Raw genomic sequence first — 144179 nt, forward strand, 5'->3', positions numbered from 1 at the left:
ATTAGAGTCCAAAAAATGTCAGTGTACTCCATTGCTTTCATGTTCTACTTGTAATGAAATGTGGATTTCCTCTCCAAACGAGCAAGTAGGCTCTTAAGTCCTATACAATTTTAAGGCATTTTCCTTTAATATTATAATCTAATAACCTTCTACATTATGCAGAAGGTCAAGGAGATAGTTTAACTAAAAAAGAAAGAAAGATGATAAATAGATGCCATTTCAGTTTAGGAGGAGAAATACATTTTTTCGTATGTGAACCACATATCCAAACTGGCATTTTAAATTTCTCATTAAAAAACAATTCCAGTTCATTGAGTCTACTTATAAACTCTGGCTAAGGTTTACAATTAAATAAATGTGTTTAATTCTATAACATAGCACCAAATTATTCTAAGTATAAACTCTAACTCCATAACTTACAAATGTATTTCTCTGTGCTCCTTTGTTCAGATTTTCATTCTTTAATATTTTTCCCTGCATTGCTTCTCAGTAACTGAGTGTTCTTTACCAAGTCATGGAGGAGAAACCAAAAGCAAGAAAAGTCTTCATGATTAATGTGAGGCTGTTAGATACCAGTGATTGCTTTCTAAAGAGGAAAACTACCACTCGAGCCAGGACTGGCTAGAGAGAGATTGTGTTGGCACGAGTCCATTTACCATGACTGGATTGGAGAAATCAGCACTTTTATTTCCTCAAAGCCCTCAATACTTTTGCAAGAAAATCCATACCTAGGTCAGCATTGCATTACATAGAATGACTCCATTTCAACCACCAAACAGGGCCAAGCATGGTATACAAGTTGAAAGCCCTAATTGGCACCAATCATCATCTACTAGGAATTCAGGTCCCTGCCACACAGTTAGGAATTCAGGTTTGCATCATAAAATGTTCAACAAATTTAAAATAAAGAGCTGGTTATTTCTCTTCAAGCAAAGGCACTAAGGATAAGGAGAATTAATAGCTGCCATTCTAACATCAAAAGAAGCAGGAAAACTGTTTTTTAAAATATCATGAACATGTGTAGCCTAGTAAACTTCCCTTGCAGAGGCATAGACTATTAAGTGCAACATAGTATCAGGTCATTCTATAATATAATCCAACAAGAAAGGACAGAGCCACTGCACCCATCCCTCAGAAAGTTGGAAAACCAGAGCTGGATACTCTGAAGAGCCCTTTTCTGGGTCTACTTAGAAACATTGTTTATCTCCCAAAGCCATTCTTCCTCTATAAATGAGAGTAATGATTCTGTCACTGATTACCTGCAATACTTTGGAGCTAGAGTGTCCCCCAAATGGCTATGTGCTAAAGGTTTAGTTACCAGCCTGTAGCACTATTGGGAGGTGGTTAAACTATTAGCAGGTGGAGCCTTCTTAAAGGAATTCAGGTCACTGGAGTTTAACTTCCAAGTTACAATTCATCACTGAAGGAAGTCATGGCAGGAACGCAAGGCTGGAAGCTGGAGGCAGGAACTGAAGCAGAAACCATGGAGGGAGCTTACTGGCTCACCCTCTGGCTTGCTTAGCTATCTTTTGCATACAGCCCATGCCCATCTGCTCAGGGATGATACTGCTCACAGTGGTCTGATCCTTCCCATATCCATCAAGAAAATGTCCCCATAGAGATGCCCACGGGTCAATCTGATGACAACAATTCCTTAACTGAGATTCTCTTTTCCAAGGTATGTCTAGGTTTGTGTCAAGTTAGAAAGGGGGGGGGGCACAACACCTAGAATTTGCATTAGAGTCCAATCTTCATTCAAATTCCGTTTTATAATAAATCTACTCCCTCAATAACTAATCTGCTTCTGAGATGGTGACTAATATATTCATTCATCTATCTATTCATTAATTTATCTTTCCCTAATGACATAGTCAACTTTTACTAGGTTCCACACTCCATTGGTAGTGAGATCTTCAACACATGAAGTGGGGATACATTCAAATCATAGCACTGATAAACAGAAAGAATGAAAGATAAAAGCAATATAAATAAGCAAAAAGTCAAATAACCTTTAGCTAGAAAATGTACTAAAACTCTAGTTAGTTGATGAAGACAGTTTAAAATTGATAAAATAATAATAGTAATAATAATAATACCAGAAACAACCCACAGAGAGTTAATTATATGTCTACTAATTTATTAGCTCTGATTTGAGAAACTTATAATCAGTATTGGTTTCTCCTTCTTAAAACATACAAGCTCTTCATAGGGGTTATAAGGTTTCAATTTTAAATGCATGTATATTATCTTGAACATTACCTGTAATATACTATGTTTTTGATATTTGTCTCCAGCCACTTTTCAAAAGTCAGCTATTAGAATGAAGTTCCCATATCTGCATGATCCAAGCAAGGCTTTTCAATAGAGTTGTGGGAAAAGGAGGGAAAGATTTGTCCTTATGTTGGAAAATCACCCAATAGTTACATGACCAATACTCTCCTTGAAAATTTCCTAGAAAGTTGACAGATTGAAAACTCTGAGGCCAGTGGTCATCCTGTGATGAGAAAAATGCACTGGGGAAGTTGGCACTTTGCTGGTTGAGTTTGTCTAGGGACTGATGCCTGGATTTCAGTGTTAAGCAAACTCCTTTTCACAAACCAGCTTTAGAACAGTGTGTGTGTGTGTGTGTGTGTGTGTGTGTAGTTTGTCAAACCTAAAACTCATGCTAAAATTTGGTTGCCAAAATAGCAACAAGATAGGCCTTTAAGAGGTATTAGCTATTTTTATTTCTTGCAGGAACCAACTAGTTCTCAAGAAAACAAACTGTTATAAAGCAGTTACTCATGGCTCTCAGACAGACTCCATTATGTAGTGCCATCCACCATGTTTTGATGCAGTACCAGGCACTAGCCAAATATAGCAACTGTCAAATCTTGAAATTTCCTGCTTCTGGACCTATTCTCAAGAAGCCTACTCTCTATAAATCACTCATTCACAGTAATTCTTCTACAACAAATGGACAGAGATTATGTAACTATGTGTGTACATGTAGTATGTTTTTATACATTCAAAAGGATCCTTACTGAGTTCCAGAGAAAAATAATATGTTCTATGCCCTTGAAACACATAATTATCACTTAAAGGAACATCAGGAAGAAGGCTGCCACTGGTTTTCAACCATCAAAAACACTATCAAGACTTCTTTGCAAAGCATTCAGAATCAAGCAACCTTGTAAAATTTTCAACTTGAACTGAGATCACAGACCTCATCCTAAAGCTCCTAAAGCTCCAGCCAGCCCTGTGGCCTGTCCATTGACAGCACATCTGTTTTTCACCCAGCACTGAGGACACAAAGGGCACAGAACAGGAAGATTCAGCACAGAAGCTTGGGAAGCACAACAGTCTGTTATGCGAAAAATACTATAAAGATGTATGATAGTGCTTTGAGAACTCAGAGGAGTGAGCCACAAACAGCAGTTATAGTAGAGGAATGATTAGCTGCAACGTCAGGTCAGTCAGCTCTGCCCTCACAGGGCTTCTCCCTATGCCAGCCAACCAGAATGCTCATCTTACTGGAAAACTTGACCTCAAGAGTAACTTTGGCTCTTTCAGTAAAGACAAACTGATTGTGACTCTTGTCTCCCCTCATTCCTGCCCTTCACTCACTCATTCATTCCTTAGTCAAGGTCATCTTGAGTATGAAGTGTGTTCACACTGGTTTATATTAGCAACAGAGTCTCCTATAAGAAAGTGTCTGTTTTATTGTACTAATTTTCAGTATGAAGTGATATAAAACATTTTGAGAATGAATGAAATGATAAAAGAAGGTAAAATTCAGTAATTACAACTTACTGTGTTTCTCATATATGTTTTGCAGCAATGGCACTGAAAGGTTGAGAGTATGTGCTATGAAATTAGGATGTGAGCACTCACCATGGGTATGATTTAGAAAATATGAATTTCATTTTCCTTGTCATAATCTGAAAAATTGTGATAGTAATACTTATTTTGCAAAATATGCATCAGTTTGCATATGCAAAGGGCAAGGTAGGTACCTGAAGTAGCATAAAATGGAATGTAGAAAATACATACAGACATTTGAAAAAGTAATTTAGATTTAAAAGGAATTCAAGAGCAAGACAATTTCTTCTAAAGAAGTAAAAATATACAAATATAAAGGAACATATTGATAGATTTCAACACATGAGAACCATTAACTTTGATATAAAATACAGCACAAAATTTCAGTCATATCAGCTGAATCAAGGTAAAATTCAAATGCAGTAAAAATCCAGTGGAGATACAGAATATTTTGATCTAATTTTCTTGCATATTTTTTTAGTTCAGACAATGGCCATTCTGTTTTCTATCAATATAGGTTGTTAGTCTGCTCAAGAATTTCATATAAATTAAACTCTTCAGTTTCACTTTGTGATTGGCTTACATTGCTGAAAAAATAAGCATAAACAAAATACTGAAGATGCAACTATTATACCCTAAAAATACTTGTAAGGAACATAGCAGAGATTAATTGCTACATATTAATAAGAAAAATACAACCCACAGAAAAATATTCAAACATCGTATAATAGAAATTCACAGAGGAATGTTAAGTAGCCAATAAAAATGTAAGAACATTTTCTATATAAAAAGTGGATTTTCTTTCTTTCTTTCTTTTTTTTTTTTTACAGATCCTGCCTCAAGTTTATTTGTAGAAACAGCATGGGGTCCTGATCATCTGCAAATAGTGTGTAGGTGTGTCACACCAGTCCATCTGTCTGGCAGACAGAAACCTTTTCTATGGGGACTTCACAGGAGCCTGGGCACCTTTGGGAGCCTGAGCTGGAGCTGAGGCCTCTGCCTTGGTTTGAGCCTTGGGCTTTGGTTGGCAGAGCCTATGACCCTTGGCCATGTAGCTTCTAATCCACTTCCCGAGCTTGGGGTGGGCGATGAAAGCGAGACGGCTGAGCTTGCGGCTGGGGCCCTTTGGCATCTTGGGCTTCACCGCCTTGGGCTTCACCAGGGCCTTGATGGCCTCTGCACGCACACTCACTGCCTTCGCGTTGTTGGCCTGCATCTTCTTCAGGCCTTTCCTGTTGTGCTTCTTGGCAAAGCGCATGTTCCTCAGGAACTTGGGGTCCACCCCCTTAAGAGATTCGTATCTTTGTGACCGGGGTTTCTTGATACCATTTCAGTGCCATTTTCGAGACTGGTTGTGTGTGGTGTGGTTCTTGGACTTGGCCATGTCTGAACGGTAATCCGCGGCTCCCGAAGCGCCTGGGACCGGAAGAGAAAAAGCAGATTTTCTTTTTAAATTATTTATTATATTTTTGTACATATTAGTGGGTTTCTTAAAGTTTTTTTAACTCAAATACGTCATGTCTTTTGACTATATTTAGTACCCATTACCCTCTCCTAGGCCACTGTTTATCCTTTATTCTTCCCCAAATAGATACTTCCATTTTAGTAGTGAGTGAGTGTGTATGTGTGTGTGTGTGTGTGTGTCTGTGTGTCTGTGTGTGTGTGTGTCTGTGTGTGTGTATGAGAGAGAGAGGGAGAGAAAGAGAGAGAGAGGGAGGGAGGGAGGGAGGGATGAAGGGAGAGAGGGACATCCTACCTTACTTGCTTATTAAGGAATACAACTATAACCAGTAAGGTAATACCACTGTTTTCATCTATAACAGAGACAGAATACTTTAAACATCCTTTATAGGGAAATTTAGTTATGTGCACCACAACAAACTTTCAGTTAGTCATGGACTACATATGGAAGAGTAGCCCCATGAGGTTACACTATTGCTTAGATGTATAGCAGCTGTAACATCGAAGTTTGTGAAAGTATAGTCTTGTTTTTATTCAATGAAAAGCCTATGTATTTCTCAAGATAGATTTGTCATTAAGTGAGAAATGACACATGAGCAAATGGTACCTTCAAATGCAGCTGAGAGAAGACTGTGTAGAAGTGTCACGAGTGTATTAAGCTTCACCGTGATGGCTCCAAATATGGGCAGAAGCCAACCTGAAGTAACTCACACACAAATAAGAATAGGAATAATAGGAAAATGTCCCTGCTTTTCACTATCCTTACAAGGGTGTTGGAACACCTTCCAAGTCTTTAAAGGAACCTTGAGAAACAGACACTCAAAGTGCATTTGGACATATTCTAGGGGGTCTCCTCTGTAGTGGGTAGCCATTCCAGCTCTGATCTGGAAGTTTCAACCCCCACTGAGACTTCAGTAACTGTCACGCCTTAGGCGGCGGGACCGAGAGAGGACTCTGAAGATCCAAGATCCGGATGGGCTGGCTCTCTTGGAAGCTGAAGGTAGACTTAGCAGAGCCGGACTGTGCTACACCTTTCCCAGACCCTGCAACCTATCCCTTCACTTGTAAGTTACTCCACAAAGTAAACCTCCTTTTTAACTAAAAAAAAAAAAAAAAAAGTTTCTGGGCTACACACTGCTTTGATAGAACTGCTTCTTATAGTTAATGTTACACATGGCTCCAGAGCCAGAGCTGATGGTAAACTGTAGAACCGCCATGTTGGGAAGCTGAGGTGGGCGGAGCCAGCAGCCAAAGCGCTGTTTCAGTCTTAGTAATGCTACAGTTTAAAACAATAGGTTCACAGTAAGACAGATTCAGATGGAATAGTTTACAATATGTGTAAAAATGTACGTAGACTTGAAAGAGAGAGAAAAAGGAATATATACAGTTATATTAAAAATACATAGTTTTCCCACATCACTCCTCTGAACACTAGCTTCACATATCTTAATGATGAATAGTTTTCTCCATTTGTTGGAAAATATTGAAGTCAAACCACTCTGAGTTTTATGTCAAGAACCTTCCACCAACAGAAAGGTACTAACACAAATCTAAGGCTCCCAAGTTCCAAAATTTCAAAGAAGATTTGTTGGCCATGATTATATCCAATGAACATCTCTGAACCAATAATTGATAACCAAAGACTCAAGATTCTCAGTTTGAGTCTGGAGCCATATCTAACCCAAACCACTATACCATAAGATGAGTTCACATCAATTGGCACCTTCCAAATGAAGAATGAGAGAGAGCAGAATTTTTAGAGTTATGAAATGCTAGTCACAAAATAAATATGCTAGTCAGATATGGAGATTAATATATAAGCAAATGGAAGCGGCAGCATGTTTGAACTCATTTGTCCTTGGAGAAGGAAGACTCACTAATCACCATGACATGATTTTACAGATGTGTAGATGAAAGCAATTGGTGTGCACTGTGGAAAAGGAAAGCTGGCTCTGAGGGAATCACCTATAGTGAAGGTCTACTGAGAAGACGCAATCATTAACCAGGGCATGATGCTTTACCTATATCATTCTAGATTATAAAGCATAAGGACACACAGACCCTCTTCTAGTGTTCAGAGTCACTTCCTATGTATCCCTAATAGCTGGTTAAAGTGAATGGACAAATAAACCCTATTAGAAAGTTCTAGTCTTTGCCTCCAATGCCCATAAGTAAGCCACTTAAATTATCTGAGCTTCAAGGTTCAACCTTCAAAAAGTAAAAATAACAATGTTTACATGATTTAAGTGATAAATATATTTAAGCATCTGGTAGAGTCGAAACATGGATGAATGAAAATTTGTTCAATCAATCACTCACCAAAATACATGTGGGTGATTTAGAATTTTCCTTGTTAAAACTAAACACCTTTTGACTATGTTGTATTGGGTTTTTGAGCAAAGATTTTATTTTATTTCACTGAGATAAATTGCCTAGAAAGAAGCTGGTGGGTTTATGATAGTTGCATGCTTCAGTTTATAAAAGAATATTCAGCAGTGTCTGTACCATGTTTTCATAAAGTCCCAACAACACAGATAATTTCTCCACATTCTCAACAGCTTTGGGCATCACATTCTGTTTTGTTTTAGCTATTCTGATGTGTGTGCTAACAGCTCATAGTTTTAATGTGTATTTCTCTAATGACTTGTGATATTGAACATATTTCATATGTTTATCTTCTATATTTACATCCTATTAGGGAAAATGTCTGTTCAAGCAGACATTTTGCCCATTTTTTCTGATTGTACTGATTATTTGTATTTTTAAAAGATTTCTTTATAAGCATTGAGAATACTTTGTGCATTCTGGATATTGGTTTGTCCTTTTTTCAGATAAATCCTTCACAAATATTTGTTATATTTGACATGAGCTTCCTGTGGATGGCCTGCATTTGAATCATGTTTCTTTAAAGCCCTTTTCAAATCTCTTTTACTTGGTATCTATAGGCCATTTATAATGGAGTATTGAGAAATACTTATTTTGCTATTCCATTTTACCTTCTGTTTGCCCTACTTTTTTGTCCTTTATTGCTCTCATTGCTACTGTGACATAGTTTAGAATTCCTTGATTCATCTATGGTGTTTTCCCATGTGGTTTTATACATATAGCTTTGCATGTGTGTGTCTACATCACACATTTACCACAAATTCCTTTGACATTTTATCAGTTCAGCAGAAGTATAGAAAATTTATTCAATTTTTGTCTTTTTATTTTCCTACATGTATATTGAAATTGTCTAAATATTTTATCTACATATTTTCCCTACCATATTAGATATTGTTGTGGAATATTTGGTTAACTATGTAAAGAGGTGCTGTATTTGTTTAACTATGTAAAGATGTGTTGTATTTGTTTATGTTGCAGAATATTGTTTAACTATATATGTACAGATATGATGTTGTTTTACCTTGCCTGCCTAAAGTACCTGATTGGTCTAATAAAAAGCTGAACAGCCAATAGTGAGAGAGGGGGTATAGGCAGGACTTCTGGGCAGGGAGCATAAGTAGGAGGAGGGATGGAGTCTCAGGGGAAGAAAGAACTAGAGATGCCAGGGGCCAATCAGACAGACAGTGAGGAAGCAGAGAAGTACGACATACAGAATTAAAGAAAGGTCAAGCCTTGAAGCAAAATGTAGATGAATAGAAATGGGTTAAATTAAGTTAAGAGAGCTAGTGGGACAAGCTTAAGCTAAGTCTGAGCATTCATAATTAATAATAAGCCTCCATGTCTTTATTTGGAAGCTGGTTGGTGGTCTAAAGAAAATTCCAATGACAAGATATTGCTAAATTTTCCCCTTGAATCATCAGTTATGACTTGAAATGTCAAAAGCAAAAGAGATATATCCTATTTACCCATAATTTTGCTTTCTATGAGTCATCTTCCTATCTAACGCTCCAATACTCTTACTGTTTGTTTAGAGAATGCCCAGCAATCACTATGTGAGGGAAATTTGCTTAGTTTTTCATCATCTTGGAATCTCTGGGTTTCCCCTTTCACTCCTATGAGATGCTTTCAATGGACACAGGATATTAAGTTGATAGCTCTCTTCCTTCAGGACTTGTACTATACTTCCTTTGACCTCTATGATTTCACAAGAAGTTCCTATGACTTTTCCTTTATACATAACATGCTGTTTCTCTCTAATGGTCTTCAGGATTTTTTCTATGTTTTTAATTAATATTTAGAAGTACAATTATGTGTCTTGAATATATTTCTTGGAGGCATCCTATTTGAAGTTCAATCAGCTTCTTGAACCTGTAGGTTCATGTCTTTTACCAAATCTGACATATTTTCAGCTACTATTTTTCAAAATACCTTCCCAGATCAATCTCTTTCTTCTTTCTCAGTACTATAGAGTTTAAATATTGGCCTTTAGTTAAAGTCAAACGCATTCCTGGTCTCTTTATCTTTCAAAGTATTTTCTCTCTTTTGTTCAGATTGGTTATTTCCTTTATTTTCAGTTTACAGATTCTTTCCTCTTTCTCTTCCATTCAACTGTTGGATCCTTCTATTAAAGATTTTTGTTGCTGTTGGTATTATTTTGTTTGGGTTTGAGGTTATTGTATTTTTCAGTTCTAAGTTTTTTTATACTTCCTGCTTTGTGAGAATTACTATTCTTTCCATATTTAAAGCATGTTACAATCACTCAGTGAAACGTTCTTTTAAATGCTGTTTTAAATTTCTCTTCATTTGAATGAAGAGGATAGAAAAATATCATCAGTACACTGAAATAAAGAATAATAAAAATTACCCAGGAACCGCAGACAGACAAGAGAAAGAAATTGGGGGAGGGGGGTGCATGACTAAAATAGAAGCTCTAAACATTTATGTTGACAGAATACAGAAAAAAAAATGCCAAAGCTAAAAATGTATGGCTGAAAGCTTTCTAAACACTGACATGTCAATCATCTCATTATCAATATCCATTTATATAAGATTTTCCTGGGTCCTAGTGTCATGAATCAGGTCTGGTTGGAACTGAATATTTTAGATGTTTTGTTAAGAAATTAGGGGTTTTATTTCAATTCTCAGCTTTTACTGGCTGTGATATTTTGATGGATGGTAAATAATGTATCCTTACTTCTAGTCCCCTGTTGCTACCTGAGGCTGACCAGACTTTTTCACTGAAAGGAAATGAGACTTCCAATAGGCCTCTCTTCTCCTAATGCCCCAGTGAGAGCTGAGAGACTAACATCACTTCTCCTTACAGTGGTTATACAGCCATGACATCACTGGACAGAACAGAAGTTTGGAAGCTCCTCTAGGTCTTCTCTGACATGAGCTGACTGGGGAGAGAGTAGACCCTGCTCCTGGTTATGGTGGAGATCCAAGAAGCAGATATGTTCTTTACCGACACTGTGGGTGAAGTAGACTTGTTATTCTTTGAGTGTAAAATGTTGCTATCAGGCTCGTGTGTTTGAACATTTGTTGCTCTAATGGTGCTGTTTCAGAAGGGTACAGAACCCTTAGGAGGTGGGGCTTAACTGGAGAAAGTGGGCTAGTTAAGAGGGGCAAGCTAGGTTAATAGTCCTGCCTGATTTCTAGCAGTCCCTTTCTCTCACCTTTCTGCTTCCTGATCCATTTAGATGGGCAGCTTTTGCTGCCATGACTTCAGCACCACAATGAACTATACTCCCCTAAATAATGAGCTAAATTTGGTCCTTTCTCCCTAAAGTTGCTTCTCATCAGATGTTTAGTGACGAAAGTAACTAATACAGTGGTGGTCCATTGCTTCTCAGTAGAAATGGTTCTGCTTCTCTGCTCAGCTTTCTCCAGCCTCATCCAGAGGTGGGGATATGGCAGAGGAAATGCACCATTACAGTGGGGCCAAGACTGAAGCCCATTTACTTGTTGCTGATGAGAATAGGATTTGTGTGCAGTGCAGTAGAATGGTCATTACATAATTTTCTGTGATGTGAGACTACACTTTTCCAGTTTCTGTTGAGGCTGTTTATAACTCGTTAGCATTTACAGAGTTCCAATCTCTGAGACATATAAGGCAAAAAAGAAAGCCCAATGACTTAATCATATTATTGCTCTTTGGGCTCTAGGGTTCCAAGACAATTTCTGAGCTTTAATGTTGATTTATGTGTCATGTGTTAGTTGTACACATTTGGGGAGAGTAGCCAAAAATCACCTTCTCCATCTTTCTGGAAACAGAAGTTCTAACAATTATTATAATAACATCTCATTATAAAAAAGTACACTCAGTTGTCATGAAATGAGATGCTAAAGCTATTACATCCTTGTGGTGTTTATTAATATCATCATTTTATTCACATGAAAGTTTGATTTACAGTAGTCCTGGTGATATCCCTAGCAATACGGTGTATATATAACCAATTCTCTTTGTCACTGTTCTATTACTATGAAGAAACACCATGACCATGGTAACTCATAAAAGAAAGCATTGGGAGCTTGCTTACAGTTTCAGAGATTTACTCCTTTTCATCATAGTGGGGTGCACGGTGGCTTGTATGGCACTGGAGAGTAGATGAGAGCTACATCCTGATTTGCAGGTCAGAAAAAAGAGAGAGCCAGAGAATGTATGTGAGAGGGAGGGAGGGAAAGAGAGAAATGCTGAGCCTGGCATGGGCTTTTGAAACCTCAAAGCCCACCCACAGTGATACTTCCTCCAACAAGGCCACACCTACACAAACAAGGTCATATCTCCTAATCCCTGTAATCCTTTCAAACAGTTCCACTCCCTGGTGGCCAAGTATTCAAATCTATGAGCCTATGGGGTGCCATTCTTATTCAAACAACCACACCAAGTATCAAAGTTAAAAACTAATGGCAATATAATAAATAGCTGCTATGGACATGTGGCTTTACACTATTAGACTGTTAGACTGTACAATCTTCCTCAAACAAATCCTCTCTGGCTCATGTCTAACATGTCTAACATTCTCAAGCTTAAGCTTTATCCCTTTAGCATATGTCATGGTATCTGTTGTGTAATCGGAAGGTTTCTCCAGTCCAGGCTGGCCCCATGGTCCTGCATTCCTCTGGTCCCACCCAGCTAGATCCCTCAGACACTTATAAAATAATCACTTGCAGGCTTATATTAATTACAAACTGTATGGCCATGGTGTATGGCTCAAGCTTCTTGCTAGCTAGCTCTAATAACTAAACTCAGCTCATTTCTATTAATCTATATGTCACCTCATGTTCCGTGTCTTTATCTGTGTGTCTATACATGTTGCTCCCTGGATGGCAGGATGGCGTCTCTCCTGCCTCTGTCTTCCTTCTTCCTGTCTCTCTCTCTCTCTTGGATTTCTTGCCTGGCTATAACCTGACTTGCCATAGGCCACAGCAGCTTCTTTATTTACCAACCATAGTAACACATATTCACAGCATACAGAAAGATATCTCACAGCACTCTTGAGTTCATGAAGACTGTATGGCACTACTCTCAACCACAGTTGTGTTCCACACTGTAAATACCAGCAATGAGGAACAAACAATTAACAGAGTCACACAGATACAATGTATTTTATACCAACTTTTAAACAAGTTTATTAAATTCAGTTGTTTGGGGGACTTACACACATACTAGAGCATGTGTGTGAAGGTCAGAAGACAACTTGTAGGAGTTGGTTCTTTCCTTGTGGGTTCCAGGGATTGAAATCAAGCCATCAGCCTCAGCAAAAAAACACCTTTGTCTACTGAGTCATCTCACCAATACCAAAAATATATTCTTGTCCCATGCACAATTACATACATATGCCTACACATATGTATCTTAAACAACCAAAAAGATCCAATTTTGTAATACTGAGCTATAATTAATATGTTCTGACAAGTGCTTGGTGCATTGAAAAGGTTATAGCAATTTGGGTATAGTATATCTTCTCTACTCCATTGATTTTGCCTGGACTCTCTCAGTCATTCAGGAGCTAAGCTTCATAAGTATTGATTAGCCTGTTATGCAACAAGTACCATATATGTTCAAAGGGGTGAATTATAAATCACTTTCTATTACTCTATGGTTTTTAATACTCTTATGATTTGAGACTAGGTTTCCCAAAAGCTCATGTAATTTGAATTCGTAGCCCCCAGATCATATCTTGGGATAATGAGCAAACTTTGGGGACTGTGGTCTACCTAGTAGAAGTAGCTCATTGAAGCAGGCCACAAAGATCCTATCTGCTCCTTCTGCATCCACAGCTATCTGCTTCCTGATCCACCAAGATAGGAACTAGTCACACTGATAGCTCTGTAGCCATTGAAGCAAGCAGCTCAAACAGCCATGCCTTGTCTGCAATGATGGATGTCCTAGCTACCATTCTAGTGCTGGGAAGAAACACCATGATCAAGCAATGTATAGGAAAAAAACATTTCCTGGGGGCTTCCTTACAGTTTCAGAGGGTTAGTCTACCATCAACATGGCAGGGAGCATGGCAACAGGCAGGCAGACATGGCTCTGGAAAAGTAGCTAAGCGCTACATCCTAACCCAGAGGCAGAGGGGGCGGGGGTTGGCATGGAATTTCCAAACCTCAAGGCCAACTCCCAGTAACATAACTTCTCCAACAAGGCCATATCTTCTAATCCTTTCCAAATAGTTCAACTAGGGACCACGCTTCCAAATATATAAGCCAATAGGCACCATTTTCATTCAAACAACTACATTCCACTCCCAGGCCCCTATAAACTTGTAGCCATGTCATAGTCAAAAATTCATTTAGTCCATCTTCAAAAGTTCCCCCATAGTCTTTCACAGTCTCAACACTGTTGAAAAGTTTAAAGTCTCTTCTGAGACTCACGGCAATCTCTTAACTATAACCCCTAGTAAAAAACCAAAATCGATCACATACTTCCAATATACAGTGGCACAGAATACATATTAGCATTCCAAAATGTAGGGAAGGGAGCATAGACCAAAGCAAGACAAAACCCAGCAGAGCAAACTCCAAATTCTGAATCTCCATGTCTGATGTTAAAGTACTCTTCAGATCTGCAACTCCTTTCAGCCTTGTTGACTGCAACACACTTCTTTGTCTTGGGCTGATTCCACATCGGTTCTATAGCTTGCCTTGCAGATACCCCAGAACTCTGGCATCTCCACCATCCTGAAGTCTCCAACATAATCCAGGCTTTCATGCAGGGACTGCCCTGCTGAGCTTTGCCTCAGAAGCCTTAACTGCAGAGGAAGATTGTACAACCCCTTTCCTATATCCTTGACTCTAAAGCTAGGCCCCCTGACTGAAGCTGCCAAGTTCTTCTGCTTGCTGAGGTTAGAACCTGAGCCCCTCCTTGACGTGTATTTGCATAAGTTTTTTCTTGGTGATGGTTTTCTCTGAGCCTTCAGCTTTCCTTTAATTCTTTTACAAGTTGGAAGCTTAAATGGGTAAGTTTTTTTTCACCGAGAATACCACTCCCTTTATTCCTTTTTGAATTAGGTCTTTCCTTAAACTTTTTATCTCCTTGAGCACTGGACTTGGCTTCAATACTGCATTCCTTGGGGCTTCTTTTCTCCCCAAACTGTTCACTTCGTATTTCTTTTTGAGATGTTTGCTGTTTTTCATGGTTGATCTTCATAAGAGTGATCACTAGTAACCATATGTAAAGTCAATATTAGGCTGTCTTGAGATCTCCTCTGCCACTAACACTAATCTAAAACTCTTCAATTTAGCCTCAGGCAGATATTTAGGACAAGGGCAAAAAGCAGCCCCATTCTTTGCCTGAATATCACAAGAATGGTCTCTAGACCACTTACTAATATTCTTCACCTCTGAAACTTCTTGAGCCAGACCTGCATAGTCAAATCATCCCAAAGTCATCCATATTCCTCCAAACAGTAGCGAGTTTGGTCATGCCTATCACAGCACTACCCCTGTCCCTGGTATAAACTTCTACCTAGTTACTGTTCTATTGCTGTGAAGAGACACCATGACCAAGCAAACTTATGTAAGAAGACATTTACCTGGGGGCTTACATACAGCTTCAGAGGTCTAGTCCACTAACATGGCAGGGAGCATGGCAACAGGCAGGCAGGTATGGTGCTGGAGAAGGAGCTGAGAGTTACATCCTGATCCACAAGCAGAGAGACGCTGAGACCAGTATGGGCTTTTGAAATCTTAAAGCCCACCCCCAGTGACACGTCTCCAAGGCCACACCTTCTAATTCTTCCCAAACAGTTCATCAATACTCGAGTTTATGGGGGCCATTTGCATTTAAACAAGCACAGTGGACTTGCCTTTGTGGCCAGGATTCAATAAACTTCTATCTAAGTTACTGCTCTCATACATTTTGTCATAGTAACAGAAAAGGTAGTACATATCCGAAAACCAAAACCAAAACAACAAAAAAACCCAACTTATCTTTTAAAAATAGGCATTCTTAGTCATAAGCCTATACATTTTAGAAACTGCTTTCCCACACTTCAACCCATTAATTAAAAAAACATTTTTATTGGCAGTTTCATATATTTAAATAGTGAATTTGGTCATTTTTCATTCCCCATTCCCCACTCTTATTGCCCTCCCTAAACCCCTTCTTCCCAACATGCTCTTCTACTTTCATACCTTCTTTCTGTATGTGATTCACTGAATTTCACTAGATTTTTCTGTTTGACCAAGTATGAGTAAGAGATTTATTGGAACAAGGGAAATTTATTGGTGACTACACCATTGAAGAAAACAGCACCCATCCTCTATCAACTGTAAACTGCCAATAATCCCCTCAGTGAGGGTGGGGCCTTAAGACCCCTTTCCCCATATGTGATGAAATGTTAAACGGCCCAATCTTGTGCAGGCCTTAGGCTGATAAGCACAGTTGCAGTAAGTTACTAGGTACAATGGCTATGCCGTGTTCAGAAGATGATATTTTGCTGCACATCTCCCTATCGACTGACATCCTTTCCAATACCTCTTTTGCAGCATTCACTGAGCCTTGTGTAGCTGGGGCGGGGGATGATATTATATCGATGGGCCATTTAGGGCCAAGTACTTCATCATCAGTCTCATCTCTCTAAAATATTATAGATTTATCACCTTATTCCCACTACTGAACACAGTAGAACAGGAAAGATGGGACAGTTTTCCCATAGTTATACACCCAGGAGAACTACAGTGGTCTTCTGGCCTCCAAGCCCAGGACATTTTTCATACTATACTTCATGGCTACTCAGATATAGAGAGATATTTGCCCCTAATAACCAACTAATTTTAATTGATATTCCTCTTATGGTTGTGTATAGTTTTCTAAATTCTACCAATCCAAAAATTCCATGAGCACAGAAATCTTATCCCTGTAATTCTTTATCATTTTACAGATGTCTTGATGCTGTCTTTTCCTTACTGTTTATAATTTTAAATGACTATAGTAGAGATCAGATTCTAAAATTTAGAAAATAGCCATGATGCTCTTCCTTCCTTATTATCCACTAGTTTGACTTAATCCCTTCCACGCTCAGTAATCTTAGCTAAATTAATAAATTCCCCTCTGCATCAATAGTTATTTTAAAGCAAGCTAGAACAGTCTTTAGATAACACAGAAATCTCTGTACACATCTACTGGGCCAAAATAAAATATGTGGTCTCCAATCACACTCCATCTTTGCACTTTCATATGTTGTCCCGATTATTATACTTTATCTTTGAAGTCCATACCAGCTCCCTACTGCCTGCCTTTTTCCTTTGCTGTTAACTAATCATTCACTCATGAATGCAATTAACATTTTCTGAGTACTTACTGTCTACCAAAAACCAAGTTGCAAAGATTCATAAGACTTTGTCTCTGCCACCAGAGGATTTATATGCCATGAAGAAAAGCTGATGCATAAACAATTCATAATTAATGGAAGTGTTATGATAGAAGTACAGAAAGTACTATGGTCCTAAGAGTGATTCATTTTTCCTCGGGAGTTTGCTTATGGGAGTTCACATGCTAGAAAATGAACTCTCTCTTTGTAAACTAAATTGACTTACTTGAAATAAAAATAGCTTCCATTTGTAGCACTTTGCAGAATGTTTTTACATCCAATTCTTCCTTCATGCTTCATAGTGAATGCTCAATAGTTTAGTGGGTTTCTAAATGTATTCATTAGAAACATAAGTATAAACAATATGGATGGTAATTCTAAAGCCCATAAGTAGATGCAAGCCAAACTGAAATAGGAGTCAGGTGTAGCCTCTCAGAGTCATTTCAGGAAGAACAGCAAAGACCTGCTTCTTCCCCTTCATCATCAAGGCCATCCTCACAACCTTCTAGTTGGGGTTCCTCATTTACACAGCACCCCCTCCAAGCTATGTGTCACATTGGTCACAAAATAATTTTAAATACAGATTAGACCCTATCAGTTTCCTGCTAAAAGCCCTTTTCTTCTATAGATCCCCCTACTCCTGGTGTGATAAAATCCCAGTGTTCTTATGTAATTCATAAGACTTTCAACTAAACCTATCAAGCTTCTTCAAACTACTTTTTGGTCATTCTTTTCCTATCCTACTCACTGTCTTTTTTCAAATACATCATACTATTTCCATTTCTGTACCTCTTTAGTCTTTGGTTTTCTATTACTCTCTCTAATAAAACAACGGTGCACATAGAAAGTTTGGCTCTTTGGTTAATGGTTTTTGTTGTTGTTGTTTTAACTTAACAATAGCAGAATCTTGACAACAGAATTTTGGTTCTGTACTTTTCATAAATTATTACTACAATTACTGCAGCTTGGGAATCTTTAGTATAGCAGCTTATTCTCTTAAAGTATCAGAAAGAGGCCATTCTTTCTTCATTATACATTAGAGACTCATGACATTTACATATATAACATAGAACACATATACATTATGAGCATTCCCAGTGCCACAAGCTCCTACAGAACCAGCTGACACTAAATCAAAACAGGACATATAGCAGTCTACATACATCATATTCAAATAAGGTAAGTAAACAATAAAACAAATAAATCTTGTATATTGGTGATAAGAACAGTATTAAAGAAATAGAGGATTTCCCAAGAAGGGGGGTGTTTTGGAGTAGATGATTCATAAAGGTCTTCATAAGAAAGTCATATCCTAGATAAGACTTGCTGAGGCTGGAAGAAGAGTCATCAGGTTGGAAGAGCAGCAGAGAAAAGCTCTACATCGTGGGAAAGCATTAAGTACTCAGAAAACCTAGAGTCCGGTGTGGTATAGCACAGGGATTAAGAGGTCGAGTCACATGGGCTATGATAGAATGGGAAAAGCCTTAGAGGCTACAGAAAGGATGCTCTCAAAAGACTAGAAGCAGGTAGAAGACAAGCCTGGGCACAATGCTGGCTGCTGTTTGGAGAAGGAGCTTTAGGAAAGCAAGAGTGGAAGTGAGGGAACAATGAGGAAGATATCATAAGGGTCCTTCCCAGACAGATTGGGGGAGGGCTCTCAGGTGCTGGCAGAGAAAGTGGAGGGAAAGTGGAGGGGTGAAAAAGGAATTTGAAACACAGCTTGGAGATAAATCCAACAAGTTGATTGTGCATGGTAAGAAAAACAATCAAGAGTGAGTTTTAGCACTCTCGTATGAAACAACTGGACAGAGGACAGAGTCATTTACTGGTATGGGAAAGACAGGAAGAAAATGGAGAGAAACTGAGCCTCATTTTGGACATTTTATTTTTGGTGTGCCTATGAAACATTCAAGTGAAAAATCAATTGTGCAGTGAAAAAATAAATATCAGTCCCAGAAGGACTAAGCTAAACATGAAGACATAGGGGTTTGAAACACAAAGATGCAGTAATACATTGTGTTGTGTGATATTTTGTTTGTGTTCTGACAAATAAAGCTAGCTTGGAATCAGAGGGGAGAGCTAGCCACTAGTCAACCATAGAGGTCTGGAGGTCTGTACAGAGAGGAACAGTTAGTGACAAGGCTGGGCGGAGACTTTAAGGAAGCAACTCTGGAAGCTCTCCTGCTTCTCTGATCTTTCAGGTTTTACCCTGATATCTGACTCATGGTTTTATTGATAAGTTTAATGAAATGTATGCTTCAACACTGAGTGTACAACATGAGATGACACACAAAAAGTTTCTCAGCACACAGTTGAATGTGTTCAAAAATTATTAAGCAGGGGCTGGGGAAATGGCTCAATGAATAAAGAGTTTGCCACAGAGGTGTGAGGACCTGAGTTCAATCCCCAGAAGTCATATAAAAACAAATAAAACTGGACAAGGTAGAGTGTGTCCACACTTGTTCACACAAACATGCACACAACCATCACACACACACACACACACAAGTTGCTGTGGTTAGAGTGTTCTTTACACAGTCTAAGCTTAATCTTTTGAGTAAAGATTCTTACGTGTTCATTTTCTAATATTTTCATTCCAAAAGAATGACATGGTTAGTTACTTTCATGCTGTGGTGAGTGTGGGGGTGATGGTTAAGAAAATGGGTATGTTCTCTCCATATTCACCACCTTATGGTCTTGAGAAAATCATATGATCTCTTTGGTTTTCAGTTTTTCATATATAAAACTGAATGATTTTAACCTACCTGATGGCACTGTCATACAAAATGACAATATTTGTAAAATGTGTAGCTCAATACCCTAAGTAACTAATAAATTGTGTTTCTCAGTCTCAATAAATACTATACTCATCGGTGCAGTTTTTGAAAAACTGATGCTCAAGCTCCACCCAAATCAACTAAATCAAAATTTCCTAAAGTGGGGCTTAATTCCATAACAACCTCTTTAAGCAGCCTATGGGACTCTAATGTATAACTAGTGTTAAGTAGTGCTAACCCATAATAAATAGCACATATAATATTATATAGTCATGTAGTGTTTGTGTATGTGTAAATTATATATGTATACTGCAATGTGATGCCAATTAAACACATAGTCAACAAAGCTTAAAAATATAGCTATTTCTTGTAACATAAGATGACATGTTGGTTTTTCCAGGACATATATAAGACAGCATGGTTTATGTTAGGTGAAGTATCTGATATTCTTGAAGACTTCAGTCTCAGATACTATATAACAAACTCAAAGGAACCATAAAATCATGATGACCATAAAGAGATGAGATGCTATGTTGAATTTTTTCCCATGGAGGTGGATTTTCAGGGTTCAATCCCTCTCTTCTCAGGCTCTTTGTCATTTCCAGTCCTCTTGAATGACCTTACTTATACCTATGTTCCATTCAAGCTGTCTGCCTTCACTCCCCAATGTGTCCTCTAGGGCCTGGGGTGAAGTCACTCTTTGGTACCTATATACCCCCTGACCTCTGCCCAGGGACCCATTTTATTTGTTTACTTTTATTTTCACAGTGCTGGGGATCAAAGTCACAGCTTGTAGGTGCTTGGCAAGCACTCTCCCACTGAGCTACATTTCAGCTATTTATTTACTGTAAATATTTAATCATCAGAGCTTTGCATGGAGTTGGATAGTTTAACTTCATTGACTTGGAAGACAAAGCGGAGTGGCATGCATTTGCATGGCATATGGTTCACAGTGAGGGCACTGTCAGTAGGCAAGAAGGCATCAATAAGATCTGTAGTCTCAGGTTTTAGTAAGAGGTACAGACAAGCCACCCAGCATAGACAGCATCCCATGAATCTATTTCCGAGGGAAAAATACCGCTGTAGGTTTCAAATGCATGGAAGATGGCTTCATAGATAAGAGCAAGCCACAAGACATGAAGACCTGAGTTCAATCCCCAACACCCACATAAAACACCCATGCATACCTGTAATACCAGAGCTGGAAGTAGGGGTCAGAAACAGGAGGGCTCCTGGGGCTTGCAGCCAGTCTAGCCAAACTGGCATGTGCTAGCTCAGTGAGAGACCCTGTTTCAAAAAGTCATGTGGACAGTGACTGAGGATAATACTCGATTCCACAAAAAAAAAAAAAAAAAAAAAAAAAAAAAAAAAAAAAAAAAAAAAACCAAAAACCCTGCTGTTAACCTCTGGCGGGCATGCGTGGGCACACATGCATATAGACAGAAATGAAGAAATGTAATTTAATAAAATGTTTTAATAATAATAAAGCAGAGAACTCCTACAATCTAGTCATTTTCAAACATTGTAGGCTCTCTTGTGCTCCTGTTTTTTTTTTTTTTTTTATAAATTTGTTCAATATTTCAAAATTTTTAACTGCTACTTCTTCGAAGTCCTTACCGGTTTGGGGTTTTAACGCCAGGGAGTAAGGGCAGGAGCTCTGGTCACCAGCCCCACTGTGAGTCCCCTGCCCCTGGCAAACTGTCCCTGTGAAGTGAGGACAGCTGCAGTGTTAATCACAGAGATGCAAAGTGGGCTAAATGCCTCCGAGACAGAACAGGCAAATGTCAACCTTTTACATTACAAATTGTTAGCATAATGAGCGTTAGTGGTTATTAGTACAGGCAAATTTTGCTCACTGCCTCTTTTCTTCCTTGATTCCTTGCTCTTTTGCTCAGCACTAAGAATGCAGGCACCTCTGCCTTAGTTCCAACAACCCGACTTACGATAGAAGTTAACAGACAAGGTACCCTGGCCACATGGAGTGTATAATTTCTCCTTCTACATAAGCAACCAAATCTACACTTACAAAGCAGGACCTTTCTCTTCCTTGAATCTTCATCGGTATCAGCAGCTTCATGGTCTCTATCAACAATGGAGAAACTTGGCAAGCCAGCCAATTTTGCATAATGTCAGAGAAACTGGCAAAACAGACCTTCCTAAGGTGAATAAACTTCAACCAAGGCTATATCTACTTACAGGATTTTTTTTTCTAAGCTAGAATGAGGTGAACACAAGGGTAGAGCTTATTATCAATCTCATTTTTGATTGGTTCCTTTGAAAACTTTTGTGAGGCTTTCCTCTCCAATAATAATAATAATAAATAATAATAATAAAATATGTGTGGTTGTAGGTTAAATTTCTACAGAAGTTCAGAATCTGTCACTCTTATTTCCATTTGCCTATTAAGATGCCAGAGCTTATCCACTCCAGTAAATGAACTACAGAGGGCTCCAGGCTGAGGCCTGCAAGCTTCAGAGTGACCCCTGGCATTGTGCCTAGGGAAGCATTCCAGGCTATGTCCCCAGCAAGGATGAATGAATAACTGGTTAACACACTATCTTTGGTTTACATGCACAATCAACAAGCCAATCATTTTTACATGTGGGTTGTGCCTGGATTTCAAGTGCTCTTATTAATAAAAGAGACCAGGTTAGAATTCACACGCAATGTTGACAGGACACTTGGAGTCTTGCTAGAATGCAGCTCCTAATCCCTAAGGAAACATGCCTGCTAGTCAAGAGTTCTTCCTGCCTTTTCCAGCGCTCCTCTCAGAAGATTCTCCCCAGCTTGTAACCCAAGCAGGATGGAACAGAAGTGACAAGGCTAAACAGTTGTGAAACCAGAGTCATATGACTGTGACTCCAAAATTGGAAGATTGGGCACTTACAAACCATGTGTCTTCATGAATTAATTTCAGCTCTCATTAATCAAACAATGATAGTAATGCTGCCTCTTGTTCCATCTAACAGTCACTTTGAAGGCATCAGCATCTTTAAGAAAGTAAAGTCACTTCCACCAAGTAGATGTCACTCTGACACCTCCATTGCATTAAACTTATTGCATAGCTGCCTAATATAGTCTTTGGTATCACATGGCCTGCTGTTAGAATTAGAACCCGTAAGGTTTAGTTGTGACCTTGAACAAGTTCAGGATACAGATAATAGCATCCACCCACTTTGAGACATATGAAGGACAGAGTAGAGGGCCACCTGTGTAGCACTGAGCATGAAGCCTCGAACCTGGGGAACACTCTATGAAAGCTGGGGTATGAGCCAGAAAGGAACACTGAGGATGCCAAAGAATATGTTCTAGTTCCTGCCTTTAGAGCTCAATTGGGTCAGTGGTAGGTGGCAGAGATAAGCAAATGTTACGATCACAATAATTGAAATAAGATACAAAGTGCTTCATCCAACTAACTAGGACATACACCGGTCCTTCATTTTTGTATGATCAGTGCTTAATCAAATACCAGACAAGAAGATAATGAAGAAAAGCTTGCAGAATGTAATTACTGCTACGTATAAACCCTGACACCATGCTGAACTCTCTTAAGCACTCTTGGTTTAGTCCTTCCTTAATTTTTTGAGATCTTACAAAACTAAAACTAGCTGCCTATGACTGTCTTCTCCAGACAGAACTATAGATATGATGTCTTCCTTCTCTCTTCCCCATGGCCACCAAGACCCAGTTCTCTCTACCTAACCAACCAATGAGCTAGCCTAGCCAGGGGAAAACATGGCTCCAGGGTTCTTCTTCCCTTGGTATTAAGTACATAATACATTGTCATCATTCAGAACATCTCATTCATTCATTCATTCATTCATTCATTCATTTATTCAATTATGAAAGAAATATTGGGCTGAAAAGAAAGCAATAAATAAAGAAGGCAACTAGATATTTTGACTGCCTTAATGCTAAGACTTTTAGTTATTTCTCTTACAAATTACCTGAAGAAATTTTAAATATTTTAAAAACAGTTGTGTTTTTTCAATACTTTCAAACAAATGCACTTTAAGTCATCTAAAAATACAAGAAGTGCTACAAAAGATATAATTTTCTCTACATATGCAACATTGTTACTTCAAATGAATTTAATGGGTCTTTCTAAATGTATCCAATGACACATAACTATTTCATATCCATGAGTACTTGTTAAAAATAGGAAACTGTTCTTTTTTAAAATTTGGAAATTTTAAATCTTCTGTATTTTTCTCCTTGATCTCACTCACATCTGCATTTTATTTTCTCCTCGGTTATACAAATATATGCAAATGCTTCATATTTAGGTCACTTCATGAAGGATGAATATCATATGAACATATGTGACTGGAAAAACAGGCAGATCACACTTTCTTCCAGAAAACTTCTGAAATTTCAATTTAAATAAATGTGTTGATTTGTACTGCAAGAAACATAAAACATTGATAAATAAGTTACAAAATGAATCCTGACAGATCATAAAGAGGTCAGAATTAAAATAATGCAGATCTAATGAAACACTACACTTTACTGATTATACAAACAAAATATGCCATCACGGCAGTATTCATTAACTAATTTGTGAATAGCAGTGGATGTATGGTCTATGAAATGTTGGCTATTGTCAGTCTTCTCATAGAAAAAAATTAGATCCCTCTCCATTCAAAGGTACAAAATGCCAAAACAGAGCAAACATGCTTCACCTATATGACATCTCCAAAGGACACTAGCTTCAAAGATACACGTGGAGAATCAAAAAATAGAAGACAGAATCCATATAAAATAGAATCTGAAAGAGCTAAACTGGCTCTATTAGTATTGCATGAAATAGACTTTAAGACAAATATGTTATTAGAAACAAAAGACCTACCCGGAGGCAGTGGCACACACCTTTAATCCCAGCACTCAGGCAGCAGAGCCAGGTAGATCTCTGTGAGTTCAAGGCCAGCCTGGTCTACAGAGTGATATCCAGGACAGGGACCAAAACTACACAGAGAAATCCTGTCTCGAAAAATCAAAAACCAAAAAACAACAACAACAACAAAAAGAAACAAAAGACCTAAGAGTAAGTGGGTCAGTCCACCAAGAAGCCAAAGCAATGGACCTAAAGGAGTTAAGAGAAATTTTCAAAAATATGAACTGAAATTCATAATTTAAGTTAACAATAGTAATTTGATAGTATTTGGAAACATCAGTGGCTCATTTTCCTTAATAAATACAATAAGAAAGACCAAGGAAATGAAAGACTTGAAATCAACTAGTTGTAACATTGATGGGACACTCTAATCAGTAATAATATATCACAGTATTCTCAAATTTCACAGGAGGAAAAACAATTGCCATATGGTAAGAGGCCATGAACAGCAACACATAGTACATTCTTCAACTACAGTGGAATAACTTACAATAATTCTGGGGGTCACAACTATGTGACAAACAAAATATTCCTAAATACAAGTGATTCAAAAATAAATGAGGCAAATTATAAAATAATTTGAGGCAAGTGAACCCCTCCTAAAACTCATGAGACTTGGTTACAGCATAATTGGAGGGGATTATGGTTATAATGCTTATTATGTAATGATCTCATATTAATAACCCATATACCCACCTTGCCAAACTAGCAAAAGAGGAATGAAGCACAAAGAAGGTGAGCGGAAGGAAGAACTAATGAGGGTTAGGGTACAAAAGAATGAAACAAAGGATATAATGCTAATAGCAAGGATTTATAAAGCCAAGAGTTTGGTTTTTGAAAAAACTAAGTAAAATTGATGAACTGTCACCTGGGCTATGAATGATGTGCTGGCTATTTTTTATGTCAACTTGACACAAGGTGTGTAGTTATCAGGAAGAAGGGATCTTTGAGAAAATGAACTCTATAGGCTTGACTTATACACTATAGGTTTGGGACATCTGTGGAACATTTTTTTGAATGATGATTGATGTGGAAGGGTCCCACCCAATTGTGGACAGTGCCACCCGGAGTAGGTAGTACTGGGATATATAAGAAAATAAAACAGAGCAAGTCAAGAAGAGCAAGGCAGTAATCAATGTTCTTCCATGGTTTCTGCTTCAGTTCTTGCTCCCAAGTTTCTGCCTTGAATTTCTGCCCTGACTTCCCCCAGTGATGGAATGTGACCTGGGAGTTGTAAGATAAAATAAGCCCTATCTTCGTTAAGCTTCTTTTGGTCGTGGTGTTTTAACCACTGCAATGTAAGTCCTAACTAAGACACCTGGGAGGGAGGGAGAGAGGAATGGAAAGATAGGAAGAAAATAAGGAAGGAAGGAAGGGAGGGAGGGAGGGAGGGAGGGAGGGAGAGAGAGAGAGAGAGAAAGTGAGAGCACTCAAATTATTAAAATACAGACAGTTAAAAAGGAGGACCTCAATACTAGCCTCCTGAAAATTAAATACAACAGAAAATAATACTATGCATAATATGTCAGGCTATACATAACCCAGATGCAATGACTTAATTTCCAGATAAATCCAAACGACTACAACTGAAAGGATAAACGTACAGATCATAGACTAATAGTAAGTAAAACAATTTAAAAGTTTTTGGTGGGAAGAGCCCTGTCCTTTGTGGCTTAACTGTTGAATCTTACCACAAACTTGAAGGACAGTTATTAATCTTTCACACATTCTTATAAATAAATAAATTACAAAAGGAGGGAATACTTCTTAATCTTTGAGGTCAGTATTATTTACCCTAAATGGGACAATCAGACAAAAACATCATAAGAAAGAAACACCTACAAGTCATTGTCCTTATGAGTGTACACTCATGTGCTCTGTAATGATATTTCATACATCTGTGGACCTTATGCATGACAGTGATCCCATAAGGCTGTGTCACATAGCGACATTGTGGATGCCTTCAATTTGTGTAACTATATGCTTTGATGTTTACACGACTACAGGGTTGCCTAATGACACAACCACTTAACAATGCCTTTATCAGAAAAACTCCTATAATGAGATACAACAAAACATTACCAGCTTAGATCTCATGACATATCAAAAGTCATGCACTACGACCAAATGAGATTTATTCCAGGAAGGCAAGGATGGTTTCAAATCTGAAAATCGATGTAATATACCATATTGTGGTGCAAAACACTGTGTGGTGATTCAATGACCCACACTCATCAACAGACTCAGAAGAAACAGTAAAGCAGTAATAACTTGTACTGTCCTTACATATTTTATATACAGATTAACAAAACATACCAGTACATTTAAAATGCTGGTACTAGGAAATTTCACATTTACATCTGTAGTTCACCTTGTGATTTATATTATTTATCTATTAGACTACGATGGTCTAGATGTATCCTACTTGGAGGATCAATGTTCTACCTGCACAAAACAGTTTTCACACTCATTTTCTATGGTCACTTATGAAGTACTAATGATGGTTACCTGCCCAGGTTAACTAATAACCACCCTGTAGGCAACACTATCATCACTGGAACACATCTGTCTTGATAAATTGTCCCCTACTTACATCATGTATCTTCCTTACATGGATTAAGCACTTCCTGGATATATTTAACTTCCAAAATTGTTCATTTTTCAATATCAGAGGACTTCAGTGTTCTTCCGAATTTTCCTTTTGGATTTATCCTTCTTCTACTTGCAGTTAGGCACATAAGCACACTACCAAGACCATCTGTCATCCACTGGTAGATGGTTGGGTGACTTTTATTTTCATTTTTCAGTTCCCTACCACTGTCTTCATCTAGCTGGGCTTTCTAGCACATCCTTTTCCGTAAACTGCATGGCAGATGATACCTCAGTTGTTTTCATTGGTTTGCTTATGTGAACATTTAGACTGCATCTAACACCAAGACCACTCTCCACTTAAATATTCATATTCATCCTCATTTCAAGGTTGAGATTGTCACTACCTTCACCAATGACAACCCTGAGGTTCACAGTTTACTACAAACTTTACAAGTGTTGTGCTAGGGCTGTACCCCTGGCTCCACATCCTCCTGGACCTACCATAACACCGCAGTGGATATAAGCTAAATGTGGGCCTCAGAAACATCAGAATGCCCCCATATATAATTTATGTTATTATGAAAATATTTTAAAAATTTTTCTATATGTTTGCTTTTATGCTTTTCTGTTGAAACAAGTCATTTCTTATTGTTATGAGTTATATTATTCAAATCTAGAATGATTAACACATACAAAATGAAGTTTGGATGCCATATAGAAACCTTCATAAATTCCTGAAAGGCCCTCTAGGATTCTGTGGTGGTATTGTGTTCACCAAAATATTGTGTATTTTAATAAATTTATCTGGGGTCAGAGAACAGACAGCCACTAGATACAAAAGCTAGAAAATGGTGGCACTCACACCTTTAATCCTAGCATTCCAGAGATAGAAATCCCTCTGGATCTCTGTGAGTTCAAGGCCACACTGGAAATAGCCAAGCATGGTGACACGCCTTTAATCCCAGAAAGCCAGCCTTTAATCCCAGGGAGTGGTGGTAGAAAGCAGGAAGATATATAAGGCGTGAGGGCGAGAAACTAGAAGCATTTTGGCCTGGTTAGGCATTTGGCTGGTTAAGATTTTGGCTGGTTAAGCATTCAGGCTTTTGAGCAGTAATTCAGCTGAGGCCCATTCCGGATGAGGACTCAGAAGCTTCCAGTCTGAGGAAACAGGACAAGCTGAGGAACTGGCAAGGTGAGATAGCTGTGGCTTATTCTGTCTCTCTGATCTACCAGCATGGACCCCAATAACTGGCCTCAGGTTTGATTTTATTAATAAGAACTTTTAAGATTCCTGCTACAGGATTCCACAGAAGAAATGAACAGTACAATGGAGTTGATAGTGATGAGATACCCACTCACTAGGGCAAGGTCCAACATCACTCTTTGCTCAGAATGTTTTCTCTCCACTGTGTGTAATCAATCTTTGTACAAATGCCAGGTAGCAATGCCCTCTGCTAACCACATTTTATGAGTTTCTTTTTAATCGAATATTCACAGATTCCAAAATAAACAGTTAAAAATTTCCATATTCTGGGTTCCCTCAAATATTAAGATCAAATCTGATAGATGCAACACTTTTCATCCACATAGAGTCTAAATATTGAGCATTTAGTAAAAATGAACCCTTATTTTTCTTTGCATGGAATAATTTAACAATTGAAGGAGAATGCTTTGCAGAATGTAGGGAGAAATGAGAACTAAATGAAATTTATCTAATATATGCTGCCAGGGTTCATTCTTCTAATAAGACAAGAAAGAAATAGAAAAGCACATTTGATAAATATCTCTGAGCTGTTGTGGGATGCACAATTTGAAAATAAAATGCTTTATCTCTGAAGTCACCAATGCCAACGATTCTGAAGTCAGTTGTCAGTGTGAAGGCTTGAAGGACTATTCTTTCTATATTTAATAGTAGAAATAACTGTTAATTTATTTTCCTTTCAAGATTTTGAAAGCATTTGCTATTTTATAATTATAATCACGTAATATTTGTAGGCACATAGTAATGTTATTACATTATTTAGTCATTGTCACAATTGACTGGATTTAGATTTATCTGGGAGAGAGGGCACACCTTTGGGTATATCTGTGAGGTCATTTCCAGAAAAGATCAATCGAGGGCAAAAAAGACCCACTCCGAAGCATAAATCTAATTAATCTAATCAATAAAAACCATGAGTCAGATATCAACGTAAAACCTGAAAGATCAGAGAAGCAGAAGAACATCCACAGTTGATTCCTTCCTCTTCCATACCTCCATTCCAAAAAGGCCGAGATCCTGTCTCCGCCCGCCTTATCATTTCCTGTTCCTCTCTGTACAGACCTCCAGACCTCTATGGTTAACCGGTGGCTAGCTCTGCCCTCTGACTCGAAGCAAGCTTTGTCAGAACACAAAACATCACACAACACCACTCCGAATGTGGCTGGTGCCCTCCCACAAGCTGGGAGCCCAGAATAAAAGAGAAAGACAGCTAAATGATAGTGTTCCCTCCCTTCACTTCTTATCCACTGAGAACTGAAAAAGACCTCCTCACCATATACTCATGGCATCATGAGATTCTTTGCCCAAGCACAGTGACTATGGGCTGAACTGTCTGAAAACATGAGCCAAAATGAGTCCTTCCTCCCTTACGTTGTTTCTAACAGGTGTTTTCATCACACTGGGGAGACAAACAAACACAGTAATATGTACCCATCAGAATGAGTCAATCGGGATAATTAATGCTGCAGTCCCCTTAATTGCTTGTCATTTCAAGTTAACTGCAACTCCTACCCTTTGACCATCAGCTCTTCGTCTTCCCCTAGCACCCGGCCTCGTGCAATCACCATTCTGCACTCTGCTTCTATGAGTTCAATTGGCTTTGATTCCATGTACAATTGAGGACGTGTGGTGTCTGGTTTTTATGGGTCTTGCTTATCTCACCTAGAATAATTTCTTCTAAAGGCTGAAGCGCATTCCACTGTGTGTATATAGCTACATTTTTTTTCCCCTCTTCATCCATTTGTCCATTGGTGGACACTTAGGATGATTTCCTGACTTCGCATTGTAAATAAAGCTGCCTGTGATAAATGTTAGGTGTGGCTATCTCCTCGACATCCTGAATTCAAGTCCTTTGGGTAGTGGGAAATACACCTCCAAAGCTCAGTGGAAGAGTACTGGCCTAGTCTGCACATGGCCCTGGGTTTGATCCCTAGCACGATATACAAGTATACACACATACACACACACACACACACACACACACACACACAAAAAAAAAAAAAAAAAAAAAAAAAAAAAAAAAAAAAAACTAATTGTATTTATAGGCAGGTCAGTCACTGTTTCCTTCTTGGGAAAGCAATAGCCCTTTCTTTGGCTCTACCTGAGTTTTAGCTGAAGAACCACTGAACAGAGCAGGAGACATTTGGGGCACATTAAGCCAGTCCATGCAAACTTCCCCAAACAAATTTCTTTGTTCCTGATCCTCGGTTTTCATGCTGCAGAACAAAAGTGTTACTTGTTTCATCTACTCAAAAGATGTTACTGAAAGAAAAGGAAATAAAGATGAAAATCTCTTTTAATTTAGGTTAGGATTGTGATATACCTGGGTGTATTCTGCCTTCCTGAAAACTGTTTTACTCAGTATTCTGTATTCACCACAGACTCCACCCATGACCAGCCAAGCAAGACTGTGTTGCATCAAGCATACTCCAATTTACTGGCCAGTTTCAGCCTAGAATCTCACTGTTTATGACTCTATGTGTACAATTAGGGATGGAAATTATCATAATTCTTATCAATGACTGCATTTATATACAGCCTCTGTGACTACAAACAGAATAATGCATGTGTTTGCAATTCTATTCCTGAGTATAACTTCTAGGCCTAGAACATCAGCTATACAGTGGGAACTTGACTAAACTCAGTTAGTAGTTTCTGAACACAAAAATGAATCAGTAAGAGTGTGAAAACAAAGGAGTGTGTGAAACATGGCCACCACCTGAACTGTTTACAACCTAACCCAGTTGACCAGGCCTTACTTAAAGAGAGAAGATAACAGTAAGAGAACTGCTAGTTATGAAAGAGGATCCAACCAGGACCAGGCAGACTGTATAGGGGTTGACGACCTGGTTCCTGTGTGTGAGCCTCAGAGCTGAATGACAAAGCTCCCTTCACAGATCTTGTATTGCTTGGGAGCTCCACTTTTGCATCTGGGAAAAGATTCTGCATGCTTTCATCTGTCAATAAGCTTAGATTTGGACAGTGAAATGATTACAACAAAACATTTGGTTTGGATCAACAAGTAAGCATATTCTACTAATCTTTGTTTTTCTTGCTTGTAGGGCCTGTTCAAGATTCTGTTGTCCTTCATCAGACATATGTTAGTTAAGCTGTGGTTCTCCACAGAAGGGCACATCTTTGTGCAAGTGTGCTTTGGGATTCTTTCCTTCCTGTTTTTCCTTCTCACCTTGCTCTTCCTTTCCTTACTCTCATCCTTCCTTCCTTAGCATTCATTAAGCTAATCAGCAAGGACTTGCGACTCAGGTACTGTGACAAGTGAGGGAAATGCAACTATCAGCACTGTCCATGTGACAGCTGTTAGGGAAAAAAAAAATCATTGGAGTAGTACACTTGATATTAGCCAAAAGGCAAAAAAGAAAAGAAGAATTGTCACATGATGTGAGAACCTAGAAAGGGGCTCAACCCTGCCACAGGGATTCAAGAAGCAGTAGGGCAGCTGAGCCGGTCCAGGGAGGTCAGACAGTGTCAGCTAGGTCAAAGGAGCAGGAGGTATTTCACAGAGTACCAACATGTGCAGAAGTGGAGCTGTGGAAAGACACATTGGACTCAAAGGATGGACAAGGAGAGGTGACAAGAGTGAAGACAGAAATTGCAAATAAGTCTGAAGGCTCCATTCCACTCCACAGAGTTGAACCTGGTACTGGGGAGCATCACAAAGGCCTAAGAAGTACATAGTGTTTAGATCCCTGGGTAGGTGGTTACTGACAAGGACAATCTGGCAGGAATGGAGTTATTTTTCTAGAGTACTAAAGGGAGATGATTAAGGAGAGGAAATGGCAGGAAAGGCTAAGAGGGTAGGGCAGAGGGGAAAAGTGAAGACAAAGAGTGGAGATGAACGGAGGCCTTGGCTGAGAAACATGTCTGGAGCAGAACTGACTTCAAGGGCGGGAGACAGGGTGGGGGAGGCAGAGGATGAGACATGTTTTCATGTTGTGAAATGGGCTATGTGATGATGACACCCAGGAGCAGAAGAGGAGAAGCAGGTTTGAGGGAAGATGTTAACGCAGGCATGGGCACACATTGCATTGCTATGTCTCAGAACATACACGTCACAGGAAACTAAGTTAGTAAACTAAATTAAAATAGGAGGGTGAAAATATGACTTTTATCTCAAGGCAAGACAGATTTGGAAAACATTAGCATGTAGAAATATTTTAAAACATGAGCATTGTTGAGAACACTTAGAAAGAATATATAAAGGTAAGAAAAGCACCAAAGGAATTCCTACCTGAATAGATACCCAGAGAAAAAGGCAGACACAGCAGAAATTGGAGGAAGGGTCAAAACGTAAGATGAGATGGGGAAGTCAAGTAGGAGAGAGCAAGTCTGGAGACTAGATCAGAAGTTGTCTGTGGTCAGTCTGAATCTTACTTTACACTTTCTCCCTCCTTAACCCCATCTAAAGACTTAACCTTGTCTCACTCTGGTGGGCAGACACCCTTGTGATGAGACACAAGCAGCTGGGAGGCAAGGCACTAAGTTGGCCCATGCTGTTCTTCCTAAACTGGCTCGATGTTTCTGGGAGCAAGTTTCAACTCCTCTTTTTTGCTTAAGCTTCTCAATATTCCTACTACTGGAGGCTGATGTTCCAGCTCTAGGCTCCTGGGATTCAGGGCTATCCCTTCTCTGCTTAAAAGATTGGGATTCCTTATCTATTTGTTCTTGATCCTACTGATGCCTAGAATTATCTTGGCCTGCTTTCGGATCCTGAGTAGCATTAATGTGGCATCTGGGAAGCTCCTGCTAGCAAATGAGCAACTGACAGATAGATATATCCCACTGTCTACTTACTGCTGTTATTTCCTCCATGGTTCTTCACCACTACAAGAGACCCTTCATTCAGTGCATGTACTTGACAACTTCTGTACAGCTACTGTGTATCAGTCCCTATTCTAGGGAATAAAGATGCAGTAAATACAACTGATAATGTATTTTCCCAGTAAGCTTCAGGTCTAATTTAAAGGTCAAAAATGTATGTTAGTAGTGTGTCAGGTAGAGGAAAAAAATCCCACAGCCTATGAGCAAGCAATAGAGAGTCTGAAGTAAAAGCATGAGTATTTTACTAGGGGGTGGGTAGTGCTGAGTAAATGAACTTGAGCGATAGAATTCTCTAGAGGGACAGAAAGGATAGAATGAATATAGATTACAAAGGGGATGATTACCTGATATGGGAAAGGTAGTTCAATAATGGAGATGCTAAAACTAACTATTTGGTACTGAAGTTGAGATGCCTCAGCATGCCTCAGCAGGCCTAATCTGGTTGCTGAAAGCTTAGAGGATTCCTGGAGAGTTGTTTATGTCTCCTGTGCTTGTGGGAAGGCAGAAGAAGCTGGGTTCCAGAGTCCATGAGAGACACAAGAGCAGTGGCAGGGACAGAGCAGATACAGGCATGAACAAGGTGGCAGGGGGAACCTTCCCACGTTTCCTTCAGAACTCTTTATATCTAGGCCACTGCTAGAAGGTTTTGCCTACTCTAGTAAAGGGTCTTTCCCCTAAGTTAGTCCTTCTAGGAAATACTCTCATAGGTCTACCAGTCTCTCTCTTAGTTGATTCTAGGTTCAATCAAGTTGACAACCAAGATTAGTCGCCACAATTAGAGACCTAAAATAAGCAAAAGAGAAGCTTGGAACAATGTGATGGAGTGAGCCTGTTGGTATTCAGAGGACAGATACTGCAGACAGTGGAGACTGAAAAGGCATGAGCTCAGCTGACTTGACCTGGTGTGTTTAGAATAAATCACTTCATTCTGGGGCAGGAGGTAAGGTCAATCAGGAAGAAACTCTGGTTATTGGAACCGTTCCTTTATTCTGAAGAAGTATATGTGATAAATTGGATTGATATGGCTTCCATTTTGAAAAGGGCATTGTGACTAGTCTGTTAGAATGGATTATAGAATTAGGAACATTACACACTTGAACTGGAGATTTAGAAAATGAGAATAGCCGGGCGGTGGTGGCACACGCCTTTAATCCCAGCACTTGGGAGGCAGAGACAGGCGGATTTCTATGAATTCAAGGCCAGCCTGGTCCTGGTGAGATCCAGGACAGGCACCAAAACTACACGGAGAAACCCTGTCTCGAAAAACAAACAAACAAACACCAAAGAACAAGAAAATGAGAATAACAACCTAGGCGAGAGAGTGTTGGCCTGGACCAGACTGCTTGTGGTTGGAGTGTTGAGAAGTGACGAGACTCTGGCTAAAACTTAAAAGTAGGAGAAGCAATATGTTCTGATGGCTTGGACATGTTACAAATATGCATGTCAAGGCTGACTTTGACCTGAGCAAATGAAACAACAATTTGAGATGTCTTTGAGACATGCGCTTATATATTCAACTAGGTACTTGTACTGGTCAGTAAAAGGGTAGCTCAAGAGAAAGAACCAAAGGTCAAGGGGTTTGTGGTTTGTGTTTAGATGGGAGGTTGTGGTTAGTATAATTTTGTGCACCTGTGAGTATTTCCAAGAGAGGAGAGAAATGATGATAAAAGTAAGGGAGAACTATTGGAACTGGGGCCTGAATAGGTGACCCCAGGGGGTAGATGGGCAATGGGAGGTCTGTCCGTAGGCAGGTAAACAGGCATTGTGGCAAGAGGGAGAGCCAGGTGTCCAGGGACAGAGGCAGACTGACTAGACTTCTTGGGTGACTGCCTTCATTTCTCGGTGTACTAAGCAGCTGGAGGTAAGACTAGTAAGACAGCTGTGACGAGAGGTTTTAATATAGAGCAGAAAGTATGATGAGGTACTTCGGGACCGTGGCTTTTAGATTCTGTCTCAAGATAAATTTATGGATCTTAAGTTTGTGATTTGAGCTCATTTAGATAAATTTAAGCTAAAAGGGGAGTGTTTCACACCTACCAAGATTAAGAGTTGCTTAATAAAATCTTTTAGCTCCATGAACATATGTGGGTTTGAGTGCATATAAAGTGGAAGCAAAAATATACTTTTTAGCGCTCGCCCAGGATGGTGGGAGTAAATGAATGAACTGCTTATTTTGATTAACAATCATTTGAGATACCAGGAAGTAAAAAACACATTTATCTATCAGAGAATGAGAAGTCATATGCATCCATAAGATGATGGTCCCTTATAATACCTAATCTTAGTCTATTCTTTTTTTTTTTTTTTTTTTTTGGTTTTTCGAGACAGGGTTTCTCTGTGTAGCTTTGCGCCTTTCCTGGAGCTCACTTGGTAGCCCAGGCTGGCCTCGAACTCACAGGGATCCGCCTGGCTCTGCCTCCCGAGTGCTGGGATTAAAGGCGTGCGCCACCACCGCCCGGCTCTTAGTCTATTCTTTATCTACCTCCTTAATGAATGGTTGTACAGTAAACATATTTTCAGATGAAAACAAGATCATAATATGGACTCAGACTATCTGGCGGTTGGAACCTGCTGGAAGACCACAGGCCATTATCTACCCCCCTGCCCAACACATACTTCAGAAAACCTTTCTAGGTTTTAATATAGACTCATGCAGTCTGAGTTCGGAACTTGTTGTAAGTCCACAAGCCCTTGCCTACCGCCTCCATCGCCCACCTACACATTACAGGAAACCTTTCTATTGAACATTTTTACACATGAGAAGCTCAGCAGCTTGAGAGCTTTAGGTGTCAGAAAGTAACTTTCCACTCTGTGAAAAATGGGGCCTTTACAATACTCTCCGGGGTGTTAAATTAGTGAGTGGTAGACATGGCCTATAGGATTTAGAGTTTGTTGTACTGAAAATAAGATTTGACCTCATGAATAGTAACAAGCGTGATGGCTCTTGTCCACTCAGAGGCCTTCAGTCCTTTTAAAACAAACCCCTGCACTTAGCACTAAGAAGTATGGTGTTCAAACCCTGGTGCAGAAGGGCACCACACATAATAAGTAAGGGCTCTCTCTCTGCTCTTAGAGGACTGAGCTACAGACAGGATGTTCAACAGACTGGCCTGAAACTTACCTTGACCCTCAGCAATCCTCCCCTCCATCCTCCTAAATGCTGGGATAACAGGCAGGAGCCTGCCTGACATTTATTGATATACTTTTAATTCTAATGTATGCTGTCTTTTTTTTTCATATTCTAATTTAAAGGAAGCACTTCTCCAGATTCATAGTTACCTTGGTTGTTAAATAGGACCTTGAGATTAACTTCAAACAACTTTGTTTACCGGGTTAATTTCTGAAGCATTTATGAATTCCATAAAATATGTTTTGGGGAAAGTTGTTTATTAGTATATCACACATAAACATAAATAAAGTATTTTGGTTTCACAATGCTGTTATCAAGTGCTTATTTGACTTACATTTGGGACAAGATGAGGAGGCAAATTCAAATGTCAGAGAATGACGACTCAGAAAGACGTAGTTTCTTTTCATCCCTAAGAAGATGGTAAATTTTAACATTAGTTCCCACTGAATGAACCTTCTGTATACTCTTGAGCTTAGTCGGTATTTCTGGAATTTATTCACTAGTTTCACTTTTCTAAGCATCAAGACAACTCGAAATTGAAAAATAAGAACATGCAATTCTTATTTTATTACGTTGTATGGATCCGTTATTATTGAACTACAGTTAAGTGTGTTTTTCTCTATGGAAAATGTTCCTGTGGAAGGAATTACACAGGATTAAGTCCTTCCAGCGCTCCTCGGAGCTCTACATGGAAAGCTCCTTTCTCTTCCATTTTGCAAGTCTCAACAAGTCCGCTGCTGAGTCACAACCTCCTCCCCCCCGCCCCCCTCCATGTGCGAAATCTTTCTCCCTTGGAAATTAATAAAGCTTCGGAAATATTCTGATTAGAGTCTCCCGGGGAAAGGAGGGAGGGACGCCAGAATGAACTTGGAGAGGAGGAATCCGGCACACCCGGGTCACCGTGACAGCAGCGCACCCACAGGCGTGCTGCAGCCGGGCTGGGAGCTGGCCTGAAAACCTATTCAGTGCAGGCGTGTGCGACAACCTCGCAGAGCCCGGGCAGCCCCAGACTTTGTTGCCCTTGCTGAAGTGAACACATTTGCTAGACAGGGCTCTGGTGCTTCGCGTTTTACCCTGAAAAAAAAAAAAAGCCTTCTCGCCGCGGCAGGGGCCAGTGACAGCTCGCGCGGGTCGCACCGGAACACCGAGCTCAGGACCTTCCCGGATTCCTGCAGCCAAGAACCTTAGTCCTTAGAGCAGGTCCGGGGGACAGCGGCCCCTCATCACGTGACCCCAGGGGCTGGGAAAGGGCGGGACCTGAGGAGGGGGCGCGTGCGACCCGGGGGACAGGAGGGGCGGTTGCCCAGGAACCGTCCGCAACGCCCGCGCGTGCTCGCCTCGGTGCGCACGCACGCGCGCGCGCGCGCACGGCGCTCGAACCCAGGGGAGGTGCCCGTCCCAACTTCAACCGGCCTTTTCTCCATTCCGCCCTTGGCGAGGTCCGGGACTTGAGGGACAGGGACGCGCCCGCGCCCGCGCGCGCCCGCCAGCTCGCCGCCCGGACAACGCATGCTAATGAGGGGCGGGGCGGGGCGGGGCCGGAGGGGCCGGCGGCGGCGGCGGCGCGCTCGCGCGTGCCGGGGACAGGGAGGGCGGGGCGATTGTGAGGTGGCTGCTGACGCACGTTCCGGGGTTCTTAAGCGGCGAGGGCGGCGGCGGCCGAGGCAGCGGCGGTGCCGGAGCCGGTTCCGGGAGGCGGCGGTGGCCTCCGTGAGGGGCGGCGGGGTCCAAGTCGGTGCCCCGGCTCAGTCACAGTGTCCCTTTCCCACTGAACCCCCCTCCTTCCACCACGGCCGCGCCGCCAGGGCTCCCGGGGTTTCCTAGGCGGGGCAGGGGACGGGGTGCGTCTCCTGCCGCGGCCGCCGGCCCGATCAATGCGGGACTTCGGGTTCGGGGTGCTGCACACTGCCCTGCTGCGCAGCGGCAGCCCCCGGTCCTCGCCCGGCGGCGGCTCCTACCGGCCCTTCGCCGCCGGGCCGCCCGCCACGCCCTTCGGCCCGCTGTCGCCGCCGCCGTTGCCTGTCACCGGCTTCTCGGAGGCCGCCTCCCCCTTCGCCATCCCCTCGGGCGGCGGCGCGGCCAGCCCGGCCGCAGCTTCCTCTTCCTCCCCGCTCGTGGCGCATCAGCAGGCCGTGCAGGATGAACTGCTGCTCGGGCTGACACAGCAGCCGGCGAGGCCGCTCTCGGGGGCGGCGGCCGCGGAGCAGCTCCCCAGCCACCACCCCGGCGGCGGCACGAACGCGGGTGTGACCCACCTCCTCCCCTCCCAGGACTTCAAACCGAGTCTGCACCACCCCTCCTCCTCCTCCGCCTCCTCCTGCTGCTGCTGCCGCACCTCCTCCCCGCAGGACTTCAGTAAGCGGCAGCAGCAGCAGCTGAGCAGCCAGAAGAGGAAAGAGTTGAGCCCGCCACACCGTCCCCACCCTCCGGACGCCAAGCCGCCGCCGCCACCGCCGCCGCCGCCGCTACACTGCCCCGGTCGCTTCAGCTCGCCGCCGCCGCCGCCGCCACCACCACCGCCCGGGCCGCTCCTGCAGTCGGCGCCGCTCGCCCAGCGCCCGCAGCCGTTCAGCCTCCCGCACACGCAGCACCTCCCGCCGCAGGACTTCGCCCCGCGGCAGCGCCCGGCCGATCTGCCCCCGCTCCCGCAGCTCCCACCCTCGCCGCCCGCAGCCCCGCGGCGCCGCCACGGAGGCGCGGGAAGCCCTCGCCAGACCCCGGCCGCGGGCGAGGGCAGCGCCGCCGAGCCCCCAATGCGGGCTTGCCCCCCTCGACGCCGCCGGTGAACCCCGCACCGGGCTCCATGGAGTCGCCCAACCACCCTCTGCTCAACAGCCCCAGCACCCTCCTGCCCGGCGCGGCGCTCGGCACCAGCGCCTTCAGCAGCCTGCAGAGCCCGGACCTGCCGCACCCGGGCGGCGGCGGGGGCGGGGGACCCCCGGAGGCGGAGGGGGAGGCGGCTCCGCGTCTCCGCCACCGCTGCCCGGTTTCGGCACCCCTGGTCGGTGCAGACCGCCTCGCCGCCGCCGCCCCAGCCTCCGCCGGCGTCCCAGCAGCAGCCACCCAGCAGCCGCCGCAGCCGCCCCAGCAGCCGCCGCAGCCACAGCCCCGGGCTCGTCGGCCGCCACCCCGGGCGGCGGTGGCGGCGGCGGCGGCGGCGGCGCGGGCGGCTCTCTGAGCGCCATGCCGCCGCCCAGCCCGGACTCGGAGAACGGCTTCTACCCCGGGCTGCCGTCGTCCATTAACCCGGCCTTCTTCCCGAGTTTCTCGCCGGTGTCGCCGCACGGCTGCGCGGGGCTCAGCGTGCCGGCCGGCGGCGGCGGCGGCGGCGGCGGCTTCGGCGGCCCGTTCTCGGCGCCCGCGGTGCCCGCGCCGCCCGCCATGAATTTACCTCAACAGCAGCCGCCGGCGGCGGCGCCGCAGCAGCCGCAGAGCCGGAGGTCGCCCGTCAGCCCGCAGCTGCAGCAGCAGCATCAGGCGGCCGCAGCCGCCTTCCTGCAGCAGAGGAACTCGTACAACCACCACCAGGTAGGGAGCCCGCCGCCCCCTCGAGCGCCCTGCGCCGGGGCATGGCGGCGGACCCGGGGCCGGGGCAGTGCGCTCGGGCGGGCGGCCGGGCGGAGAGAGATGGGCTGGGGCTGCTCCTGCCCCGGCGTGCCCCCCGAGGGGACCGGAGCGGAGGCTGTTCCCTTCTTGAGTTTGCTCCGTGCAGCACTAGGGGAAGCCCAGGCGGCACCTGCAGCCGCACCCGCGGGCTGTCACGGGCAGGGAGGAACTGTCAGGCGGCGCGCGGCTGCCGGCCGCGGGGCTAGGGTGCTCTCGGTGTCTGCTCTTTTTAGTGTTTGGTCTCATCTTAGGGATTGGGAGGCCAAGGCACCCCTGAATCTAGGATTAATGTGTTTCCTCCTAGATGTCTCCACATGGGGTGTGTGCCGGGATCATGGGGTATGTGGCATTATGAAATGACACCCAGGCAGGTTCTTTGCTAGTCTGTGCCCTTTCTGACTTCTGACTCAGGATCTTTTCTGTTACTACTCCCTTAACCCCCGCCCAGTGCAGATTTTGGGTGGCCGCTACGTTTGTTGATGTAGAGAGTTTTGTTGCTATTTAATGGAGTTATCATTTATTGTGGTGATCATTCGAAGTCCAGTGTCGAGATTAAGAACTGTCATGGAACCCAAATGTGACTTTAACCGGTTCTTACTTCTCAAACTTTTCTGTTGACCGAAGTTTTCAAAAGCGAATGCTGTTTAAATTAACCAAAGTATCAGCTAACAGTTTATCGAAATTAACCCAAGTAGAAGCTAATAGTTTCGTTGAATCGATGTTTTCTCCCCAAGAATGAGGAGTGTGACCTATAAGGAAGAAAAATACCGACATCTGAAATAATACTCCATTTCCCATGGTTTATATGATCTTGAACAACTGTCTTTTGTGTGTCAGGCTCTTTACTTTTTAACTGGTAGTTCGCCGCAGAAATTTATAGGTAATTTTGAAATCCCAAAGTCAAAGTAGAACGTTATCAGGATGTATGTCGTGACTCATATTTAACTGCAATATGTGCCAATAAACAAAAAGAAATGGGTCTTACCTCTGAGTGTAAGAGGTCACACGCTTTCATATGGAATTTTAGGTCACTGGAAAAGAACTTTGAACTGTGAGTCATTTAGTAGGCAAAATAAGGCCCTGCTGCGTGAGATAATTCTGCCGTGACTCCTTAGCTGTGCTTTTTTTTCAACTATGTGGAAGGAGAAGGAGGCTATATATGTTCATGATTGTGTTAGCACCTAAAATTCTGTAGTAGCATCCATAGGTACTGGATGTCAAGTTTTTACATTTTTCTTAAAACTGTTTAATCTTAGGATTACCATGTTTATTGAATTTTAGAAAGGATATGGTCTGTATTTCCACTGTCTAAATATTAGGAGAAAATTACTAGTTTTAGTTTATTGATAGTAGAAATACTAGCAATTCACAGTTCCCTTTTAAAAAAAGAAAAAGGTCTTATATCGTAAAATTTCCTTTTTTATTTTTTGACGATTTGGCTTTTCTTGCCATAGGATCTAGATTTTGGAATATGATTTTGCTTTTGAGTGTCAATGAATTTAACAGAGACTTGCATTCAGATTGTTAAGAATAAGCAACACTGGCGATTGTTTATTGTATATCTCAGTGGATCCACCTATGGGTGGCACTGGATAATTGCTTTAACAGTTCAAGGATAATTAAGTGGAATGAAAAAAAATACTGAAAGAAAAGCAGGAATAAAATACCTTAAAAGTTGAATTAACAATTCAGGAAAATGAATTTTTTCCTGCACTGACCTGTCCTTAAAGGCATCTTCACTTCATGCTAATGTTACCACTGTTGGATTTTTCAGAGTAGCCCAATCTGTTTGGGAAGACTAAGATCTAAAAATTTGGCTCCCATAGCTGAGACAATTAAGACCATTTAACTAATACTAATTTAGCTAGTGGAAGATAGGTTGCTTGCAGGTTCTTCAAAGTCAACTTCAGCTTTAAGAATATTTTAGTAACCGTCAGGAGACATCACTGTTTTTAGCAGATAGGATACAAACTTCCCTAACTCTAAGTAAATAGGATATCACGTAGGAAGATCCCAAGACTTCTTTCCTTAGCCCCTTAAGAAATATCGTTAGCTTTTATGTTTCATTTTTTTTATGATCACACTAAATTCTTAGCTGAGTTCTAAAATTTGACTTTGAATTATAAGCTCTCCAAGGCCTGTAATTGAACTAGGTGTGTTTTCCTCAGCCTCTTCTGAAACAATCTCCTTGGAGCAACCATCAGAGCAGCGGTTGGGGCACTGCGAGCATGTCCTGGGGTGCGATGCACGGCAGAGATCACCGCAGAAGTGGAAACATGGGCATTCCAGGAACTATGAATCAGATATCTCCACTGAAGAAACCGTTCTCTGGTAATGTTATAGCACCACCGAAATTTACCCGCTCTACTCCGTCACTGACTCCAAAGTCGTGGATTGAAGATAATGTGTTCAGGACAGACAACAATAGTAACACACTCTTACCCTTACAGGTAAGAATGGTATGTAAATGTCCTTACTTCTAATGTTAACCTTTCAAAATAGGAAGCGGGGTGGTGGAGGTAGCACTGGCAGTATAGGAAGATTAACAGAATTAGAGATAAACAAAATTTAAGCATATCATTTAATTATTAAAGGGTAAAACACACAGAGAAAACAGAGATGTAAGAATTTCTCTGTAAACACACATGAATGAAAATAAGCTTCCAAACATTTAAGAAAAGATTTCTTCCATACAGATTGAAGCCTTTAAGTGGCAGTTCCTTAAAAATGCTTGTTAGTTATTTCTTAATAGACAACCAAAACTTGTCTTTTTTGATAATATAAGCTGAAACATTCTGTAACTGTAGTTGTACATAGATTTTTCTGTGATCAGCTGTTTACTTATTAGAATGTTCTTAATACAGCTGTGATTGTGCCACAATAACATTAAGACTCTTTGAATCTAATTCAAATTGTCTCCACTGGTTCAGTGACTATAAATATATATGTATGTAATTTTCCCCACTAAATATAACCTAATATTAATGGAGATCATTTTTCCTGGCCTGTTTAATGTTTTGTGACTCTTGCAAATGAGATTTAATTTTCCTCAAAACCTTTAGAGGACAGAACAAAAATTTAAGATAGAAAGAACTTGGATTGTTTTTCGTTTCTTTGGTTTTTGGTTTTTTTGTTTGTTTGTTTTTTCTTGGGTGGGATGGGGAAGAGAACTGCTCATTTCTGATGCAAACTTCTATGCTATTGAAGGTGAGATCTAGTTTGCAGTTGCCAGCTTGGGGCTCAGATTCACTCCAAGATAGTTGGTGCACTGCAGCCGGAACATCCAGAATAGACCAGGTAGGCGGCACAGTGTGTGCTTCTCAGGGTCCTGGCTAGGAGTTGAGTATTTACATTATGAATATGAGTGATCATTTGCTTTTCAATTATGCCATGTAAGCATATTCCAGAGATTATTGAAACAATTTAGTTGTTAAACATCTCTTGATTTAAATTCTCAATCCATTCATTTTCAAATTTAAAAGATTTGTAGTCATATTTTGAAATCATAAAAAAATTGGTTTTGATTACAATGAATTATGTATCCAAGAGCACCTGACTTTAAACATCAGTCAAACTAAACAGATACTATCTTCCAGAATTATCTGCAATAAAAATACAAACTATGTTTATTTAACATCCAGCTTTCCATTTTATGTTTTAAGAAATCTTCCAGTAAATGTTTGTCATAAAGTCTGATGCATTTGTTTTGAAATATGTCTCTAAATAGCTTCTGTTTTAATTTAGTTTTCTTACCTTTATAAAAAAAAACTTTGTGGTATAGTATTTTTATTCTAAATTTTATTATTGCTTATATCCTACAAATTACCTTCAAGACCTTAGTGATTTAAAAATGCTGTCTGTCTTTCTGCACACTGAATTTGAGTGTATACTGGTACCAGGTCATGAGGATGATTATATGAGGAGCTTTTCTTATAGCTCCCAAGTTTGATCTTCATTTTGAGATTTTGTAAGTTAAGTGAGTGGAGCTGTGTAATCCATAGCTAAGGCAATTCCTGAAGTAATTGATCCACATGAACTGATTGTTACGAAGACTGTATAGGCATATTAATAACAGAACATTTTATAAATAGCATCATAATCTGGAGGACTAGCACTAGCTTGAGTAGTCAGTCATTAGCTGTTGTTGTAGACAAGTCCTGACTTTATCGAAGTTGTCCTGCCAGGATCTCGGCATCAGAATGGTAGTTATCTTGTGTTTTTCAGCTTGTTATTTTGTTACTGTAAGCGTCCCACTCATCCATTTCTATTCTCTTTTTCACTCGGTCCCACTTCACCTGTATTGTGGTACCACTGTCATTGTTTAAACTGAATCCACGATTGCTCAAAAGAAGTTAGGTTGGGAAAAAAAAATGATTGTAGTTATTTTGAAGGTGAAAAGGGAAATGTTTTCAGAGAGGAAAAAGCATAATTTTTTCACGTGTAAGTACAAAAGCCCCGGGCTTTGTCTATGACACAGCAGCCTTTATGAGTGTGTGTGGGGGGGGGACTTGTGTTCAGTTGAGCTCTTGCACTAGAGTAGACAGAGGTGATGGTGAAGGGGGCATTTTATGACTCAGTTCTGGGAGTGACGGAGTAAAATGCTTTAGCCTTCCTATTTCAACTTCAAAGCCACCGTACCTTAGCCTGTTTTATAACTTAGGATTTTAGGTAAATTTTTTTTTTTTAATTTTGGCTCTTAAAGATATATTTTCAGGTAAACCTTGCTGAGTAATTAGTATTTGTACAGAAGTGTGATGTGATGGTGTATAAAAATAGGTGATGGAATTTGAACTGAACTGGAAGGCAAGGCATTCCCAAACCGGAATCTTCTTCCTTGCATTCTTTACCACTGGCTACAGGCTTTCATCTCTAGGTCATAGCCTCATCTATAAAGAAGGATCATGATGAACAAGGTCATGTAAAACCTTGGCAGGCCAGGCCTTACATATTCTCTGATCTGTTTCGCTATTGTTTTCCTCCCTGGTCTCACAGGCCTCCAGTCCCCCAGCCTCTGTGTGTGTGTGTGTGTGTGTGTGTGTGTGTGTGTGTGTGTGTGTGTGTGTGTAAGTACAAGGGGCTTAGGACCTGTGGGGGAGGGGAGACTAAAGCCTTAAAATAAGACATTGCAAGTATATATGACCTTATTGCCTTCTTTAAGTACTCAGATGGTCTTTATTATACAGTCTGTTCAATTTCCATCTTTCCATAAAAATTTGTGGTATTTGAAGTTCTTAAAAACACAATGGCAGCTATGTAAACTAGCACTTTTAGTGTAAAATATAGAGTATTTGGCAAACTTAAAATACTTAAAATGCTTAATCACTTAAGTAATTTGAGATTTTATTTTGTGATCCTATAAATTTTAATATTAGTAATTTTTTAACAAGTATATTATTTTAAACCATATAACTTTAGTTATGGTTTATATTTCCTTTAGTCTGAAATGAATCAGGTCTACAATGTAATAAATTACAGAACTAACATCTTCATTCAGGATACTTCAGGCATGACCTTCACCAAGATTTGGAGATGTAATTAAATTCAGTAAATGGAAAAATATTTTCATAGGTTAATTTATTTCATTTGTTTCAAGTAAAATTTTACAATTTTTTATTTTCAATATTTTTTATGGAAAAACTTCAAATTTAAAACATTTTTAAAGCACATGTAAATTATACACATTCCTGACTTTAAAAATTGTTTTTTAAATGCATGTGTGTATGCATCTGTGTTTGGTGTATGTACATATGGAGATGAGGATGATAAGGTGTTGTTCCTCAGGATTGCTGTTGCCTCCTTTGAGACATGGTCTTTGATTGGCCTGGAGCTTACCAATTAGACAAGCTGACTGGCCAGTGAGTCTCCTGGATCCTTCTGCCTCCACCTCCCCAGCCCTGAGATTACAAGAGCTCTCCACTCCCATGCTTGTGAGGCAAGCACCTTACCACCTGAGCTACCTGCCTAGCCTCTTATTAGATGTTCCTACTAATTTCTCATAAGCCAAATTTTCTTTGTTCTTCTTTGCTTTTGAGAATAGGCTCTTAATTTATAGTTGAGGCTGATCTCAACTTTGGGATGTCCCTGCCTCCATCTCTTGGGACTGAAACTATATTAGGTGTGGCCAAAATTTATTAATTTGAAAATGCTTTTAGCATTTTGTAAGAAGTCATGCTCAAAACTATTATGTATCGATTTCCTCAAAATAGAATTTTCCATGAGACATTTAAAAAAAAAACACAATGTTTATTTGTGAATACTTAGCTGTTTTAAATCAATGTAAATTTCCTTTTAACTTAGGATGTTTATCACTTACTTTTTTTAATGTGATACTTCTGCAGTATGCCCTGAGAAACCCTATCAAAACAATGTTGGTCTTCTACTCTCTGGGCTGTTTTCAGTGTTTTCAGGGCGGGATTTTGACTGTATATCCTGGGAACTACCTTTAATCAATTGAAGATATTTTCTATCAATCAAACATCCAAATTGATATAAAGTAATAAATCACATTTGGGAGATCTTTTTCAGGAAATATGTCACTTGAATCTTTCATGGGTTTCCCTACGAAGTAGTGTGTGGTAGGAAAGCAAGGCCAGCATTTCATGACGCAGTGCCCTTGTTTCGGGGAGCCTGAACTTGCAGAATGTAGGGAGTCTTCAAACTCACACATAGCTAAAAGTGAAGAATGCTCTTTTGTTTGAGCAGAGGGTGCTTTCCTCAGGTCGTTACTGTCTTAGCCTCAGTTCTTTAAGTGCTTTTGGAATCATCTGCCTACCCTTTCATTCTCATGTACGGGTAAAGAAAAATAGTAACCCCAACAGTAGACTTCCAGAGGCTACTCTGCAGTTTCCATTTGTTCTCACTTTTTCTTGTTACTGTAGTACTCTTATTTCTGTAGAACTCCACTTAATTGATTACCAGGTGGCTTTTAAAAAATATTTTAGAAGAGGTTGTATGTGAACTTTTCCTCAGTCTGATTTTTCAAAAATGTCTTAGTAATTTTCAAACAGCCATTTAATAGTAAGTATAAGATGCATTGCCATGAATTTCTATATTTGTTAGTATGTCAGAACTGTAGTGTTCGTCTTTATTTCTAAATTGCCTCAAGTCTTCCTTCTAATTTTAAACTGATAACAATTTAGGTGAGTAAATCTGTTCCTAGTATCCTTACTTTAGAAGAACATATACTTGTTTTATAGCCAAATATAAATCATTAAATATAATTTGTTTTAAACTATTATCTTGAAAAGATAGTCCTGAACTGTAGCATGTCTTCTTCTAAATATTTAGGGTATAGAAAATAAAATACTTTAAGTACTTATACTCTTAGAACCTACATGCTATATCATAAAAGTATTAATGTTTATTTTACCAGTTTATGTATTAATCCTATCTTAAATACACTTAAGAACTTGAATATTACAATAGTCTTCCATTCAGTAACTAGAAATTCACTTGATAGCGAAGCTATTTTAGTATCTGATAGTTGTTCCAGTTTAGTCAATTAGCAGATTCTATAGAGGATTCTAAGATTTAGTTCTTTATAATTACCATTTTAATAGCAGTCTTTACACTCATACAGCTCAAATTACACATTTTATAGTGATTTTATGGTAGTGATAAAGGAGTATTCATTTAACAGACACTTGAAAGCTGAATGTGTATGATTAGAAGGACTCTAGCCTTAATTACTTTAGAAGTTTAGTGGGAGAATCCAGGAAATGTGCACACGGTAGAGTAGAAACAGAGATGGAGACATTAGTAAACATGTAGGGCTTGCTTGCACAAAGGCCATCCTCCTCTCGCTTCCATTTTATGCCATTCACTGTAACAATAATTTAGATCTTCTATGATTTCAAGTGGCCTATAGGTACTGTCTAGTCTGACTTGGTTATTTTTTAGAAGATGGAGGCAGAGCATAAAGAGGTCCTGTGGTGTAGAAGATCACAAAGCTTAGTGCTATTTATAATGTCCTGGACGGTAGCTTCACTGTCCACCTAATAAGTACTGAGTCAGACTCAGTTAAGGTGTGGCACCATAATATACTAACCTGCTTTTCACACAATTCTGAAGCGTGTCGAGAGTTTGGGAAACACTGCTTTATTTCACTGATTCTCTTTGTCTCCCCCACCAAGTTCACTTGTTCTGGTGTAGAGCATGATAGATGGGTATGTTGTGTGTTTAGTAGGATCTTTTACATAAAGGTCAGTAAATTGGACTTCTGTAGGTAGTTGGTGATTCATTGGAACAAGAGTCTCCTAGAAGCTTTGCATCATTCAGTGTTACTACTCACCCTTCCTAATTCCTTGTTTAGTCTACAGTGCTGATCCTGGTCCCTAGCTTTAAAAAGTATACAACCTTAATTAAACATCAAAGAGGAATAAATAAACAAACCTTATGTTTTTCTTTAGCTCTCTAGAGACCTAGTTCTGAATATTTTCTGGGTTTTTGGTCCCTTTGGAAATTCATGAAGGCTATAAACCTTTTCTTAAGAAAATAATATATGTCAATATATATGAATGCATATTATCCTAGAGACTTCTGTCATAACTTTGGACATGTGGATCCAGGTTAACTAGTGCTCTACTTGGGTTTCTGTGGAAACTGTCTGCTTACTTTTCTGATTCTTTTGTTTCCTGTGCTAATCATTTTGAGAGTTTAAGATGGCCTACCCTGCTTCCTCCACATGTACATGAATTTGCAAATTCATACATACAACAAATGGGCAGGGATGGCATTGACATAGTTTGTTAAAAGACTTCAGACTCTTTGGAGGGCATGGACCATAGCTTGTTTGGCTAGTTTCTCATATATATCATTGCATAGTCATTGAGTTTGTGTTGAGTAGAATATAGTATAAATTCTTAGGCACTAGAGAACTAAATGCTTTCTAGCAAGCTGTCAATAAAAAAAGGCTGCTGTCAACACAGAAGGCAGTTTTTTAGAGTTGGGGAAGGGAATGTGAACTAAAGTGCTTTACCTCTCCCCTCTTCTTGTGCTGACCTTCTTTTGGAGTAGAGTTGGGGGGGATTACAAAAAGTGGAAGGACTTTAGAGAGTGAGATTTGAATGTAAATATGCAAGGCATTCATCCTTTTTCTGACATTAGTATTCTACATTTGATTTTTAGTGTATAGGATGTTTATGCATTCATCGTTTTGCAATTCCAATGACTAAGTCAAGTTTTAAGTGTGTGATAGATGTTTAAAGTATGGTGCACTTATTAAATTCTTCTCAAGATACTTATTTTCCAAATGCCAATATCTGTCTTCCTAGATATATGAAAAAAACATGAAGCAACTGAAAATGTTTTCTGTGTATAATATTTGTGAAAATAATCTGAGAGATTTCTCTGCATTCAGTTAATACTGCCAATGAAATTACATTAATTTTATATATTTTAGAGATGAATGTGCTAAAAATATTTTCCCTTAATAAGTGACATTGTAGTAGACAAGAGACTTACATATCAGTATTTTCTTGGGATACAAGTTTTAAGTAGTAATATATTAATTAAGTGTCCTGTTTTATGTAAGAAAGAATATATGTCTTTAACTTTTTCTTGAAAATTACATAGATCTTATATCTTTTCTTTTTCTGTCTTCCAGGATCGAAGTAGAATGTATGATAGCTTAAATATGCACTCTCTGGAAAATTCTCTTATTGATATCATGAGAGCAGAACATGATCCTCTCAAAGGTAGGTGGCAATTTATAGCATCAATTTCATGTCATACGTTGGTTTGTCTGCTTATGAAAAATTAACACTTATATAAATTAATTTACTGATGGTGAAGAAATGTTTTATTTCATATGTGTTACTTTCAGTCTCTCGTCCTTTATATTGCAATTGTATCACCTTAAGGAAAGAGGAGTACTAATTGCCTAATGCATATAACAAGTCATCCAAACTTTAGCCCCTTAAAGCATCAGTAAATAGTTATTGCCACACAGTGTTAGTGTCTCAGATAGGGTTTCTGTTGCTGTGATAAATCACCATAACCAAGAGCAAAGGGTTTGGGAGAAAAGGGCTTATTTCATCCTAGAGCTTTTAGTCCGTCAGGGAGGGAAGTCGGGACAGGAATCCAAGACAGGAACCTGGAGGCACGAATAGCAGCAGAGATCTTGGAGTAACATTGCTTACTTGCTTCTCATGGCTTGTTCAGCTTTCTTTCTTATACCATCTAGGACCTCCAGCCCAAAGGTGGCACCAAAATCATGGGCTGGGCCCTCCCATATCAATCGTCAGTTTTATGGATACATTTTCTCAATTGATTTCCTCTTCCCAAATGACTCTTAGTTTGTGTCAAGCTGACAAATCAGTAGCCAGCACAGTTATTGTATTATGAATTCATGAGAATAATTGTTGTTTCTAGCTCAGAACTTTTGATTGAATCCAAATCATGAAATTCTTTATAAGTTCTCCAGTGTTAATCCTACAAATGTAATTCTTTTAGAACATTTTGCCCTACAAATTCCAAAGCTTTTTCTTGCCAGCTAAGTTGATAACAGCAATGAGATGTCAAGTCTTACTCAATATCTGGGTTTTTTTATGCATAGTTTTTTGTATCTCTAACCCTTTCATTTTAAGGAGTGTGTTATTAATGGTTGTTGATGTTCACTGGTGGCAATTCCTCAAACTAATAAGGTTATGCGTTGTGTTCTTTTGCTTTCCTGTGAGTTTTGTTGACCTTTTTGCTCTAATATATATTGTAAGGCTGTCTGTATGAGGTCTTGTTCTTATTTACAGTGATTACTGTTTGTTTACCTTGGATCTTCCATTTCAGAATAGAATCTACACTGGGGTGTGGTGGCATATGACTGTATACTAGCACTCAGGAGACCAAGGCTGGAAGGTCACCAGTTCAGGGCCAGCTTGAGCTAGGTAGCAAGACTGCCTCAAAAATAAATACACACACACACACACACACACACACACACACACACACACACATACACACGCACGCACTCACACACGCGCGCTAATAGAATTGTTAACAGTTTACTGCTAAGAATTTCTGTGTTGAATTCTGTCTTCTCTAGAAAGAAAACTACTAGGCACTCCAACACGAGATTTTCTTCTTTTACTTGCTCATTCCACTGCTTCCTGCTTTACCATATGACACATATTCTTTCTCCACACATTCTGATCATTACACTTTCATGGGGGTGGGAATGCTGGACCCCTGTACAATCTGTCTAAGCAAGGTGATGGCAAATAGAGTGTGCCAGTCCGGGTTAACCAATGCATTTGTTGTTTCCCTCTCTTTCCGGTCCTCATCTTCAGGGCAGTACTTTGTCCTCTCTTTTTATCTCAGAAAATCTTCCCCCTCTTAGATACACAGACAAACACCAACATGTTTCTCATAGGAGCAAGATGAAGCTTATTTTATCCTCTCAAAATGACTTCCTAAACCATTATTTGCTTTGTCTTCCTCACAAGATCTACCAATAGACAGGAGATGGAGAGTGCAAAATTTTTAAACGATCTCCCCGTTCTTTCTGTTATTACAAGAGGTTGTATTACTTGTCTATAGCTGCAAAACAAATAACTCAGAGTTTATCTTAAAACAGTAACAATAAGCATTTACCTTACATAATTTCTAAAGGCTAGAATTGGGTAGCAACTTGATTATTTCTGGCTAAAGGTTTCACGAGAATAGCAGTCAAGAAGTTGGTTGATACTACAGTCTGAAGCCTTAATTAGACTGGAGGATTCCTTTCCATATGGTTAGAAAGTTAGTGCAAGGCTATTGGCAAAAGAAGAAAGAAAGAAGGAAACTCAGTTCCTTGCTCTGTGGACCACTCCACAGGCCTGGTGCAGCCTTTTTATGGCATGACTGCTGGTGCTACCTCTGCCTACCCCCGCTGCCTAGAATGAAGGGCACAGATTGTACAAAAGCCCCAGTGTCCTAGCGCCTAGCCTCAGATGTAGCATACTGCTGTTTCTACAATATGGCTCAAACTATGTAAATAGGGAGAGACAAGGACCGGAAGGAACCATTATGGAGGCTGGTTACTTCAGGGGTCAAAGGCAGATCTATAAGTTCATATTTGCTTCCACTCTTAAGTGTAGAGCAAAAGATAAACTACTCACAGTGGGTGTCAGTGGGGAGAAAACAGTCGAGTAGTTGTATAGAATGTGGAAAGAGTGAAAGATTACTGATCTGGCTAAGAACAACTTCACTCATAGAAGCAACCTCTCATCCCACTTTCATCTAAAATTCTTTTTTTACTCACCTTTTCTAATACTCACCTCTGAATTTTAAGGGAGGTTTTTGAGGTATTGTATAGCATACAGAAAGCTCTTGTCTTGTTGGAGATGTACAGATAGCAAATAGTGGTGGCCAAACATGGTGCTTACTCAGTCAACTTTATACCCTTTGCTGACTGTGCACTGTGAGGAAAGCCACGTTCTCTTCCCTGTGGAAAGTATAACCTGCTGGGGAAAGACAGACAGACCATATACCAAAACTATCTATATATCTATAGAGGAGAAGGCGTTCAGAAGTATGGTAAATGGAAAGTTATTCTAATTTATATGTGGAATAAAGGGAATTCTGATACAAAGCTGGGTAGAGCAAAGATGAGGAACTATTGGAAGTGTCATTGCGTGAAAAAGCACGCATAAGGTTGTGACTTCTGAAGAACTGAAAGACTAGTCCCAGCTTATTGTTTAGGGCTACATGACACTGTTGGTTATAGCCCTGCTCATTCAGTGTTTTCAGGCATGTGCAGTCCTTTGCTGGGGAATTAGAAGCACTAACACACTGGATGTGCTTTCCTCGATCTGAGCTGCATTATCCATTCTGTAGTGTGTTTGCTCTGCGGACACTCTTTTTTCTAATGGCTGTCTGGATTCTAGGCAAACTCTGCTTTCCTTTCAAAGAATAAGTGTGGAATTTTAAATGGCTCAAGAAAATCATGCTTTGCCAAGAACAGTTTCATAATTTTGCAATTTTATATTTGCATATCTACTTAAAATAGTCTGTGATCTTTATGCTTGTGTGAATTGGTTCATTCCACTTTAAACAAAAGAACAAGACAGATCATTGTTAAGCTACCCTCCCTCCTGCCCCCAACAATTTGTAAAAAAATGGGTCTTACTCAAATTGTAAGGACAAAAAATTGAATTTCAGCTCATAAAAATTGACTTAAAGATTATGGGGAGAAAACAGTTTGTGTAACCGTTCTCGGCTGGTATTAATGACTTTTCCAGTGTTCCCTGAATAGTTCAAAACAATCAGAAACAAGAACTTAGAATGGGATTTTATGCCCATAAATATTTTGAAGTCCATGCTTTTCAAAGGAGTTAAGAACCCAAGTGGTTATTACAGCTGTATTCCTCACTGCTAAACACCTGTGTTTATGACTCTGGAAGCAAGAAGCCCTGCTGACGTTACAGCACCTAAAGAGAGATAGGAGCCGCTCTGATGCTGCGTGTGCAGTACTGGATTCTTGCTAGCTTCCTATTTTGTCTTCTGTTTCTCTCCCATTGACTTTATGAAGGGGAATAAAGTCCAAAGCCACAAAACAACTTAGATGCATTTGTAAGCATCCTGTGTGAGAAATCATATTCTAGAACTAGGAACTTCTGAGTATCCAGAGGCTCTCAAGTTCATGTCAGGTTCACTCTCCACAATTGTGTATTTTATTTTATTATTATGTTTTAAATTATTTTTTCTTTTTTCTAAGTATTTACTTTTATGTGCATTGATGTCTTGCCTGCATATATGTCTGTGTGAGGGTGGCATATCTCCTGGGAGTGGAGTTACAGACAATTAAGAACTGCCATATGGGTGTTGGGCATCAAACCTGAGTCCTCTAGAAGAGCAGCCAGTGTTCTTAACCACTGAGCCATCTCCCCAAAAGCACGTTTCTAGACAGTCTGGTATAAGAGAGCAAGGGCAAAAATAACTATGAAAATAAATTGGGAATGGTTAGTGCATTTATGTATTAAAGCAAGATAAATTGCGAAATAAAAAATTATACCAGTGATAAACAGAACATTTTTGTGACTTTGCCCTACGATTCCTCTGACAGAGAAATGCAATCTTAAAACTGTGATTCCTGAAGCCAAAATTTTTACAGCTGCCAAAAGGGGATAGACAAAAATCAGATGTATAGATTAAAAATTCAAAATCTCAAATACTGCAAAATGTAAAACTTGATACCTTGAGTAGAAAATTCTACATGCTACCTCATATGTCACAGTCAAAATTCACAATAAAATATTGTGCAAAATTATCTTCAGACTGTGTATATAAAACATAGTTTCATATGTGGATTTATATCCCATATCAAGAGAATGCATTGTATAAATATATTAAATATGTTAAAATTCAACAATATATCCAATGTCTAAAATACTTCTAGCCTCAAGCATTTTAGGTTCTATACTAAATGCTTTAAAAAACAAAACAAAAAGCAAGGGAGATGGTCTATAAATCCCACCTCTTGGAAGAGGAATCTGAAGCTACCCTTGGGTTATACATGAAGCCCTGTCTCAAAAACTCAAAACCAAAACCTATAAAATGAAAAAAGAAAGATGTGTTCTCTATGCTTTTAGGCTGTGTGATTTTTTTTTAAATGCACCCAATTTGTTTTATGAAAAAGTACGTACCACCACATTTTTTTTTTATTTCATTGATTTCTTTTTCCTGTCACCATTGGCTTTTGATAAGAAAAACATCATAACTCTAAAATAACTTATTTCTATATATTCTTAAATGTATTCTGATTTTGAAATACTCATTCTCACAATTTATGTGGAAACATTATTTACTATGTAGCTACTCAGAATTGAGTATCTTATGAAAGTACAGTTTACAAGAGTTTAAACTTCTGTTACTAGTTAGAGTATCCACATTCTAAAGGGGGAATTATAAAACTATGTGAATTTTCTTGTCTGAGAAAGCATACTTGAAACATAACATGAGTGGAGATTTTTTAAGACATATTTCTTTTTAGGTTGTAGCCTGTGTCAATAGCATTATTTGAGGGTATAGGTGTCCTTGTTTTTTCTTGGCATCATTGATGAATATTTGAATTATAAAACTAGAACTTCATTTTTAAAAGCCAAAACCTTATCATACAGAAATTACAGTGCATCTGTGCCAATTTGGGTATATGTTATTCCTTTGGAAGTCTTTTCATGGTAACACATTTTTCTTGTGATTTTTAAATAGTTTATATCTCTTTTAATGAACAATAAAACAACAAAATTCTTATGTATAGCACACATCATATATATATATATATAGTACATATATATATAGTACAATGCTAAACTGAAGTATTTGGGATGATTAGGCATATGAATTATATGAATTTTGGATTCTTGTATGAAAAGGAGTATCATAGAAATTATTTTCCTTCAAAAACATAACATTTGGGGTTGGGGATTAGCTCTGTGGTAGAGTGCTTGCCTAGTAAGCACAAGGCCCTGGGTTCGGTCCTCAGCTCCAGAAAAAATAATAACATTTAATTCCTTAAAATATTTCCTTATCACAAAAAGCATTTATTCATTAATGAAAAACTAGAAACACTAACATAAATTTTAATACTTTTCCTTTTTATATAACTTAAAATATTTGCAGTCTTCGTCATCATCTCTCCAAGCTTGTGAACCTTTTTAAAATTAAGGTGTGTGTATGCAAAGGTTAGAGTCAGCTGGTGTCACAGACTTATACTCCCTTTATCTACTTTCGGTGTCTACTTTTCCGAAGTAGCCACTTTGAGCTTTTTCCATTTTTTATCTGATTCCCTATTTAGTTGCTTTTGTATTTTATTAAGCTTTTAGTATTATGTCCTGTAGCTTACCTATCCTTAATATTTTCCTACTCTCTCCTGACAGTTATTATAAAATTAGTTTTCTAAATATTTATCCCAAAGCATTTCCCCTACTTTGTCCTCACAGTTATTATAAAATTAATTTTCTAAATATTTTTATCCCAAAACGCATCTGTATAACCATACAACTTTTTTGATACACGCAAATGCATCAGATAACCATCCACATGATTTTATTTCATGTGTCTGGAAGTATCCTCGTAACCCTGTGTAGCTGTCACTGGTCACTGTCATCCTGTAGAGCCCATGTCCTATGATCTTCATGTCCTTTTTTTTCTTTCTGTTTTTAATCTTGACTTTAATTTTTTTTCCTCTTATTGAAAATAAATTCTTTTCTCACATAAAATATATCCTGATTGCAGTTTCCCCTCCCTCTACTCCTGCCAGTTCTTCCCTACCTCCTTCCTATCCAGATCCACCAGATCCATCTCTCATTAGAAAATGAACAGACTTCTAATGGAATATAATACAAGAAATAGAATATGATATAATATAGATATAATATAATATGGTAAAACAAAAACTAACACATTGGAGTTGGACAAGACAAACAAGCAGAAGGAAAAAAACCTCAAGAGAAGGCACAAGAATCACAGACCCACTTATCCATACACTCAGAAATCCCATAAGAACACTATAAACTGGAAGCCAGAATATATCCACAGAACCCATGCCCTTGTCTTAATGGTATCTAGATCTTGATTTGTTGGGCCTGCTTTACAATACCTTCCTGCTGATAGGACATACATTTTGAACCCTTGTTTGTACTGTTATTCTTTTTATAAGATGATGAGCAGTGTAGAATTATACTGTCTTGGTTTAGGATACTGTCTTGGTTTAGGATGTCACAGCATTACTGTTTGTTTCCTCTTTTAGTTCCTGGGTTGTTCTCAAGTACAATGCTGTTCTGAAGCCTGTTGCATGGTTATTTTAACTTTTTTTTCATGCCTGTAGTTCACAAGTTCCATAATAATGATTTATCATATGCTACATGCATCTATACAGGTTTCCCTCTATTTCTCTTACTTTTTGAGTTACATATTGATTTGTATTCACAGACAGCCTTCTTTACTTCTTAGAAATTTGGGGCTTGATTATTTTTTTTAATTTCACCCTTTCTATTATTGTAGAAATTCTTTAAATGTTAAACTTCCTACACTCATAATCCACTGGTTTTAAAAACAACAGTTCCTATTGTTTTGAGTTTGTTAATTTATTCTGGTGCTGGGATGGAGAAGAGCAGTGTCCTGTCACTGGTTCACTACTGAGCTCTTGACAAGATGGTCTCAGGTCATATGACTGCAGTTTTAAGACCCTCTTAGAGAGCATTTGCATAAGTTTGCTAATAACCTTTTTAACCTTATTCGATCTTAGATGTCTCATGGATATCCTGTTGTTTGAAGATTATTTTTTATAGTTTCTAGTGTTGTCTATGCTTCCTCTGCATCCCTTATTTCTGCTTGTTTTGTTCTCATGCTGGATGCTTTCACCAGGTATGACGACCCTTTACTATCCATACTTAGAAGTAAAATACTAAAATGGGAATGGGAAGCTCTGTGCATGCTAGGTTTAACTAGTAGTGACTGCAGTAGGCCAATGATATGAGATACTGACAGTGTCTTTATCTCAGTATTTCACTGCAGTCTGGGAAGCAGACCTGGGTGTCTCCCAGTTGTTTTTTGTGGGATCTTGTGAGTCTAGCTTGGTAGCCCTCTTTGAAGAACTGAAAAGGTGGCCCTGTATGGTGCTTTTAAAAATTAACAGGTACTTATCAGCCTTCCTGTTTTCAATTCTACCTCTCCTCTGCCTTAAGGGCTAGACAGAGCTTCTTGGTGCTGATTCTCACCAGGTGTCTACTTATTTCCAGATGGCATTCCCCATGCACAGAGTGGCTTGGGTTGTGTTTTCAGTGATTTATGGTTTACAGAGTTAGTGACAATTGTAGAAGTTTCTGCTTCCAAAAATTTGTTAATGTGGTTCTCCTGTGATCTCTTCCATTCATCTTTGCCCTGGTGAGATATTTCTCTGTCAACAGAGGCCATTTTAGGTGATTCAAAAAGCTAAAGAAGTAAATAAATGTTATTTGTTTCTCCATGTTTAACTGGAAGATTCTGTAGTCCCTAGTCGACTTGTATTTTCTTAGTGAGGAGGTCTCTACATCCCTGCCCAGGGTAAATTAAATTTTGTGAAAGATTCTGAGAAAAAGACTCCTTTCAGAGTAGCTCATTTATTTGAAGTATAATAACGTCTTAGTTTAGGTATCTTTCAAAGGAGACTACTCCTTTGGAATGGGAACAGTGAACTATGCATCTATTTTTACTTTGCCTTAATATCTATGAAAATGCCAAGCAAATTGAGGCATAGTAACTATTGTTTATATAAGTAAACATTTTCCATTTTAATTCATATTCTTCACAAATATTTGTTTGAATATCCAGAATCATCGTGTATGGTTTCCATGCATGTATAACAGCATGTGTCACTACAGTCAGGATTTTAGATATTTATAGCTTTTAAATGAAAATCTCATGAGTTTTATCTGTATTTATTTCCACAAGATGTACTAAATGTTTGGTTTTGTGACTGTATATATATATATATACCTTGACTTAAAATTTGTTAATATTGTCAGTCAAAAATGTATTTACCACACCTAATCTACCAAATGTCAGCCAAGCCTGCTTTACGTGTTCACAGAGCATTTACCACTTACTACCATTTATAAAGTGTGCAGGGCTGAGGGATATAGTTCAGGGGTCCTGTATTACCTAGCATGCCCAAGGTCCTGGATTCATCCCTAGCATGGCAGAAAAAATGAACTCTTGATTATCCCTTATTGAATACTACACTAGGGTAATAATATGGTGGATTTTTCCACCATTATAAATCATGGATGGTCCTTATTGCCAACTATACCAGTTTATCATTGCCACTGATATATTTAGCCTCCCATTTGTTATTTTTAGTAGCTATCAGAATTATTTTAATTTTAAGAAATTCATAGTGGAAGGTTTGCAGCCATCAGCTCAACTTGATTTTAATATTATTTTCATATTAGTCTTAATGTAATCCATTATTTTACTAGACAACTAATTTGGTGTTTTCTTCTTTCTCCTAGTTATACTTTGCTTGAAACAGTGATATAAATGATCCTTGCTGTGTCTTTGTACATTTCATAATATAAAGTGATAATAAGACAAAGAAATAAAGCATAATATGGTTAGACAAAAATGATATGTTAGGATTTGATTTAAGAGTGAGCAGTTGAATCTAGAGGACATTTGCTTTTATAAGCTAGAAGTCAAGAGTGTTTCTGTTGCTCACTTGGAGTCTGGTCTTTGCATCTAAGGGTCTTTTCTACATTTTTATGATCTTATTCCTAGGGCTTTAGTGGATATTCATAAAACTTTGAGAGTGGGGTCAGAAATGGCTATCCTGCACACTGGAACTGATTAGAAATTAGAATTATTAAGGTTGGTAATGACTACATTCTAAGTGGATTTTTAACTTCATATAAGATCTTTAGGCATAGAAGTAAAGGTGAAATGGAGATTGTAAAAAATATTGGATTAATAAACAGTGAGAGCAATGCTTTATTGAAAGCACATAAGAATGTTTGTTGTCTTCAATTAAGAATTCATAGGTGTGAGTGTTAATACAAACCCTACATTGATCACATATCAAACTTACTTTCTCCACAACCAGCATGTTTCAGCCATGCTCTATGTTAGGACACCAGTAGCTTATTATTGATGATTACTACCAAGTATCAACTGCTAATAAGAGTAGAACTTGGTAGTTCTTGAGTTGGTGCTTTTAACTACTGTGCCTTTTTGTGCATTTCTTTTTAATTGGTCCAATGTTAATTCTAACTGAGGTTTTTTATGATTATATGTGTTGTCATTTAGTTTTCTCTTTAAAATGTTGGCAAAATGCATGTCATTGTTCTTTAGCAATTTTCTCATTATTGATGAAGAACAAGTTAGAGTCATTAATATTATCCCCAGCAGAAGGTGCCTGAAACTTCTAAAAATAGTGTCAAACTCTAGATAAACACTGTAACTCCATGGTAGTTTGATTTGCAAGATGGCTACAAAGTGATAAGCGGTGAATAGCATATACAGCATGGATATAGTAAACAAAAGAGTAATGCATCTCCTGGGCAGAACAGAATGGTGGTGTGGGGGAAGTCATGATACTACTTATAAGAAATTGTATATTTCTGGAATTTTCTCTTTAATATTTTCAAATCATGGTTAATTAGAACTGAAAATACAGAGAGAAAGCCAATGATAAGAGAATACTCTTGCTTTCATTAAAGAAAATTGCTTTAAAGATAGGGAGACAGTTATCTTGGAAAAGATTGAAAAAGCAACACTTGTTTTGTTTTCCTTCTGTTAATTTTGTTGCTGGTATCCACATACAGCACATCTTTAGGTAACTGCTTTTAGTTAAATTTTTATCTCACGTCATAGAATAAAGTGATATGTTCATTCAATGAATAATTGAGAGCCTATTCTATGCCATTGTGTTGTTGGTGCTAGAAATATAGTATAGTAGACAGTAAAAGAAGTGAAAGCCCTGCTCTTGGAGGTCTTTTATTTTAAAAAGAGAGTGACAATAAGAAATTGTTAGACAATTTTTTTAATGTGATATTGTGATGGTAGAGGAAGAAAGAAGCTACTGTTGGGGACAAGATGATGTGTAGTGCCACCTAACACATAGAGATCTGACTGTGCTGAGGGGTGCTATTGTTGGCAGAAATCCGAAGTAGAAACATCCTGCAGTGGAAGGATGCCTGACACATTAGAGAAGCAGCACAAAGTCCAGAGCAGTCTCTGCAGTGGATGAGGTACAGCTGCTTATTGTAATGTGTTCTGATACTTTGTCCAAACAAGAGATAGCTTGTTTTCAGTTGTCCTATTCATAGTGTAACCAGTTGCTCAGTATACATTTAAATGGATAACATGAGCTAAGGGGTGTGTGTGTGTGTGTTTGTGTGTGTGTGTGCGCGCACACACACACACACACACAAATAATCATCTAAAACTGTAATTGACTAATAAAATGATTTAAAGATACTGTTAGTCATCCAGCTTTTCATAGACATGTAAAATTTAAAAATACACATTCTTAAAAATATTTTACATTACTTAATATTGTCATTTTTATAGTTGTTTGCATTTGTGCATGTGTATACACATGTGCATGCATACACAGCACACTACATATTTGGAAAACAGATAACAACTTGAGAGAGTTGCTTCCCTCCTTCCATCATAATGGTCACCGGGATCAACTCAGGACTTCAGGTTCTGCAGCAACTAAGCCATCCCACCAACCTCTGTTAATGCTAAAAGAGAATTGCCTAGATGTAGCACATATTCATTGTGGATGTACTAAAATCTTTGTGGAATAATCATTCCACAAGCTTGCTTACAATTATAAGGAATGACTTGCCTCAAGACTATAACCTTAGATCCTGTGGGTTATCAGGAAACTCAGCTTCAGGGAGATGGAGGTTCCTCTTGTAGTGTGGAGCACGTAGAATGTGATGATTTGAATGAGAATGACCCTTGCAGACTCATATATTTGAATGCTTTGTCGTCAGTTGCTAAAATAGGATGGATGAGGAGGTGTTACCTTGTTGGAGCAGGTGTGGCCTTGCAGGAGATGTGTCACTGGGAGTGGGCTGTGAGGTTTCAAAAGCCCACACCAGGCCTAGAGCCTGCTCTCTTCCTACTCATCAGGATGTAGCTCCTAGCTCCTTCTCCAGCATCATGCCTGTGCCTCCACGCTCCTCACCAAGATGATAATGAACTGACCTTCAGAAACTGTGAGCAAGCCCCCAATGAAATGCTTTCTTTTATAAGAGGCGCCTTGGACATGATGTCTCTTCGCAGCAATAGAACAGTGACTAAGACACTTTTCTGTTATCTGGAAAATCCTGTTTCTGCTTCCTGGCCTAAAACTTCCTTAGTTTAGCCATCTATCTGTGTCTCAGCAAGCAAGAGAAAAGTAGTCTTTCCCTTTTAAAGGATATTTTCCAAAAATTATACCACTTTTATCTTTTATCTTCTGGGCAGACCTTACACAGCACATGGCAAAAACTGAAAAGTGGAATTTTTTATGCTCTGGACCATTTTTTAAAAGAGAAATTGGGGTCCTCTTGTTGATGGGTAAGCATTAGTGTCAGTTTATGCACCACCATCCTTCTAGACTTATAGTAAGGAATTAGTTCTATAGCAGCATCTTCTTTTACACATTCTTCTCTTTTGACATTGAAATGTTCTACAATCCTCTGTGCATTCCTTTTCCTGTATCTTGTTATCAGTAGGAAGTCAGTATCAAGGCAGTAAGTATATAAGAGAATCAAGCCAGTCACGTTCCCGTCCTGCCAGTCATTCCTACCAATGATGAGACCTCAGGCAAGTGATAAAGTACCTTCACATTCAACTGGAAAGAAAATGGTATGAAATTCAAGGGATTGTTAGTAGGAGCAAATACCTGGCAGTTGAGAACCTATAAAAGCCCTTTGCATATAATAAACCCACAGATGTTGGTCATCATTACCTTCAATTGGCAGGTTCTTAGTGAAAGTAGTTTTGATATAAGTAAAATATATTAACTGTGAAAGTTAACTTACTAATTTATATTAACATTTTCACTATAGTAGAGGATAAGTGATTGGATAATTTGACTCTAAATTTGCTCATTTAATCATGGATTGTTTTATTACATTTATTTTTTGTGATGGCTGTAATATTTTAGAACATATCTTCAAGTATGTACTCATTCACAAATAGGTTTTCTTCTGTTGCCTTTTAAAGTCCATTCAAGTGCCAAGATGTAAAAGACTGTTTTGCAGTCCAAGGGAATAGTGAACCTCCTAGAGAATAAATTTGTGTTGCGTAAAGTTACCTGTCTTTAAGGTGGAATAAGACCTCAGGACAAAGGCTCTGCTTACTGCTTACTGTAACATCCTAGCATGTAGGCCTGCATTCCTGGGTTTAGCTAAGTACTCCTTGTGTTTTGTGAGATACTCTACATACATAATTCTTATAGCACTGGACAGATGTTACTGAAGTTTTGTGTTTGTGTCTCTGACTACACCATGGGGAAGGCTTGTCTTATTTTTGTTTCTACCTTCTGTGCGCTACATTCTATCAGGACAGAAGAACTATTGTACTCAACAGCAATATAGGTTGCCACTTGAAGAAACTTACTATTTTAAATATCATGTCTGAAAATCAGCAATTTTGATGGCTTTAAATTATTCTATAAATTTGGTCAGCTGCAACAAAATGTTAGGAAAGTCCTAATTTCCAAAATAAACTGTGACTTCTTTAAAGTTTTGTGACACATTACTAAAATGCAGTTTTAAAAGCTGTATTTCCTCGGTCTTTCTATTTCATACCTTCTCTGTTTATTTTCTTGATTCTCACTCCTCAGAACGGTAGATATAACTGTATGTTTCTGGACTTTGGAAGCTCTATTTAACAACTGATTTAGTTAATTCATGAAACTTGGGAGTAAAAAGAGGTGATAAGTTGTCTTTTTTTTTTTTTTTTTTTGGTTTTTCGACACAGGGTTTCTCTGTGTAGCTTTGTGCCTTTCCTGGGACTCACTTGGTAGCCCAGGCTGGCCTCGAACTCACAGAGATCCGCCTGGCTCTGCCTCCCGAGTGCTAGGATTAAAGGCGTGTGCCACCACCGCCCGGCCGATAAGTTGTCTTTTTAAGAGACGGTTGCTTACTTTTCTTAATATAGTGAATCAGAAATCAAAATGTGCCAGAGATCATATTATACATGTTCATATGTGAATCTCTACATCATTAATCTGTGCAGATGTGTGCTCATTCTTCTGATGACAGTGAATTTCATGTAGGATTATTGTCCTTTTAAAGAGAAGCTATGCCAAAGGTGACTAGAATACAATCCTAGTATTAAGTTTGAATGTATCCTTAAAAATAAAGTATCAGGGAGTCAGACATCACAATACATTCCTGTATTTTAATGAGCTGTAATAATGGTCATTGTTGCTGTTGGCAGTAGCCAAACAAATATTCCGTTGTGCAAATGCTAGCCGAGCTATGGCGTGTTTTCTACATACCGTCTTTGTGGCATGTATAAACTGCTGTCTCCAAATTTTATAAATACAAAGTCTTCAAGAGTGACTTCAAGTAGACAATGTTATTGTTCTCACAAGCCTTAGTATTTTCACTTTTTTCATAAATAATTTTTAAACTCTAAATGAGGTATGCTTATAATATTTTTAATAATAGCCTAGGATGTCTTCTTTGAATTTCATTATTTAAACATGACAGTATAAAACCACATTGAATTAAATGAAAATTAAAAGATTTGTTCTCATTTTACATTTAAAAATTTTAGTTATTCTTGATTTTGAAATTAAATCCATTTCCTTGAAGTTTTATTTTTTTACAACAAAAAATCTAGAGAAAAATTCAAACTGAGTACATTTTAAACTCTTTTGTTATATTTTCAGAAGCAACGCACCCATGCTGCTTTTACAGTTCAGATAGAAATAAACATAGTTCCATTTGCTCTCAAGTCACATTGTGATCTTATGGCATGGGAACTAAGATGAACTTTCTCATTTTGTTTTCAGGTTTCCTAGTTAATATACTTTGAGTTAAAGATAAATTTTTTAGTTTTAAAAACTGTACAGTGCTTAATATTTTCTTCTTATCCCACTTAACCTCATTTTTTTTCTCAAATAGCATCATAATCTTTAAATTCTTCTTTTTCTGTTTTTTCTATCAGGTCGTTTGAGCTATCCACATCCAGGAACTGACAATCTATTGATGTTAAATGGTAAGTTTTACCAAATGTTATGTTTTCATTTGATTCATACAAATGAAGAGATTAAATATGTATTCCCCTGAACCTTCCCCCATATAGACAGTTTAGTCATCTTGTAAAAGTGGAGCAATGTCCAGGCATGGCTGTACTCACCTGTAGCCCCGCTCTTCAGGATGCTGGAATGAATGAACATCTCTTGACCCATCAGTTACAAATCATCCCAGGCAGCAGAGTGAAGGCTCATCTTTTAAAAACACGAAGTGAAGCTGCAGGAACTAGGAATCTGTATGTTTTGTCCCTGAAAAAAATAGTCATTGAGAAGTGCATTTGTGACAATATAATTCAAACACCTCAACCTCAGGAGCAATCCTTGTTTGAGTGTTGGGGTTCTATTTCAAGCTGTTACCTAAGGCCAAAAACATTGTTCTTAGTTTTCTGTTTCCCATTCTATAAACTGGAGATAAAGACTCACAGCTTTTAAGAATTGAATAAGATAAAGTTTGCAAAGTACATAGACCCTAGTACTCAGTATAAGCATTTGTGCTTATTTTATGGAATATACTGGTGAGTTTATTAATATAGTAATCACACTGATTTAACTTATTCTAACTTTCCAAATAGAAGTTCACCAGCCAGAAAAGAAAAACTTCGATTAAACTGTGATTTTTCTTGACATTGGACAAATATAAATATATTTATAGTCACAGGATGTAGTATAGACATAATCATGGGAGTGGAGATGAGAGGGAAAGTCCTTTTTTCAGGAGTAATTTTGAATTAGAGGCAAGGAGAGGCAAAGAAGAGGGAGACCTATAAATAATACATGCTTAAAATCACTTCGTTATGTTGGCTTGGCTCTTTTCATGTAAAGCTTTATTGAAATAGGATGTAATGAAGCTGTATAAGCAGATCTGAAAGGGAGGTCACTGTGAAGTGAGGCTATGTGGACGATGACTACAAAGACAGAGGCGTAGAAAGGAAGCTTGTCACCTGAGGAGTGTCAGGGGAGACAGGATTCTGGAATGAGAGAAAATCTTGAAGCAGAAGGATAGGGGAGATGATGGATTGATCACGGTCTGGTATAATGCACTGAGTGGCCAAACATGTAGCAGCCTAATCTAACCTAGTCTAAGCACTGGGACTGTGATAGAATGATTATGATAGATAGCAAGGAGCTTGGAAAGGCACAATGGTTTGGTAGCTTATGTTGTTGTTGTTATACTAGTCTATTCATCGGTTGCTTTTGTAAATTGTCTAAAGTTCTATAAATACTGAATGGATTATGCTTCTTCATAAAGAAGATATGAGAATGTTTTATTTCAGGCAGGTTACGTCTAGTAGAAAATATATTTATTTTATTAGTTTTTAAATATGAGCACTCGTAATTGTAATTGTCTGCATTTGAGGTGATAGTGCTTACTCAATGAAGAAAGGCAACCTGGGAATTTTGAACATTTTTAGCAAGGGAGAAGGAAAAAGAAGGTAATGACTCTAGGACATCAAAATGTGTTCAGGTCAGGACAAGAGATTTGCTCCAAAGAGAAGCATGTCCTTTTTTATTCCCTGGGGACAAACAGTTAAGAGGTGAAACAGGATTCACTTCACTGAGTACATCCATGGGGTGAGGAAGTCTTAAAGTGTGAATAAAGGCAGATAACAGCACTTGCTTGGTAAGGGGAAATTTTTCTTTAACAAATACAGTTTAGCTATATTCTTAGCATGTTGTGTTCTCTGGAAATCAGGGAATTAAGTGATGCTAGACAAGTCTCTTCCAATATTAAGTAGTTATTAAATATTACTGACTGAAGTGCAGCATCTTATGTCATAGATTGAACTCACAGTAGGGAAGTTGGTTAAGTATGTTGCTTCACCATTACTTATTATTATTGTAAGCATAGCTAATACTGTTCACTTTAAAGAAAAGTGTTTAGTAGTATATTATGCATCATCATGTTTTGTGGAGGTGTGTGGGTGGCATCACAGACTCTAAGGCTAGCTTGCCTTTCTTTACAACCTGGAATGGCATACCTTACTTGACCCTGACTTCATTTCTTAATATCTAAACCAGAGCACACTGCTTGCCGCAGGCGACTATTGAGAGGAGTGAGTGAGTTCATGCACGTATTTAGAACAGCTTCTGTGAGTAAATATTATCTGGGGAGAGTGAATGATGGAAATCAGTGCAAAAGATCATCAGGCCTGAAAGCCTGGTCCTCCGAACAGACAAGGAGCTGGGCGATTACTTCAGACAGCATAAGAGAAAGAGACTACATGAATGATGTTTTCAGCTATTGCAAAGGATGTTGTGTATGATGAGCAGAAAGCTGGTTTTGTTATTGCAGGAAAACAATAGGAAGATACTACATTAGAAACTTTATGTAATGGAAAAGTTTGGGTCCCTTGTTTTCTGCAGTACAGAATCCTTCTTCCATGGAGTACACAGGATAAATTTCAGTGGTGCACAAATTTTATATATATATATATATTATAATTAAACAAATTTATGACTGTTGTAGTTAAGAGCCTTCTTGAGAAAATACATATAGCTGACAGAAATCAATGATTACAGTGATATCAGGCTGATACAGTGAAATCAGAATGGCTTTAATTAAACATAGTATAATATAAATAATAGTAATATAATGCCAATAAGATATACTAACATTAGAAAGACCTTATAATTACTCCTTAGTAGTTGTAGTTAAAACTTTCAGATAAAGGTTTAAGCCGGGTGGCAGTGGTGGCTCACTCCTTTAATCCTAGCACTCGGGAGGCAGAGCAGGAGTTCGAGGCCAGCCTGGTGTACAGAGCGAGATCCAGGAAAGGCGCAAAGCTACACAGAGAAACCCTGTATTGAAAAACCAAAAAGGTTTAAATAAATCTGAGGGTAGGAGGTCAACCAGGATGATGATGACACAGCAAAGCATTAGGGAGAGCCTCTGCTGAACTCATGACTCTGAGCCTCTGCTACTCAGATGCCCCTTAACGTGAGGTACAGTACCACATCCACACCCACATAGCTCATGGAGTTGTATAGACTAAAATTTTATAACATAAAATGCCATATAAGGTGCCATTAATTATGGCACTCAGGAGGCAGAGAGTAGCAGATCTGTCTTTGAGACCAGCCTGTTCTACATAGCAACTTCCATCTAGCCAGGGACGAGTAGTGAGACCTTGCCTCAAAAGAACACACACACACACACACACACACACACACACACACACACACACATGCACACACACACACATACAAAACCACAGAGAGGCTCCTGTTTCTGAATAGACTGTGTTCCTCAGATAAGTTTGGAATCAAGTGGACTTGATGTAGCGACTGCTGTTACTGTAAGTTGCTGTTATTGTTAAGTCTCTGTTGTGTGCCCATGTTTAGTGTTCATTGGCTTTTTAAGAAAGTCACATTATATGCAGATATGAACTGTTCAAAAACCCAGTTTTAAATATTTAGAATGATAGTTTGTTTACATTTTCTGAGTGTATAAACCTAACACATATAGTATCAGGAGGAAAACATAAAGTCAGTGCCAGAAATCTGTGTGTTTTCTGCAGTAGTAAAGAATATAAGGTTATGTATGTCAAGTATTTGTCTCTATTTGGATTGAATTGCATTTTCCCTACTTTTCCCAAAGAAAATAACCCAAAGAAAATATTAGTTTCCTTTCACAACAGAGCAAAGGTGAGGGAAAAGGTATTAGCAAGCTAGTTTGGACTTTAAATTGGCATTTATTATCCATATATACAACCACTTACATGATCAAGAGCTTGTTTTATTTTTGGAGTGAAATGAATTCTAGAGATCTTTTAATTAAGGAAATGTACCCAAGGCTAGCATGGTGGTACACACCTGTCATCCTAGCACTTGGTAGACAGGCAGAAGGACCAAGAATGTATGATAATCCTCAACTACATAGTGAGTTTGAGGCCAACTTGGGCTAAAAGAGACCCTGTCTCAAGACAGCAAGACTGTTGTTGATTCAATACTTCTAAAGACGGATGCTCCAAATCAACTGTATCAATTTATGAAGTTAGGAAACCAGGGAGAGTGAAGGGAGTGGATGGAGAGGTGGGAATTTGAAAAGGACTGTTATTTGGACCATAGGTATTTTTCTTTTTAGTTTTGCCTTGTGAACCTATATTTCTAGCTGATTTTGTATTTTTTTCCTATGCTACCTTTTAGCTTAAGTGATTTAGCTCTAGAGCTGAGAGGACCAGTACTTAAGAACACAAAGTACCTAAACAGAGTATAAAAATTCTAGTTTCCTTATTGTCATTGGTGCTAAAACCTAAATAAGATCATTGGTAATTCTGCCCTGAATTTTACAGTCATTTGTATAGAAAGAAGACTTCAAAGTACTTCAGAGCTCCTTTATAATAAAGAGTATCAGCAATATAAAATCAATACATTTCCCACTTCAAATCATTCTTATTTGGAGGTTCAGCCTGTTCAAAGAACGCTTTTTAAAAATGTAATACTCACATTGACTGTCTTGTTTTTTTGGTAGAGGTTCTTGACCATTCTGCTGCAGTTACACTGAAACAGACCCCAGAACTCCACATAGAAACGTGTCTAGAAATGTGTTACACGTGTTTTAGTACAGTGGTAGCAACATGGTGATTTCCATGATAGAGTAGAAGGTGTTTTGCATAGTTTAGCTTCATTTGCAGTCAATTCTGTTTTGCTTTTTCATCTCCCCCCACGATGTATGCAAGTGTCAAGATGTGGAAGCTGTGTGTAGGACATATTTATTGTCCCTGTGGAAGTCAGAGGATGAGTAACAGGAGGTGTTCCCTGCTTCCAGGTGGGGTTCCTGGGATTGAACTCAGGCCTTCTGGCTTGCATGGCAAGTGCCTTTTACCCATTGAGTACCACACTGACCACACTTCTGGTTTTAGTGGTGTAGAGACTTTGAATCTTAGTAGAAAATTAGTAGAGTGTTTTTTTACTGGATTCTGAAATTCCTCTGGTGTGAGATAATTGGGAAGATTTTCTAAATGATTATGCTCAAACCTAGGAATGGCATGAGACTTAAGATACTATAAATATTTATGTTTTCACTATTTTAGTATTGAGTAGCCCTGTCTAAGAGTGTAAAAGTTAAGAATATCATATAGGATTGGTGTTACCTTACTAGATTGAGAATTATTTGCCACATTCAACTTCATCACAATTTATAATTTGATTTCAAACGTGTTGAAAATAATTTCATTTGTTTTATGAATCTTTGATCTCTGAACCACTGTTGAAATTGTCCAAAGTAAACTTAACTTGATTAATTTTATTAGCTCACTCCTAGGAAAAGCTGAAGGCTCAACTCCTGAGACATTGCTATGCAATGTTTGGGGCCTGTTGACCACTTGAAGGTTTAACTGTTAAAAACTAAGGAATTTCATTCTCCTTCACTTAATAGCTCTGTTTAAATTATGTTTATCAACCTGATTTTCTACAGTTAGTTTCCCATTAGAATGAAACTATTTTAAAAACCCTTTTACATCTTAAAATTTGACGATAAAATTCTACAACTGTTGTCTACTTTTACCCTCACCCTAAACTAACACATATGTTAAGTAAGATGTGAAGCAAATCTGTAGACTTCAAGTCCATTTTTGCTCAAGAACAGACTGAGTATATACCATAATGACAGAGATAAAGCTAATTAGCTTGCTTAAAGGGATGATAGAAGCCTTATGCTTATTGACTTAGTTCTTGGAAGTAGCAATGAGTAGATCTGACATGTTTGCCTTCCCTACTCATTATTTTAGGAAAATTAGTGCCTTATTGGCATATAGTAGCATTTCTTTATAGTGAAACCTTACTATAAAGTTCAAGGTATATTTTTTAAACCTTACATAACACAGTACATACTTAGTATATGAAATACATCTTTTGACCTTTATGTTTTATACTTTAGAGAGATGATATTTCTGGCAAGTTCTAATACAAATTGTGAATTGAGATTTTCAGCATTGAATTTTTCTTGCTTACTCAATCTATAAACATGAATTAAGACCTCAGTCTTATAGCATTCATTTTATTTTGTTTATTGTTTGCTACATATAACTTATCGAGTAAAACACTCATTGTGTGCACTAATTGAAGCGAAAGATTTTCTCGACACTGGTAACTTCTTACGAAAGAGAAATCATATTCATACACTGTCCATGGGATTAATGTAAACTACTAGTTCCTTTCTACTTTATATTGCTAGCATTTATCATTCCATGAGGGTAGTAATTTTAATGGACTAGAATTCCGTTTACCCAGAGGCAGACACATAGTCAGTAGCTCTTATAAAACACGTCAGAAGACTAGAAAGCGTCGTTTCTGTCATTTGCCATAGTCTCTTACTGTTTCCCTAAGCGGCTTTGAACTCAGCTTTGATTACAGGACTTAGATTCAGATCTCAGTAATTGATTCTTAACAGTCTGCATCTTCTGGTACTACCTTCATCAGGGAGTGGTGCCATGGAGGTGGAGTCTACATAGGTGGAGGACAATATATACCATACAACTTCTTCTCAAACTAAGAAAAATGGGAATTTAATTCAGGATAGTTTCCTTCATTGAGAAAGCTATTTAGGGAGCTATTTAACTGTAAATTGTTACATCTTTTTATCATGATTAGGGGAAACAACTACTTGTGAGTTTTAAATGTGAATTAGAATAAATTTTACAGCTTTGGATGACTCAGATTGCATGTGTATGAAATATTTGTAAAAGAATATATCTGACATATATCACATATATATCTGTATGTATAAGTACTTTGTAAATGATAAAATGTGCAAATTATAAGTGTTGACATTATCATATGTCTTAAAATATGGTTTCTAAATGCCCACATAACTTTTCATATCACGGATATTTGTATGTGTGGGCTTATTTTTAGTTCTAACATTTTACAATTTGTCCTTTGTTTACATGCAGCAAGGAGTTATGGGCGAAGACGAGGTAATTCCTTTCTGTTTGCTATAGTTCATCTGTTTCTAATTGGGCTGTATTGATTATGTCATAATTACTGATTTCAGAATTCTTTATGCAATGTCTGAAAGCTCATAGAGGAATTACACATTGATGTGAACACTTACCAACTTTTCAAATTCTAACTCTTAATCTACAAGGGTGTATTTTCATACTAATGGTTAGTAAATAAAATTTGTCCTTAAACTGTCCAAATTTTTAACTCTTATTAAAAATTATATTTGTATCTTCTAAAATAAGGCTGTTTTTATCTACTTAAGAAATAAGTTTTTTAATATTAACCAAAGTGACATATGATGTGATTTTCTGCTCTATAACCAATTGTCTTATCGATGATTGTGATTTTCGTTGGACTCAGTTGGAAGTGACACCTGTGTAAGTAGATTACTATCATCATTGACAGAAACCATGTAGCTAATGTTTCTGTGAAGCTGTGATCCTGTCAGCCCGTTTGTCTAGCCTGCACACTACTGTCCTTGAGCACTTTTATTGGGACCAAGGGACAAGGCTTTGTGGCATGGGGCTACTACTGAACTCCCTCAGAACACAAGAACACCTTCAATGGCTGAAACCTTGCCCCTCCCTTTGCCATGTGCAGAAATCGAAAGTGGGAGAAGCCAGCATGAGAAGAAGCAAAATTACATGAGTAGAGCAGTGGGCAGTACCTGTTTCTATACAGTTCTGCACACTGAATAAAAAGTGGTTGCTCTCATCTCTAGAATTTCCCTGAAGCCAATGAAGATAGACAGTAATAGCTGTGCCCTTGGTTATATTTTATATGTGTGTGACAGTGTCTTCATCTGCTGATGAGCGCGTTCCCCAAAAGCACACAAGCAAAACCAGTTACCACCACTGATAAGCAACATTAGTACTTTATGCTCTTAAGCAGTAGTTCTAATTCCATATTTCAACTTGACTTCATTGCTGGAGTCTTGACTCTCCAAATACTTGATTGAATCATTAGCTCCTTCACTTTTCTTAAAAAAAAAAAAAAAAAAAAAAAGAAAAGAAAAGAAAAAAAAAACTGGAAGAGAGTGAGGCTGAGTTACTTTCTAAAGGCTGTTATTAGTGAGCTGAGAAGGGAGTGGGAAGGTTACAGTGTTCATATCTATTTTCAGATCTGTGATCTAATTCACTTCGCAGTCAAGTGGGGAACTTTGATTCTCTTGAAAATAACTGTTTACCAATCTGTGATTTTTTTTTTTGTAATTTTAAAATGATAGAGCAGTTCAGAATCCCTTTCATGTCAGAAACCTTTTATCTCTAGTAACATGCGTTAAGTCGATCGAGCATACTCTGGTATAAATATAATATGCTAAATTTTTAAGAGCAAGGTAGCAGAGTCAGTGATTTTCTTGTTAGAGCTCAGCTCAGTAACTACAGACTGTGACACAAGCAGGGAAATAGACATTTAATTCCTTGATGCTCAGATAGAGACTTGTTACCTGCCTAGCTGTGTCTTCCCTTGGGAGCTGTAAGAGAGGTGCTCCATTTCAGAGCCACCTAGGCATGCAGGTGTAAGGCTCAATCCGCATCCTTTCCCTGTCCTGAGCTGGCAGCTCCTCCACCCAGCTGCTTCAGTAGACGGGGAGCTGCAGCCGTTTCCCCAAGTTGTAACAGTGTGGCTGTCATGAAATTATAGTTATCCTCTAGGGGCTGCATGAATCTGCTGCTACAGTTCCGGTTTGCATGGTTAGATGAGGAAGGTTGAGTCTTGAAATGTAGCTGCTATGAGATTTTATTTGAATTTGGCAATACCTTAGCTTGGTAAGTAAGAGAAATATTTTACAAGAAAAACTTGTATAGCAGAAGAACAGTTCAGAAAGGAGTAGGGATGCTTGTCTGGCTATCTTTCTATTTCCTCTTCATTTGCCCCTCATGCTGATACAGTACCAGTCTCCAAACCTAGCCAGCCAGGAATCTCCTATTATGAACTTGTGGGTTTGATGGGCTAGTGAAATGGTGTGTGTTCGTTTTGGTCTTTCTTTTTTGTTAGAGTAAATAAAGCTTCTCTGTTTGTGAGGGATGTGTCAAAATGAGTTGGCACAATTGGCCAAAACCAAGTCCTGGCTGGCACCAGTGCAGTGGGGGTGGGGCAGCATCAAATGTCAGAAGGCAGTCTGGCTCCCAGTAGCCAGTTGATTTTAGAAAGAACTGGTTTCTTCCTTTCCACCTTTAATTGACCTTTCAGTGCAGCATAGAGCAGCACTTCCCACTTGACTATAGTTAAACTAAATTACTGCCAGAATCTCCTTGATATATTTCCAGTTCCTTAATAATGTCAATAAGAACTTTAAATCTAGCTGGCTCTAGATATTGATTTATGACATAAACTTTAGAGATGTTCAAAGTATAATTATACCAGAAGTAATTGAGCAAAACCAAGATTCCTTTTTCTGAATGTCAGAGTCTGGGGCCATGGGAAGCTCTGCCGCACTAGGAAAGAGCATGTCGAAGCTCCTTGACATCAGGAAAACTGCTTTCTTTTGTAGTTGCTGTTTTGCTCAGTGTTTCTGCCATCCCTTTCTGAGACTAGGGTCAGGATTGTGCTGAGATGTGTGTAGGACTATAAATTCTGTTACTCAGAATTTTCTATGTCACAGTCCCTCCTTTTTATTATTATTAATTAAATTTATTCATTTATTTTACATCCTGACCACAGTTTCCCCTCCCTTCTCTCCTATTTCCTCCCCTACCTCCCCCTTAGCTCCCCCAAATCCAGTCCTCCTCTGTTTCTGTTCAGAAAGGGGCAGGCCTCCCATGGGTGTCAACAAAGCATGGCATACCAAGGCATATTAAGGCTGGGCAGTACAATCCAGTATAAGAATAGGTTCCTGGACCCATCCCTAATGCATGAGCCAGCTTTTTGGAGCCTAGTGCCTATAGTGAGACACTTTGCACAGCCTTGGTGCAGGGAGGAGGAGCTTGGACCTACCTCAACTGAATGTACCAGGCTCTGCTGACTCTCCATGGGAGACCTTGCCTTGGAGGAGGTGGGAATAGGGGGTGGGTTGGGGGAAAAGCTGGGGGGCGGGAGGAGGGAGGACAGGGGAATCTGTGGTTGGTATATAAAATCAATAGAAAATATCTTAATAAGAAATAAGAAGAAAAAAAAAAGAATAGGTTCCTGGAAGCCAGCCAAAGAGTCAGGGCAGTCCCTTCTAATAGAGGAATAGACAGCTATTGTTTTGCAGAAAGAAAATAAAAAATAGGGTAGTTTGGATTATAAAAATAAAGAACTTATTTTATTTACATAGTAGCCACAGATTCCCCCTCTTCCCTCCTCCTGTCCCTCCATCCTCCCCCTCCAACCTACCCCCCATGTCCTCCTACAAGAAGGTAAGGCCTCCCATGGGGAGTCAGCAGAGCCTGGTGCATTCAGTAAAGGCAGGTCCAAGCCCTTCCCCATATGCCTCAAGGCTGTGCAAGGTGTCCCACAATAAGTGGTGGACTCCAAAAAGCCAGCTCATGCAGGGATGGATCTTGATCCTACTGCCAGGCAACCCCTTAAGCAAATCAAGCTACACAAGATCTCCAAAATATATAAAGAATCCAAGAAACTAGACATAAAATAATGAACAATCCAATTAAAAAATGGGCTATAGAGCTCAACAGAGAATTCTTAACAGAGGAATCCCAAATGGCCAAAAGACATTTAAGGAATTGCTCAACATCCTTACTCATCAGGGAAATTCAAATCAAAATGACTCCAAGATACCATCTTACACCTGTCAGAATGGCTAAGATCAAAAACACTGATAACAGCTTATGTTGGAGAGGATTGAGAGCAAGGGGAACACTCCTCCACTGTTAAGAGTACAAACTTGTACAGCCACTTTGGAAATCAGTATGGCAGTTTCTCAGAAAATCAGTCTTCCTCAAGACCTAGCTATACCACTCTTGAGCATATACCCAAGGAATGAATGCTCAATCATACCACAAGGACACATGTTCAGCTATGTTCATAGCAACATTATTCAGAATAGCCAGAACCTGGAAACAACCTAGATGCCCCTCAACTGAAGAATGGATTAAGAAAATGTGATACATATACACGATGGAGTACTACTCAGCAGTAAAACACGATGACATCATGCAATTTGCAGACAAATGGGTGGAACTAGAAAATATCATCTTGAGTGAGGTAACCCAGACTGAGAAAGACAAACATGGTATGTACTCCCCCACAAGCGAATCCTAGAAGTAAAACAAAGGATAACCAGACTACAATCCATAGCTCCAGAGAAGCTAGCTAACAAGGGGGACCCAAAGAGGGATGTGTGGATCACCCTGGGAAGGGGAAATAGATGAGATCTCCATGAGTAAACTGGGGATGAGGGGTGGGCAATGGAGGGTATGGGATGGGGGAAGAGAACATCAGGGAAGAAGATGGTCAAGCTGGAACGAGGATGGAGTGGGAGAACAATGAAAGAGATACCATGATAGAGGGAGGCATTATGAGGATAGGGAGAAACTGGGTGCTAGGAAAGTTCCCAGGAATCCACAAGGATGACCACAGCTTAGACTACTAGCAGTAGTGGAGAGAGTACCTGAACTGGCTTACCCCAGTAATCAGATCAGTGAATACCCTAACTGTCATCATAGAGCCTTTCTCCAGTAATTGATAGAAGTAGATGCAGAGATCCATAGCCAAACACCAGCCAGAGCTCCAGGAGTCCAGTCAGAGAGAGAAGAGCGATTCTATGAGCAAGGGGCATCAAGATCATGATGGGGAAACCCACAAGGACAACCAAACAAAATTAGTGGGAACTCATGAACTTTAGACCAACACCTGTGGAGCCTCCATGGAACTGGGCTAGGCCTTCTGCATAAGCGAGACTGTTGATAAGTAATTATAATAGTTACCAAAGAGGCAAGAGCCTCTGAAGCATGCAAAGCATCCCTATAGTAGATACATAGAAGGATAGCTGGCCATGGCTCAGGGCACAGCCTCCTGTGCTTGAACAGCTTTTAGATTTGGTAACAGCACTGGCATTATCTACTGTGTTTGTTTGTTAGTTTTCTACTTTGGTCACCCTGGAGCTACATGATAGCAGAGCTGAGTAGTTGTAGCAGAGTGTACTGCTTGTAAAACTTAATTACAGCCCCAAAGAGTCTATTCTACAAGCTGTACTCTGCCACAACAATCTTTAAAGAAAACAAAGTTCCAATCAACTTCATTTTAAGGCAAATACACCTAGTGATCAAGTTTTTAAAGATGTAAACTGCTAGCTTAGAGTTGATTTCTTCAGCTCTTCATCTCCTGTCAGAAAAGAGGCAAACTATTATTGCGGCAAAATATCTCCAAATAACCATTGTACATTAAGTTAGTGGATGTTTTTTCCTTCTTTGGAGAAACATACCAGGTAAGTGACTGATTGTTCAATTGATGTACTTAAGGTAAATCAATCTTAAACCTTCCTCTACTGTCTTGATAATTTTTTGAAAAAATTTACATCACAATGGAGGGTATTTACTGCTTCCATTCTAGAAGATAGAAAGAATATTCAGATTCCCATTAATTTTAAATTTCTGTGTTTTTTAAAATTTCACAACATTCTATAAATAAAATCATGGAGACAATATATATAAATCAAATCATGTTTAGAATCAATCTATAAATCGATTGATTTGTACAAACATTTTTCTCTTCCAAATCCCCTCATTGATATGTTGAGAAATGTCTATTCTTACATTCTAGAATAAATTCAAAATCTGAAAAATCAAGTACAACAAAATCAAAGCATCAACATCAGCTTCCATGACATGTGTGCATATGTGCTACACACATGCTGTCCACACAGGTGGATGAGATGGGGCTGGGGGAAAACAGCCCTCAACATTAATACCAGCACCATTGTGCATCCAGCTTGCATTTTCCTAATAAGATAAACTTGGATTTTCTTTTCATTTACTTATATTTTTAAATCAGTGATCTATATGTTCTGTTACTCTTTCAAGTGAGTTTTACAATTCATTGTTTTTATGACATTTTGAAAGAAAGCAATCATTGTTTTCTAGAAATGAAGATTCTTATGTGTATGGCTAATATGTGAAGTATTTTTAGCCATTGTGTTGCATCCTTTGTTCAGCTGAACTTTAGTTAATGGATTATACAATATGTACATACAGTACTCAGTTACCGATTGACAGTTAGTATTGTTGCAGTGCATTTATCATTTAAGTATATGTACCACATTACAGTTCAGAAAAATCTTAAGTCTCTTTAGGTCATCTCTTATTCTTGTTTAGATTCTAAATATTTGTGATCTGTGTTTTTTTCCCCCGAGATAGAAGTCTTTTAGAGTTTTGTTTATTGTATTTATGACCTGCTAATTTTGCATAAAAAATACTTCAAAATGATACTGTTTACAAAATATTAGCATGTCTAAATTCAGTCCAGCATTTGGATTAGTCATTTTAATTTCCCTAAAATCTAGGCAGTTGTTTCCCTACTCATATTACTCTTCTTAAAATGTATAATTATTCAATTAAAGTAAGATGAGTTGAGCAATTAATTCACAATTTATTATTAATTTTAGTGGATATTGTTGGTGGTCATTTTATTGAGGGAAAAAAAGAAGGAAGGATGAAGGGAGGGAAGGAGGGAACAGGCAAGTTGAGTACCTTTAATCTGAAAATTCAAATTCTAAGAAATAGCAAAGTAAGAAACATTACTGTCCCAAGTGTTTCAGAGAAAGAATTTTTGACCTATAATTTCATGTTGAATTTTTTCCATTGATCACAAAATATAGACATTTATTTCTCACTGGCCCTTATTTCTGATAACAGAAATTTAGAAATTTAAATTGTTACTCACCATGGGTCTCTTTCAGAACATCTTATTTCAATTGAACTCATCTTTGGGTAGTTCCTGTTTCCTGTAGGCTCTTTCTTCCTGTTGTTATGGCCTATAATTTTTATATGCTTATATCCAACATATATCTAGTGAGTATCTGCAACAAACACAGTTTTCACCTCAAAAGGAAGAAGAGAGAGTTCATTTGGGAACCAAATGGGAATGGCCACAGTGCAGGAACACTAGTTCAGATTGCCTCAACTGATATGTTCCAGTGTGGAAGACTTTATATGGCTTTCATAGTCACAGAACTAAAGAAAGTCAAATAAAGTAGTGGGAATAATGAGGCCATGGTACCTTGTAGGGGTACAGGAATGAGGTGTTTTTTTGTTTTTGTTTTTAAGATTAAAGAATTTAAAGGCAAAAAAAATTTTTGAAAGTCAAGCAAAAACAAAGTTTATTCAAAGAAGTCAATTTCATTACAATTTAAAAGAAAGCCCTCAGGGAAGGCAAGCTACAATCTCAGCAGCTGCCCAGAGGGAGAGGAGTGGAAAGAAGGAAAATAGCCAGGACCTTTAGTTAAGGCAACACTAAGGGGACAAGCACTTCATGGGGACAGAAGCTTTAGAGAAAGAGTAAGGAAGCCCAGAGTACCAGAAAAGCATACTTAAGAGTCTGGCAAGCATTGGGAAAAGAATTAAAAAATGAAATAGTTACACCTTTGAGTCTGCTGCACAGACCCAGCCAAACTTAATGACATGTTATAAGGGGTACTAAGGGGAAGAGGTTCTGGGAAGGAGAGGTTGATTATCTCATTAAAAGGCTGGTTATTCCAGCAGTCTGTTTTGTGTGGTGTGACTTGAAGTAAACCCACCCTTCTGAGGGGTGGACTCAGCCAGGTGGCACAGCTGGATTAACTTGTTTATGTTTTGGGTAGTGTGGAGTTCAGTCTCCACCCAGACCAGAGATTCCATCTTCTTGACCAGAAAAAACTAGTTTTCCTTAATGTCAGTAGGTATGGTAGAGCCAAGTGAGAGATGCCTGCTGCAGGTCTCAGATGCTGTCTGACGCACGCACGCACTCACGCACGCACGCACGCACGCACGGTATTAGCTCAGGGGTTCCTGGAAGCTATTCCAGCTCTTCACGCTCCTTCAGTCAGCTTTGTAGAATCTTTAGCATGATGTGGCTTTTCTTCCTGGGGACTCCATTTTAGACTGGCTTGCTTATTGTCACAGGTATGTAGCTCGCCCCTTCTTCCCCATCCAGTTCTCCACTAGATGCCATGTTCCTAATTTTCTTTATTTATATCACATCATCGTGGGTCACATATTTCAAGATGGTAACATGTTAATCATATTTTATATAAGTATTTATTTCTAGATTAAGGTATATGTGTGCTCTTGTCTCTGTCCTAAAAAAAATGTATCCTTGATTTAATCTTCAAAGAACAGCTTGTCTGCACTGTTCCATTCTCCCTTCTCTAATAAATTTCTGAAGACTAGGTTTTATTTGATATCTGTATTGCATGTACTAAGCATGTACAATACAACATATCACAACATGTGACAGCCACCCAGCTTCTCGAAAATTGCTACCATCAAATGTCAGGACACCCTCAAACAGAGTTTTCATTTTTTGAAATTATCTCATTTTGTTTAACTGTTCCTTTCCCTCTTCCCTCCTGACTTTTCTTTGCCATTTCTGTCATGGTGCTGTTTGGGGTTCTCCTTCTTTATTGTCCTCTCTGTGGTGGGAGTTCCATGCCTTCTGTGTTTGCCAAGGAGCTGCCCTCCTCGTTGCCCTCTGGCGTCTTTGTCAGTGAGGTTGCAAATCCTTTTCTTTCTTGACAGAACGTTCCCTTTCTTTTCCGCACTCTGTTTCTACCTTCTCCTGGGGTTTGTTTCTGAGCACCCAGTCAGCACTTGAAGCTTTATGTGCGGTTTCACCCAGGTCCTTTCCTTGGACCGGTGTTGACCCTCACTTGTTCATATTCAGTCAGCATGTGACTGTCTTTGCTTCCCTCCTGTCCCTTGTTTCTCTTTCATTTCCCATCCTTGTGTCCTGCCCTTCTTGTAGTTGGAGCCTCCCCTCCCCTCAGCTGCTCCCTTGTCTTCCTCAGTCCTCAGTCACAGGTACATTCATTCTTGCTGGGGCCCCTGCACCTAGATGTTTGGTTTGTTTGTTGTTTTTGTTTTTGCCCACCCACGCAATAAAATGTCTTCTTAGAAGGGTAAATTCTGCTAACCTCAGAGGGCGTTTTTTTATTCTGTCTGGCATGTTTCAGTCAGGTGTTGCCTAGCACCCTTGGAGATTCAAGAACTTACCATGGTCTTCAGTACACTACAGCTTTCCTCTAGTCTACTTCCTTTGAAGCATTTTGAGGCTTTCTTAGAGATATATACCATCCCTACATGTATCGATCTTACCTTGCCTTTGTGTACATTTCGTGAGGGCAAGGGTACTATTTATTGTTGGATCATTTGTGTGAGCATACAGGGCATCAGCATTGCTTGACAAGATTGAACAAGATCATGCCCTGTAAAGGGATCCTTCCTAAAGAGTGGGCTCACATAGGAACTAGAATCCTAAGATGCTGTTCTGTGCCTTCCACATGTGCATAAGTCCCCTCTACAAAGTCATATGATTGTCACATGGGATAAATTATTTCCAAGACCTTACAGACAAGTATGGCTTGCTGCTTACTATAGCATCTTAATTAGTTTCTTGGAGTTTTTCTGTTACGTTTCTTTCATGGTGTCCTCTTACCTATTTAACTTATGCTGTTTCCATTTTACCACCACACAGTTACACATTCAGGCCTGTTTCCTATACATCAGGCTCTTGCTGCTATCTATAAACATTTGGAATGAGCTAGTAGATTTATTGTTTCTTTTGTGCTTATAGTATTGTCATGTGACTATTTCTTTTCCTTTTGTTGCTGGGGATTGGACTTAGAGTCTCATCTATGCTAGACAAGCATCTGTTCCTGACCCACTTCTCAGCCCAATGTTTGTTTATTTCTAAGTCATACTTGCAGTCACTTCTCTCTTGAACCCTGGCATTGTACTGTCTGCATTTCCATTCATTTTTATGACAGTGTCCCCTTAATGTCTAACCCTTTCAATTTGACATTTGTATGCTTGCCTTTGTTTGACCATTTTCGATATGAGATTAAGTTTGTATTTGTCCTTATATTTTAGGCCGATCCTCCCTGTTTCCAATAGACGATAGCTTATTGGACGATGGTCACAGTGATCAAGTTGGTGTTCTAAACTCACCCACATGTTACTCAGCCCATCAAAATGGAGAGCGAATAGAACGCTTTTCTCGAAAAGTTTTTGTTGGTGGGCTTCCTCCAGATATTGATGAAGGTAAGTTCATCCTGCCTTAAAAACAAAACCCAATAAAAAATAGTTTTTGAGCTGTTGAAATATGGAAGTATTTCAACAAGTATTTGAACAAGTACTTTTAAGTTTTAGAGGGTTTTTTATCATATGCAAATCATCACTGAACATTTTTATAAAGGTCTCCATATTCTAGCTCATATCCTAGTGTTTAATGCAGAACACACATGACAATATTTGTGTGACTGTAGCACGTACACATGACACTCCCATGCACACATACACAGTGCAATAAATGGAACCAGCTATGACTCTCATCTACAGTGTGCAAAAACCAAAGATTAAATTTCTTTAAATTTATCAATTTACTTAAAGATACAGAAACACAGTAAAAAATCCAATAAAGAAATAGAAATTGAAAATAAAATAAGAAATTAGAACTATGCAAATGTTTGTAAATAATAATATAGAAAAGTAACTTAAGGTAAAGATTAAAAAATATTTAAACTATGTTTATAATGCCATGGGAAATCTACCCATTCATTAATAGCCTACAGAGAATATTTTGCTACATTTGGATAATTTTTTCAATTATGGTTCATATATCTACAAATGTATTCTGCATATTCATCAACTTAACATAGAGTATATCATTGAAATTGAACTTATAATATTTGAGTGTCAATGAAATTACTTGGCTTTTATTAGCATTGGTATGTTTTACCGACATATAGCTAGTCTTGTTTCAGTAGACCTTATCCTAACATGATCAATAGCTGTTTTAGTTTACTTGATAAAAATGACATGTTTCAGCCTAGTGCTAGTTGTGATTGGGTATACTACAAAGCCATTAGTATTCAGGTGACCTACAGAATACTAGAATTCACATTGAATACATTAGTCTAACTAGGGTGCTGCTTTAAAATGAATTTATTTGACTAAAATAGTTAAATTTTATATTGTGTTTTTATAAAGACATATTTTCCTTTTACATTAGAGTTAATCTTAAGGTATTTGACACTTTAGACATTAAATCTTCCAAATACTTAGAAGTACAGGGTTTCTTGGAATGAATCATTAGAACTAATTTGTGATGCACATTCTGTACTTTCCTAAGATGAGATTACTGCCAGCTTCAGAAGATTTGGACCTTTGGTAGTAGATTGGCCCCATAAAGCAGAAAGCAAATCCTATTTTCCACCAAAAGGTAAGAGGCTTTTTACTAATATTTGCAAGGTTGTATGAGAGAAAAAGGAATAATATCAATTATTTATTTGGGCTTTCTCTTAGAATTGACCATGAGAACCTTTAATTTAATACTAATGATTTATGGACTGAGGAGATAGATGGGTTGTCCAGGAAAGGCTCTAGCCACACAGCCCCGAGTTCTACCCTAGATCCCATATGAAGGGAAAAAGTTGTTCCCTGACATCCACATACACACAAATAATAAATAAATAAATAAATAAATAAATAAATAAATAAATAAATAAATAAACCTTTTAAAAGTTAGCCTTTGTAGAGACCATTAGCCTGAGTTGAGTGAGACAGAGTGATTTTAAGAACCACTCCACTTTTACTTGAAGCTGTTTAGGAGTCATAAGATTTGATACACTTTCCTCATAATTTTCTAATAATTTTATAAATTTAAACGAATATATGTTTGAATATTTCTCTACCTAAAGCATTATTCAAAAATAGCATGGATTCAAACTTATTTTCTGTTCTATGAGGTCAAGATGCATATGAAGTGATTCATTTACATTTTATAAAAATAAAACCAGGGCCAGGCGTGGTAGCACATGCCTTTAATCCCAGCACTCGGGAGGCAGAGCCAGGCGTATCTCTGTGAGTTCAAGGCCAGCCTGGTCTACAGAGCGAGATTCAGGACAGGCGCCAAAACTACAGAGAAACCCTGTGATAGCACACACCTTTAATCCTAGCATTCCAGAGGCAGAAATCCATCTGGGATCTCTGTGAGTTCAAGGCCACATTGGAAACAGCCAGGCATGGTGACTCACGCCTTTAATCCCAGGAAGCCAGCCTTTAATCCTAGGGAGTGATGGTAGAAAGCAGAAAGGTACATAAGGCGTGAGGACCAGAAACTAGAAGCATTTGGCTGGTTAAACATTTGGCTGGTTAAGCTTTGAGGTTTTGAGCAGCACAGTTCAGCTGAGAGCCATTCAGATATGAGGACACAGAGGCTGCCAGTCTGAGGAAACAAGATCAGCTGAGAAGTTGGCCAGGTGAGGTTAGCTGTGGCTTGTTCTGTCTCTCTGACCTTCCAGTGTTCATCCCAATACCTGGCTCTGGGTTTGATTTTATTAATAAGAACTTTTAAGAATCTTGCTACAAAAAAAAATCATGAAGCTCGGAGCATTGATGAGGACTTTCCCAGTGGGACTCCAGTTGCTCAGGAATTAGGCCCCTATCCTAATGAAATGAAAAAAAACTACAGTGAAGGAAACAATGGAGTGAAGAGACAGCCCACAGCTGCAGAATGGGGGCAAAATCTTCACAACTATACCCGCAGCATGGGATTAGTACCTAGTCTATAGAGAGAATGCAGAGTAACAGACCATGACCCAAAGACAGCACATGACCCAACCAGAAATGGACTTAGGAAGTGAAATAAAATTAAAACTACTTGAGATTCTGAGATTCCATCTCACCCTAGTAAAAAATGACTGTCATCAAGAAAACAAGCAAATGCTTGTGGGGATATGAAAAAGAAGAGCCCTTATTCACTCACTGTTGGTGACAGAAATCCACTGCAGCCACCAAGTAAATCAGTGCAGACAATTCTCAAAATATAAAAAACAGAGTTATCATTTGATCCGGTTGTAGCACGGCCTGGCACGTACCCAGAGGGCTCTATATAAACCTCACAGACAGGTCGCACATTCCTGTTTACTGCTGCTCTGTTTCTAAAAGGTGGGAAGTGGAATCAGTCTGGCTACATCTCACCTGATGAACAGATAATGAATGTGGCATTCAAGTACATGGTAGACTTTAATTCAACCATAAAGAAAAATGAAATTGTCAAAATTTCAGGAAAATGTATGAAAGTAGAAAATATATTAAGTGAGGTTACTCAGAGCAAGAAAGAGAAATGCCATCTGTTTCTTTCATATGTAGATCTTAATTTCTAATTTTTAGCATCTCTGTATTTATGTGGAAATGAGTGTATTCAGCGGTCAGAGAACAGAAAGGAGCCGTGAGCCATAGAAAGGGAAGGAGGCACGAGGGAGCGAAGGAGAGACAGTGGAGCACAGTGAGGTGAAGCTGAGGGAGGGCTAAGTGGGCCCAGAGCAGACAGACAAGCGGTCAGGGCTTGGAGGAGAGGTCAGCAACGGCCACATGTGGATGCTTGCTCCAAGGAAACCTGCTGCTTTAGTCAACTAAAATAAGCCAGGCGGGCAGTGCTGGCGCATGCCTTTAATCCCAGCACTGGGAGGCAGATCTCTGAGTTCAAGACCAGCCTGGTCTACAGAGCGAGATCCAGGACAGCCAAGGCTACACAGAGAAACCTGTCTCGAAAACAAAAAACAAACAAACAAAAAAATAAAGGGAAATGCGAGGAGGAAATTTAGTTGCTTGGATTACTTACTTTTAGGATAAGTCCCTGCAATGCTTGTGTTCCTGTACAAGTCATGTGATCAAGGATACATTTCCTGGGAAAAGGAGGTTATGTTCCCTACAATGGGAAGAAAGGGCAAAGAAGGACTGATGTTACTCCTCATTCAGAATTACAAATGACAAATTGTCTATAGTGAGTAAAGAATACATTGAAAAACTTTTAGTTTAGTATTATTAAAACAGATCTAGAAAAATACTCTCCGGGCTGAGAGGATTAACAAGTCCAGATAAGGCACCTGTAAGCTCCCGTCATCCCCGACCTGGATTGCTCCAGCCACTCTCCTGCAGTGCAGTGTTCTGTCTGTTGTTCCTGAGGTCTGGCCACAGCCACAGCAGTCTCTGAAAGCACAGCCGGTTCCTAAACCATCCGTCCCACCTGATCTCACATCTCCCTCCTGCTTCTGTTATTTCTCATCCTCCTCCAAGTCCACACTGCTGCAGGACGTGTGTGTGTGTGTGTGTGTGTGTGTGTGTGTGTGTGTGTGTGTCAGTTTAAGACTTAATTGCTCACAGAAAACTTTGGGAATCTACCTGATGACGTCAACTTCTCTTCCTTATAGGCCATCCCAGCTCCCTACACTGTATGTGTCTTTTCCATAGCACTCACAGTTGCAACAGGGTGTTCAAAATATATCTCTTAGTTTATTTCTATGGTCTCTACAAACATAACCAACTACGGAAATACATGTATTTTCTATCAATAATTCGTAGATTGGCAATTACCCAGCAAATGATATAAACAACAGTTAATCCTACAATGTAGAAAAATTACTTTAACTTTCAGAAAAGCTTCACCGAGTTTGGGATCAAATGCAAAGGTTACTGTGTACTCTAGGTAGGTAAAGGTTTTGAAGAGAATTCCAGGCAGGAATTGAACTATGTCTTCAGGTTCCTTTCATAGACAGATTCAGTAAAACACACAAATTTTAGTAAAACACAAGCCAAAATGTTGCAGGGGCAGCTTTTTTTTTTTTTTTTTTTTTTTTTTTTTTGGCTTCACTGGTTGTTTTTCTTACCTGGTTCCCCAAGAAGAACAGTGCAATAACTGTGTGTCTACCTTATATTTTGTCAGGTATTGTAAGTAATAGATGACATAAGCTAAGTATGCACAATGTATATGGGTTATATGCTATTATGTAAGGACTCTAGAGCATTCTTTGCTGTCTGAGGGGAGTCATGGACCCAGTTCTCCATGGGTACCAAGCAACAGATATAAATTAGAAAGAATTCAGAATGAGTTTTGGTGGAGACAGGTTCAGGTTTTCACATGCTCCATTTGCCTGTGTAAAAAGAAGGCACAGTGACCTAGGAAGACAGTTGAAGAGTATACAATGAAACAGGAGTTGTCCTCAATGCCATTGTTGCCATCGTTGTTACTGTAACTTTTGAAGTGTTTATTTTCTGAAACTGAACAAAGATAACACTGGTAAATCATAATTTTTGATGAAATTATCTTTAATTGTAGTCCTTGACCAGTGTTGTCCAAACTCGGTTCTTTCAAGGGTTATCCACCTCTGAGCATTTCCCATGGTTGGGAAACATAGATAAGGTGATATCTATTTGGCAAATCTACCTTGCTACTGGATCAGAGGCTTGAGCTCTCAGACCCTGAGCCTAGCTCTTCTGTGGCAAGCAGCATTTACCTTATGTGATGATCATTAGCTTACTTCATTGAATTCTAACAAAAATTATATGGAGTGTGTTTGTACAAATGTTACAATCTCTAATAATTTGCATTCTCTAGATTAGGGACATAATTTAATTATAATCTTTAATTTTGGTAATAGGTGTCTCTTGCCTAATAGTAGCAAACTATTAAAAATTTAAAATATGAAGGTTAAGGTATTTTTAAATTATATTATAATAAAATATTAATATTAAATATCACAAATTTAAAATATAGTCTTTTGGGGGGGGCAGGTTTCAAGACAGGGTTCCTCTGTGTAGTTTTGGTGCCTGTCCTGGATCTTGCTCTGTAGCCCAGGCTGGCCTTGAACTCACAGAGATCTCCCTGGCTCTGCTTCCCGAGTGCTGGGATTAAAGGCGTGCGCCACCGCCACCGCCCAGCTAAAATACTCATTTTAAAGTGGTATTTTAGTATCTTGGTCTAGAGTTAGGTTATTGTAGGATAATTATAGTTCTTTGAAATTTAGTTTATATCAAAATTAACTCCTTAAAGAAAACTACTCTTCATGTTGTCAAGAATATAATTTTCCTAGCAATTATAAAAGATTTCAGTATATTTTTAATCTTGCATAGTCTTATCTATGGAATTTTTTATTTAGTGCAGATTTGTGTAACAACTTCAGGTATTTTTTATACAAAGACATCAGATGATGCACTTTTTACTACATCAGGGCACTGTGCTCTTTGAGTTCTGAGCGTAGCTTGACTTCACAGTCAGCTTGATCATGAACTTGCGGGGAGAGGTACTTGTTTCACTGGACTGGACTGTGATACTTGAAGACCACCATAGGACCTTGTCAGGGCTGTTGTCAGTCACTGGAAATGACCACATATAGAAAGCTCAGCACATAAGTGTGGACCCCACCTACTACATACATGCTTCTTGATGGATGTTGACATTTGGTGTTCACACAGAAGAGTGGGAGGAGGACACAGTTTGCAAAGTCTGACAATGACAAGAGCAAGTTTCCAGTCTAAACAGTCTCTAAACAGCTTGAAAGAGGTGTTTCCCTGCTCATCCATGTTAAGATGTGGTTGAAAAATTCTAAACCATTCTTAAAGAAGAACATGTTTCGTTCTAACTTCTATAAGGCAACTTGCCTGGTATTGTTTCAAAGGTTCTAGGAAACCAGAGTATCCCTCTAGGAGCAGACTTTGGCCTCTAGTATGAAGAAAAGTGTCACTGGTAGATAGTATTACAATACCTTGAAGCTGACCTGAGGGTGAACTGCTCAACCACTTGCTGTGAACAAGTCACTTAACCTCAGTCTTTCCTTCTGTAAATGGGAATGTTTCATAGATCTGTATAGTCAACCTGAAGGTGCAGCTTTCCTGAGACTGGCTGACCTCACTCACTCACTCACTCACACACATGCATACACAGAGGTGTGTGTGTGTGTGTGTGTGAGAGAGAGAGAGAGAGAGAGAGAGAGAGAGAGAGAGAGAGATGGGATATTGTGCTCTCCTGTGGAAACAGAATGATTCACACCTATTTGGTGGGCTTTATGTCTCTTTAAACAGTACTTATATTGAGGTCAGGCTGCTTAACTTGACATGCTGCATCATTTGTATGATTGTTGTAGGCTATGCATTCCTCCTCTTTCAAGAAGAGAGCTCAGTTCAGGCACTCATTGACGCTTGCATTGAAGAAGATGGAAAGCTCTACCTGTGTGTTTCCAGCCCTACTATCAAGGACAAACCTGTAAGTAAACACCATGTGAACTGTGGCCTATAAAGGCAGGTTTGTAAAACAGTATTTTTAAATTACTGTTTTAAAAATTAAGACTGCATTAAAAATTTTAAACAGTAAAAGGAATAAGCCCAAATGTAATTTTCTCTATAGGTTCAAATCCGTCCTTGGAATTTAAGTGATAGTGATTTCGTCATGGATGGGTCTCAGCCTTTGGATCCCCGAAAAACAATTTTTGTTGGCGGTGTTCCTAGGCCATTAAGGGCTGGTAAGTAGAATCCCTAAGTCAGAAAAATTTGTATTCTCTTCTTGTTGATTTTTGATGTCTAAGAAAGTAGGCATTTTTCCACATTTGAGTTACTAACTGACATTAGTATTCTAAAGGAATGAGTTCCAAAGTTCTATTTCTCAGTAACTAGTAACCAAAAACCTGAAGGCTGTCGAGTAGGCTGTAGTTACAAATGTGGGTGTTTACTACATATGCATGCTATGCAGTGTCACACCATCTGAAGGTGCTGGTGATTTGCTGTCTCTGAAAGCAGCCTCCTCAAGTTGGGGAGATAGGAATTAACTTCACACATGTAAGCGCTCAAAGAATGTGATAACTGCTTCAAAGAGAAAAGATTGGGAAGAGAAATGTGTGTGTTTATAGACATATATCCATATATGTGTGAATGTATGTATGTTCATATTTAGAATATACTATGGTGTGATATCTTAAAAATATTTAAGCTGATAAAAACTGAAGAGAGTTTGGACAATAGGAGCATTGTGAGGAGTGTGTTTCAGACAAAGCGAACAGCATATTTGGAAGTCTTGAGTGCAGAGCAGCAGGGTATATTTATGGAGGGACTGTATAAAGCATAGAGTGGGTGACCTAGGATTGCATAGAGTGATGGGAGAGATACAAAAAGATACTGGAAAAAAATCAACAGAAGTTAGATCATGCAAGTCTAATAGACTAATTGATGTTGATCCTCAGAGCAAGAGAGTTTTTAAGCAAAAGAGAGACATAATCATGTAAATTTTTTTTTTGAAAGATCAGATAAGTTGATGATTCATGAAGGAGAAGAAGCTGTGAGTAAATAACGGTAGGCCAGGTACAGGTACAGGGACTGGTGGTGGTAATGGAGAAAGAACCAGGTAAACAGATAATTGAATACTCAGGTAGAAAATAGAAAGTTGAATTCCAGTTTCAGCTTTAAGCTGCTGGGTGGTTGGTGATGGCTTGTAAATAGTGTGAGAAACAGCAAAGGAAGGGCAGGTTAAAGGAGACTGTGGTTTGGGTTATGAAGTCTCAAGTAGAAATTTCAATTAAACCATGTGGCATCTAGTATAGTGTTTAAAAAAATAATTATTTCTAATGTTTTGGAAATAAATGGGAGAGGAAGGATTGAAGACAAGCAGATAAGCTTGTTTCCATTAACCAAATGAAAAATGATACTAGCTTTTAAAGCAGACCTGCCTGATGGAAGTGGACGGATTGGGTTCTCACTATGTTCCGAAAAGCAAGTCTATGAGATTATCTGTATAGTGAAAGTGAAGGATGGAGGCAGAAATTCTGTTTGTACAATTGAGTCAACAAAAACTCATCAGATTATGTTTCATTAAATAGCGGAATAACGTGTTCATGTATAGCCTTTTTTAGCATGCTGTGTGTTGCAGTATCACAAGAAATAGTCTAGTAATAGTTGCTTTATGAGGAAATCAGACACAAAATCAGGAGCTTAGGTACACAGATGGTATTTAAATACATGATATAGACTGGGATCACCAAAACCCAAGTGTAGGCAGGCAAAGGAACAAAGACTGAAACGTAAGGTGTTCTGACATTGAAAAGTGAGACTAAGAAGTCATCAGTGAAGTGAACTATCAGCAGAATAAAATACCGTGCAAGTCATATGGAAAAATATTTTTGGACAAAATAGTAGATTATCTATGCTAATTATCAGTGCTGCCAGCAGGAAGATGGGACAGTGGACTTACAAGATGGGAAAGTTGATTTTGAAAAGATCAATTAGAGTGCAGTCACAGGGTGATACTCTGATCGTTAAAGATTGTTCAGACAGATATGGGGCCAATCTGGCTATGAAATCTGTTACCCATTGGTCACCAGGGTGATTGAGCTGGTCTGGCCTCCCTCACACCACTGTGTTTCCCTTCCAACCTGTATACTCTGTCAAAAAAAAAAAAAAAAAAAAAAAAAAAGATTTTCTTGTAGACAAGGACTGTCCTTAAGGAAGAAAAAGACCCATGCTTGTTGAAATGAGTATGAGAGGAAAGCTGAACTCTGGGAGAGAGGAGGGATTGTCCTGCCATAAAGAAAATGAACGAGATGGCTGTACGTGTGAAAGAGTTGGATTTTAACAATAGAACACAAAACTATTTCTATCCCAGGTCATTAGCCAGTGCTATGGTGGTAATTAATGACTTTACAGAAAGCAAGTGGTTTGGGGTTTTTGTTTTGTTTTGTTTGTGGGGTTGAGAATGGAACTCAGTGGTAGCATGCCTGCCAGCCTGTGCAAAGCTCTGGCTCCCAGGCTTTCTTAACAGCTGCTTTGTGTTAGTGTTCTCCTGACTGGTAATTGTTGATTTACTGTCTTCTCACCTTCAATGTGAATGTCTTTTCTTTTGAAGTGGAACTTGCTATGATCATGGACCGGCTGTATGGTGGCGTGTGTTACGCTGGAATTGATACGGATCCAGAACTAAAATACCCAAAAGGTGCTGGGCGAGTTGCTTTCTCCAATCAGCAGAGCTACATCGCTGCCATCAGTGCTCGATTTGTTCAGCTTCAGCATGGTGATATTGATAAGCGTGTAAGTTACAATAGTGGGGGGTCATCTGTGTCTTACTTAGTACTTGTAGGTGCTTTTTACCATAAGGAGTTAATAATATGACTCAAACACTTTTATCTTCCTTTGTCTCCTAGCGTTATATCCTTGAAATACAAATTTCTTGTTGTACTTTAAACTTGAGACATAAGAGACATAAGTATAGATGTGATTTTAAAGCCATGTCAAAAAATTTTATCAGCCACTAAGTCTGAGCTATCTGTCTAGCTGTGGAGGCAGTTTATGCAAGCTCGTGCCCAAGACAGAGTGCTTGGGACCACGCCTGGTGTTTGCCATTGGTTCTGTAATCTCAGGAAAACAGCCCTCTCTGTGCCGCTTTTCCTGACTTCCAACGTGGGAAGGAGTTCTAGTTAGTCTTCCTGGTATGTTGAGGACTGAATGAACTTCACAAGTGCACAAGCACTTGTTAAAGAAGTTGGTCCCCAGGAAGTGCTAATTAAGAGTGAGTTTTCGGGCCGGGCGGTGGTGGCGCGAGCCTTTAATCCCAGCACTCGGGAGGCAGAGGCAGGCGGATCTCTGTGAGTTCGAGGCCAGCCTGGGCTACCAAGTGAGCTCCAGGAAAGGCGCAAAGCTACACAGAGAAACCCTGTCTCGAAAAACCAAAAAAAAAAAAAAAAAAAAAAAAAAGAGTGAGTTTTCATTTATAAAAACTAAAATTCAGACACTATTTCTGTAAGTCATTTAACCTAAAATTGGAAACATTAGTTCATTAGTAGCATAGATTGGGTCTATATATAGAAGTCTGGTGAATGACAGCTTGAAGTTATCCTGTTGAATACTTATGAGCTCTCATTGCTGTCTAAAATAGGAGACCAAGCTACTCATTTACATACCAGTCTCACACACAACTAACTATTCTAAAACAATGACCCCATCCAGTCAGCCAGAGACAGCAGCCTGGGATGTTCATAAGTTACAGGGAAGCAGGGCTGCAGTAGCTGAAAGCAGCTGACACTGATCCACAGTGTGAGCCTTCCCCAGGTCTCACACTCCAACAGTCGGTCGTTCTCACATAGATGTGGAAACAGGTCAAGAGAGTCTGCTGCTTAGGGCCAACTCAAACCTGACATCATTGGCTGAATCAGTCCTTCCCAGGGGGGCATTATTTCTTAAGAGTTTATAAAGACGTCTGCACATGCCCTGGATCAGATTAGCCACAGTTGTGGCTTGTTTGCAGCAGTTACTGCAAGCAAGGTGCAGCCCTGACCTGCACTAGAGAAAGCTGCTGCATCTTAGTGGCTGTTGAGTTTCTCCAGCTTACAGATGATAATAGAATGAGAGAGAAATCTGAGAAGTCTGTCTTCTGTGATAACCCCTTATGAGTTTTGCTTACAATTTGAAGGTATTGATGCTAGCATACAGGTGTTACAAAAGTGAGAGGAGAACGTCTTAAATCTTTAGTTTGTAAAAGTTTTTTTCCCCCCTCTCTTTGGAAAATAGAGTAAAATAGCACTTAGTGACCTCTGAACGAAATATGTTGAAATAAGTGAACTAGTGTTGAACCACTTCAGCTCGCAGCCCGTTATGAACATGAAACATGATACACAAATGTAGTCAGCACAGAAGCAAACTGGCTTTCGTTTGCCCTCCTCTGGAGGGGAATGGTTTCCCTAAGACACCGCTACTTTCTCCTCCTTTTCTCTAGAACACTATAAACATTTAAAATCATTCCAAATTTTGATTTCTCAAGCAGACTCCAATGAGGTCTTTTCTATTTCTAGGTGGAGGTAAAGCCATATGTGCTGGATGACCAGATGTGTGATGAATGCCAGGGTGCACGCTGTGGTGGAAAATTTGCCCCCTTTTTTTGTGCCAATGTCACTTGCCTGCAGTATTACTGTGAGTTTTGTTGGGCAAATATCCACTCTCGTGCAGGACGTGAGTTCCATAAGCCATTGGTGAAGGAAGGTGCTGATCGTCCGCGTCAGATCCACTTTCGCTGGAATTAAGTACAGCAAACTGGCCTCCGTATAACAAGGAAAGAAAGGGTGCATGTGGCTTACTGTGCTGAAGATACTGACCTGCAGAAGAAATAAGTGCATTCTTCTGCTTCTCACCCAGCTCTCAATACATGCATCGTTATCAGCAGCCAAAACACTACAAGCCTCTTGTTTTTCACCAAAACCCTACATCTCAGGCTTACTAATTTTTGTGATATTTTCATGTTAAAATAAAATGTTTTTTTGTATTTTCTCCAAGTTATTTTTATATGTAAAGTTAAAATTAGATATGAGAATGTTTTGCGTAGGGGCAACACAGTCTGCTGCTATATAGTGGGTGAAGCGTGCACTTATTTCTTAACATGGGTTTTTAACTTCAAGATCTGCCCCAGTACTTTACCAAAGGTAGCAAAATAATAGTGAAGATGGAATATGTCTGCTACAAATGCTTATTTTTATTGTTGCTGTTTTCAGTGTGTACATAAACTAAAAATTAGGGTTGATTTTGTTGCTCTCCATTTTGACTTGCAAGAAATAATACCTCAAGATAATCTGATTTATTAGCTATTTTTAAACATTTTTAATCACAAGCTGTATTAGCTTTGCTGCTATATAGGTGTTATGTGTAAATGTCACCTATTAATACGGGATTGAAAAACGTTAGAGACACACTGCATTGCGGATGAAATGCAGGCAGCACAATATGGCCGAAACTGCCATAGTTTAGAATGTGAAACAATGCATGTTTACTTAACCTGTGTCCACCATATGCATGCACTAGGACATTAACTAATGAGGTGAGGTATTGCAAATGTTCAAAAAGCTCTCTTGAATCTAGGTAGCATGGACAAATTATAAAATTTGTTTCTTTACAAAAAAGCAAACTTGCATGCATTATTGTGACTTCAAGTTAAAAATGTTGTCCTACATGTGTACAATATGCAAATTAGTTTTAGATTAGAGAGTGCAGCCATTTTGTGATCTGGTCAGTAGTGGAATTCGATTTTATGCAGACTGGATGTAATATTTGTAATCCCTGTGCAATTTTGTGATGTGCGGTTCTAATTCATGTGCAGTGATATAGTATAGATAAAAGATTGAATAAAAGAAAAACACAGGAAATTTAAAGAAAGTTGATTTTAGCCCCTTTGATAGTTCATGGTTAAGATATCCTTTAAAAACCAAAGATGGCCAGCACACTGCTAACCAGTCACCGAATGTGAGACCCATGAGAAGCCCATACTTTAAAAAGAGGGTTTTATAGAAGAACACAGAACTTTAGTGAAGTCAAAATGGAGATGGGAAAATATAACAGATGGCTAGTTGCATAAAATTTACCTTTAAGACAATGGTGAAATCTGGCTTAAATTTGCTTACATGTTTGACCTATGTATATGGGGTCTTCTGTCTAAACTGGGGTCACTGTTGCATGGAGCATTGTTATTCTTAATGGTTAAGAATTGCTTTTTTAAAACTTTGATGAAGGAATTTCAGTAATGACTTTGCTTGCAGTTTTTTTTTTTTCTTTTTTCTTTATTGAGGGAGTTGCATGGAAACATGCACAGTTCTGACCTAGAACATCGTTCGTGGTGGTTTTCCTCTTTAGAGCATCCTAACCGCAGCTAGCCCTGTGTTGATAACGCAGGAGTTACTCTGCGGTGGAAGCAAAGCACCCCACAATGGTAAATGTTTTTGTTTTTGTTTTTGTTTTGTTTTAATGCAGAACTAAGATTTTTGACTCTAAAGAGAGAAAATTACAAGGGTATGGCCTGTGCAGCAAACCCTTGGGACAATCCTTCACATGAGCAAAGTGCTGATCTCAACATTGGTTGTCGATGGTATGCTTTTTTGTACTGTAAAAATACGTGGTTCATGTCTAACTCTGCTGTTTTATTGTGGTTGTGGCTCAAGTTTTTAATGTTTGAAGTTGACGCTGTTTTCAGAGGAGCTCTTTACTAATTTATTTGTCAATGTCCCTACTTGTTACTTCCCATGACCCTCCAGAGTTTCTGGAGCATTCTTTTCTACCCTCGCCCTGCCAGACCTTGATCCATTTTGACATTTGTTATGCACTATTTTTATATCTCTGTGAGAGATTTTTCCAACAGTCAGCTATTTTATGGCACACTTTTTTTGACTGATGACATCTCCTTTGCTATACCTCAATTTTTGGAATTTAGAAAAGAAATCAGTAGTTTTGCAATGTTAATTATTTAGATATTTAATTTCGCAGATTTTTAAACTTTATTTTCATAATTTCTGCTTAATGTTTAAAATTGAAGAGCCTTTTCATGTATTAAATAATGAACTCTAAAATAAATTGTATGATGAAATAATTGGAGATGCCGAAAATCATTTTCCCTTCTTAAACAGAAATGAAAATTTGAAATGAAGGGAAATGAAATGGATACCCTTTCCCACCAGGGTGAATGTGACAGAAATGCTGGTTTGTGTCACCTTCGTTTCTGTTAGGACAGAGCTTATTGGTCTAATATTTTGTTCCTCCCTGCCTAGCCCCTACCTCTAATTTCTTTCCTTTTCTGTTTGGGGATTATTTTTCCTTTTATGTACTACATTCTTATTTTCTAACTGTTAAACACTGTATTAGAGTTTTTTTTTTAATTTACAGATCATATTTATTTTACTATTTTTGTAGAAAATTATTAATTTTGATTGTATTTTTGTATTTTCAAAGCTTCTTCATTTGTGTTCCCTAAATGTTCATATTGCTGCCCAAAAGTATGAATGACTGTGGAGGAAAAAAGTACTTTACAAATCCACACTTTTTGTTAAGAAGGAGACATTTAGCATTTATATATTTGTGTATGGAAAACACTTGATATTTTATCCCTGTTGCATCTGGCTGCACGAGCCTCTCCTCACAGATGCCGCAAAACTTGAATCTAACACACTTTGGAAGGCTGACTAACCTCGATTCTGTGTTGTGATGTGCAATACTGTTTCTAATGTTTGTATAAAGATACAGTGTAAACCTTTTTAATGCAAATTTATTTTTTTCATTGCATATTTTGCAGACTTTATCCACAGTGTCATTTTTTACTGTCAGAAAAGATGCCCCTTTTGTCATTGCAACTATTTTTTAAACCCAGAAATCTTTGTACTGATGTAAATGATTGTAGTTATTTTGGATAGTGTTTTGCTAACAAAAGGAGAGACTTTTTTCATGCATATTTCTATTTTGTTTTTTTGGGTTTTATTTTATTTTAATAGTAGTAAAATACTTGGAATAATTTTTCATATTCTTGTCATTAATATTATTTTGTATTTTTATGTGAAAATATATAATTTTATGACACTAATTGCTAAAGTTTATTTTATGTTGAATTATTTTTGGAGCTGAAATCTTTGTAATATTAAAGCAACTAGTTTCTAATTCCCAGTTTCTGTATAGAATCGCACAAGTGGTTTATGGAGTGTTTGGATTGTAACTATAAATGGTTCTTTGATATGCAAATTAATATTTTCAGTTGATTTTATTTTATATTCCTAATGGGGTGTTAAAGCCGTTTTTTATTTTTTTCTAAATAAAAAGAGAACCCATGCTTTTATGGACACTAGGTAAAACGCCTTCAGCTTAAAATTTTTGTTAAATAATTTAGTTTATTTTATTGTTATCTTCCAGGTGTCTAAATCTCCAGTCTGTCTGTTGTACTGGTAATTTAACTCTGTAATGGAATAGTTTGCTGCCAACTATTTATATTAAGTAATTTTTAAATATTTGTAATATTGTTGACTGACTAATAAACTATTAAGTTATTGGCATAGCTGTGGAACCTTATTCAACAAACAGTTTACACCTTACACACTATCGGGAGCAGTGAAATTGTAGTTTACTCAAAAGCATTATCTTAAGAACCTTAAGCTACTCCGCAGTGTAGTATACAGGTGGGAGAAGCTCCAGGGACTACCAATGCAGAATTCCTCAGTATTTAATCCTAGAAGGCCCTTTGTGCACCTTCCTGCACCTAGCGCTCACACACCTAGAAGTCTCTCACAGTGCCCCTGAAGTGTCACCTTATCTGACTTGATGCCGTACTCAAGGCTGGCTACATAGTGCAAAGGTTAAGAATACAGATGTTATTCCAGAGGACTCCAGTTTGGTTGCCAACACCATGTTGGGCAGCTAACAAACTGCCTGAAATTCCAGATCCACAGGAGCTAGGACACTAGCATGCCCATGTACTTACAACCAGACATTTAAGTAAATCTTTAAAAATTAAATCACACTGTTAGACAGGTCTAATGGTGCTGCTTTAGATTCACTGTGCATGCACCCACTTATCATTTTCTCCTTGTTCTCTGTACATCCTGTTGGTTGTTCAGTGCACTAGGCAGAGGAGGAGCAAGGAAGAGATGTGTAGACTGAGCAGTCTGAGGCCTGGGTACCTTATCCTAAAGTTGAAGTTCCATCCTAAAGCCAACATGTGCTTCTGGGAGGGGAGAAAGGAAGAATTCATTGCTTTTCTTAGAAAATGTGAGCAGTAGTTGATCATAGTGAAGATTTTTGTTTTGTCTACTAGCATACAGGCTCCCAGAGAGAATAATAGGTATTTCAAAATGAAATTTTATATTTTCATGGCATCTATAGCCTGCCCCTCCCCAGGACTCAGGGGGGTATCATGGAAGAGGGGCAGCAAGACTGTAAGGGGCTGCGGAGGTGGCTCAGTGGTTCAGAGCACTTGCTGTGCCTCCGGAGAACCCAAGTTTGGTTCCCAATACCCATGCTGGGCAGCTCACAACTGCCTGTCTTTAACTACAGTTCTAGAGGATCCTATGCTCTCTTGCCTCTGCAGGTACCTGAACACATGTGGAATACACACACTCACACACATGAATAAACATGAAAATACATTTAAAAAAACTGTAAGAGCCAAAGGTTTGAGAGGGCTGGGGTGAAACTGCCTTTTGGACATGATAGGACTGTTGTACTCATGAACTTATAGGAGCTATTATAGGCACAAGACCTGAACAAGATCAAGCCAGTCAGATTTCCAGTAGGAGTGGGAGAGGAGCATGCACACAGTCTCCCATCCAGCAGGAGGAGATGTTGGAAGGTTGATGGCTACTAGGGGAGGGAATGTCAGTTCAAGGTTGTGGTCCCTGGTAGGATGCCCATGCTCCAATGGATGGCTACATGATGTACATATAGGCATAACTAACTACACTCAGTGGGTTACAAAAATAAAAACTTGAAGTTGGAATTGGGATGGGAATGGGAGGAGAGCCAGGACAAGTTGGAGGAGAGAGTAGGGGTGAATATGATCCAAAGTACATTGTATATATGTATGAATATTCAAAAATAGTGGCTATATTTACCAAGTAAAATTTGGGCTGGAGAATTGGCTCAATGGTTAAGAGCACTGACTGCTCTCCAGAAGACCCACATTCATACCTAGCATGGTGACTCAGCCATCTGTAACTCTTGTCTCGGGATCTCATCCTCTTCTGGCCTCCAAGGGCACCAGGCATACAATAGATGCACAGACATACATGCAGACAAAATGATCATACATATAAGTTGTCTTTAAAATGTTTTTAAGATGTAAAAGTTAACATTTTCCCATATTCTACAATGATCAAGCCCTTTTGATGGATTAGTCAACATTATGGCCCCTACATCATCACCCATAGTCTACATCACCTCCATCACCCATAGCCTCCCAAATCATGGGTTTGCACTCAGCTCTGTCTCAACACAGGCTACTAATTTTTCTATTTGAGATCTTATAAAACTCAAATATTCTCATCTACATTCTAACTTAAATTATAGTAAAAATTTTACATTGTCTTGGCTTCTCTGGTGCTGACACATCATTTAACTTGCTAGGCTCCTCTTTCACTTAACAAAAGAAAAAAGAATTGTTTGTTCTTTTTGAGACAGTTCCCCCAAATCAGGCTGGCCTAGAAATAAGCCTCCAAAGAGCTGCAATTACAAGTGTGAGCCACCACACTCAGCTACAAAAGAATAAATTTTGAATACAACCTAAGCACTGGACACTTACTAAGCAGGCTCCTTGCCACCATGCCCTTTTATAGCCCTCTGTATAAGTGAAAAGTCGGTTTAGTTCAAACACGAAGGAATATACTACAGAAGATAAAATAGGCTAGAAAATAGGATTGGAGGAGAAAGAACTGCTACAATAATTTCTTCCTGAAACAATTTGACTTCATTAAGCAAATTATATTAATAATATATGTCTTCAAGTTTTGCATTATTTTAAAACATATACTTGGGGCAGGCAAGATGGTTTGGTGGGTAAGTACCTGCTGCATAAGCATGACTACCTAAGCTTAGATTCCCTAGCACCCACATAAAAAGCCAGCCATGATGGCAGGCATCTGTAACCATGGTACTGTGGGAAGTGGATAGAAATTGGATCTCTGGAGCTTGTTGGCCAGATAATCTAGTCAGTCTGTGAGCTCCACATTCACTGGGAGATCTTACCAAAAAATTAGCTGGAGATCTGTTAAAGGAGACACCTGAAATTAACCCCTGCCCTGCACACATACATAAACACAGGAACATGAACACAATACACACACACCCAAAAAAACTTTCTAAAATAATTACGTGGTGTTAGAGATACGACTTAGCAGTTAAAACACTTCTTGCTCTTTCAGAGGACTAGAGTTCAGTTCCTATCACCCAGGTGGATCATAACTGCCTGTAACTCCAGGGGATAATATAATGCCCTCTTCATACATTCTCTCTCTCTCTCTCTCTCTCTCTCTCTCTCGCTCTCGCTCTCGCTCTCGCTCTCGCTCTCGCTCTCGCTCTCGCTCTCGCTCTCGCTCTCGCTCTCGCTCTCGCTCTCTTGCTCTCTCTCGCTCTCTCTCGCTCTTTCTCGCTCTCTCACTCTCTCTTCCTTCCCCCAATAATGTTTTTAAAAGAAAAAAATTATATGAAGACAAATTTCACAAAAAAAGAAGGGATATATACAGGAAATAAAAGAGGATAGTGCTAGATAACAGCATGGGAAAACATGGCCATCTAATGTATCATTTGGGAATAAAATTTCGATTCCAGTTAGGTGACCATTGTAATCTTTTAGGTTTATTTTTGCAGTTACATGGTTTACTTACTCATAGCTAAGGAGCAAACTTTTGTTCCTTATTTTTCGATTCAAGATACTATTTTTAGTGTGTATGTGTTATGTATGAGGTATGGGGAGTACACACATGTCACAGTGCACTTGTGCTTATGTGGGTTCCTGAGGTCGAATAGAGGTCATCAGGATTGTAAAGTCACCTGAGCTATCTCCCCAGCCCTTCCACTATTACTGACTTCCTAAAATAAGCATGCTTTCCTTTCAGATGTGCTAGGCATGCACATACTCAAGCCACAGTGCTCATCTTGTGACTATCCTGATGCATTCTACCCACTCATTTACCCACTTGTTTTATATCTCGCTGACGAAGTATACTTTCAGGTAGATGGAAAAGCAAATGCTTGCTCCAATAGTAAGACCAAGAGAGAGGGGACACTATCAGAAGAAATTTGAAACTCAGGTCTCAGATTTCCCTTGAGAACCAAATTCCAGATCTTCAGGACTTCTTTCTTTTTTTGTAATTGTGTGATTTCACTCCACATCAATTCAGGCTGTATTTTAAAACTCTTGCCAGGAAATGGGAGCTTCTTTAAATTGAGAATCCAACCATCATTCTATGTCTCTATTTATGATGATAGCCTAGTCACAATACACAAAGAGAAGCTACTTGTGTCTGTCAATGGAAAGTCAGCAAAACACTTAGGATATTAAATTACTCCTCTCAAAAGGACATTCTGATACTTTCTACAACATGGATGAACCTTGAAGACATTACACTAAGAAAATAACTCAGTTGATTGAAAACACAAAAGTATTCCATAATACAAGGTATCAAAAGTGGTGACCTTTACAGACAGAACAGAATGGAGTTTTCCGGAGGATGGCAAGTTATTGTTTGGTTCAGACTTTGGGATGGATGAGAATTGGTGATGGATGGGGTGAGGGTCATATAAAACTGTGAACGTGTGTAATGTATGTAGCATTCACAGAACTATAGATAGGATGGGAGCCTTGAAAGATGCTCAGCTATTCAAAGCACTTGCTGCTCTTCCAGAGGACTGGAGATGAGTTCCCATCACCCACATCAGGAAGCTCACAACAGCTTCAGGGGTTCAACAACCTCTTCTGGCCTCCAGCCATCCCTCTCTCTACCCCATGAATGTGCATATACATACAGACACAAATACATACATGTAAACTTAAACTTTAAAACTGAGATACTAAATTTTATACATAGTTTGTACAATTAAAAATAATAATATCTGAAAACCCTTCAGGGTTGTCTTGTGTGCACAAACATCCATACCCTCTTTAGAAGCAACATCTCACTTTCCTACCTAACTACAATTTTATCGTGCACATGTCAATTCCAAAATAGTAATGTTTTTTAAAAAAATGTTTAATTTTAAAAATGCAAAACTGTATTTGCTCATGTACCTATTTTTGTACACTTTGTATAAGACACATCAATGTTCCCACTGGGGATTCCCACCCCCAAAACACACTAGAACCCAGGACAAAGGTTAAATCCTAAAGCTTTATGTCTGTCAATGTGAGCATCTTGGGCACAGTGTGGTGGGAGATATGTGCCCAAGGTTTGGAGCAGTACCTCTCCCTGTTGCTCTGCTGATCACACCATACAGGGTTACTCTATCAGGCTGACTTCACACACTATGTGCAATTTGATCTTGGTAGCATTGCATGTTGCTGGTACCTCTACCATCCTAGAATTAGCCTTCAATCATTATGGCATACTGAGAGAATTAAACCACACCCAAATCATAGCATGGCCCATGGGGGGGAGGGTCGTCATACTCTCTTCCCAGTGATATCTTAAATCTCTTTTAAAATAAATACTTGAATTAAAATAAAAGTCAACCATCCTTAATAATTATTCTGTCCTTAGCTTACATTTGCTTGTTTCCGGTTTATAATTTCTTTTTCCTTCTTCTTTCCTTGTGGATATTGCACCTCCCTTTATTGTTTGGAAATTTGAATTCATGACACTTCAAATTCTCTTCAGAATACATGTGATACACACACACATCTATCTGCAATAGGAGTTTCCATCATTGTGTTTGTAGTCCTTTCTGGTGATTGTTTTCATGGCATGTTTGCAATTTTTGCTTTCACAATCATCTAAGTGGAAATTACCAATGATTTCTCAGTCCTGGGAGGCTCGATCTTCTGAGACTCCTGCCTATCAGGTTGCCACTCACTGAGGTATTTAATTTGCCAGCCTAGACCAGGTTTTATTTGGGTACTTGGGTCTCTTATTGGAGCCAGAAGTTAGCTGGCTCCAGTCCCAGTTTTAGAAGCTGCTTGATACATGCTGTAGCCTCAGGAAGAATGATATAAATAAACTTCAGTGACCTTGCAAGCAGGAACCCAAGGGAATCAACACATAGCATAAGTATCTTCTACACCAACTCATCTATCCTCCTAACTTGCCATAGCTTGACGACAATCCTATGCAGGTTTTTACCTGTTTTGTGGTGAGAGTATTGCCACTATCTGTGATCTCCCTTCCTTGTTCTCATACCCTCCACAGACCTTCTCTGATGCCTGTGGCAGCCCACTCAGCCTCCATCTAAAAGGACTACAAGATATATGGACCCTTAAAGCAACCTTCAAACAACGAGGACCAGAGGCAATGGTCAATCACTCACTCTTTCCTTTCACTTTCTGCTGTAAAGTGCTCAGGCAAAGTCCACTTTCTTCTCTAAAAGCCTAGACTTGCATTCCTGCCTTTTATTATCACGTCAGGACGAATGCTTGGCACAAGACTGCTCCTGGTGGACTCCAATTTGGAGAGACTCTGGTTTAAAGCATGGGTTGGCATCAGTGGAACCAGAAGAGTACTAATGCCATTCATAGTCATCTCTCGTAGAGCAGAACAGAGGAGGGTTGAGAAGGAATCTAGAGTTAAACACTTAGAATATTGCCCCAAAGTCTGTGACTTCCTCTCTGAGGACGAGTCTGTATGGCATACTTTTCTGAGAAAAGAACATCTTGCACTGGTCCTGCTTATATTCTTATTCAGTGACCTACTGAGTCTGGTAGAAAAAAAAAAAGTGATCTGTCTAGTCAATTCTTGAGTTTTAAGCAACAGTAACATGAAGTTATTTGACTATAGTATAGGCAATTTGCCTCATCACAAGGCCACCAGTTCAGTGGTGGTACCGAGGAGAGAGTGCTTTGCGGCGTTTTGGACATTTGCACGATAACCTTTAATGAGTCTTCAGATTATAAGTCAGAAAGTCAGTTTCCACTAGTAAAGTCACAACACTTCCTTTCATGAGGTCATGTGAAGGTCAGCCCTGGGATGCACCTAAATTTTATGCAAGTCTACTAACTACAGGTAGCATCACCACCAGGGAAGATTTCTCAAACAAAGGGAATCTCCACCACAAAATGACAGAGTCAGAAACTTCCAAATGGCTGCTTTGCGCCGCATGCTCTAAAAATACAGGCTAACATGGAAAGTGAAGCAGAAACCCATTAACTTTTGGTGTGGCTTTTTGGTAGCAAACCCAAAACAACCTATGTTCAGGACTTGACACATAGTTTTCTAGGTTTAAAGTATTGTAACTTTACCAGTAGAAACTGACTTTCTGACTTAGAAGATTCATTAGAGGCTATCATGAAAATCTCCACACTGCTGCAGTACCACCACTGAACTAGTGGTCTTCCATTGCCTTGATTGTGACTGGGCAAATTGCCCATACTGAAGTCAAATAACTTCTTGCTGCTGCTTGAAACTTGAGAACTGACTAGACATGTCACTTTTTTATTTTTATTATTATTATTTTTTTTTACCAGACTCAACAGATCACTGAATAAGAGTGCCTCACTCTGGAGAGACATATGAGATTCTTAGAGAAACCAGCTTGGAAGAACAAGGAACAGCTAGGGAGGAGAAATGGAGGCACGTGTGCCCCTTCCACAGAGTACACCAGAACACATCGACCAAGCAAAAGTCCTCTGGAGAGAAAGAGGAGCCACCCCTGGCTGTTGATAGTGACAGACAGACTCCTGAGTATGCAAGATAGCTGTGAGAAAACAGACTGTACCGAAAGGCTCAGACCGGTGGGGTAACATTCCCAGGGTTGTGAAACTGGTAAATGTCAAATTTGGGCTGAAGTCATTCGCCTGCCAGACCTCAGTCACTACGCTTTCTTGGCTGAAAGGCTTCTGTGGGTACAGTACTTCTTAGAGCATACATTTCCAGGCATAGCCAACATAAGCAGCCATGCTTAGAGGTCTCAGAGGAGCATTTTTGCTTTTTAACTTCAGGCACCTTTTCATTTGGTTCAGGTTTGGGTACATGCATGTGTGCCACAATATACATGTGGAGGTGAAAGGCCAGTTTTTCAGGAGTAACATCTCTCCTTCCACCTTGTTTTGGGACAAGACCTTGTCTCTCTTGGTTCTGTAATTCACTACATAAGCTCCCAGCTGACCCTCCTGTCTCTGTTTCCTCCATTTCTCTGCAGGCATTGTGGGAATGCAGGTGAGCACTTGTGGGAGGCCAGCTCCCATCTTTTAAAGAGGTTCCTATGAGGAGGAGAGGGGGCTAAGAAACTTCTAGATAGAAAGATAGCAAAGAGGAGAAAGACAGAAACACAGTATAGCTTCAGGAGGGCCTGGGTCAATACCCAACAGCCTTTTCTGGTTATTCAAGTGCTTTTTATAACAATGCCAAGAGTCAGGGCAAAAGACCTCTCCCTTGCTAGATCAAAGCACACGGCACAGCCTAGTGTAGACCCTTCCAAGTACCTGGTAACATGCCTGTGGTCAAATCATCTCCTTATGCAGCCCTGCTGGGTAAAGCAAACTCAGATTCTTGGACCCTGAGTAAGTTCTCACTAGGAAACCTCTGTGGGTCTCTACAAGTGCTAGAAAGTCTCAATTTTGATACAAATTTGGGGGATCAAACTCAAGTTATTAGGCCTGTGTAACAAGAGCTTTTAGCCACTGAGCCACCTCCCTATCTCTAGAAAATGAATATTAGCCATTTGCTTGCTATTGCTTCTGTTTGGTTCTGTTCCTTTAGAGAAACTTAAGTAATGACATGAAGCCATTTACATTTTTAATCAAAAGTTCAGCATTTTAACAATTATTCACTACATTAGCTGCATTTGTAAAGTTTTAGAATAGAAAATATCCCATTATTCAGTTCCAACATCATTCATATTCCACTGCATGGGAATTGTAACATTTCCTTACACTGTCACTATTTGCTATTTTTCAAGAACATAATTATAGTGTATGTGATTCCATATTGTCACTTCACACTAAATTATAGACATTCCTCATGACTAATTTAGTCTTCACAACCATCCCTTTTAATATTTCCATCAGAGGAGAGAGCAGGGGTGCCATAGCTGACTTAACTTCCTCTTAAATGTGACAAACTAAATTTGTTTCCATTTTTCACCTCCTACATAAGGATTTTACATATTTGGAATTATTTCCTTAAGGTATTTTGTCAAAGGTTGAATAATAGTATCAAAAAGTACACATTTATCCAAGTCATCAAATTCCTGTTGCCTATCAATGCCTGCCAAACCTACATCCCACATGAGCATCTTCATTTTTGTGACATCATTATGGTGACGTCATTTAGATTCCTTTCATATATTAGAAAGCCTCCACAGTGATGAGTTTGCATATAACTTTTCTTTTTTTTCCTTTTATTTTATTTTACAATACCATTCAGTTCAGCCACAGATTCCCTTGTTCTCCCCTCTCCTGCCCTCTCTTCTTTCCCCTAGCCCACCCCCCATTCCTACCTCCTCCATGGCAAAGCCTCCCCTGAGGACGGAGATCAACCTGGTAGACTCAGTCCAGGCAGGTCCAGTCCCCTCCTCCCAGATTGAGCCAAGCGTCCCTACATAAGTCCCAGGTTTCAAACAGCCAACTCAGGCAATGAGCACAGAACCTGGTACCACTGCCTAGATGCCTCCCAAACAGATCAAGCCAATCAACTGTCTCACCTATTCAGAGGGCCTGATCCAGTTGGGGGGCCCTCAGCCTTTGGTTCATAGTTCATGTGTTTCCACTCGTTTGGCTATTTGTCCCTGTGCTTTATCCAACCTTGGTTTCAACAATTCTCACTCATATAAACCCTCCTCTTTCTTGCTAGTTAGACTCCCGGCACTCCACACGGAGCCTAGCCGTGGATCTCTGCATCCAGATTCTTCAGTCCTTGGATGGGGTTTCTGGCACAACTATTAGGGTGTTTGGCTATCCCATCACCAGAGTAGGTCAGTTCGGGTTGTCTCTCGACCATTGCCAGCAGTCTATTAGTGGTGGTCCATATAACTTTTCAAACGGCCTTTGGTGTTAGTTGCCTCCCTTCATATTCCCTTTTTAGCCTTTCCCCATGCATGTTCTCACTTGTCTTCTTCCCTCATCCATCTTCCCATCCCTCTGGGCCTCTTGCAGATCCTCTTTCCCAAATAGCCCCACCCTGCCCTCAGGTCACATATAATCCATTACTCTTTCTTTTATTTATTTTCTTACCACTCTGCCTTCCTAAGTATATCTTCTTCCCCTCTCATGTTCACTTGTCCAGTATCATGACCTATGCCATCCACACACACACATATATTAGAGTGCACATACACATGCACACTCATGCATCCCTCTGTGTGTGTGTGTGTGTGTGTGTGTGTGTGTGTGTGTGTGTGTGTGTGTGTGTATAGGAATTCTCCAGTCTGGAACCCCTCAGCCTGCCAGTCACAGCCTCAGTCCCTGGTGTTTTGAGGGTCCTTCTTTCCATTGGGAGACTTGTGTAACTGAGGCTCTGAGGGTGCAGCAGCTTCCCTGGCTCGTGTTTTGTCAGTGGGTGACGTGTGCCCAGCTGTGCACAGGTTGAGACTGCCAGGAACATTCTGCAGCATCCTTGACAAGTTCCTATGAAGCTGATTGACAGGGCGGTGACACAAGTGGCCCTTTTTCCTTATTGTCACTTCCCAGCGCCTGTGGAGACACTCAGCTTCAGGCTCCTCCATAACCCTTCTGCCTCCTCTGTTTCTGTTTCCTATAAAAACCCCAGATCACCTTGCCTGCCTCCCTGGATATGCCTAGCCACCCCTTACTGTATAGGGTTACCATAAACTCTACCCCATTTTTTAATCTTCTGTTACTCCTAAATAGGCTTTTTGTTTCCAAGAACCCAAGAGCCTACCCCTCTAAGTTTCTTTGATGGTGACATGGGACTACTGTGTGTTCATAAAAAAAAAAATATTCTCAAGGAAGAGCTGATGGATGGTGAATCATCTATTGGTTGATAAATCTCTCTAAAGATTGGATCTATGCATTCCACATTTCCTTTTATCTCCATTCTATTTATTTATTTTATCTATTCTCCTGGGAGTGGAGTGTGCTACCTCCTAAACAAAAGAAACCAAACCAAACAAACAAAAAACCCCACATATTCTATGGTCAAGTAATGTAGGCTGCATTCCAGAACCTTCCAGCAGACAGCCTATTTTCATATGCATTCCTCACCCACAGTCCTCAAATCCCAAAAAATTTGCTTCTTTATTTCTCACATGATGGTGACTGAAGCGAGGCTACCAGGCCATAATTGATCTTAGTATTATTTTTCATATGTATTACTGTAAAAATGTTAGTGACTGGCTATGAGATATTACCAGTGTCGTTAGAAGTCTTAGTCTACACTTTGCTAAAAGTTTAAAATTCTAATAAAAACGTCTAATAGAGTGTAAACAATTATTAAAGGCTGACATTATAGTGTAAACCTGTTTAAAAGACAAATAAACATTATTATTTATGCAGGGAAAGTTGTTTTACATGTAGTATGACATCTACTAATCAGTTCTGGCATTCATCACCAGTGTTACTGCAGACCTTCAACTTAAAGGGCATAGCCTCACCTAACAACATTATCCTCACTTTAGACACCAGCTAAAAGTGAGTTATGTCAGCTACATGCACTTCAGATAAGTTGATTAACATTAAAATTTCATGTAACCTTTCCAGTCTAACCATTTTTAGAATGGTTCCTAGAATTCTAGAAAATGCTATGTTTATTACAGAGGTCCCAGGAAGTCTTAGGAAAATGTTGTATTTATCACAGGGGTGGTGGTTGTGATCTATCACATAAAGAACCAAAGGAGAGTCTCACAATGTGATTGCTAGAAGAATGTTGGGTACCTTCACCCCATAGAGTCAGGATGTGAGTGACCCCTCCCTGATCCTTGACATGTTCACCAGCTGGAAAACTGCAACAAGCCTCAAGCTTCAATATCTAGCATTTCTATCAGGGGATCATTGACTATGTATGGTAGATGAAATCATTAAAGAACTGATCTTACTCTCCAGCCACTCCCCTTGTCCCGGGTTCAGATTGACTCAGAGTCTCAATATTCTAATCACACGACTGGTCTCTTTAGTGATCTTTAGTGATCCCCTTCTGAAGCTGTCAAGGAGGTGACCTTGAGTTAGCTCATTGGTATATGGTTCATGGTATACACATAAAATTACATGGTGATTGTACCTTGGAATATGGACAAATACCAGGCCGATTCTCTAGTATGCAGCAACATGGCATCTGTTAATGTCACTTAGGACCCACATACAGATTCATGGGTCAGTTTTTGATTGCTATCCCTCTGTTGATACTGATACTAATACCTGACAGGAGAAAAAGACATGCGTGGTTTTTCTCAATTCAGTTAATATTAATTTCAGATCCTTCTCAGCTTCTGGGGAGGGACATAGTGATTTTCACTGAAGCTTTGACAGGTGGTGAAGACACAACAACATATACTTCTTCAGTTTAAATTCTCTGGGGCTGGGGGGAAAGTTCAGACAGTAAAGTGCTTGCTATGAAAGTGGGAGATTTTAACTCTGGATCCCTGGCACCTACAGAAAAGGTCAAGCTCCATGGTGTAATCCCATAACCTCTGAGCTAGCATGTGAAGACAGATTCCAGGAACTCACTGGCCAGCCAGACTAGCAGAATCTTTGAGCTGCAGGCTCAGAGAAACCCTAGCTCCAAAAACAGAGTGGAGAGACTAAGGAAGGCACCCAGCATTGAACTTTGGCACATTTGCATACACTTAAACAATTAAGTGATGTTAGGAGCTTGGCATTACCCTCCAATTCAATGCAATAATTTCTGGTGTTCTATTTTTGAGATGATGTTAGCTATTTTGGAATATGCTCTGTCATACTAACCACAAAGACTTAAGACCTTGTGTATTTTAGCATTTTTATTATCAATAAAATTTAATTGTATTTATGCTCACTTTAATGCCATTATTTGCTTATTTAGTTGGCTATGCCCACAAGTTCTCTGTCTCCGTTGCCCCAGCACCTCTTGCAAGCAGGATAGACTGAAGAGACAATCACAGACCCTTTATGGGTCTGTGCTAGGTCCTCTGCAAGTATGTTTTGGTTGTTAGCTTGGTGTTTTTGTGGGATTCCTAACAGTGGGAGTGGGGATGTCTCTGACTCTTTCAAGTGCTTTTGAAACCTGCTGGGTTGCATCACTCAGCCCTGATATGAGGGTTTGTGCCTAGTTTTATGATACTCATTATGCTGTGTCCAGTTCGTACCCCTGTTCTTTCTGAATGGACATGGAGGATAAGTGGGGAGAGGAAGTGGAGAGGGTGTGGGAGAAGTGAAGGGAGGGAAAAACTGCAGTTGAGATTCAGTATATGAGAGAAAAATTTTAAAAACAACACATTTTCCTGCCATTTTCTTTATAATGATCAATATTCCAAGAAATTTTAAAAAAAAAAATGGACTTCTACTGCTCAATAAATTGAAGATGTGCTAGCCCCTCCTTGAGCATCAGTTCTGCAGAGGTACAATGTGTAGATCTCATAGTTACAATTTGTAATACATGTTTGAACACTGTATGGGTTACAACCTATTACACACATTGCATTTACCTTTGTTGTCAAAACAGTGTATCTCAATCCCTATGAAACAAGACACTATGATGGCAACAGAACTAGAACTCTACTGTATATTCTTCTTTGCCTCTGACTCCTTCCATGATGCTATACCTGCCCTGAAGTCATTTTAAATGTCCTCAGAGAGTGACCTGTTAGACACTATGGTTTTTTTTTTTTTATTAGCAAACAAATAATTTGCTTTTGGGTTAGTTAATTTGACTGAACAAGGACAGTAATGAGCCCATGTTAGCCAGGTTCCTAGGCCATTGCTAGCACCTTTCTGGTTCTATGGCTCACACTCACTTTTCCATGCACTGAAGTTGCTAGGACTTTCCACAAGCCACAGCTGGTCTGGGATGCAGGATCCACAACTCACCTTGAGGCTTCACTAGACTTCATGACTGACTTACTCCTGGTTGGGACTGAAAGTTTCGTTTACTTCCTGCTCAGCCTCTGATGTAGTCCAACCTCTGCTGTAGTTGGACGCCTGTTCTTCAAGTAGCTGTCAGTGTGATTAGAAGCATCGCCGTGGTGTGGGGATGTAGAAAGGATGTCTCCCTGCAGTGGCCTCAGGCCTGCTCTGCTATCCCATCTGTTTATTATTGCCAGTAAGCATCCCAACCAACCTGAGATCACTATTGGCTCATCTGTTTCAGATGGGATAACTTCATAGAGCGATAACATGACATGAATTTGTGGAAATTAAAAAAAACTCTCCTGATAAAATTTGAATGAAATGCTAGATTAACTTAAGAACTGAAAGTAATCCTGACACACAATTTCTATCAGTTGGAGATTCTGAAAAATGCAGACTGATGGTTTTGGATTATATTGATTTTATTATGTAAATATTTCATTGTCCTTTAAAAATATTGTCCATAAATCTCTTTGAGCTATATCAAAACTTCAGGGAATTTCAGGGAAAATTTTAGGGAATCATTCCAGAGTTTGGAAAATTATTTTCCTTTTAATATCTTTTTGTTGTTGTTGTTAGTTACCCAGTACTTGAGGGTAGCAATTTCACTTCTAAAAGTTTAATCCAGAGAAGCTGTTATATAAAGCTATATAGCTATAATGATCATCAGCAGCTCCCGGGCCTAGCTTGTTCCAGGATTTAAACTGGAGGCCTTGCCTGCATCTCTGCAGTGAGGCCTGGGATTGTACATTTGTGTTACCTTTGTTTTACAGATGAAAGAATGAGGTTTGCAGAGGTCAAGGAACAGATTAGCAAGGCTACACAGTAGGGTCAGTGAGAAGGAATTTCAGCTTCTCTAAACTGTAAGCACTAAGACACACTTAGTTATGTTGCACATAACTGCATACTATCATTCAAATAGAACATAAGTATTAAGAAAAAAGACTGGAAGGATAAGCAATGTCCCCATGACATTGTTGGGCTGTGGGAGGACGGGCAATGTTTTTTTACCTTGACATTTTAAAATTTATCTTAAATGAAAATGTTGCATCATTCTAACACACATATGCACATAGACATATGTATACATACTCATACATACAGATACATGTTCACACATGCTCATATACACATACACATATATACATGTATATGCAGACACACATATATGCACATATGCACATAAACGCATATATACTGACACACGAAGACGCATACATCATCTCTAATATTTCTCAACAGTACTTTTTCTTATTTTAATATATAGTTGCACCATCTGTCCTAAACAGCAGACAGAAAATGCCTTGATTCTTTTCTCCCTCCCTGACCCCCACCTCATAAGCCTCATCTGTAAGATTGTGGCTCTAACTATGCCTGGTAACTGCCCCTTCTCAGCATTTTCAAGGACATTACAACAATCCTTTATGACCATTATCTAACATGGCAGTAAGAAAAATATTTTATAAAAAGTCAATCCAAATGTATTCCTTCTTATCTTAAAAGTTTGCATGAGTAGAGTCCCATCCCAACAACACACATGGACCCTCAAGCTTTCATGTACAGGAAATCCTATCTTCTCCAAAGTCTCCTCCTGCCTCTTCCCATCACTCAGGATCCTCCTCTCCCATCTCTTTGGGGCATGATTCTCAGTTAATTCTTAATCATTCTTCTTGCTTTTAGGATGTCTCTACCAATAAAAGACCCTGGCTAGCCTATAGAAAATAGACTCCTTTCATCCCAATACACACATGCTCTCCTCCCTGCAAACCTGCTATTTCTCTTTTAGGGAGCTTTTCAGTGTTTGAAATAATTTTGTGCTTTACTTTATTCTTCTTTCCACTGTCCCCTACACTTGCCACATTTCTCCAGAGGAGCAAAGGCTGTGCATATGGGCATATGAGGGATTTCTTATGGGAAATGAATAATATAATTATGGAGCCCAAGAAGTCCCAGGTAAGATGCCTACAAGATGGAGAATCTAAGAAGCCATGACTCCTATCCAGTCCAAGTCTGGAAGCCTATGAGTCTGGAGCTTTGGCACGCAAGAGCAAGAGAAGATGCTGAAGAAGTTCCCAAAGAGGACCTGAATTGCGTCCTTCTCCCCACTGTCTGGGCCCCGAGATGGATGATATCTGCCCACTTTGGTGTGAACAGCTCTCATTTGCTCAGCCTCCCGATTCAAACACTCACCTCAGGGAACACTTCACAGACACATCCAGAGTCTTTTATCAGCTCTCTGTGTGCCCAAGAGCACAATCTAGTTGACACCTAAAATTAATCATCACACCTTCTAAAAGGCAGACACTCCATGCCTGGCACCGTACCTGCACACAGTGGATACTCAGCAGTCACCAAGAGCTCCAGAAGAGGAGGGTGGAGGTGGCAACTGTCTGCATAGCAAGTTTGAAGATGGTTAATTCACTCTTGAATCAGAGACACGTAGCCAAGTCCTTAGGAACTGGATACCAGTTACATGCTGGGAAAGCTCAGATGTAATTTCTGTGGATAATAAGTCACTTATAAAGGTATGAGTAATTCAAATGTGCCACTTTAAAGTTTCTGTGTCTATACTAAAACTCAGTAACAGGATTACTTACCCAAGTTTAGTTGGACAGCAGAATATTTGGTCTCACTGTTACGACATGAGACAAAAATAATAATAAAGGAAAACCTCACAACTTTCAAGAATTGAGTGGTGTCCTGAGATCAGGACCCTTCCACTTCCTGGTCCAGGAAAACATCTCTCACGAATAGAACTGGTGCTCTCTGGAACTGCCCAGCTTCTACACCCCTGGGCAGTGGCTGAGTCCCTGGACAACTGCTTGGACTATGACTCTTGTCGTCTCCCCTACAAGGTGGACGTGCTAGCTGTGTCTTAATATGGTTTAACATTAAGTAAAAAGAGGATAAAATCTTTCACTTATTTGTCATTTTTTTTCATTGACAGAACAATGGATGCAGCATGTTGGCCTTTATAGAGATGACTAAGGTAAACTGTCTCCTTATCTTGAGTTTAGTATTTTGAGCTCCTGTGGTCCTCAAGACTTCAGAAAAGGTCTGCCTGCACGAATGAGTAGAGGAGGGACATCATCCTGACCCAACCTGCCCCTAAGCTGTCTGTCACATGGGTACTGTGGCACAGTTAAGTCCCAGGTAGACATTAGGCAGAAGAGGTTTCACCCCAAGTTCTGGTCTGGAGAAAGTACTCCCTAGTGATTAGTTTTTGCTTTATCTTTCTGTTGGGAAGTTAGGTTTGAAACAGTGGGAATCTAAGGACATCTGGATACAAGCTCCAATTGCAGTGCTGCTTCGGGCATGCAACTCAACCTTTCTGGACTTAGTGATTCTTGCCCTCCATTGGGGTCCTAGCCTCCTTTTCATGAGACTGCATGAGACTCAAATGAAAGCGTCATATTCCTAAAAGACAGAGCTTAAAACGATGCCTAAAGGCCAAGAAGTACTCCATTAATATTAACCTGCTAAATGTCTTCTTCCAGACATTTCTGTATATGCATATGACAAGAGTCAAGGGGCAGGAAGGAGGGGAACAGTCTTGAAAGACAGACCCCCTACGGTCCCTGTAAAACATGGCAAGTCACAACAGAAGGTACCAGCATTCAGCTGTGTCTGTAGCTGTAGCCTCAGCCCTGATGTTTGCAGACAAGGAAATCCTGGGACTGCAAATATTAGACAGGCAAATACGGCTTTTGTGCCTGCCTTCTGAGCTGCTTTCTGAGAGGTGTTACTTTGTGTGCCAGCTCCCCACCACCAACCATGTTCCCTAGCCTCTGGAATGTGCCTGTTGTGGCAGAGAGCCTGAATTGTTACCTGGGAGATGAGGGTGTCCTTGGCTCAGAGTTTGCTGACTTGGCTGAACAGCTGGACAGGGTTAATAACCATGGGCTCTCATGTTCAAGGGCAGCCCAGGCATTTAGGGGGTATGGAAATTGACAGCCCCAAGGTCATCTGTCCATCTCTCCTTCTCATTCAATGTTTCTATTTATTTTCAACATGTTCTAGACAATCAGTTCTCCAGAGGCCACAGGAGATCATGGTATTGGGTGATTTAGCTGTGACCTCGGAAGACTTTCCTTAGAAATTTGATGTGTTTAATGGAATTACATTGAATGGGTTCCTATTTTAGCCCTTATACTTATGAAACTGTGTGGCTAAGCCACTTCCTTCCTCAACCCCTAAAGGTTGGGAAGGGAGAAGGGGTATTATTTGAGCTGCTGCTGATATGGGCAGCCTGCCCCTTTGGCCTTGCCATTTACAGACTACATGGTGTCTCTTTTGTACTGGTGCTGATCACGGCCTGTAGCTTTTAGTACATAGACATTCCATGTTTCTGGCATCTCTAACATTCTGGTGTCCCTATTATGGCTTAGGGTTTACCCTTATAGCTTCATGGCTTATCCTTTCAGAGGCCCCTTGTAGGGAATCCTATCTTGCTACATGTTTCCTGCCCTCCAAGACAGTCCTTTAAAATCCCGGTAGAAGCTTCTATGACCTCGTGACTCTTGTATTCTGCATGACAGCAAAACAGTAAGTATGATGCCAGCCTAAGCAACAGCTGCAGCTCCTGGACCATGGCTGCAGTGGCTTCTCCTTTTTACATGGCTAAGCCCAGAAAAAGTACTTCCACAGGTGGCCTATTGTAAGCAGAGCACCCTGCTGGTATTCTTGCCTTAAAGAAAAATCTTTAAAATGAGTAGAGTTCTACACTCTTGTACTTGTGATAGGTGGGACTTAGTCAGTGTGGTGGTTTGAAGGAAAAATGTCTTCCATAGCCATGGGTGTTCGAACACTTGTTCCCCAGTTGGTGGCAGTGATTGGAAAGATTACGAAACTTTTAGGAAATGCAGCCTTGTGGAGGAAGTAGTCCCTAAGGGTGGGCTTTGATGATTCACAGCCTTGCTCCACTTCCAGTTCGCTCCCTCTGCTTTCTGTGCATGACTGTGATGTGATTTCTCAGTTCCTGCTCTAGCCGCCTGCTGCCGTGCTTCCCCCACCATTATGGACTCTCCCTCTGGGCATGGAAAGCCAAATAAACTCTTCAGTAAGTCACTTTGAGTTATGATGTTCTATCACACCAATAGAAAGTAACTAGCATAGCTGGCTTCTTACTGTCCCAGGGCAAAGTGGTGGCTTTTAATTTTTCTGACAGCCACACCTTCCTTGCCCACAGGTATCTATTGGTTGTAGTATTAAGACAACTCCACATAGTTAAAAGGGAGGTTTATTTTGTGGGGTAGCTTACAAGTAAAGGGATAGGTTACAGGGTCTGGGAAAGGTGTAGCACAATCCAGTGGTGTTCTCTGGAAAACCTTCTCAGTCTACCTCCATCGTCCAGGATCCAGGAACCAAGAGAGCTGCCACATCTGGATCTCAGGTCTTAAGGGCTCCTGTCTCAGCCCTGCCTTGTAGGTGTGACAGTTACCGAAGCCTCAATGAGGGTTGGAACTTCCAGGTCAAAGCTGGAACAGCTACCCACTACAGGTATCATTTTGTTCCTTTTCTTGTTTCTCAAATTCTTCTGATTTGCTTTGCCCTCCCTGAATTGTATTCTCAGTCTTTCTAAATCCACCTAGCGACATCTACAGCATTGTCGGCACGCTCAACTGGTTTACATTTCCTCCGTCAATGTAATCATTCTGTCGCTGTCAAATTCAGACTGCCACAAAGTTTCGGAACATGGAGAAGATGGAAGCAAAAACTTTGCAGAATGTACCGAGACTAACCTCTCATTCAAGTCCCACTAGAGTCCTTGTTCCCATCAGAACAGTCTTTATAATCTACGTCTCTATCAATGTTTTGTTCTTCTACCACACCTACATAACTCATTGAGCATGGAGGTATCAACCTAGTGCCTAATTGGAACCCTCATCTCTATATTCCAGTGTCTTTGATACAGGTAGGTACTCTGCACACTGTCAAAAAGAAACAAACACCAACCCAGCCACAAACCCATTATCTACAGTGGTATACTATCTGCAAGATATGCTAGGGCTTTGAGGACACAAAACTTGTGGAGTAACCAACCAATAACTGATTTAACTTAAGGTCCACTCCATGAGTTGGAACCCATACCTGCAACTGTTCAGGTGACCATGAACCTGAGACTAGATAGCCCAGAGACCTAGAAAACAAAACAATAAAACTGGTCTTTAAAAAAAGAGAATAAAGAAGAAAATGTAGTAACAAAATGACTTCTAATAATATTCTGCCATACTCATAGATCAGTACCTTGTTCAACTATCATCAGCGAAGCTTCCTCCTGCGGATGGAAACAAATACAGAAGCCCACAGCCAGACATTGCACAGATAACGAGAGATCTTGGTACACTCAGCTTTAAATTGGATGTCTCCATCAAATCTGTCCTCTCAGAACTCAGGGGACGCCATAGAAGAGGAGGCAGAAAAGGGATAAGAGCCAGAGGGGATAGATAGCACCAAAAAAACAAGGCCCTCTAAGCTTGATCAAAGCTCACGTGAACTCAGAGACTGAGGCTGCATGCACAGGGCTGACATGGGTCTGCACCAGGTCCTCTGCATCTATATTATGGCTTCCAGTTCAGTGCTAATGAGATTCCTGAGTGTGTGAACAAGTGGGTCTCTGACTCTTGTACCTTCTTGTCTTGGGCTCTCTTCTTTCTGTTGATTTGTCTTGTCTAACTTCAATGTGATAGTTTTTGTTTTATCTTATTGAATTTTATGTTATATTTTTAAAAATGAATGGATGGATGGATGGATGGATGGATGGATGGATGGATGGATGAAAAAATACTTTGGTCTTCTAGGAGCCTATCAGAACCACCCATTAAACTTTTTTTTAAACTACAGGACTATGGGTTTTCTATAGTTCATTTCTCCAAATTCCTCCAAAAATCTCATTTGAAAGGCTTATGAAACAAATAGCAGAGTTAGACACAGCAATGATTTCACTCCCCTAGAGCTGGTTTTCTGTATTAGTAACTTTTCTCATTGCTGTAAAAAAAAATGCCTAATGGAAATAACTTAAGGGAGGAGAAGTTTTATTTTGAATGAGGGTTTCAGAGAGTTCAGCCTCTCACGGTAGAGAAAACCAGTATGAGCAGATCGGGTTGTGTCGTGACAAACGAGGACACAGAGGGGAGTGAGTGGCAGTACTTTTCTAGCTTTCTCCTTCCCACTTTCATTCTGTCGGGGCCCCCAGCCCATAAAATGGTGCCATTCACAATAAGGATGCCCCCCCTTGGTTAGCACACTCAGAAGTTTGCCACCCTAACTTCTAGATCAGCGGTTCTCAACCTATGGGTCACAACCCATTTGTGATGAACAGCCCTTTCACAGGGGTTGCCTAAGACCATCCAGAAACACAGAAAGTTATATTACAATTCATATCAGTAGCAAAGTAGAGTTATGAAGTAGTAACAAAAATAATTTTATGGTTGGGGGTCACCACCACATGAAGAACTATTAAAAGGTCGCAGTATTAGGAAGGTTGAGAACTACTGCCCTAGATGGTCTTAAATCCAGCCAAGTTGACTGTGAAGATTAATCATCAGATCAGTGCAAACATGTATACACATATACACACACTTATACATTCACATGTACCTGTGCGTATGTAATACATACATGGGAACAATAAATAAGTGTCTGCACATAGACACATTCATATATACACATAAACTTGTGTGTGTGTGTATATATAAATTCACACATGAGCTTACATGTGGATGGGTGCCAACACTCCTTAGGAGGGTCTATACGGTCTACAATTTCAGATATCACAAACTCTTCCTTTGCATCTTCATTGATAGTCCATTTTTTATTACTTGCCTTTATCAATGCTGGCAATGAAATATGAATTTGCATGTTTCTATAAGCTCCCCTCTTTTCAGTGTCCATATTTTACATGAAGAAAGAGATGCAGGCATTCACACATGGTATAGCTTTCTCTTGGTTGTTGTCAGGTACTGTCTACACTCCCTTATCTGCACTCATGAATTCACATGATTTTAAATTCCACTCCAACACTGATAGTTGGAGGACTCCTACTTCCAACACAGACCTTGTGTTTTCCTATAAGCAAACAATAATTACTGTCTTCGCTTGGATGCCTCAAACATCTCAAATATGATGAGATAAAGCAGAATACTCCTTTTTCCTCTCAATGTGCTGTAAATTGTTTCCAAGTAGTTACCTGACCCACTGTAATCCCTTTCCTTCCAGTAAACATGCCACCTACCATCCTTACAATTGCCAAGTCTAAAACCAAATCAACATTGTTTTAGAGTCTCATTTGCTATATCAAATATATTATCAACTCCTATGAATTTTACCTTCAAAATGCATCCCTAATAGATCTACTTCTCTTTCTCTACTCCTGCCACTCTTGTCCAGACCTGATGGGAAATAAAGGCCCTTGACTGCTCTCACATCTACACGGTCCAAGAGATCTCCTTAAAGGCAGCTCTAATCAAACATCTGCCTGGATGTCACAGTTTGTCATCCCATTGCACCTTTATGATTGGTCTTAGGAAACACATGGGGGGAATCTCCCTCAAAAGGATTTAGTCTGCTTGCCTAGAGAGTGTTGGTGGATAATTTAGTCTGTAAGGTAACCACTGGGCAAAGAAAGAATGGAGGAATGCCTTTGCTGGTGAATAGACCAGCATATGCCAAAGTTGAAAGAACAAGAATTCACAAGAATGGGAAGTTTTGATGCAGCCTAGGAATCCCAAACAGTCCACATCATTGGAAATGTCCTAGAGTCAGAATTAGATGTCCCTGTCTATAGGTGCCAGGCTATGGTAAGAGAACACATGAGTAGCTAGAGGAAGGGGAACACAAAGGAGAATGACTCAAAATGGACTTGTAGGTTTCTCCACAGAGCTTTTCCTGTGCTTCGACAGCACATTGTTTATATGCCTTCCATATCTTAACATCACAACTCTAGCTGAGTATTCAACAGCGTTTGTTTGTGTCAGAGTCTAGCTTTTTAAAACGCGTGCTTATCTTTATGTATCTATATGGAATATATGTTTCTCCATCCATGTGAGTACATGTATGTGCATACGTGTGTGAGCACTTGTGAACATGAGTGGTGGGGAGGGGAACAGAGGTCAACATTGGGTGTGTTCTCTGCTTGCTCTCTACTTTATCTTTTGAGACAGGATCTCTCAATGTGGAGTTCTCTGATTCAGCGGCACCGTGGCTCAGCCAGTCCCCCATAACCTCCTACTTCTGTCTCCCAGGGATCAGGGATGTGTGCTGCCACGGTGGCTTGTTACATGGGCACTGGGGAGCCAAACTCAGATCCTCAGGCTTGCATGGCAAGGCTACAGACTGAGCCGTCTCCCCACTTTCTAACTTTCTTTTTAAAGGAGTTATAACATGAAGATGAATTTTTAAATTTTTTTCTTTAAAGTTTGTTTTTCATACAAAATATTTTGATCACACTTTTCCCCACACCTAACACCTTCCAGATCCTCTATGAAAACAAACAATGATGAAACTCAAAACAAACAAAAATCCAATAAAACAACAACATCAAAACAAAACAAAAAGTCAACGTATATTTGCAAATGATAGGATTTGAGAGTGTTGTCTCCAGTACTCCAGTGAATGAGCTTTGTGAAGGGGTGAGGCCTTTGGAAGACAGGAAACAGCCCTCCGTACAAACTCTCAACTTAATCTTGACCTCTTCCACCTTCAGAACTACGAAACTAAATTTCTGTCCTTTATAAAGTTCCCAGTCAGTGGCACTCTATTATAGTCTCACAAATAGACTAGGAAACACCTGCAAACCAACCATCCAAAATTAACTTCTGTAAAACACCTGGCTGATGCTCTTGGGGGATTTTTTTCTTCTACGTAGGCATTTTGTATTTGTGTGTATTGCTAAAATTAGACACATGATCTGTGCATCATTTCCTGTTGTGGTTTTGCTTCCCTGGGACCTATTGCGCTTGTCCTTGCAGATCTACACATACTTACTCAGATCATAACTTTTAGTGCCTACTCTGAATTTCACAACATAGTTCCTCTAAACAACCTGTGGCCTTTGAATATCGAGGTGTTTCTAATTCCTCACTTTTGTAAATGAGCTAGAGTGGATGCTTCTGCATGCATACTGTTCATACTTGCCTAGATATTTCTTAAAGATTACTCCCAAGAGGTGATATTTCATTGAAAATAAATGCATATGTAAGGACATAGTGGCAAAATGTTACTGCAAAGCAGTATCTGGGGCTGTTCCTCTATCCATCACTTGGCAAACACCAGAAATTTTTGTTTTCCTTTTTTTCCCCCAGTATAGTAGGCAAACAGGTATTTCATTATTGCTTTATAGAAAGTTACATTTTTCATTATTGGTATTAATATGCTTATGAATCAAGGGTACATATTTTTCTTTTAAAAATGACCAACTAATCCTCTCTGTCTCTGTGGGAGTATGTGCCTTTGTTTACTATAAAATTATTTTGTAAAGATAGTAGGATTTGGCCTTTTTAATTGGAAAAAAGGACTCCAGTTTGTCTTTGACATTTTAATTTGGCTGTAATATTTTCACCACTTACAATCTATTTTGTGTGATGCAGCCATTTAGCCCTAGTTTCTTTCAAGTTTCTGCCTTTCGAGTCCTGTTTAGGGAGCCCATCACCACCCTGTGATTAGAGGAATGCAAACCAGATGTCAGCATGCTTTCTGCAGCTGTGACATCTGCGGTGACCGACTCGCTGTTTAGGAAGCTTGGTCCATTAGCCAGTTTTGACAATAAATCCACTCACAGCAACCACTCTGTGAAGATTAGGGAAGAGGAAATTGGGAGGGTGTTCTAGGTTTTTTTTTTCTTCTGTCTGTTGCTGTAATCTAAACACCATGACAGAAGGCAACTTGGGGAGGAAAGGGTTTATTTCAGCTTACATTTCCAGGTCACAGCTCATCACCGAAAGAAGTAAAGGCAAGAGCTCAAGCGGGAACTGAAGCAGAAATCATGAAGGAATGTTGCTTACTGGCTCATTCTTTGGCTCACTCTTAGCCAACTTTCATAACATCCCATGAATGCTTGCTAGGGATGGTGTCACTCGAAATGGCTGGGCCCTCCCACATCAACCGTCAATCAAGACAAACTCTCCCATCTGATGGAGGTAATCCTTTAAGGTTCTCTTTTCCCAGGTGATTCTAGGTTGTATTAAGTTGACAATAAAATTTAGCCAACACAAGGGTTTGGTAATAAACTGACATTGCCATCAAGGGAAAGGCAACCAACCATCTTTTTGTCTTGCAAAATTTCCTATTTCTTTCTCAAATGAAGTCGCCCCCCCCCCCCCCCGCAGAGCCATCAATGAGCCATCTTCTGATTTATAAGCATCCTCAAGTGTCTTGACATGGAACCCAAACAGCTTATCTAGTTATTCCTTCCAATCCATTGTATTACTCTCTCTTCCAAACAGTCTTAGTGAATAGTGCTGTTTTACTTACTTTTCTGTTGTTTTTGATAAAACTCCATGGCCAACGTGACTTAAAAAAGGAGTTCATTTTGTATTACAGTTCCAGACACACAAGAACTGAATTGCATAACTGCTTCTGGAACTCAGTGAGACAATCATAGGTTTAAAGATCAAGACCGGACGGAGGTTGACAATCGATAAGTACTTAGTGGGAATTTGTGACTAGAGGCCCCTGGTGCTTGTGGGCTAGAATAGGAGGATGGCAGTCTCTGCCACCACAGAATACCCACAGCTACTTGGATTTCTTCCTCCAAATAGCATCATTAAGAAGGAGTGGCCTGGGCTTTGTTTTAGAATTCCAGTGTAGCTCTCTCTTTTCAATGTTTTTAAGGGTAGTTTTCCAGACCCTTTGGGAACCAGGTAGAATATAATGGTTAGTCAAAATGTGAGGTAAATGAGACACCCTGTAGGATCCCATATGTGAATTAGCAGATGCTGCCACGTGGTGATAACCACATAGGCAGGCTTACAACCGACTGTTGAAAACTCAAAGTTTCCATAGGCTTTCTAAGGCCTCACGGAAATTCTTTCAAGGATAGAATAAAACAGTAAGTACATTTTGGGCACCACAAACTAAGTTAGAACATGGAAGAAATGATAATAAAGAAAGAGACATTTGACATACTTATGTGATGGGCATGAGGCTAATTGCCTAAGATTTTTCTCCAGTGCATTGCACAGCACCCAGAAAGCGCTCTTGTGTAATGGCTGATCGCACCAGGGCTCACAGGAGTTAGTCAGTCCCCACTCATAATTGTAACAGATGAGAGGCAAGTCTGGGGAAAGGCTCCTTAAGAAATGTTTCTTGGGAAGCCTTTGAGGAAGCAGAAGTGTGGATCTGATGAAAGTGGATGTTTTCGTACAGATTGATCTTGGACACGAAGAGGTAGGTGAGGAGAGAGAAGCCCTTTGGGGGCAGAGTGAGCAGCAGGAGGTGAGACCTGGTTTTGGAAAGCAGAAAGCACAAACGGGCAACAAATCAAACTGTATTTAAATAAGTCACTAAACATTACAGGAAAATTAAGTTTTCGCAAGTACTTTAAGGGTAAATTTGAGGATATTTGGAATGCAGGGTCAAGTCTCTATACTTATTTTGCATCAATGGAAAGAAATAGAAAGCTAAATCCAAGAACTATTTCATCAAAATGCTACCTAAGATAGCTGCTCTGTACAAACCAGGCAGCAGAGAATGATCCTGGGCTCAGGGAGGCTGAGTCACATATACAAGTGAAATGTGGAGAAGAAATTTGATTGCTGAAGCCGAGGAAATTCTCCTGATGACCAGGGTCAGAGAGTTCGGTTTTGCTTGCCAGCTCCATTTTTGCAGCGCATCAGATTTCTGGCTCAAAAAATCTAATAAAGCACATGATTACTTTTCACATTTCACAAGCACATAGGCAGAGAAACACCCCCACCCTCCCGCCAGGCTTCCTGGGCTTTTGCTTTTCTTGCTAAGAATGTGCCTGATGCTCTGGCAGTGTTCCCTTCACTCTCCTGCTGAAGCCCCACCCACAACTGGCTCCCAGAACTCAGGCTCTATCCAAAGTCAAAAAAAAAAATCTATAGACACTCTACCTCCCTGCCAACCACCCATCTGAACCCATCCCTTCCCAGTTTAGCAAATTTGGCCTTCTGGCTAAAAGCTGAATATTTTGGATTTTGAAGAAAACATGCTCTGTTTCCCCTGATGGCATCTCTGGGGTGGAGGGAAATAGACTGGCCTTTGTTAGTCTGTCCCTGGTAGATTACCGGGCAGTGCCCAAAGCTGAGTGGGGGGGTCAGGGTGGCAGGAGGTAAGGTCTGGTCAGTTGACTTAGCATAAGGCCTGCATTGTCTCAGCACTCTCTTGTGAGGAAACAAAACTCTTCAAAGAGCTGAGCTGAGCACTTGGACTTAGAACCCAATAGGTCTGGTTACTAAGGGCTTGTTCATCGCTCTTCTTTGTTGTCTTCGATTCCTTTAGGCTTTGAGCATGACAGAATATTGATTTGCAGGGTAGTGTTTTCCCACATGAGAAGTTTCCTGAAACAAAAGGAATGCATATGGTCCCAAGGGACTGAAAGCTTTGTAGCTGATTTACCAGATATAGGGACATGCAAACATCACTATTAGTTAGCAAACATTGAGGAAGTACTTTTATGGGACACATAGACTACACTGGAGATAGCTTGAATTTTACCCCAGGACTGTCTATCTACCTTTAAACTGTGTATTAGCTCCAACATCCTGTTGTTTGCTATTAGTATTTGTTTTTTTTTTCACCATGAGGTATTATTCACAAATATGCAAACTATGTCTAAAATTATAATTGATATGCCAATATAAACTCACTCTGTTAAAAATCTGTGCCATTTAGGTAAAGATAATTGAAAAAAAAAATGAGTTAGTTCTAATTAACATCCAAAATTGGAGTTGAGGGCACAAAGGTGACATCATTCTTGATCCTTTGGTATGTAATCTGTTATTGAATTTCGTTATTGCAGAGAATTGAAAAACTCCTTTTTTATGTAGATAAGTAGCTGCAAGGATTGGCAGGTCCTAAAAAGCTCATCTTGGAGTCTTCACATGCGTGTGAGTCCTAGCAGAACTCATCCAAATGTTGTAAGGTTGGATTACTTTTAGTATATAAGTACCACTCCATATTCCTTATAATAAACTTAAGCAGTCAAGTCATATTGCTGGCGCTTGAAAATGTACACTTGGCTAAGAAATTGACTGTGTTGGGATTATTGTCATGATATGACTTACATGTCAACCTCCCCTACCTAATATATGATGCACACATATGTGTATTACATAAAGGCTCCTATATATTCAGTTGTATGTGACAGGACTAGGCTCAACCTGAAATGGGAAAAAAATCAAATAAAAAAGGAGGCTTTCCAAATCAAAATATACTTTAAGAAAAATTCAAACACACACATCAAATATCAAAATCTGGCTAAGTAATTCATTAGTAGCCTTGACTGTGTTAAAATTCAATCCTTAAAGCCTTAAAGTATGTGTTGCTTTGAGTGGGAGTTAAAATTAAATAAGAAAACAAGTTAAGGAATACTTCAGGAAGTCCTAAAGAGGTTTTTACAGCACAACCCTGACCCCAGGATTTCCTCCATGGTATCCAAATTGCTTTCACACACAAGACAGAATAAGCAGGAGACTTCAGTGAGCCTGTTATAAGGTGTGGCCCAGAGCACATGAGAATTCACTTAACAATCCACTCCTAAACACTCAGTTCAAGATGCTTACGCTATGTTATGTATCATGTTGACATACAGTGTGTGGGCTCAGTCTCTGGATGTTTAAAGTCTAGAGTCACTGTGTTAATTCTGGTTGTGCAGCAGCAACCATATGCTGCTATTTCTTTAGAGCTAGCCACTTTATATGTATCCATGAGCAGAAGTTCAAATAGTCTGTGTACTCATAATGTGAACTTTCCAGTTGAAGAAGCCAGTGCTTACATTATAGAAGCACTAATGCAAGGAGGAGATAGATCTTAACATACACATTTACCGAAATTAGCAGAAAAACACTGGAATATAACACAGGGTGGGTTCTGGTAGAATTTAGACAGGGTGTTACTTTTATGAAGGGCTAAGTACACTCCTTAGACTGTGTGGTTGTAAATGGTTTGTACAATGTGATATTCAGTTTTTCATACACACTCATGGCTTTATCCTGGTATTTTTGAAAGCACCCACAAAGGTCAGGGGATAGTATACATACCCCCCAGGTATTTTACCCTCCATTGCCATTAACAATTTGGCAACCTTGTTTTGTTATCTCTCTTATATTTCCTATACTTTTCATGTTGTTTTTACCATATTTTATAGAAAATTGATCATATTATTTCTACCATAGTTACCAGCATATCTAACAAATAAAGAAATTAAACATTAAAATGCAGTCCCTAGTAGGTTGGCCATGCTTCAGTGGATCCTCATACTTATTTATACTTGGGCAGCACTAATTGGACTAGCAGGTTATAAAAAAAAATAGATAAAAACAAAGTAACCAACAAAGTCATAATCTCACTAAAACATCTTAAAAATAAGCACTCTTTAATACTATTCAATGTTAAAAACTGTGGTCAAATTCCATTGTATCTTCTCAACAAAAATTGTAATGATTGGTTTGCCTAAGTCAGATAACAGTTAGAATTTAAGCAGAGATCCTAGGCAGAAAGAAGTAGCAGGTACAAGATGATGTAGGAAATGCCACCAAAGCCAAGCATCAGTTGGGAACAGGCCTGGCTGGGGCTCATTTGACATGGGGAGTCATATGGTTATCAACCAAATACAATGTTGCATACAAGTGCTCCTCAGGAGGCTGCGGCAGGAAAGTTGATTGAGATCCACCTAGGCAACACAAAAACCCCATTGCATAGCAGGAGGAGGAGGAAGAGGTCCCTGTGACTCTAGTCATTTATAGAAAACTGATCTGTAATAAGAGTATGAATTCTACGGTCAGAGCCACTAGTTCTTTGAGACCAAAGTATGATGGATACTACAAATGACTCAAGTCAAGGTCATAAAGATTAGTGTGGATGATAAAGGGCAACAAAATGCAGAAGAGGATGAAGTGCCACTAGCCTTGGAAGGGATGCAGATTATGAAAAACATTCCTGACAGAGCCTTTAATTAAATACTTGACTACCCATTAAGACACAAAGCCTAAACCCACTGACTCTGATGGACCCATCAAGTTATGGTAATGAATGCATGCAAGGCTGTCAAGATGGCTCAGCAGGCAAAAGTGCTTGCTGCCAGGCCCGATGACCTGAGTTTGATCTTCAGGACTCATCCAGTGGAAGGAGACAGTCAACTTCCACAAGTTGTCTTCTGGACTCCACATTTGGGTGTCAGCATTGGTGCACACATGAGCACATGGGAACAAGTGCACACACTCAATAAAGACACAAATATAGCTTGTTTAAAGAAGATTTAGAAATGAATGGAGACAACAGAGAGAGAATAGGAGGGTAGTCTTACATCCACATTCATACCAGCATATGCCAACTGGACTCAACGGGTTAAAAAAAAAAGAGAGTACATAAAGCTGAGAGAGGTGGGAGGGTGTGAGAGGAGCTGGAGAGGAAGTGGTGGGTGTAGATTTAATGAAAACACATTGTGTACTATGTGAAATTTTCAAACAATATTATATATATGAGTTTGATCTTTAGGACTCATCCAGTGGAAGGAGACAGTATATATATATATATATATATATATATATATATATATATATATATATATACTATGGCAGGCATGGTGGAGTATGCCTTTAATCCAGCACTTGGGAGACAGAGACAGGAAGATAAATATGAGTTCAAGGCCAATCTGGTCTATATAACAAGTTCCAGACCAGCCATGGCTACATATCGAGACCTTGTCTCAAAACAATAAAGTAATGGTGGCTAAGTCCTTACACTGAGGCAGGGTGCCTGGTGTTTGAATCCTAGCTTCAGTAATAACTGGTTATGAAAATTTAAAAATATCCTTATCCTTTCTGGGCTTCAGTAAAAAAGAAGGTAGAACTAGTCTCCCATGGGTCAAATGGTGGCCCTCCAAGAGATATGTGCACACTTTGATCCCCAGAATTTGTAATTGTTATCTTATTTACTATAGAAAGAGTCTTTGTAGATATAATTCAAGTCTTATCATTATATCCTTCTAAATTATCCTCATGGACCCCAAATCCAATAACAAGAGACACAAGGGTGTGAAAGTGATGAGAAGAAAACAGAGCTGTAAGACAAGGACTGCCAGCAGCCTCAAGGAGCAGAAGAGACTCCTTAGATCCTCGACAGAGAGCACTTCCCCATCCACACCTTGGTACCAAGCCATTGAACTTAGACAGAAAACATTTGTATTGTGTTAAGTCTCCAAACTTGTGATTACATATCATGGCAGCCACATGTCCTTGGGAAACAGACTATCTGAGGAAAATATTGACTCTGGCCATGAATATTCCCTTGATTCACTGCCAGGTAGACCTGTCTTGACCATCTGTGTTTGTTCATTGCAAAAGGTTAAAACCCTCCTCAACTTGCCTAACAAAGAAGTCCATTCACTGCTTTAGGTCACTAAGCAGTTCAAAGGGTCATCTGCCCCAGGTAAGGCAGGATCCAACTGTCCCAATGTTAGCATCAAATAACTATATTCTCATTCATGCATGCTTTGTCTTGTTTTGCCTTCCTAACTAATCAAGGTCAGATAACCAAGTTTCAATTCATCCCCTTGATGAAAGAATGGAGAATAAATCCTAATCAGCCTGGCTCATATGTTCATGTCTGAGGTGAAACCATAGGTAGTATTTTAATATGTTTCTGCTGCTGTAACAAAATACCTGAGACTGAGTAATTCACTGAAAAGGAACTATATTCCTCATAGCTGTGGACGCTGAAAGTTCAAGAACAAGGTGAGAGCAGTTTGTGTGTGGTAAAAGCCTAGACACGGCTTCCAAGATGGCGTTCTGTTGACGGGTGCTTCAGAAGGGACGAATGCTGTCTCCTCACAGGCTGGAAGACAGAAATGCAAAAAGGTACCAGAAGTAGTTCTCCAATCTTTTCATAGGGCATTCCTCCATCTATGAGAGTGGTACCATTACAACCTAGTCAATTCCCAAAAGAGCCCTTCTCTTAGTACTTACTACCTAGGAAGACCAAGTTTCTTTCAATATGTCAAAAGACACATTTGAGCTTATAGCAATGAAAGAGAGGCAGCCTCTGAGAAGAAACTAATCTACCAGAATAAAAGGAAAAGTAGATTGGATGAGCAAGACAATAAAATGTATACTTCCAATTGGACATGATAGAGACACCCCTTTGCAGCCTCTCAGAACAAGTTACAAATATGTAGAACATACACTGCATGAATGAAGAGGCATGGGCAGTTAGAGGGGAATAAGAAATCACTCATTAAGGAGGGATAATAAACCTATTACTTAGACTCCAAAGAATGCCAACACTAAATTCCAGGTGCATTTGACACCGGGGTTGTAATAACACTCTCAATCTTCTTATGATATACTAAAGAATGTATATTTCTGGCCGGGCCGTGGTGGCACACGCCTTTAATCCCAGCACTTGGGAGGCAGAGCCAGGCAGATCTCTGTGAGTTCGAGGCCAGCCTGGGCTACCAAGTGAGCTCCAGGAAAGGCGCAAAGCTACGCAGAGAAACCCTGTCTTGAAAAACAAAAAACAAAAACAAAAAAAAAGAATGTATATTTCTTATGTTAAGGCAGGGAAGGATATTTTTAATACACAAAAAGCACTAAGTATAACATATTGATAAACTTAAGTGCATTATAATTAAATTCTGTTGATACAAATAATACTTAAAGAAAACTGTCACCTGTGCACTGAACTATATGTGTGTGTATGTACTTGTGTATAAAACAAATAATCAGCACTTAAAATGTCAAAATACTTAAAATATTTGAAATTCAATTATAATATGACAAAAAAGAAAGAACAGGTAAAAGAACACATAAAATGTGTTACAAGTAAAAAAAAAAAAACACTCAAAATCAGTAAACTTTTAAAACCTTGGTCAATTTCATCAGTCATCAGGAAATACAAACCAAGATCTAATTCAATTTGTTGGTTATATATAGCACATAAGGATATGTGTTTATTACCTATAATTCAGTGTACAGGTTATTAAAAGCCAAGCAATCTCAAGTATTGGCAAGGATGTACAACAAAGAGAATTCATGTACACAGCTAGTAGGGATGGGAGCTGGTGTAGCTACTACTATTACATGAGTGATTGTGCCCATCCCAGAATAATGTATATGGAAACCTAACCTCCAAAGTGATGGTATTAGAAGAATGGGATTCAGGGACTAGTTAGGAAATAAGGGCAAATCCACATGGGTGACAGGTGACACCTGTGTCTTTAATGAGATATGTCAGAAGGGCAGGGCCTTCTGCCTTTTGAGACTGTAGGCAAAAAAAAGAAAAAAGAAAAAAGAAAAAAAAGAAAGGAAAAAAAGAAAAAAAAAACCTATCTATGAAGGTGTTTGTTATACCGGTCAACATCAACTATGACCATATGGCATGAGCTCAGCATTCTAGCTCATTCCTCTCTAAGCTCTACAGCTCCATTTCATTCCCAAAGAAATGCATGTGTATGAACAAATGATATATATGCACACACATTTTATATACGTACAGATCAAATTTTGGTATATGGTTGTATATACTATAAATATATATATGGCAGATACTAAGATTAGAAAGATAAAATTTCAAGTTTTGAAGTTACCACCACACTGATGATGTTTAAATTCTAGGAAGAATTTCAGATCAAGACCAGGAGCCAAGATATGATTCCTGTGGTTACCAGTATTTAGAGACAACAAAGAAAATTGAGATATTGGAGGGTAATTGGCTATGGAGTAAGGAAGGAAAGCAGAAAACTTAGAAGCTAAGGTAACAAAGTCCATGAAGGTAGTCATGACAACAGTGTACAAAAGATGAGATCAGAATCTAACTGCTGGATTTGACAAGCCCAAGACCATTGGTGACCTCGAATAAAGAAGATCCCATGGAATTGCTCCACTGCTCCCTTGATCCATGATTTTCATCTGTGGCCTGAGTGACATAGCCATCCCACTGTCTTTCATTAGCTGTTCTTCACATCGTCCTCATGGTCAATACAAGACTTAGCCATAACAGTTTCCCATTTAGTTCTGTTGTTGTCAAGATTCTTCTAAGTCAAGTCCCAAACAATCTTCCTCCTCTATTTCCCAGGATTCTTACCACTCCAAATCATCTCTTGTTCTCAAACCATGGGGCTGTCAGCTTGGGTCCTGGGTCATTTTCTTCTTTCTCCCAACAAGCAGCTTTTCTGAGATTTTTTTTTCTCTTTTTTATGCACATTGCTAGCATCTTCTGAAACTGTACTGGGTCTCTTCATTTTCTGCTTACCTGGCAGAGTGGGCCTGGGGTAACATCTAATATACTGGGGAGTTCCCTTTCCAATACTATTTCTACCCCTGGTAAAGTTTGAGAGTATTGCTTGAGATTCATGTGCTGGCAATTTCATCCCAAATGTGTTGGAGGTGATTCCAACTGAGAAATGTGTAGGTTACCAGGGCCCCAAAGTCCTGTGTGAGCTGATACCATGATCTCACATGTGGGATTATTATCCAAACTCACTCCTGCACTCTCAAGAGTCTGCTCTTGCCCTTCTGCAGTAGGGCACAGTACAAAGCCTCTCTCCAGCCACGGGTACCATGCTCTCAGGCTTTCCAGCTTCCAGAATTTTCTTTACCAAGTATTTTTTTTTACAAATTGTTCTGTTTCCTACCCATAGATCAATGCTGCTCTCGACCTTGGTCAGAGAAGCTTCTCTTGGCAGTGAGTAACAGTGAACGCACAGACTGAATCATAGATCAAAGTGCTCAGAATAAGTGACCATTGATTGTTCAGTCTTCAATGTTACATCTTTACTAACCTCCGCAAAGCTTAGGGTACAACTTAGAAGAGAGAAAGCAAAGAATGTAAGGGTTGAAGTTTAGGGAGAAGTGTTGCAAAATGTCTTCTGGACATGATATAGTCATTGCAATCATGAGCTCCCTGCAGCTATGGTTACCTGCACAAATCAACTCAACAAGCTCAGTCAACATTCCAGTGAGCAACACTAACTGAAACTCAGTGTGCTTTAAGAAAGGGGGTGAAGGGAGAGACATGAATAGGAGAATGTGTTACAGGATTTCTAGTGGGCACGGGAGGAAGAAGTTGGGGTAAATATGGTCAAGATACATTGTATACATGAATGCAATTGTCAAAGAATAAATAAAATATTATAAATAAATACAGTACCTGGTTTCAGATATTCTGTTACAGCAGTCAAAAAAAAAAAAGAAAAGAAAAGAAAAGAAAAAAGGTTGGGGGGTAGGAGCTAGTCAACGAAAATGTTCAATAAATGAAGTAAAGCCTACTGCTGCTCTTGGTTCGAGATTCCTAGTCTCTGAAACAAAGAAGTTCTACAGAGATGATTTTAAGGATCCCTCCACCTGGAATCTTCTGTTCCAAGGGACAGTGATAAAGAGTTAAAGGACAGACTGGTCTATTGACAAACTTGTAGAAAGACAGGCCATCGTTCTTTTAGTTTGAAACTAAGAGGCCTTCAGGGAAGGGAGTAGGGCTCTCACATGGACCTGCTTTGCTGGGTAGTTTCCATATCAAGGGAGGATCCGGAATGTGATGGAGCAGGTCTGTTTCCACCTGACAGGTAAGCTTGGCTAGCTTCCAAGGCTAATAGCTCCATACTGACTTCCAGCATGGCCAATTCTGAGTTTCAAATATTTCTTTGGTTCACCAATACTTCAGGGACTAAAACAGAGGTTTATTTGGAACCATGGGTAAACATTCCTCATTTTGAAATGCCCAGTGATGACCGGTTTTATTTTTATACCCACCATTTCCTTGCAAAGAAATTAAACAAATAAACAGATGCCATCCTCACTCCCTCATCTCTTTTTTTGGCTTGGGTCCTCCGACAATACAGCGCTTTCTGCACCATCTGCTGGCTCTGCAAAGGTAATTAACAAATGCACACCATTCCCAGACGAGGCTGGTTTATAAGGACAATCATGCCAGCAAAGCTGAGAGGAACCGAGTCAGGCCGTGGCAGACCTGGTAGGCGGCTGCAGTTCCAACCTTCACTGAAATGTGTTGTAGAGACGCCTGTCAAACTGCAGCTTCTAAAAATGAATGTGGATGGATATAACCAAGAAAATACCCCGAGAGAGGAGGAAGGAAAACTACAGGATAGCTAGGATTTTTTTTAACTGCCAGATCTTATTTGGGTCTGTGTGCTTATGGTAATTTTTTTTTCATTTATTGTGCTTTTTTTTTTTTTTAAGAGGGAAAAATAAAAAACCCTTCAACAAAAAGTTCAAGGTAAATTATTGCTGGGAACACCAAATGTTGGGTCAGAGGTAGGTAGGTTCTCTCATTTATTAACTGACCTTGAACATGTCCTCCAGGCCCTCTGAGCCTCATTCTCATACCTGTGAGTTGGTAACAATAGTAATACCGAACCTTCAGGGTAAATGAGATAGAGAATTTGGGTCTGAAATCAGATGCAGTGTTAGGAGAGTCGTAGCAGGCCGATCAAGAGTGTTCCTTGCTATTGTTAGCATCTCCTCTGTCAGGTGAGCATCCCTGACAGATGGTCTAATCCGCTCTTAGCAGCAGGGAATTAATAAGCCTTCTAGCAAAAGCCACAGTCTAAAAAGGACAGAAGCACCGTGAATAAAATGAGGGAACTCAGGGTTTCATGTTAACAAAAAGTAATCAGCCCCCTCTCCCCCTGCAAAAGGCATGTTTCAGGCAGAGGACACAGTTATAGCCTCAATGTATTCAAAATACAGAAAGGGCACCAAAGCTAGTAGTCCTTCAATCAAATGAAAGGGTTGGAGTGGAAGGTGTGTGTGGGAAAGTTTCGAGTGGGTGAGGTCCAAAGGCAGGTTGTAATGAGGTTGAAGTAAGGATTGCACAAATGAAGAACCTGATTCCTGACACACCTGGCACACTTCAAGTTGGACAGGACCAAATAGAAGACAGTTCTCAGCATCCTCACGGAGGCTCTTAGGAGATAGTGTGACAGTCCTGATGATCGTGGTGGCTTCCTCGTTCTCTTTGGCTCTGACTGTCAGAGGCTCACAGAATTCAGCTGTGGTAGCCCAGAGATAAATGTCCTGATAATAGTGTTTTCTGGAAGACCTGGGCTGCTCAAGGCGCAGACATGGAGTGTGTGGTTTGGTTTTGTTTGGTGGTTCGTGGTTGTGATGATGTGTGGGGCATGCATGTGAAGGCCAGAGATGAGCCTCTGGTGTCAATCCTCGGGAGCTGTCCATGTTTTCTCAGTCAGAGCCTCTCACTATGATCTGGGGTTCCTCAATTAGGCAGTGAGGTCTCTAAACTGTCCGCACACTCTTCAAAAGGAAGAAGGAGAAAGAAAAACAAAGAGGCTGGAGAAATAGCTCAGCAGTTAAGAGCTCTTACTGCTTTTCCAGAGGACCTGACCTTGGTCCTAGCATCCACATTGCCTGTAACTTCAGCTCTGGAGAGATCAGGTGCCGCTCCAAAAGCACCTGCACTTACATGCACATAACTCTGTAACATACACACTTAAAGTAAAGTCTTTTAAAACAGTAAGTAAATGTCAATGTGCAGAAGGATGCCTGGATCAATGCCAGATGAGCTACCAGCCAGAAGCCCTCCAGAAGAAAGAAAAGATACCACCTTGCCTGGTATATTCAGAGAATATTTCTTCTGTTTCTACAGACTTTAAAATTGCCATTCTCACCGGTGACATTTGGGAATCTTGGATACTGTGAACTTCATGCATTCGGTCCTTCCTCTAAAATCCAGTTCAGATGACCGCAGTATTAACCACATGGCTAAAACACTCTGCCCTTTGCCCCATCTCATGTCAGGGACACTTTGCTGTCATAGATCACCAAGTCTCTCTCCCTGCTAGTGCAGCGACAGGAGACAGTAGTACAGATGGGCTTCTTCTAATGGCTCTGAGGGGCTTTATGTAGGAGGGGCAGATTTCAAGGCCTGGGTAGGAATTTCCACAGATTCATGAAAGAGACAATAGACTCTCAATTCAGAGACCCAGGGAAGACATTATCTATGGCCTTGTTTTCTTGGTTGGAAGGTATAGGTAGGGCACAGGAATCAGGGGCATGACTACAAGCATTTTATCTGGTGGCCATGAAAAGAATGGCCATGGATTAGGAAGTAGCAAGACAGATACATGCAGGAGCCCAGGATGCTGGCTACTTAAAAAGTCCCTGTGACAAATGAGAGGCCTTAGCATGGGGTCAGCCCGGCATGGACGAGTGTGACTGGAAGGAGTGGGGATTGAACTAACAATTAGGTTACTTATCAGAGGAGGGGGCTTCGTGGTTGCAGAAGGTAGGTAGAATTCTGACTGTGCCACATCCGTGACTTGGTGGCCTTGGGCACATTGTTCTAAAAAATCAATAAAAAATAGTGAGGGTAAAAGAAGCCAGTACTTTACATGTTGAAAGTGCCTCCATAGAAGGAAGATTCAGGGAGGAATCCGAGATGCCTGTAATCATCTTAGTTGGTGTCTGGAAATGAAAAAGGCAAGGGCAAAAACAACTTCTGCATACCCATGCCTACTTCACTATTCTACTCGCGTTTCCCCAGTTAAACTTAATCACTGTCTTTAATTGTATTTACTTTGGGGTAGGGGTGGAAGGAAGAAGTTTATTGAGATGGTGAATAGGAAGGCTTGGAAAAGGAGCTCGGGCTGTTCACCAACAGGTGCTAGTTCAAGCTATCCAGTTTGTGCCAATCTTTCTGAATTTTCCCCACTTTACAAAAGGAATCAGAAGCTCTGAGAGGCCAGAGAACTGTGCAAGGCTCAGCCCTAGGAGAACCCATTCAAACCTTGGGACCAAGCCTCTTGGGATGGTAGTACTAAGCCCAACAGTGGCTGCTACCGAGCAGCAGCCTGTAGCCCAGGACACTCTCTCTAAGGAGTGTCAATCTGGTCAGTATTATTCTCTTGGGCAGGTGTTGCCTCCCAGCATTGTCCAACTGCTGTTTGCAGAGAGCCTAGACACTGATATTTGAGCTGGGAAACCTACAAACATCATCAGTGGACAAGAGACAAAATATATTTCCAGTGATCACAGACAACAGACGGGCTAGCGCCAGTCCCTTCTGGCTTATCCCAACTCCCCCTACAATGGGATCCTGTTGAGCCTTCAACTGCCAGACACAAGAAACAAGGCACAATCTGCCCCTTTCCACACCTCTTCTGTACTGACTCCAAAAGGAATATTCTAGTATTTATGGGAGACAACTCTCATTCCTCAGCCTACACCGAACTTCCCAGGTCAGTGTAGGTCCAGGGCCTTTTCTTTCCATCATTTTCTATAAGTTGCCTTTCACATTCACCCTTTCTCTGATTTCACAGTTTAATCACCTTGGACCTTCCTGCTCCTGAGCCTTTGTCCATGCTAGACCGATAGATCAAGTAAATTTGTGTTTGAAAATAAGCTCTGTAGCAGAGCAGTAGTGGCACGCACACCTTCAATCCCAACACTCGGGAGGCAGGGGCAGGTGGATCTCTGTGAGTTTGATGCCAGCCTGGACTACAGAGCGAGTTCCAGGACAGCCAAGGCTACACAGAGAAACCCTACCTCAAACAACAACAACCAAAAATAAAATAAAATAAAATAAAGAAGATTAAAAACAATAAGTAAATAAGCTCTGTGGTTTATTGGCAGCATGACCTTTGTCAGCTTTGTCTAAGTTCCCTGAGCCTCCATCTGTTCAACGCGACATGTGAAATTGCAGTCCCTTCCTTGCAGACTTCTGCTGAGCAGGGAATGAAAGAAGCATCTTCTTCATACTAGTCTGAGACAAGTGCTACAAACAGAACCACTTCCAAAGGCCATGGTTCTGCCGCCTTGTGGTAGAACCTTTAGGAATTGGGTTGACCTTTTAGATTGAAGCTTCCTTTCTAGTGACAGGAAATTAGGTCCTAGCCCTCAAAGTGACATTCAAACCCTGGTCCCCTTTTTCTCTCCCTCTTTGCTTCTTGGCTGCCAAGAAGTGTGAGCAGTGTCGCCTTCCATGTGTTCCTGCCTCGCCATACTTCCAAAGCAATGGACTCAACTCATTGTGGATGGAAATCCCCAAAAATGTTAAGTCAAAAGAAACTATTCTTGTTTTTAAGTTGATTATCTCAGGTATTTCACCACAGTGATGGAAAGCTAACACACAAAGGGTTTAATTAGTATTATCTTCTCCCAATGTCAAGGTCAGTCAAAGCCAGCTGCTTTGATGCCCCTAACCATTAGAAGCCATCTCCCTCTGTACCCCCTCAGCCTCATAGAAACAAGGTAATTGCTGAGTTATTGGGCATTTTCTACAGGCCCAGTACAACATGCATGGATAAGCTTATCTGATGTGTACCACAAACTTACGAAGTAACCTTATTCTCTACATTTTGTATGTTAAGAGACGAGAGATGACCCCATGGGGTCAGTTGGCTAAGTAGAGGAGTGCGGATTTTCAGCTTTGTTGATAGAAGGTCTATAGTATGAGATGTGAAATATCTGCATTCTGACATGACATTTTTGTGAAATATCATTGTGCTGGCTAGTTTTTTGTTTCTTTGTTTTATTGGCTTCATACAAGTTAAAGTTAACTGGGAAAAGGAAACCTCAGTTAAGAGAATGCCTCCATCAGATCAGCCTGTAGGCGAGTCTGGAGAGCATTTTATTGATTAAGGACTGATGTGGGATTGCCCTGAGAGTGGTTTTACCCCTGGGCAAGCAGTCCTGGGTTGTATAAGAAATCAGGCTGAGCAAGCCATGAGGAACAAGCCAGCGAGCTGCATTCCTCCATGGTCTCTGCTTCATTTTCTGCCTCCAGGTTCCTGAGTTGAGTTCTTGACCTGGCTTCCCTTAATGAGGGGCTATAAGGTAAAAAAAATAAAATAAAATAAACCATTTCCCCCCAAGTTGCTTTTGGTGATTGCTTTATCACAGCAATAGAAAAGCCGACTAGGATAGTCACAGACTGCCTTCTGCTACATATTCAGCATGGCAAGCGCTCTAAAAGCCCTCTTAGAGATCTGCTGTGTGTACAGGTTATCAAACACAAACCAGGCAGGGGCTTGTCCTATAGAGCCGTTTTGATGGAGAGGGATCCATGCAAAGAAGCCAGCTGAGAGTTCAAGCAAGCACAATCCATGTTCACGAAGCATGCACAGAAGTCAGAGGCAACTTCATAGAAGAAATGGTCACGTGTCTTCCCTCACAAAATCTGACATTTTTTTAAACAGTCTTTTTCTTTTTAAGCGCTTTTGGCCTTCTCTTTCTATCCTTTGCGACGAAGACATGTTCAAGAGAGCCACGTAAATAAATGGGGAGGAGGAGACGTTGAGCATGATGAAATCTGAGAGAGAAGAGATGGGGGGCGGGGAGAGACAAAGAATATGAACTCCAGAGCAGTCTCAAACCGCGGTGATGAACTGAAAGATCCAAGCTTGGATGGTCAGTCCCACAGCAGCAAGCTGAAGAAGTGGGCAGGCATTGGCATTCAGGCTCTGCTGCAGCCCCTGCTGGGATATGGACATGAGGGGTGGAGCAGGAGGATGAGAGGAAGGCTGCAAGAGAAGCAAACACCCAGTAGCCCCTGGGTCAGTTGCGCATGGGTGGCAGGAGCAGGAGGGACGATGAAGACATCTCGTGCCACCTGGTCTTCTGGCAAGGATGTGACCTGCCAAGCACGCTAGGATCAGACTTCCCAAGCTCAGACGCCCTCCCAGACCCATGAGCATCATTAGTGAGGGAACACATTCTGCTAACCAGGACCCTGTGCTTTGCCTCTCCTCTCACATTTTACACAGTAGGTGCTCCATGTGTCTTTTACGTTCCCTCTCACTTGCTGCTCCTGTTTTCTGTTGGCTGAACACCTTTCTGTTCCCTATGATTCCTTGCAAGAATCAATTCCCAGTGAAGCCCCCCTCCCCCATGTGTCTCATTACCCTCTCCTGGCACCAGAGTGCTTCAGGCTTGGGAGTGCAGTGTCTTCTCTGGGTGAGATAAGTGTCCTCAGTGTCAACAACAACAACAACAAGCTCAACTTCAGTCCCAGATCAGTCACCAGCATCAGGGGAATTTTGGAAAGGGCCATTCCTCCCAATCCTTGGTTCTGTCCTCCTAGGGGCTTTGTTCAGGCTAGAGTGGTGCTACTCACTGCTGTACACACCACCTCATGCTAAACAGGACTGGGAGGATGACAGCTGTGGCGTGTGGCATGTGGAAAAGGCCCGGCTAGGTTTTATTTGCTTGGGAACGACAGGGAAGGTGTGCGGCGAGAGAGGCTCCAGGCCCTTCCAGGCAAACAAGCCAATATAAACCGGACAGGCTCTTCCAGTTAGGGAAGTAAAGGTTCTCCCCTGGCTGCGCCCTTCCTTGCAAGTTCTTGCATTACCACCTCCCTGGTTCTCAGAATCTGCCTAGGAACAGGAGGCCCTTGTCCTGTGATATATGAGGAGGATCAAAGAGGCTGATGACTCATTTGAGGTCACCTGGAAAAAAGGTGTCAGGTCCCTACCTGTATTAAGCTGCTGGGTTCACATCTCCAAGGCTGATCCTTCATGTCGTCATCCCCATCTGCTAATGGTGCATCTACCTGGGCAGCAACTAATTGCACAGAGCTTGCTGAATAGGCCAAGGGCTGCTGGGAGGTTGTTTAAGGGAAAGTCCACATAAGGTCCGCATCCTGGACCAAGAAGGCAAGTAGCATTTGACCAGGGAGGGAGCTGGGGCCTGGGCAGAGTGAATCCCTACAAACTGCCTCACTAGTGCTACCTTGTCAATCTCCATCTACAATAGCCCATGCAAAATGTACTACACTGGGTACCTACCCAGCCAGAATGCAGCTAACTATTTTCTTGCAAAAAATATTTTGCAGGGCTTGGTGGTGCACACTTTTAATCCCAGCACTTGGGAAGCAGAAGCAGGTCTATGTGAGTTTGAGGCCAGCCTGGTTTACATACCAAGTTTCAAGTCATCGGCGTTACATAGGAGACCCTGTCCCTTGCCAAAAAAAAATTACATTTATTTATTGGGGAGCAGGGCAAGCATGTGGAGATTAGGACAACTTTCAAGGGTCTTTTCTCTTTTTCTACCATGTGGAGGACAGTATTGAACTCAGATTCTCAGGCTTGGCAGCAAGTGCCTTTACCCACTGAGCCATCTCACTGGCCCCACCTGTCTGTTTTCTGCCTCCTTGGTTCAGCATGTAGCTGCATACACTCAGCCCATCCTTTTCTCCCATATCTACTAAAGCAGGAAAATGCCACTCAAGTCTCTCCTCCTCCAGGAAGGCCTAATAGACTTTTGTAGACAGAAGTGACTATTCCTTCCTCATGTTCCCAGTAGAAGTAGTGATGTGTTTTTGTGGGAGACACACACACACACACACACACACACACACATTAGATTTTTTGTGAAATATGTAGAAATAAGTAAGAGATAGATGAGACGGTACATACAAACACATATGCATGCATGCATATGTACATACACACATACAATTTCCTTGAATTCTTAAAGCAACTCTACACCATGAACCCCAGGCTTCCTGAACAAAAACTCAGGGCTCAGCTTCTAAAGACAGACTGAGACTCAAATTCTGGTCGCCTGTCTCCATCACTATGAAAGTGTCGTGTGTTATGACACCTGTGACGTCTGACTCATTTACCTAGCCGCCTCCCTCCCTTCTATCAGGGCCCTGACTCTGCAGAAGAAATCCAAGGCACATCTGTTGAATAGAATTGATTTGAAGAGGGCTGGCAATTAGAAGGCTTTGGAGACCCAGCTCTCCGGCGATGGGACAAGGTGCTTTGGAATAAAAGATGAATTAGGGAAGCAGGAGCCAATTAGCAGAGGATGCTCCAACCTCTGAGAAGGAGCTTTAATTTGATAGGGGACAATTGGGAGCCATTCATCGTGGAGCTGGAGAAAGGCAGTGACAAGCCCCTAACGACACTCGAGGGCCGTGGAAACCTTTAATTGCTGCCTCCGATTCTGGTTCTGAGTATATGTGACACAGAGGATAAGCTCGCCTAGCCATATGCCCCGGGCTGTCGTGACCAGAGTAAGGTCACCAGAGCAGTATGTGCTTCGCTTGTGCACATCGCTGTACTACTACAGAGGAGTAGGTCTCTTTCCCTGCTGTCGGTGAACCCAGGCTGGGGCCTTCTCTCTCTTCTCCCCAATGCCTGACATGGCTCCAGGAGGCTCTGGGGCAGGGCAACCAACCACCACTGCCACTTCCGGCCCATCTGCATATTCTGACTCCCAGCCCATTCCACTGGCTAATTAATCCTTGTCCAAAGAAGCTTCCAGAATCTCAGTTCCAGAGACAGATGGCTTTAGCCCCTTCTCTATCACGAATTCAAGGGCACGTGGGTGTGTCCGGGAGGAGAAAGAGCTGTGGAACTCTGCTGATAAAGAAATCATGGTTGTTTGGGGGTCCCTCTGTTTCTCTCATCTGTTGCAAGAGATGATGCAGTCCAGTACCTGGGCCTGGCCTTGCACAGCCAGTGAGAACGGTCAGCAGAGCAGACTCCGGACAATAGGCCCTTTCTGGCCAGAGAAGGCAGCTCAGTGTTGTATTGTTTGTGGGTTTGAAGGCACACAGACACTCCCATTTTCACCAGCCCCATGATGGTACTTACTACTTAGGTGCTGGGGCTGATAAAAGCCAAAAAGCTGGGCTCTCCCACCCAAAAAGTGAGAAAACAAAGTTTGAAAAAAAAAAAAGGCAAGCTTGATAGAGAAAAGCCAGCCGAGGTGTGACTGGACTGTGGGGGTTGGGCTCTGAAATGGCACCAGGTGCATTAATTACACTTGATTGCATGTTGGTTTATGGCTGCGGTCACTAGTGTGCTGCGTTCTGGCCCTGCAGCAGCTGGTCTGAAAGATATCCTTGGTATTTCGTTAAGCAAGATGAATATTGGCCAGATGGTGACTTCACGAGGACATAATTCACGGAGCATTTTCCTGCCCCAACACAGGTTTCTCTGAAGGAATCTTGAATGACACGCTGAACAAAACAGAACGAGAAGACTCGAAAGCCCCACGAAGGCTCAGCCGTAAGTTGAAGATTAATGGTCTCCACGGTGTCGCTGACAGGAGCCCAAATGGCAGTGGGAGACCTGGCTGCACACTGCAGATCTTGCCAACCCATCTCCCTGTCGCTTGCAGAATGAACTGACATCACCCTCGGAGTCTCAGATTCACCGGGTGGGGGGTGCTCTGAGTCCCGAAATGACTTGCCGCAGGACACTGGGTCACTTCTTTTTTTAAATTAATTTTGTGTAGTGCCAGTCTTTGTCAACACCTGCTTTCTCTGTAATTTGAGTGTGATGGTGAGCAAGGGAAAAAATATGCTCTGGGCTTTTGCAGCTTAGTCTGCATGGGTGGGAGGGGAGAAAAAGTTTCTTTGGAAACTCTTAAGATGCTACCCCAAGAAATTCTGGTAGAACCAGGGTACCAGCTGGGCAAGCAAATTTTCTCAGCTCTGGGTTGCCTTAGAGAAGTTCTTGTTCCCCGGGAGTCATAGGTGTCTGACCTACATGGAGTTTAAAAAAAAAAAAAAAAAAAAAAAAAAGTAAGCGTTGTACACTTGGAAGTGGTATTTCTAATGAGCTAAGCCTTTCTGGAATTTGTGAAATGTCTATTATGTCCTACACACTGGAGTTCTAAACCACGAAATAAGGCAACAGAGACTGAAGGTCATTTCTTCTACAAAACAGGATCAGTCTGAGACAGTTCAGAAACAAGGACAGCTAAGGTAAAGCACAAAGTCTGAGACCTCTGCCTCACTGCTCATAGTGTAAAACCAGCCCAGCCAAACCACGTTGGATTGTGCTGTTGGTGCTGTTGGATTTGAAGGAATAAATAACAGCAACAGCACAATGGAGACTGTGACTTCTACGCCACTGCGTGTGTGACTCATGCTCAAACAACCCTATCTGTCACTGCAACCTCCAGAGAACTAGCCCTGGCGTTGCTCTCTGTCTCCCAAGTTCTGCACAGGTTAAAGAGGAGGAAGAAGAAAGCCAGCTCTAAGTCGGTGGGGCACTGAATGACAGGACACTCGGAAAGCTTGTGGATATGGAGGCTGGCCCCAGCGAATTGCTTGGAGAAGTCTGCAGTGATTTCCACCAGCTTGCAGAGCTGAGAAGATGAAGCAGAGAGACAGAACCTCAACCACGGGGCCCATCCTTATGAAGACGCCACCCAAGCCTCCTAGACAGTGGCCTCCCACTCGGGACTGCTGCTGTGAGTTCATGGCAAAAAGCCCAGCGACAAGAGCCCCTCCTCCCCTGGCATGCTCTGGCAGGCCAGGCTTTGGCAAATGGCCCACCCTTTCCAGAGAGCAACCTCTATTGTTTCATCAGAAGCCTTTTGATCCCCCCTAAATAAAAAGACAGCACCCTGTCTGACTTTCCTATGTTCCAGAACTGGCAGCTCCTCCTACTGGGAACTCAGTGACACCATTCAGGGGAAGTTGGCAGTGTGACTCAGCAGTTAAAAAAAAAAAAAAAAAAAAAAAAAAACAAAAAAAAAACAAAAAAAAACTCACTACTCAGAGTCCACCCACCCTCCAGCCAGCTGTGGCCAGAAAAGGAAGCTATATGAGTCAAACAGAAAAGGATACTGCTCAGGTCCCCTGGGTGCAATGTCCTTTGTCTACAGGGACTTCTGACAGGGGCCACCTATGGTGACATTTCAGCTGGTTGGGTAGGCTGGGCTGGGCTAGAAGAGGCAGGACTACACACACACACACAGAGAATGCAGGTATGAGCATTGTCCAACATTCTGCAACCCTAGCAGGATACGACAGACCCTGTGTCCCAAGTTCTCTGTAAATGTTAACCCAGTACATCTCAAACACTAGTTGTCTAGTGCTGTTCCTTCTACTAGTCACCTTTCTAGCTTCTGTGAAAAACTATATGACAAAATCAACTTAAAGAAGATT

At 40.1% G+C, this 144179-nt stretch overlaps 1 protein-coding gene and 1 pseudogene across 1 annotated transcript; one reads left to right on the forward strand and one right to left on the reverse strand.

Annotated features, from left to right (window-relative positions):
* Positions 1 to 2116: 2116 nt before the first annotated feature.
* LOC114709233 lies at positions 2117 to 39968 on the reverse strand (annotated as a pseudogene).
* Cpeb2 (cytoplasmic polyadenylation element binding protein 2) lies at positions 38069 to 93815 on the forward strand. Its single transcript, XM_028892934.2, is given in 17 exon segments — positions 38069 to 39205; positions 39208 to 39393; positions 39396 to 39452; positions 39455 to 39519; positions 39522 to 39564; positions 39567 to 39988; positions 42235 to 42516; positions 43274 to 43363; positions 49671 to 49761; positions 64700 to 64750; positions 71681 to 71704; positions 81737 to 81907; positions 82998 to 83087; positions 88789 to 88907; positions 89049 to 89163; positions 91533 to 91714; positions 93472 to 93815. Coding segments are annotated over 17 exon segments (3087 nt in total). The 5' UTR covers positions 38069 to 38334; the 3' UTR covers positions 93700 to 93815.
* The last annotated feature ends 50364 nt before the right edge of the window (positions 93816 to 144179 follow it).

Source organism: Peromyscus leucopus, chromosome 10 (genome assembly GCF_004664715.2).
Source record: "Peromyscus leucopus breed LL Stock chromosome 10, UCI_PerLeu_2.1, whole genome shotgun sequence".
Lineage (NCBI taxonomy): Eukaryota > Metazoa > Chordata > Mammalia > Rodentia > Cricetidae > Peromyscus > Peromyscus leucopus.